Source organism: Scardinius erythrophthalmus, assembly GCF_964197995.2.
Source record: "Scardinius erythrophthalmus genome assembly, chromosome: 5".
NCBI lineage: Eukaryota > Metazoa > Chordata > Actinopteri > Cypriniformes > Leuciscidae > Scardinius > Scardinius erythrophthalmus.
In genome coordinates this window covers 8,677,716-8,818,792 of record NC_138225.1, presented here as the reverse complement: position 1 = coordinate 8,818,792, position 141,077 = coordinate 8,677,716, and the positions used below count along the sequence as shown (strand labels likewise).

At 36.7% G+C, this 141,077-nt stretch overlaps 6 protein-coding genes across 9 annotated transcripts; 2 read left to right on the top strand and 4 right to left on the bottom strand.

Annotated features, from left to right (window-relative positions):
* Positions 1-14,344: 14,344 nt before the first annotated feature.
* Positions 14,345-52,712, bottom strand: ppil2 (peptidylprolyl isomerase (cyclophilin)-like 2). Its single transcript, XM_081365863.1, has 20 exons — positions 52,517-52,712; positions 52,077-52,126; positions 50,680-50,725; positions 47,593-47,655; positions 47,054-47,105; positions 43,154-43,205; positions 42,926-43,017; positions 42,392-42,481; positions 39,871-39,946; positions 36,765-36,925; positions 33,897-33,972; positions 33,168-33,274; positions 27,714-27,803; positions 26,511-26,544; positions 21,362-21,479; positions 20,715-20,771; positions 17,902-17,974; positions 17,466-17,528; positions 17,241-17,380; positions 14,345-15,738 (listed from the first exon to the last, which is right to left on the bottom strand). Exons 1-20 carry the CDS (start codon positions 52,546-52,548, stop codon positions 15,639-15,641), a joined length of 1,572 nt encoding a protein of 523 aa, XP_081221989.1. The 5' UTR covers positions 52,549-52,712; the 3' UTR covers positions 14,345-15,638.
* A 4,498-nt stretch (positions 52,713-57,210) lies between these two features.
* gal3st1a (galactose-3-O-sulfotransferase 1a) lies at positions 57,211-62,332 on the bottom strand. Its single transcript, XM_081365862.1, has 3 exons — positions 62,022-62,332; positions 59,603-59,763; positions 57,211-58,917 (listed from the first exon to the last, which is right to left on the bottom strand). The coding sequence occupies exons 2-3, from the start codon at positions 59,731-59,733 to the stop codon at positions 57,765-57,767; spliced, it is 1,284 nt and encodes a 427-aa protein (XP_081221988.1). The 5' UTR covers positions 59,734-59,763; positions 62,022-62,332; the 3' UTR covers positions 57,211-57,764.
* A 6,779-nt stretch (positions 62,333-69,111) lies between these two features.
* On the bottom strand, positions 69,112-83,159 carry pes (pescadillo). Its single transcript, XM_081366193.1, has 15 exons — positions 82,931-83,159; positions 82,523-82,602; positions 81,103-81,256; positions 79,211-79,320; positions 77,955-78,126; positions 77,762-77,851; positions 77,413-77,529; positions 77,231-77,308; positions 77,044-77,133; positions 75,570-75,700; positions 72,943-73,068; positions 70,333-70,517; positions 70,106-70,248; positions 69,810-69,977; positions 69,112-69,450 (listed from the first exon to the last, which is right to left on the bottom strand). Exons 1-15 carry the CDS (start codon positions 82,952-82,954, stop codon positions 69,367-69,369), a joined length of 1,752 nt encoding a protein of 583 aa, XP_081222319.1. The 5' UTR covers positions 82,955-83,159; the 3' UTR covers positions 69,112-69,366.
* Positions 83,160-83,961: 802 nt separating this feature from the next.
* On the top strand, positions 83,962-89,433 carry p2rx2 (purinergic receptor P2X, ligand-gated ion channel, 2; the record flags this gene model as incomplete). Its single annotated transcript, XM_081365715.1, has 12 exons — positions 83,962-84,101; positions 84,682-84,817; positions 85,041-85,112; positions 85,218-85,293; positions 86,025-86,121; positions 86,212-86,292; positions 87,225-87,363; positions 87,471-87,601; positions 87,875-87,965; positions 88,051-88,116; positions 88,345-88,422; positions 89,338-89,433. The coding sequence occupies 12 exons, from the start codon at positions 83,962-83,964 to the stop codon at positions 89,431-89,433; spliced, it is 1,203 nt and encodes a 400-aa protein (XP_081221841.1).
* Positions 89,434-96,288: 6,855 nt separating this feature from the next.
* pole (polymerase (DNA directed), epsilon) lies at positions 96,289-129,650 on the bottom strand. Its single transcript, XM_081365776.1, has 49 exons — positions 129,237-129,650; positions 128,139-128,274; positions 127,929-128,009; positions 127,698-127,742; positions 127,520-127,612; positions 125,295-125,449; positions 124,955-125,099; positions 124,778-124,858; positions 124,501-124,608; positions 124,247-124,357; positions 123,969-124,054; positions 123,682-123,801; positions 123,463-123,595; positions 122,066-122,179; positions 121,731-121,943; positions 121,528-121,635; positions 121,273-121,401; positions 119,131-119,233; positions 116,092-116,238; positions 115,794-115,939; positions 115,297-115,445; positions 115,060-115,152; positions 114,203-114,347; positions 113,900-114,057; positions 112,603-112,798; positions 112,215-112,429; positions 111,703-111,805; positions 111,493-111,573; positions 111,158-111,280; positions 110,862-111,071; positions 108,691-108,903; positions 107,176-107,319; positions 105,531-105,671; positions 105,174-105,327; positions 104,935-105,041; positions 104,359-104,535; positions 103,017-103,240; positions 102,425-102,645; positions 101,571-101,775; positions 101,302-101,475; positions 100,813-100,938; positions 100,562-100,694; positions 100,231-100,435; positions 99,658-99,789; positions 98,471-98,664; positions 97,667-97,867; positions 97,334-97,459; positions 97,126-97,215; positions 96,289-96,559 (listed from the first exon to the last, which is right to left on the bottom strand). The coding sequence occupies exons 1-49, from the start codon at positions 129,296-129,298 to the stop codon at positions 96,458-96,460; spliced, it is 6,858 nt and encodes a 2,285-aa protein (XP_081221902.1). The 5' UTR covers positions 129,299-129,650; the 3' UTR covers positions 96,289-96,457.
* Positions 129,651-129,849: 199 nt separating this feature from the next.
* lztr1 (leucine zipper like post translational regulator 1) lies at positions 129,850-140,353 on the top strand. Of its 4 annotated transcripts, none has more exons than XM_081365810.1 (21): positions 129,850-130,086; positions 130,213-130,393; positions 130,485-130,547; positions 130,628-130,684; positions 130,773-130,852; positions 131,264-131,372; positions 131,476-131,556; positions 131,640-131,697; positions 132,745-132,884; positions 133,189-133,390; positions 134,182-134,292; positions 134,380-134,472; positions 134,592-134,687; positions 135,060-135,243; positions 135,957-136,126; positions 136,214-136,370; positions 136,476-136,602; positions 137,560-137,709; positions 138,061-138,166; positions 138,744-138,824; positions 139,275-140,353. In XM_081365810.1, the coding sequence occupies exons 2-21, from the start codon at positions 130,224-130,226 to the stop codon at positions 139,389-139,391; spliced, it is 2,352 nt and encodes a 783-aa protein (XP_081221936.1). In that variant the 5' UTR covers positions 129,850-130,086; positions 130,213-130,223; the 3' UTR covers positions 139,392-140,353. The 4 variants fall into 4 exon arrangements, with proteins under 4 accessions (XP_081221936.1, XP_081221937.1, XP_081221935.1 ...); XM_081365811.1 differs by having other exon boundaries at positions 129,870-130,086; positions 130,292-130,393; XM_081365809.1 differs by having other exon boundaries at positions 129,870-130,393.
* The last annotated feature ends 724 nt before the right edge of the window (positions 140,354-141,077 follow it).

The window sequence follows — 141,077 nt, the reverse complement described above, 5'->3', positions numbered from 1 at the left end:
CTAAAAGCCATTTTCTCAGTTTCATTGTCGATATAGCTAAAAATGAGGTAAAAATTATGATTAATAAGTTATGACAACATATGTTTTTACATTGTTTTAACTCATTGTTTAAAGCAATTTTCAACTTTTTAAAAATAAGATTCAGCTCATTTAAGTCAGTTTAATGTAACTTAAGTTGAAATGACTTAAAGGAACACGCTGAGTTTTTGGGAACTATATTCTCAGAAGGCAAAGCACTGCAACTTGGGCGGAGTGATTTGCCTGCAGCGCCTGAGAAGCCCCGTGGTGAGGAGCAAAGTTCGCTCTGAGTTGGAGTAAATCACTATACAAATCACAACATGTAAATAGGAAAATGTTGGCGTTATTTTGCCACTTATTGGGAGCAGTATGCTAGCTGGAGCCATTTACCTCCAGTCTTTGTGCTAAGCTAGGCTATCGGTCAGACAGAGTTACGGAGATGAGAAGGGTATGTGTGGACTTATCTAACTCTGGGGGATACGGGGAATAAGCTAAAGTCCCAAAAAGTCGGCATGTTCCTTTAAACATCCAAGTTCATTGTACTTAAAAATTTAAGGCTGCAAGTTTTTTTTTCTACAGTGTCCTGCAATTTTTAATTCCAAAATGAAATATATGGGTTATGGTATTTACTAGTCGCTGCAATGCATAAGGTTTAACTTTTCCCAACTGTCACATTGTCAATGTGCCTGAAATAGCCTATGTTCATTGCAAGTAAGTGACTTCTGGTTGTTTTATGAATCCAAATTGATGTATATGTGATCTTCACACACACACACACACACACACACACACACACACACACACACACAGTACAATAAACATTTGCATTTGTATAGCAGTAAAAAGCAGATATTCCCTGAACATTACAAATGAGAATAGTCACTATTTAATACCTAACGCTCCATAATGTTCATACTGTCTGTGTGAACCTTACTTTATATAACTGATAAGAGCTCCATGGTGATTAGACCTGATTGATTTCGACCTGTATTTGGACAGGAAGTCGTCTTCCCCTCTGATGTCATCACACTTTAGAATCCTACGCACTTCAGTGGATCCAGCGCTCAACATCTATCGTTACCATGGTGACAGCACTGACACATTGTTCTGTTTTGCACACAAGTATTAAATGATACAGAAATTATCTTGATTGAAGCTTACGCCCTCAAGCACGTTGTTGTTGTTCAGTGGAAAAACGAAGGACAGAAATACCTGTTGTTTGACGCCAGGTAGTTTAAGGGGTTATCGAATGAGAGGGAACAGAGTGTTATAATGTGCAGGGAAATAAAAGACATCTTTCACTCTGAGAGCAGCTGGTGGCGTCTCTCCTCTCATCCACCCACCTAGGAGAGAGAGAGAGAGAGAGAGAGAGAGAGAGAGAGAGAGAGAGAGAGAGAGAGAGAGAGAGAGAGAGAGAGAGAGAGAGAGAGAGAGAGAGAGAGAGAGAGAGAGAGAGAGAGAGAGAGAGAGAGAGAGAGAGAGAGAGAGAGAGAGAGAGAGAGAGAGAGAGAGAGAGAGAGAGAGAGAGAGAGAGAGAGAGAGAGAGAGAGAGAGAGAGAGAGAGAGAGAGAGAGAGAGAGAGAGAGAGAGAGAGAGAGAGAGAGAGAGAGAGAGAGAGAGAGAGAGAGAGAGAGAGAGAGAGAGAGAGAGAGAGAGAGAGAGAGAGAGACGGACGGACAACACAGTGTCTATATTAAATGAGTAGTTTACCCAAAAATTAATGTTGTTCCAAAACTGACTTACTTACTGGAACATAAAGGATAGATTGAGAAATATCCCGGTCACTCTTTTCTATGAATGTGAATGAGAAAGCAGAAAAAGTATCATAAATATAGTTCTATCATGACAACTCTTGGAGTGGTAACGGATATGACGATGCTGATATGTTTGGTCTTGGAGGAGTAAATCTGCTACGCTGCTGCGGCAGAGCAAGTACGGGACTTGCTACTGCCAAAACATATGCTACAGACACACTGATGTGAGCAAGTAAGACATGCCGCTGCTGTACAATATAGCATGAATTACCTGTAGCAGATACAGGTGGAGCTGGGGAAGGTGGAGGGTTTCTGAAAGCGCGCTGCTGCAACTGCTACAGAAAATGCTGACTGAGTATTTGAAGGTTGAGCAGCGAGCTCATTGGCTACTGATACAGCAGGAACCAATCAGCTGTGCCCTACTGATTTGATTGCAAGCAGATTCTGTTAAGGAGGACCTGTCAGCCTGCGCCATCTAGAGTTTCATGACAGAACTTTGTATTCTATGACTCATATTTCAAGTCTACTGCAGTCATTCAATAGCTTTCTGTGAGAGGTAAAACAAAGAAATTTAAGTTATTATTCACTGATAATTATCCCCTTCAGTGAGCTGTTAACCACTGTTAACCAGAGCCAGTGAGTACGCAAACTACAGTTGATTCATTGAAAAGACTCTAAAGCAGTGTTGTTATTGTTAACTAAAACTAGAAACTGTTTTAGTTCATTGAAATAAAGCTGAAATAAAATATATAAAAATAAAATATTAGGTGAAAAACTTAAATAAAAAAACTTGGCAACTAACTGAAATAAAATAAGTTCTAAAATAACTATAGCTGAAAAAATAAATAAAACTAAACAGAAATATGAAGAAAAAAAACTAACAATAATACAAATAAAAAAGAACATAACTAAAAGTAAAATGAAAATTGAAAATGTAGAAAATTACAATTATATAAAAAAATTCTATAATAGTATATTAATATTAATAATAATAATGGTAAAAATCATACCCATATCATAAAGGGTGGCCAGGATATTTTTCTAAATAATATATATATATATATATATATATATATATATATATATATATATATATATTGTGTTCTAAAGAAGACAATTCCTACAAGTTTGAAACATCATGAGTGCGAGTATATATATATATATATTTTTTTTTGCTGTAGTAGTTCTGTTGTTTTATTTTATTACATTTGCATCTTTACTATAGTCTCCCATTCTTCATATTCTAATCAGTCTCATCAGAGTCTTGTTAATCTTCTCTCTCTGCCCTTTTTCTCTCCCTCAATCTGCTGTTTTGCTGTTTCTGATTTAAAGCTGTTGATGTTTGCTTATGAAAAATGTTTGAAGGCTTTTCGCCATTTTATTGATAGCAAAACTAGAGAGATAACAGGAAATGATAGGAGAACGGAATTGGGAAATGACAAGAAATTTGAAACCTGCATCTCTCAACTGAGCACAACTCACTATCAATCACAAGACTACTAAGCCATGGCTCCAACTGGATATTTGTTTTAAACATCATGACTCAGCTGTTCTCTTAATCAATACACATAATCCATGGTATACCTTTTGGATTTGAATCATGATATTATACAGTTTTCTTGGAAGTCCAATTGAGTACCATGCAAATACCATGGTGTTACAATATGATATCATCATTGTACCCTGTTACCGTCCACTTTTGTGTTAGGGTAACGTTACAGTGATGGTCTCAAAAGGTAATATTAAGGTACTTTCCTTTGGAAATGTAATATTGGTTTAAAAAAAGAAAAGAATACTTTCATTCATTAAGTGACAGTAAAGACATTCATAATGTTAGAAAAGATTTCCATTTTAAATAAATGCTGATCCTTAGAACTTTCTAAGAATCTTGAAAAAAAAAGTATCATGGTCTCCACTAAAATATTGAGCAGCACAACTGATTTCAACATTGATAATAATAATAAATATTTTTTTAAGCAGCAAATCAATATATTAGAATGATTTCTGAAGGAGCATGTGACACTGAAGACTGGAGTAATGATGCTGAAAATTAATTTATAGTTAAATTATTCAAATGAACGAGTAAAATGATCTATAGTTATCTTAAATTGTAGTAATGTTACTGCTTTTACTGAATCATCCCCTCAGATTCAGAAAGAAAACAGTCGTACTCTCCCACCCCCGTTTGCTTCAATGTCAGGACAGAGGCCCGTGATCCAGTCAAGCCAAGCTACTGGCGTCATTCCAGATACACAACACACACACACACACACACACACACACACACCGCCTAAACCTTCACTGCATTAGCTGAGAGAGCGAGAGGGAGAGAGAAAAATGAAAGGGAGGAATAAAAACGAGCAGCCTAAACATACACGAACTCCCTCCGCAGATCCGCATCTTATGAAGTCAGGCTGGTGTCTCAATGCTGCATTAGTGATCCATTAGAAGTCAGTGCCTGGGGTCAGCGCTAATGCTAAATTTAGCCGAGTGTTTATTTCAGGAGCAGCATGTGGTCCGCACACACAAAAAGACTTACTGTGGGGAGACTGGTCTCTGCTGTAGCGGTAAAGAAAATATATGGTTTGGCTGTGTGACCGAGCCAACAGAGAGGACCGTTGAGAAAGACCCTCCCACTGATTGTGTACATAATACTGTCATACAGAGGAAACACAGTCCCAGAGGCTCTCGGGGGAGAACTCAAATCCAGCTGCCGGTCGCATGGGCCTCATGTCCACACTGATTGCTTTGGAGCAGAGGTGGACAAAGTACACAGCTTCCTTACTTGAGGGAAAGTACAGATACTACTAGTCAAATATTACTCCGTTATAAGTAAAAGTTGTAAAGACCGATTTTTACTTAAGTAAAAGTACAGAAGTACTCGTTTTTAAAAGTACTTAAGTATCTAAAGTAAATGTCAATGCATTGTTTTATTATTGTTGCAATGTAATACTTACGAATCTATGCCTGCCTACCTTAATATCAATATCAAATTTATTTCTAGAACACAGTTCTAGTAGTGGGATTGAATGTGTGATTGAATAAGTGCACTCAATAACGTCCACAATCGACACCCAAATGGCTGTTCCCTTAAATAGTGCCCTATTTAAAGTTTTTTGGCTTTTAGTATGAATATATCTTAGCCGTACTGTTCTCTATAAGCAAGTGTGCTCCAAAACAATGACAAAATTCACATTTAGAAGACCAAACCCAACGTTGAAAATGAAAATCAGGTTGATGTCAGAATCCAACGCCAGATTGACGTTAAAGGGTACATAACATGCACAGTTTCACCTAATCTCATGTTAATCTTGAGTACCTATAGAGTAGTAGTGCATCCTTAATATCTCCAAAAAGTGTTTAGTTTTATTATAATTTTAAAAGAAAAAACAGCTTTCCGATTCTCTCCGGGAAAAGCCGAGGTCCTGGAGGCGGAGCTATAGAGTCAAGCGGTAGTGCTTGATTTCCAGCAAAAGACAGAAATCTGATCCAGTTGTACTTACATGACTGGGGTCTTTTATCACTGGGACCGCTCCACGTTTTAATAGCAAACGATTTGCAAATCCAGCGTCGAGGCCTTGTTAATAAAACATTCGTCACTGAAATGACCAGGGGTGCGTTTCCCGAAAGCATCGTTGGCCAACTATGGTCGCAAGTTCCGTCGTTACCAATAGAGTTCAATGGACATTGCGATGAACTTGCGACCATAGTTGGCCAACGATGCTTTCGGGAAACGCACCCCAGAACACACAACCGCACTTCCTACACTCCGTTGCTGCCCCGGAAAAACAAACTGCATCCACTGTTCCTGTAACACTGGGTTCTTTGGAAAGCTGAACACGGTAAGCTTTCCCTCACATCCAAATACACACTTTTTTGGAGACATTCTTGAACAAATCCTATGCAGCGCGGGCGCCGATGATTTCCTGTTGTAGCGCGTTGATGTGCGCGGTCTCGTTCTCCTCTGGGCGACGTGTGCGCGGGCGAGCTTTTCCGAGAGAAATGCTCATATAAGGAGTTCCACTCTGATCTACGTCATTAGATCCACGATCGAAAAAAAACCAGCCGAAACTTGCACCAACCCGGAAGTAAGATTTTCGGCACAGAAATTCTCCGTTATTCGTCCAAAATATTTTTTTTTAAACTTTGCCCATGTTTAGCATGAGAATCCATCTCTTTAACAGTGTAAACAACTCTGAATACATGAAACACCATTGTACCCCCCCTTTAAAGGATAACTGTCGCCAAAATGCAACCTAGGGTCTTTTTGTGAATCTACGGCAAACTTTCGTTTAAAAGCATAATTAGGATGGAAATGCCACTTTTAAGATTGACCGTATTTTCGTTTTTTGGTCAAATTGCCTGTTGAATGGGAGTGCTTGGGGTATGAAAGCATAAAAAATCGCTATTTTTAAAACACTAAGAAGGCTCGACACATTCAAAAGGCAATTTGACCGAAAACGAAAATACGGTCAAACTAAAAAGTGGCATTTCCATTCTAATTATGCTTTTAAACGAAAGTTTGCCTTGGTAGATTAACAGAAATACCCTAGGTTGCATTTTGGCGACAGTTATCCTTTAATCTCCAAGACGTTGTATTGTGGTTGAAAATGAAAATCAGGTTGACGTCAGAAACAAACATCTGTCAGGTTCTGATGTCAAGCCGACTTTCATTTCCAACCACAATACAACCTCTGCAACCAAAATCATCCCCTGACTGACGTTACTACTTTCTACTCAAGGACCTTGACAGAATTGTTGTGGAGTAAAAAGTACGATATTTGTCTTTCAATTGTAGGGAAGTTATGGTAAAAAGTTTCCAGAAAAAATAATACTCAAATAAAGTACAGATACTCAAAAAGTGTACTTAAGTACAGTACTCAAGTTAATGTACTTTGTTACTGTCCATCTCTGCTTTGGAGAAATTATTTTAAAAGACAAGAAACAAAAGTAGTAATAAAATGGTAGCACTTTACAATTTGTCAACAGTCAACCTAAACTAACAGTGAACTATCCATTAATCTTAATTTCATAAAGTTAACATCTGTTAACATTATTTACTGCACTCTGCAACTAACGTGAGATAACAAACGAGACCATTGTAAAGATTTACCAAAGAAATATACAAAAAGACCTATTTGGGACTCATTGTGCATTGTGGGTGTTGAAGTTTTCCTACACAATTGGCAAAAGAGAAGAAAACAGCTTTTTGTCTCTAGTCAGGTAGCACAGATCAGTGGTCAAGTACCCTTTTAAGTATTAATAAAAAATAAAATAAAAGCTTAAGGCTTGTTCACATCAAGAACTTGCATCACATGAGAAGTGAAAGAAGACAGTCACTTCTCACACAAGATTCACAATGTGCTGACATTTAAATCAAGCGTGAACTCATGAACCCACATACTGTATGACCACTGGATCGAAGTGATGGTTTACAATTTAAAAGTTTGAAATATAGTTCAGTTCTTCCCTATATACATCACTAACACTAAAATGTCGTTAACATTTTTCTATATAAGGAATCTCTCATTGAAAATGAATGAGTTTTACATGAATTACTTTAGGTCAAGAGTATTTTCATGTATTTGGTTCTGATATTCTATATTTTCACCTCTGAACAGGCTTTTTGAGGAACCTGAAACCAGAGCAGTGACGCAGGATAAACCATACGCTGGTAAAACACAAAACTCAAGTGCATTGAATGCATTGACCTCAGATCCTCTCCTGAGTTTTGTAGAGAGAGAGAGAGCTGTGTTGTGGCAGTGATGCGGTTGGGTCTGTGATTTATATGGAGGGAGAGACACGTAAACAGGCAGACAGATAGTGGCAGCATCAGGGGTGACTCATCCCTTCAGAAGGATAATAACAGCTGAAAGGGGGACACGCAACCTGCGGCCAAGAGTGCTTTAGAACATTTACATTTATGCATTTGGCAGATGCTTTTATCCACATTGCATTTCAAAGTACACATTTACATTCGTATCAGTTCTTGCTTTCCCTGGGAATCGAGCCTATGACCTCAACGCTCTACTGTTTGAGCTACAGGAAAGCTCAAATGATATTCTATGGCTTTCCATTATTCCAAAGTCCTGTATTCCACTCATTCATTTGTGAGTGATGTACATTTGTGCTTGAGAACATGAGCTTGTGATAGGTCTAAACACATTGGTGTTGGTGACTTTGGATTAACAGATTGGCCCTGGAGAAGTGCTAAGGAGTGAGTGTGAGCCGCGAGACACCGAGAACACAATCCACTAATACAGCTGTTATCCTGTTACTCATGGACAACAATAAATGTGTATTTGCAATGCATTCTTCCATAATGTGACATGCTGTATATTTCAAATAGAATACTTATGTATAGTGGGGCTTGATTTTAATGGGACTTTTGTGCATTATAGGCCAGACAAGCAGAAAAACAACTTTACTACTTAATTCAAATCTGACTTCGCATAATTCTTAATCAACCAGGCAAAATAGCAACAGGAGGATGGGTAGAAGATGACAGAATTTTCACTTTAAACAAAGAAATATGACTTAATTAGACTGACCAAATTTAGACAAACCAGCTTTTATTCAGTAAGGATGCATAAATTGATCAAAAGTGACTGTTCTTTTGAACTTTCTATTCATCTTGAATAAGTCGAATCTTGACTCACAACACACACAAAAAAAGTTTAAGATGTAAATAATGGTTTAAAGGGGTGACACTTCATATCAAAAGTCCACTTTAGACATTCTGCTTACTATAAGTAACTACATGCCAACTAACTCTCATTAGCGTATTAGCATACTGTCTGCTTAATATCTGCTAACACTTTATTTTAATGATCAACAACAGACTTTGCGACAGGCAACTTATTCTACTAACCCGAACCCTAACCTAACAGTCTACTAATACTCTAATTAGTTGACATGTAGTAGCAAAGGAATGTCTAAAGTGGACTATCAAAATTAAATGTAACACTTATAGGTATTTACTGTACAGTCAATCATTAATTATTGGCTTATTTCTACTTAATTATCCTTCCAATGTTTGAGAAGTTGCAAATAATGCTAATATGCCCCAAATATATGTTCAGTTAACTATTCATTACTGGTTTCTTAAAGCTTAACTACATAAATAATGTCTTATATGCCTTTACTTGTTCAGTTAATCATCAACTAGTGGTGTGTTAATGTTTAAGCGCATAATTATTGACCCTTAAAATAAAGTTAACAATGTTTCTTGAGCCGCAAATCAGCATATTAGAATGATTTCTGAAGGATCAAGGCTGGAGATCACAGGAATAAATAAAATATATTCAAATAGAAAACTGAATAATAATTATAATTGAATAAAAGCATAACCCTAATGAATATTTTTTCTTGAAAAAAAAGAAAAAGAAAAACACGTACTGAAGAATTACAGACAGTAAGAGGGGATTTTTTTAAAAGGTTGCAATAAATAATTTTGTGCTGCTAGGATAATGAGTGTTTCCAAACAGTTTTCCCAAACACTCCCTCCATCCACCGTCTCACCCAAACTCAAGCTTCCACATTTTCAGAGTGACTAACACATATTTTGCTTACAGAGTCTGAGCTGTCACAGGAACAGGTGTGATTTCTCAAGACACCTATTTCAGTCGTCTGTCAAATAAGACATTTTATGCTTACAGCAGCTACTGTATACGAAATGAAATGGGGTCGAACTTGTTTTTATATGGTCTTTAAAGTATTATTACCACCTGTTCCAATCAGCGTTAGTTTGGAGATGCTATTTTAAAATGACTGAGACTTATATCAGAGAGAGACACACAATAGATACACACATTTTGCGCCTCAGGCATTTTTTACAGCTGACACTAAAAATGCCAGCTGAGGCTCGACGAACCGATTCTGCATCACTCGTCTCTCTCCATCCATCCATCTATACACACTCCCGCTCTGTATTTAATATAATGTGTGTGTGAGCACAATCAGTCAGTCAGGCTCCTCCCACCTCTGAATCATATTCACCCTGTGAAACACACCAGCTGTCTCAATGGGCCTTACACTTGGTTAGTCGATGAAGCCCCAAATCAACAGGTTTCCTATTTGATGTGCTTTACTTGCGTGACCAAAGGAGGATGCAAAATTAAATTAAAAATTAAATTAAATTAATAAAAAATTTTTTTTACTTTACATCTCTCTTAAGACACCAACTTCTCAAACAAGTAATCTGAGCTCAAATGCAAGATATCCCAGCAGCTCTCTTTCACACTTTCACACAAACACATGTAAAGGTGCACTGGTGATGGTCGGGCACTGGTGGGGTGGCAGGGGACCAGACAGGGCTGGAAAGTTCCCAACTGTCAGCAGCTGCTCCTGCCATAATGTGCCATTGTCACCTATTCTGTCAGCAAAAAGAGGTACAAACACACACACACACACACACACAGAGAGAGAGAGAGAGAGCTGATTCCCAGATCTGCCAGTCTTCTCCCTCAGAAACACGCATTAGTGACGATGACTGCTGATCATTTCTCACTGAACGGCTGTATCATCGATCCTCCGAGCGCATCTGTCACTGTCAACTCACTGTCCAACAAGTTCAAACACACTGATCTCATAAAGGCACAGGTGCTCGTGATGACATCATCAGAACAGCTGATGCATCCAATCCAACTCGTTTCGGGATCATAAAGGCTTAGCTCAGCCCTAAAATACAAATGATGCTATCGTTTATTTAGCCTGATGTCTCTTAAAAGTAGATTGCTCTTGCTGCTCTTTACCAAATAATGAAACCGGATGGGAATGGGTGCTGTTGAACTCCAAACATGACACAAAGAGCAACATAAAAGCAATTCAGGTGATATACACTACTGTGTTTGCCAAGCTCACATTTATTTGATCAAAAATACCTTAAAAACAGTAACATTGAGAAATATTATTACAATTTATATGTTTGATATTTTAAAATGTAATTTGATGCAAAGCTGAATTTTCAGCGTCATTACTCCAGTCTTCAGTGTCACATGATCCTTCAGAAATCATTTTAAATTTGTAATATTACTGTATTTCTGGTCACATAAATGCTGCCTTGGTGAGAATAAAATAATTCTTTCAAAAACATCTATCTATTAATCTATCTATTCCAAACTTGCTAGACTGGCAGTGTATGAAGTCATCTGAGGCCTATAAAGTCTTTGACACAACCTACAACACTTACTGTAACATGCCAGTTCATGTAGACGGTGTGTTTCAAAACTTTAAAGAAGCTGCTCAGGCTTGAAATAAGTGAAATCATCTGTCTCAATGCCAGTCAGTGCCGTCCATCATCACAGTTTAAACACAATCCAAAGAGACTCTGGCATTCACACATCAAAGAAATGGCACAAAACATGACATTTTCCTGGATCCTCTGTCAGGAACAGATGGTTACCGCTTCACTGAAGGGCTCTTTTACACACCATAATAGAAATTAGAACTATATCTGATACTCTTTATATGCTATAGAATTATATAACTCTGAGACAGTGTAATCTTTATCCCTTTTAAGATGAATCTGTTTCATCACTTTCTTTCCACTGAACTAAGGCAGACTTAAAGATGAGTTCATGAGCTCAAAATGTTTCAATCTTAAACAGGTTTAAGAACCAGTTTCAACCGCTGCATGCACTATATAATTATGTTCTTATAATACAATTATGACAATGATGAACTACATATAAGAATGTATCCATCCATATATGTATGTATCCATTAGGGGTGTAACGATACCCTCGTGTCACGATTCGATATATATCACGATACGATATTATTGCAATACTCCAAGTCATCAGCCTGGAAATCCAGACCTAAATCTGAAAGATTAATGGTCTGGCGTCGACTAATGAAGATCGGCCAGCTCGAGGGGCGGCACCAAGCGTGCATTTGAAAATCTCGCTGCACGCAATTGGATAACACTACGACCAATCACAACAAGGCCCATACGCTTAGCTACCAGCGGAGCTAACTGGTAGATTAGACTCTTGCCGTATCCGGTCGGCAAAACAGCAAACACGTCCTACTTGCAAAGGAAGGATTCGAGTGCCGTCTTCTGTTCCTCTTTTAGATAAAAAGCCATGTCTAACTCATTCATTGTAGCGGCCAAAGCCGTTTCAAACAACTGGAGTTCATCCATAGCCATCTTGCAATGTTTACTAATGACTTTCGACGTCACAGCGCTGTCGTCATCTGTTTAGCTCGCCTCTGGCCCGCCTATATCAGATAACCCGATGTGATTGGTGCAGCTCGGATACAAGAGCATTTTTAATGAGCATCATTACTCGACGCCAGAGTAAACTCGCTGAGCAAATTCAACTTGTGCTCTCCCGAGAACTCTGGATTACCAGGGTACCAAGTCATATGATAAAAGGTTAACAAAAAAATGAACTGATGATTAAAATGCTAAATTTGGTATTACATTGGGTGTGGAAATGAATAGACTTGGACTTGGTGCTGGAAACCCAATGCACAGGAAAATAGAGACACAAGTAAAAATATTCATGATTCTGAACCGTTCTGAACGAATATGCTTGCAGTCACTGACTAAAATAATGTAGGCCACTTTTTACTAGTAACATAAGACATTTGGCATTATCACACAAATATGGACAAGGACCCACAAATATTCCCCCATTGCATAATTAAATATAGTAGGTAATGTAGTACTGACAATAAAATTCTGAAAACTTGATTTTTTTCCTAACATAGTAATTTTTTTTCTTTTATTGGGGTGAACTATCCACCATACATATTGTTGCTTTTTTGCTTTGCGATATATTGTGACACGGTATAAAGAAATGACACATGCTGAAGCCTCAAAAATATGCTATTCAACACATATAATGTGTTGGGAACATCATAAATAGCTGTTTTGGTTCACAGACAGACAGTAATTTCACACAAATAGTGTATGGGAAAACGAGAAATGCTTACGCCAGTTAGGAGGAACATGTGGAGCTCAGAACATGAATCTGCTGGGAAGTTGAACTATTGGGGAAACAGTGACAGATTTGTGTGTTGCACTTGGGATGGGCTTTCCTCCTGCACTCTGACACTATAGACGAGCCCGCCTGACTTCAGTGGTGCTGTAAACCCCCAGAGACTGACTGATGCACTTCACACAGAGAAAACGTGTGGCTGATCACTTCACACACACAACAACAGGTCATGCAGAAGACACATGCAGGGTTATGTAATGGCCGGAAGGAGGCACATCCACAAGTTGTTTACCAGGACATGCTCACACACCTGCCTGTATCACTTACACACAGAAACAGCATCTGCACTGCAGTGTCCTGAAAGACACGCTTCAATCTCATATGTAAAGTCCAAAATGTTGGGGTCTGTAATGCTTTTGAAAGAAGTTTCTACTGCTTACCAAAGCTGCATTTATTTTAATATATTTAAAAAATGTCATTTATTCCTGTGATCAAAGCTGAATTTTCAGAATCATTACTCCAGTCTTCAGTGTCACATGATCCTTCAGAAATCATACTAATATGATGATTTGATGCTCAAGAAATGATTTCTTATTATCAATGTTGAAAACATCATGCTGCTTAAAGGAGAACTCCGGTCAATTTTAACATTGAGCTAATTTTATTGTACATTTGGAGTGCTGTCAATACAGAGAACAACGACAAAAATCGGTGTTGCCTACACCGAGTTATTCTATTTTTAAAATTTGCACCCTGTTGACTTCAATAGGGCAAGTACTAAACCTGCTTTTAGGCTCTTAACATCCTTGATGTGTCATTACAAGTGCACAGAAAATGTGAGTGATTCCTTCAGAGTGAACACGAGTGGATCTGACTGCAGTAGATGTAAAAGATATGTATAAAAATGATGTTATTTAAGCCAGCGCAAATACCTGTGTTTACATCCTGTTTTTCGGTTGAAGTCCAAAGTAGTCGATTGCCGAGTTCACGCGCGTGATCATAGGTAACTAAACCTATGCGCGTGAACTCGGCAATCGACTACTTAGGACTTCAACCGAAAAACAGGATGTAAACAGGTATTTGCGCTGGCTTAAATAACATCATTTTTATACATATCTTTCACATCTACTGCAGCCAGATCCACTCGTGTTCACTCAGAAGGAATCACTCACATTTTCTGTGCACTTGTAATGACACATCAAGGATGTTAAAATGTTAAAATTGACCGGAGTTCTCCTTTAATATCTCTGTGGAAACTGACAATTTCTTTTCAGTACTCTTTAATAATAGAAAATAGAAAAAAATAGTATTTATTTGAATTATAAAACTATCATAAATATATATACAGATGATGTCACTTTTGAACAAATTAATGAGTTCTTACGGAATAAAGTTTTCATTTCTTTTTAAACATTTTTTTTCTAACTCCAAATTTTAAGCAGTAGTGTGTATATGGGTCATATTTTACCAAATATATCTTTTTTAACTTTTAACATTTTCATGACCCAAATTCCCATTAATGTAATGCAGCTGGATTTTTTTTTTCCTACAATTATTCTCCGTGGTGAGTCTCAAAGTCATTTCTAATGTGAACATGATCAATTGTCGTAACAATAAAGTGACAATACTGAGATATATCATTTATTTATTTATTTTGATTTTGAGGAGAAAAGCTGACAGGTTTTGTGAGATTCATCCTTATATGCCAACAGAAGGAAGAAAAATGGGCAATAACTTTCAGAAACAGTCAGCTTGTGTAATTGGCTCCCGAGGCTGTATGAAACACACTTGGGTCGAAAAAAAAAAGAAGTAAATAATAGAAAAAAACCCACACAATCAGCAAGAACTGTCAAGGACAAAAGAAAGCAAACATAGGAAACTCCCCTCCAGGAAAAGACATAAAAAAATTGCAGACATAACAACAGAGAACCGCTCTATTGTGTGAACTACAAAGATTTTCCATTCAACATTCTGGAAATGTAAATCCCATCGGAGGATACAATACCTGCACTCATGACAGGAACATCTCACAGCAATTGGTTTAGTTAGAAAACGTCTTTTTTTATTACTTTGGTCCGAACCCTTATTCAATGAGATATTATAAAGAACGCTCTCATTATCAGAATTGGGGAAAGTTACTATTAAAAGTAATGCGTTACAATATTGTGTTACTCCCTAAAAAGGTAAATAATTGCATTAGTTAGCAGCTCAAATAAATTAAGTTCAACACACTTACTTCAGCAATAAAAACAAAACAAAAAAGAAACAAATGTGGTTTAACTAAAGTAATTTTTGCTTATTAGTATGATTGAATTGGATCATTGAAGATCTACAGCAAAGACATTGGTTAATAAAGTGAGATTAAATACATTAAGTACATTTGTGTTATTTCAAATATTTAATTATTGCGTTACCTGAAAAAGTAATCTGATTACATAACTCGCGTTATCGTGAATATATCGTGTCACATAACTATGCTCTATATCTTACTAAAAACTTACTATTATATTACTAAAAAGTAAACTAAAATTAACAAAAGAAATGAAAATAAAAATGAAAATATAGGCTAATTCTAAATATGAATACAACTATAATAAAATTTAAATAACACTGGACCATACAAACAAAAATAAAAATAAAAAGATTGAGTCATGAACATGCCAAACTTTTAGCAAAATGCATTTATTAATGCCCATATGCAATCATTTAATATACAAAAAATAGCAATGATTAAATATCAAGACATGAGCAAACTACATGTGAACAAAACAATCCCTGCCACATCAATGATCTTAAAACAAAAACTTTCAAATGAGAAAACATAAAGGGGAAAGACCAAGAGGTTTGCAAACACTGCACAGAATAAGACCCAGAAGAGTCCAGTATATCTGACCCAGAATCAGCTGTTTGTGAGGAGGCTCTACCAGGAGCTGAAGTCTCCAAAACCTGCTCTGCCTTTGTGTTTCTTGGCAGGAGCTTCACTAGTGGAGGGTTTGTCACCATCTGGGTGGGAATGTTTCCTGATGAAGGAGAGTGAATGAGACGTTAAAGTTAATTAGGTTTGTGTAACTGATTCAGTGGTGATTATATATGCGAGTCCGACCTCAGCAGTTTGTTTGGCACGTTTCAGAGCGCAATGTTTTGTGAATCTGTCAAAGTAAATGCAGACCTTGCAAAGAGGCTGTTATTGAAGGAAACCAAACTGGACCTTGAACATAATTCGTATTACTCATTTCACAAGCAGAGGTTAGCCAATGACATAATTCCTTTACTTAAAGGTACAGTAGCACAAACAGCCTGTTTAAATCACTGTTTCATAAAAGGTGAAAAAAAAAATGGTTATGCATTTATTAAACACTTTTTATTAATCAATTTATCATTTTTAAATATCTTCCCTGTATCATTTTCTCCTTTCATCTTAAAGAATCTCAATTGCCAGTTGTTTGAATTATTTGGAGCTTATTTAATTATCAGTCTTTTTGACCAGAAATATTTCAAAGACAGAAAACAGTTTCTCATGCTGCGTTAGCTTGCAAGATTCTTTACACCAATTCGGGTTAATTAATTTATTTCACTTTGATGTTGATGATTCAACAGCGACTAGAGAAATTTGTTGTAACCCTGTGTGTGTGTGTGTGTGTGTGTGTGTGTGTGTGTGTGATCCAGATCTCAGGTGTGAGCAGCAGGTGTTCACATCGCTCAGTATGCATGTGCTTGTCTCTTTAACATTCAGTCAGTGTGTTAGGGAGAGTGTATGGGAGTGTGTGTGTGTGTGTATGTTAGAAACAGTGGGGTTGTGAGGGATAATTAGAAAGATCTCCTGCCATTCTCAGTAAACTTTGCTCATATCCTGAGCCCTGCTGTGGTGTGGGACAAACCCCTCACCAGTAACACACACAAACACACACATTCGCCATGATATGACTTTAAGCTTCTATCTATCTATCCATCCATCCATCCATCCATCCATCTAATTTTTTTGTCTTTTTGACCAGAAATATTACAAAGACAAAAAAACTAATTTCCTCATGTTGCTGTAGCTTGCAAGATTCTTTACACCAGTTTGGGTTAAATAATTTATTTTGTCTTGATGAAGAAGATTCAACAGCGACTGAAAACACATTTGTAATCCTATAACCTTTTGATAAATAACAACAAATAACTTTTATTTTCAGAAACCAAACAGTGAAATATTGCTTTTAATAAATAGCTTGTTGTGGTAAATATGAGGATTACCAGAGCAAATTTCAAAGGACTATAAAAGTCAACAGAGTAATGAATTACTTGTGTGTTTGGAGGAAAGGTTCTGGTAATGTAACTCATATTTATTACCTTAATAATGATCATTATTTGATCATTATAGAGGTAATAAATATGAGTTACATTACCAGCACCTCCTCACTGTTGTGAGAGAAAAAGTTGTGGAATAAATCAATGCAATATCTTGCAATATAAAAATATCAAAGTCGTCTTGTTGTCATATTCAGCAACCGTGCATCATCACAGATGAGTGTGAACTCACGTGGCAGCCATGTTGATGTATTTGCCCACTCCTGGTTTGAAGACTTTAGGCTTGTCCTCTGTTTTTGCTTTAGCTGAAGCAGAAGTTTGCGCTCTCTCTTCCTCCTGTTTCTGTGCTTCCTTCTCTCGCTCGGCTGCAATCTAAACACACACAGTGTCACATCGACTGCACGCCATGAAAACAACAAATACGACATCGACTACATACATGCACACAAATGCTGACCTGTGCATCGGCTTCCTCATACGGATCCACAAATACTGAAGCGCTCAGCAACTTTATCTCAGACTGAGAATGTGAAACAGAAACAGAGATTCAGACTGAGAAAAAACACTCCTGACCTATTAGCATGCTGTTACCGTTTAAGAAATGAAAAGCCAAAGAAAAAAAAAGTACTGAAGCGAAGTATTCAAAAACTCTTTTGCCTCAAGCTAAAATACAGTTTGCATTTTACATGAGGCAGACAAAAATGCTTAAAAAACATGAATAAACGTGTCTGTTCAAATTGGACTGTTTTCTCTTTTGGCATTCTGGGGTTTGACAGCAGGTGGAAAAATATAAACAAACAGGAGGTACCATGAGTCATGTTGCACAACCCTACACTGCAACCGAATCATACATTTCTGATGCCACAGAAGGGGAATAAATGGAATAAAATAACCTTGGGTTTGTCTGTCTTCGGATCACTTTCAACATTCTCCATCGCTGTGAGAGCCTCTAAACCACCAACCACTCTAAAAGAGAGCAAGAGAGGGACAGAAATCCTATTAAAACCCTGCTGCAAAAAGTAAATGAGGTAGTATTCAGTGCCAAGTGGTGATAATATCACTAATGAGACTGGATCAAACCCTTTCACTGTAGACAACAATTTGGAACTTTTCTTAAAGTAATAGCACACCCCCCAAAATGAAAATTATGCAATTTACTTTAAAGGTCCCGTATTATGCCCCTTTTCACAAGATGTAAAATAAGTCTCTGATGTCCCCAGAGTGTGTATGTGAAGTTTCAGCTCAAAATACCCAACAGATCATTTTTTACAGCATGTTTAAATTGTCATTTTTTGGGGCTCAGAAAAACGAGCTGTTTTAGTGTGTGCCCCTTAAATGCAAATAAGCTGCTGCTGGATGACACAGGGGGCGGAGCTTCATGAGCTCGAGCTCAGTCTCTCAGGACAATTTCATCTCACGGAATGATGATAATATCAGAAACTCTCAGTAACGTGTTCAGTTCGAGTCGGACAATAATGCCTACAGAGTCAGAGTGCTGTATAGAGATGGAACAGGTATAGTTTAGTAGTTTAATTACGGTTATTATAACGTATTTGTCATCTGCTTGTATGTATCCATTATTTATTAATAGCCTACAAGTCTGCTGTCTGAATGATGATCAAACATATACTGATGAGTTTAATAAAGTTTATTGTACATCACACAAAAGATGAAGCGTCAGTTTTACTTCAGAAAATCACCGTAAGAGCTGAGTAAACACAATAAGTTATAAGAAGTGCGCAAGTACATAAACGTATTTCGGTAGAGTTGAGGGAGCATTCCTGTGGGCGGAGGTTAGTCAAAGAACGGTTCTAGTGACGTCATTAAAGAAGGAAGTAGAGGGATGTAGTCCAAACGAGCCGTTCGTTGTAGGCGACTTCTGTTAAATAAAATATCTCGCTTGGCATTGAACTTTGAGCTTTATAATTTTACAGATATTATTTATGCTCTAACAGCAACATTACACACTAACTAAAGTTTGAAACATGGGATCACGAAGAACGGGACCTTTAACTGTTATGCTCCAAGAAGGGCGAAAAATAAATAAAGGAATACGATTTAAGCAGTCCATATGATTGGTTTGCAATATTTTAAGTCTCATAAAATTATAACAATGTTATTATTGTTAAAGCTACACTGTGTAATTTTTTTAAAGTTGATTCTTAGTAAAAAACACTTTGTTCTTTCAAAATGATATGTGCTCATTAATGTGTAATTACTTAAACTAATTAAGTATTCTCGTAAGCGTAGAATCTGCCATTCAGAATACATACGAGCGAGTTGCTGGAATGGCGGCAGCCATGTTGCGCCTCCATCTTGAAAATACATTAGCCAAAGAGGGACAACACTCAGTGGCACCGTGACGAATGCGAGGGGGAGATTACTCGCGACTGCCGGCAGATTTGAAATAATACGGCCACCGTAGGAGTTAAAACGCCCTCGGAATGGGAGGGGCTAGAAAGTAATATTCCGTTGGTAGTCATAAACAATTTCACCACTAGATGGGAGAAAATCTTACACAGTGTAGCTTTAACTGAAACTATTAAAATTGTTTTCAATCATAGAAATAAAGCTGAAATAAATTAAAATGTAATACAAATGTTGCCTTAGTTGACAACTAACTAAAATATAATTAAACTGCTAATTCAAAATACTAATAAATTCTATAAATATTCTATAAATAATACTAAAACAAAACTGGTTTTCAGTGAATAATGACTCAAACTTCAGGCACACAAAGCCATCAAACGGCTTCAAAAGATTCGGAAAATTGTGCATAAGTTGTATGGATTGCTTTTGTGATCATTTTTGCTTTTTGACGTTTTTGGAGCTTGACGGGCGCTAGTCACTGTGCACTTTCATTATATTCCTTCTTTTGTGTTTCACAGAAGAGTCACACAGGTTTAGAACAACATGAGGGTTAGTAAACAATTTAAGAGTATTCTCATTTTTTTAATGAACTGTTTCTTTAACAAGTAGCTGTAGTTGCAAAGTTAAAAAAGTGATGGTTCAGTGCCAAGCTGTGATAATATCTTGGATCAAACTCGATCCAATGTCTACATTTTGAAAGACAGCAAACAAATTTATAACGTGCAAAACAAATCTATAATGTTGTTTGTGTGTTAGAGCTATATGTGCACATGCTGTGTACTGTCTCTCTTTGCACAGCTGTTCCTGTGGGACATTTCATCTTTAACAGGGGCTCAGGTTTCTAGGTACCCCATAGGCTGAGGGTCGAGGGGCGAGTGTGTGCGTTCTCACTGCACGTGCTCAGTAAGTGCACAGACTTTCTTCTGCTGTGGGGTGAGGGGTGCATGAGAGTGTGCACAGCAGTTTAGTCCAGGCTTATGCTGACAAGCCTCTGAATTCCACAGCTAGAGTCCAAGGGTTTCCACTCAATGCCAAATGGGCAAAGACTTTCCCTCAGAGTGAAAGTGTGTGTGTGCTGGAATGTTCTGATTCAACAGAAGACAAGCTTTCCCCCAGGAAGGACTTCACTCACACAGAAAGCTGACCAAATGAAGAATATACCAAAAATGCTACCCCCAAAATAGCTGTTTGATGTTGAGATCCATTATTACCACTCAGGACAAGCGAGAAACTCATTCACAGCTGCAAACAGCTATTGATGCACTCTTGGGTCTGAGGGATGTGAATGTACACAGGTCAAATCTATTACTGAAGAGAAATCCATAAATAAACTTACCTTCCAAACACAGTGTGTTTCCTGTCCAGGTATGCGCATGAGCGGAATGTTATGAAGCTGAAAGAAAACAGGAAAAATATTCTCATGTGAACCGAGTTTTCGTAACAGGGTCAATTTATATTTAAACTAGATTTGTATTTAATGAGCAAAACACCAGTGGCTTGTAAAGGCAAAACAACAACAACACAGTGTTGAAGATTAAGGTAAATTTAAGCTTTGATTCTTCCCATTTGTCATTGCTGGTTATTAATGGTTAAATGCAAGGGTAAATTCATATTTAAATTAGATTTGTATATATTGAGCAAAACACCAGTGCTTGTAGAGGCAACAAAACTGTGCTGGTTATGAAGGTTTAAATGCAAGAAAGACCATTCTCAAATCAGTATGCAAATACCATAAGAAAATCAACAAGAATTCAGTATTCAAGTTCTCTCTATCCATCTCTCAAATTTCTCTAAAACCGGTTTATAAAAAACAAAAGTAGCCTAAAGTGGCCTGTGATCCAAAGTTTGAATGGTGTCTATGTTCAGAAGTTTGGGCTGAAATAATTGCAGAAGTTTAATACTTAAGGGATTTAGAACAAACACAAACCAGAATGTTTGAAGCTGCCTGACAATCACTGTAATGAGCAGATGAAACATACTCACAACTGGGATTTATTTGTGTTGGGTCCTGAGTTCGCCATGCTCAGAATCCCACGACCCGTGTGAGACAGATTAGGCCTGAATTCATCCTTGAATGGCTTTCCCCAGAAAGACTCGCCTCCTGATATACACAACGACAGAGAGAGGATCGACAGGAGGGAAAAATATGAATATTAAAGAGATTAAGAGTAACACATCATGACACCTGGCCAATAACAACCCTGCTGCATGTGCTATCACGTCTGGTATAATTGCACTGGAAGAACAAATCCAGAGATCCAGCACAGAAATCCCCCCTTTACCACTCTACAGATAAAGCGTTGTCGGGAAACTCAATTCGCGTATCTACCCCGAATTGATAAAATAAAATAAAATTCTGTATTAAAAATTATAAGGAAACGCCAGTACTTTGTTTAGGCTTGGTTTGTAGGGAATTCCAAACCTGCGTACATATATTCAAACGCACATAACTATAGAAACAATTCTTAATGCGCATGTGAACGCCATCAGCGTTTCTCACAGGTTCGCGTTTAAAGTCTGTGTAGAGAGAATGGTGTCGTCTTAGCGGCCCCTAATTTAATAACAAATGATCGTTGCGACGGAAGCGAATCAATCAAAACTAACTTTAGCTGGAAAATAGCTTTATTAAAGAACCGCTATAAAGCCAAAACAATCTCTATTACCTTAAATTATACGCTTATCTCTGTAAAGCTGCTTTGAAACAATCTACATTGTTAAAAGCGCTATATAAATGAGGATGAATTGACTTGACACAGCACAACACAACACAAAAATTACACTTACACACACAGAAACACATTAGTTTAAATGTAGTGTCATTTCTATGACACTAGCAGCACCAAACAGGACTATACTTTGGTTCCCAGATATGGCTCAGGTCCCTCATTCAATGTCTTTGGGGTTTTGTCCTGCCTATGTTAAAAAGTGCCAGCCAGCATATCTCTTAAACAAAGCCAAGTGATTTGAGGATTAATCCATGTCCATAGCACAAATGATGGTGAGGCAATTCACATACTAGATTTCAATAGGTTTAGTGGTTTGTGCGAATCTCAAATACTTAGAATCAGCAATATGCTCAATTGAAGAAAACATACACTACCTTTCAAAAGTTTGGGGTCAGTAAGATTTTTCTGACTTTTTGAAAGAAATTAATACTTCAGAAATGATGCATTAAATTGATCAGAAATTATGCAGTAAATTGATCAAAAGTGACAGTAAAGACATTTATAATGTTAGATATGTATAATAATGTTATAACTTTCTATTAATCAAAGAATTTAATGAAAAAATGGACACCGTTTCCACAAAAATATTAAGCAGCACAACTGCTTTCAACACTGATAATAATAAGAAATGTTTCTTGACCATCAACTCATCATATTAGAATGATTTCTGAAGGATCATGTGACACTGAAGACTGAAGTATTGATGCTGTAATCACAGGAATAAATTATATTTTATAATATATTAAAATAGAAAACAGCTATTTAAAATTTTAATAATATTTCAATCTTCAGTGTTATCAAATAAATGCAGCACTGGTGAACGTTATCAATATCTTTTAAACGTTAGCAGTAGTCTGACTATTCAATTCTTCCTACAGATTTTACACTGAAATATTAAAGCCGTTCAACTAAACCTGACCCAGATTGTCTTTTTCAATCACTTCAAATCATTTATGAAAATGAACCCAGTGCCACATGCACAGACACCATGCATCGTCTTCTGCCACCATAAACAAACACCTCATGCCAAAGGCCTCCAAATCAGGTTCACTAATTAACGCTTCATCACGCTCAATCAAAAGCTCTGCTGGATGCGGCTCTCTCAGCGAGTGTTCGCGTGTGTGCTGAGGCTGACATGAGACGTCTCTCAACTGCAGGATTTCTGTGACACCTGAACCTACTGAATTCACATGCGAGTTTTAAAATCTTTCGTACTTCTTAAAGAGTCGCCGCACATGATTCTAGACGTCTTGTTTTAGCGTCCAGCAGCTGGTGTCGTTGTGGAGCGATGGCTTTACAGCGCACCAATCAACCTCTGAAAACTCTGCACACCCTCATAAACATTCCCCAGGTGACATTTCTGCATAATTTATGCCCTTGCTGACATTTCCTACCCCCATGCCACAGACTTGATTAAAAAGGGAGGGAAAAAAAGGGTTATAGGAAGTGGATGAAAATCAACCGGACAGAATAACAAGGCTGACGTGATTAAAAACAATGAAAACATGATTTATTCATTTTGAGCACCTAAGGGACTACATTCAAGATTAAAATGTTAAAATCCAAAAGGTAGATGGTTAAATCCAAGGATCTGTAGAAGTCTATGGGCCAAACACATACAGCTGTTGCCCCAAAGACTTTTCTGAGCGTGTTGTTTTAACAAACCAAGTTGAAACTTTTTTGTTGAATAACTGACAGCAATGTATAGAACCTGTATTAGTCCTTAAAATGATCTGGAAGCAGAGCTGAATAGCAATAATCAGAGCTGAACAAATCATTTTAACATTACATTTAAGATTAATTCGTATTTTTTATTTTTTATTCCATTATTTTGCAATAAACAAAAAATCATGTCCTCTGACTCATACATAAAAAACTAATTTCATACAAAGGCAACTGAGTAATTCAAGCTTCATGTTTTGAGTCGGCAGTGAGCAATTAAAAAATGATCTCCGATGAAAATATGTAACTGATTGTGATTAATATGATTAACATGCAAATCAAACTAAATTGATTATAAATGCAATTGTATGATTGCCATAATTTTAACAAAATAACAACAATTAAGAGACTCTGCGAATTAACATAGTACATCACAGCCGATGACTGCCACAAAACTAACTGGAACTCAGGTTGTCTTCAGAGTCTTCTATAATATTTCAATAATATATTCTTTGTCATATAGGAAAGATTTTATGAGCTTTTACTTATTTACTTTCCTTTGCCAATCATGTATACCTTTATACCTATACATACACATCTAAAAACGTCACAGATGTCAACGTGAGTTGTGACGTTTTCTGCCGCACTGACCCCAAACTGCTGCATAAGAAGCCTTGATTAAATTTTGTAGATGAATCCAGCAGAATCATAATCATTGCACATTCAGTCACAGCCTAACAGAGCACCATTATTACACAACACAGCATCTCTTTAAAGGAACATTTTGTGATTTGTCACACTCGTGACTTCTTGTTGCAGCATCCAAAACACATTTGGATAATTTGGTTAATATTATCTATTTTTCAACTAAATGGAGGAAAGCAGGATGGCTGAACACATGATCAAAGCCTTCAAAATAATTTAACTAAGCCACGTTACACTCAGAAAAAAAGTTCAAAAACTGTCAATGCAAAGCTGTCTTTACAAAAGGTACACCTTATTTACCCCTAAAGATGCATTAGGATCTAAAAGTGCATATTAATACCTTAAAGGTAACATTTGAAAGGGTACCGTCCCAGTGACAGATTTTGTACCTTTTTTTCTGAGTGCATTATGGTTTTGTATAATGCCAATATTTATCAGAACATATCTCTTAATAGTTCATAATTAAAGGTATATTTTCACTCAGAAATGTACTTATCCTCATGTTGTTCCAAAGCTTTATGACTCCTACTGAAGCATTTTAACAATGTACTGGTCATTCTTCTATGCAATTCAAACTTGAAATCACTTTAAAAGTATCATAAGTGTCCATATAATTTTTGCATGTCATACAATACTTTTTTTTTTTTTTAAATGAAGAACAGACTGAATTTTAAGTTGTTATTTGATGCAACTGGAATCATTGAACATCAGAATTGGTCCAATTAGTGAGTAAATCACTCATGTTTTTTGAGCTGTATAAACAGATTCATTAGATCTAACTGATTCCTTCCCAAATTGGACATCACTACTTGCCAAAGGAAAACTAGGATGAATTTTCAGTGTACAGCAACATTAATTTTAGTCTGTTTGTCACAATCGCTATCATATGACTCAAGAAGACTGCTTCATCCAATATTAGGATGCATTTATGGTGCTTTTTTGTAATTTTGTCCTTGTTTGCTTTCATTATACTGAAAAGAGTAGTCAGGAAATTAGTTGAAAGTTCTCCTTTTGTGTTCTATAGAAGAAAGTCATACAGGTTTGAAACAACATAATAGTCTGAGTAAATAATGATGATTTTCATTTTTGTGTGAACTATTCCCTTACAAAAAAGGGCATCATTTAGTTAACCTATTGTACATGGAGTGTCACATATAGAGAAGGATTGAGGACACTGCAAACTCTTCTCTAACATCCGTGAACATTCACTCAAATGACTAAAAGCACATATTTTGGGCAGGCAATCAACAGTTTGCTCTGATGCAAAATCTCAATGCTCTTTTTGCACCTATTTTTAGGTCAAATGCAAATACAAATCTTGTCTCAATGTGCGTGATAATAACACGAGTGAGAATGGCTAGAAGATAGAAGCTGCTTCTGACCTTCAAGTCTAATACTCAACACTTTAAATTCACTCTCTGTTCATGAAAAATCATTCGGTCTACTTCCCTGTTCACTTCTTGCTCTCAATCTTTCTCTCTACACAAGAGTCTCAGGTGAGGCTGGTGCATTTTTTATGGGATTGAATTTTAGATACGTACAAGACCAGTGCACAAGCTCTTTACCCTTCTTTTCCTCAGTTGAACCTGCAGATTTTAACACTCACGACCACAAGAAAACATCCCTCGCAAATGTGCACCAAAACGGCATTCAGAAAGCTGAGGTCATATTGTCTAGACAGCTCAGGAAAGTCTGAGAAAGCAATGCAATTCTCATCTGATCAACTGAATATGATAAAGAAAGTCAACCTAAACTGTAAGAGCAAATTTTTTTTATGAAAGACTAAACGTCCTGTAATTGTTTCCACTAGAAAAACCTTTTCTGATCATTTTAAGAATAATCACAAAAAAATCTATTGACTTAGATTCGTAACTAAAACGATGTATTCAAAGTATATTTTGTACTTTAGTGAGGGTAGGTGCAATATTTAACTTGTTGCGAGAGTCTGAAGACAGTAACGGGGGAGGACCCTGTTTGTAACTGTTATGTGCAAGTGATCAAAATGACAAGTGATCCTGAACAAATGTTAAAATGATTACCTGTACCAGTCCCTGTAGGGTCTCCTCCTTGAATCTGAAAACAAAGAATAACAAAAAAAAACATTAAAATGCCACATTTTCCATAATATTTTTTTTTAAGCCAATTCTTTGGCTTTAAATGGCTTGCACTTTACTTCAATTACTATTGATGTACCGGTCAAGTTTTTTTGTGCCCCCAATTCGAGTAATTGAATATTGCATATCTGCCGATACAAAGTCGATCTGATCTAATACTTGTAATTTCCCAGTGCTCACTTCAAGTCAAGTCAAGTCAACTTTATGTATATATAGCGCTTTTTACAATACTGATTGTTTCAAAGCAGCTTTACAGTCATAACAGTATAACAGGAAAATAACGCAACAAAGTTTGCATTATATATACACATGTGCCTACTTCAAGTACATGTATATAAAGAACACATCAACCATTTCACATCTATGTAATTTCTTGGTACACCAATAAAAAAAAAAAAAAAAAGTGAAATTACACGGAAATCAAAGTAAAATAAGCAGGAGAACTCTACAATTCTCTCACTTATTTCTAGAAAATACAGTTTTGTGAGAATCACCCTTCAATCTGACAGTTTACTTTGCTGGATATAGCAAATGATGACTATATAAACGTGTTAAACAAGATATATTATGTAAGGGATAATGTATAGTGAGCCGGTTGTTAAGCGGAGGGATCTTGAATCAGCCTGAAGGGGTTGTTATTCACTATAACAACCGGCTCACTATACATTATCCCGCTTATTACATGGCTACCTACAAAATAAATAAATAATTTGACACAAATTATTTATTTAAAAAGGAGTTTATTGATTTAAAAACGATTGTATTGCTTCCGCCAAAGAAAATAGTCCGTTCCGCGTCCATAGCAACGCGCTGTTTTTCATGGCAACGGTCTGTTATACTTCGCAGCGGTCTGTTATCAAGAAATAACAGACCGCATTCTACATTGGAATTCAGCCAAGCCATGTAATAAGTATGCTTAATATCACGATAAATATGCGATTAATCACGATTAATCTCACTCTTTTTTGACAGCCCTATATAGATGATTTGTAGTATCTAACGCTAGCAAACACACACATTCAGACACACACTGAATATACTGTAGGAAAATGTTACATTCGAGGTAACATCTTAAAATAAATGTATTTAAAGGCCACATTTTAGAATAATAAAGAGAAACTTATTTACCATAAAATTTCGAATAGAGCGGTGGAATACTGTGCCATCATAATATCCTTTCTTACACAGTTTAATAAAGTTCTCTCCTGCCTTGGGGACCTGCAAGAAAAAAAACAAAACAAATATCAGTTTTAATGTCAGGAATGTGATTTATGAAAACGGTTTATCATTATGATAACACTAGCATAGCAGCACGCTAAACTAATAAAAAAAAGAGGGTTTGAAGAAATGTTTAGACATTTACAAATACTTTGTTGGGAAACCATACAAATCACATGAACAATCAATAAAGAAACTCTTCTGATACTCTTTTGACTCGAAGATGAACCTACTGAATCTATAGGAACTAGGAAAAAAGCAAAAGCAAAAGCTTTTACAGTGGGTGAATCTAATGAAACCGGTCAAGAGCACGTCCAGTTTAATATTTAACCCCAAAATGAATTTAATTACAAAATATTAAAATAAATTAGAAGTTTAAAATAAAAAGAGAAATCTATGTTGGACAATTAGGATTTTTTTCATTGTGACATTAAGCACATTTGACCCCATTTTGTTTATAAACAAAACAAACAAAAACAACCTCATTACTGTAATTCAAGAAAAATTTAGAATTATTTTAAATAATTATTAAATATTAAAGTATTTATTCATCATGGAACAATTTATTGCACTAAATTAAAAAAAATGTCTGGGCAGGAGGATTTTCTTTATTATATTACAGAAAACGCTTAATTCTCATGAAAATAAATCAATCTAAGATCTTAATGATCTTAAAACAGGCTTAATTTTCTTTATGCAAAATATAACTTATTTTTTCTTATGATATTTGTGGTGAAACGTATTATATTTCTTCATGAAATTCAACCAAATTAAACAGGACTGCAAAACATTCACATTACTGAAACTACAGCTGGCAACATTAAATCACTTATGAATATTACAGGAAGTGTCCACTGTAACTTCAGATGATGTCTTAATGATTTTTATACAAGCCTCTCAAATCCCTTGTGTGCTACCAAAAGGACCGTCTGTTGGATATAAAGGCCAATAAACAATTAGGTTTGTTTGTAATACATCTGGCAGCTTTGAATGTATTTTAAATCTGCTACGTTATTCAGGAAGAGAAAGGCTTGCTTATAATATGTTGTTAAAAAAAACCCATAGCACTGAAAGTTTAAGGAGTTGATTCCTATCTCACTGTGTAAATGTTTATTTGTTCGTTTCTATGGCGATCAGACATCCCTCTCTTCAAATAAAACCTCAGAGAGTCACTAAACTGATTTTGTGCTCAGGAAAGACATTAGGAGATGCAGAAGCAATTTCCACATTCAATTTTTATAAGTTACCCTGAGAGGAGGTCAAGTATGGAAACTTGTTTTTGCCACTGAAAAAAAAAAAAAAAAAAAAAGTAATTTCACCATTTTCTCTCACAATTCTGACTTTTTTCTCGCAATTGCGACTTTACATCTTGCAATTCTGATCTTTTTTTCTCAGAATTGCGGGATATAAACTTGAAATTGCGCGTTTTAAAGTCCAATTCTGAGGACAAAAAAAAAACTGACTCACAATTGCAAATTTATATCATGCAATTCTGAGAAAGTAAATTGCGAGAAAAAAAAAAAGTTTAAAATTAATTAAAAAAATACTTTTTAAATGTTTTATTGTGTGGCGGAAAAAACAAGCTTCCATAGTCAAGCATCTCAGGACTTCAAAACAGTCAAGATTTCAATGTCTCACACTCATGCATGAAAAGCACACAGACACACAAAACAGATACAAAAATAAAGTTGTCAAGCTTGATCTCAATCATCTGCTCCATCTAGACCTGACACTGTTACATAACTGGCCACAACCACATTCCAATCTAAATGCCACTAAAAGAAAAAGAAATGCTGTAAAATGGACATCCTTGACAAGAGGGCATTTGCATATAGGCAAATGAAAATAAGAAATCATATTTTGATTACATAAATAAAGCCTACTTTAGACCATTAAGATTTTCTGCATTGACTCAATTAAAAATAATAATAATATCCACATTTACCTCAAAATGCTCGTAACCAAAAAATAAATAAAATAAACATTCTTATTACAGTAATGCAAAATAAGTAAATAAATGTGTATATAGGCTACATATGGTATTGTTTGTTTCATTTTAGGAAGTCACAGTATTAAGTCAGTATTGTATTTCTAACAGTAATACATTAACGATTGTCTTAAATTATTAAAAGCAAAATAACTTAAATGCACCTGTTTAAAGGTTTAATTTTTTTTAGCAATTCTGTTTTGTTTAGGAGTGAAATGTGAACATCATTACGTTTGATCTTGACATTTGTCTTATCCTTTCATAAGATTCAGTGTTACAGTCAAAAAAGGCCACTACTCTGTAAACACTGCACCACAAACAGAAGCGTCACAAATGCAAGCAAATGCAAGAGGGAGGGAGGAGAGGAGAGGAGAGGAAGAAAAAAACGGAGGGTAATTTTCTTATCAATGTGACCTTTTCTCTTTATCCTGATTTGACAAGCACACAACCAATGAAAATACTAGGACTATGAGGACCATGCAATGCTGTTTCTGTGTCCATTAGGCAGTGTTTACCTTGGTTCCCAAGTCACACTGACACACACACACACACGCTTCTAAAGGGTGTGTCTTATTCTGCACATTAAGCTGGAATAGGACAAAGACTTCAGGTCTTACAATGTGTTCCCTTTTCCCTAAGCTTTAGTTAAATGTAAATCTAAAATTCAAGGAATTTTCAAACCAAATTAGGTACCGGTATTTTATCATGTGGCCTTGTGAAGGCTTAAAGAGATAGTTCACCCAAAAATGAAAATTGTGTCATCATTTACTCGCCCTCAGGTGGTTCCAAACTGTTATGAGTTTCTTCTGCTGAACACAAAAGAAGATATTTAGAAGAATATGGGTAACCAAACAGTTGATGGGCTTCCATAGTATGGTGATACTATAGAAGTCAATGGGGTCCATCAACTGTTTGCTTATCGACATTCTTCAAAATCTTTTGTGTTCAGCAGAAGAAAGAAATGAATACAGGTTTGGAACCACCTGAGGGCGAGTAAATGATGACAATTTTCATTTTTGCGTGAACGATCCCTTTAATGAATCTGCTGCTTTTGTGCAAGACTGAGCCAAAGCGTTCAAGTAAAGTGATATAAAAGTGCTAAAATGCAAAAAAAAAAAAAGTGATTTAAATGTACAGAATCTTATGTATGTAATTAAAGTCAGTAAAGACCAAGCTCACCAGTTTCTCTGTACCGTATTAAAGTGAAAACACTAAATGATGGCTATAAAGTGATTCATGAGCGGCTTTGACCCAGGAGTGAGAGCCTGGCACACGCTCTCACATAAATAAGAACAGGGACGCTGAGGAGAGAGAACTATCTGCCAGCACAAGGCCACAACCAACACAATTTTACAGAGGAAGTGTTTTATGGCAGGGATGATTTTACAAGCTCAGTGGGATACAGAGCGCATCAAGGAAAAGAAATGAGTGGAGAGGAAACACATTAGAAACGGACACAAAGAATAAAGAATAGAATCTGACAGCAAAAACAGAGCAAGGAAAGCAAGACAACATAAAAATGAGAAATAGAAAAATAGAGTGAGTCGACCTATGTAGGTCAGCAAATGCAGTGTGACACTCTGAATGGATGAATTATATATTATGTAAAGACAAGACGGCCTGTAGACCTGTAAACTACATACACCCCTGCTCAATCTATAAATATCGGGACCAGTCTGTATTCTTTTAAGAGTGTCTGCAGTTAGTCTAAATTGGTTTAATTGTTTTCCCTTGGTTTCACAGACAAGGCTTAAGCCTAGTCCCAGACTAAAATGCACGTTTGAGCCGTTTTAACTGAAAGCAACTTGCACTGACAGATCTTAAAATATGTCACTGGCATTGTTTTGTCTCAATATTCACACCAGTAATGTTTCTTCTAAGGTATGTTTATAAAAGCTACTTAAATGTTAATTGAACTAAGGCCTAATCCTGACTTAATCTAAGCCCTGTCTGTGGAATCAGGCCTATATATAGACCCGCCCCTTTTCAGCGCTGCACTCGTTGTCTTTTGTCTTCCGGTCTGAATTTTCACAGCGATCTTGCGGATTTATGAATGAACGGCTCTTTTTAAAATCTTACCGTCTACTGACATTTGTTAAGACATCTGCTCTAAACATTACAATCCTCATGATCACTTTTGTTAACTTTACAATAAGTAAATCCACTTTACCAGCTAATTACTCCTCGACAGCGATGCCATGGAGATATACAGAGCGACCGCAAAAACGGAAGTTAAAGACAATATTCTAAAGATGTCTGTGCGCTGGATTCTCTGTCGCATAAAGTCTATAGCAAATTTCATGCAGACTAATAGAAAGATTTTGCCAAAATTCTGCACCTTTAAGCCAGTTAAAAATGTGTATTTACAAAATACAAACCATACAAAATATCAAAAAACAAGCACATTTTTCAACCAAATCAGTTCATGTAGTTTGTTAGGTTTCAAAATGTAAAATAAATGATACATTTTTAAAGTAAGGGGTTCCTAAGATTTAAAAAGTTTTATTGTTAATATTTTTCAATGTTAAAGTCTCTTGTGGTAAACGAGACTGAATTTACTTGATCAGAAATACAATAAAATGTAATGCTTTAAAATATGAATCCAATTTAAAATATTTGCTCATTTTTTTAAAATATATTAAAAATGGTAATTTAGTTCTGTTTTTTTTTCATGATTTTTTTAATAGAAAATTCAAAAGAACATAATTTATTTGGATTAGAATTTTTATAGATGTCTTTGTCTCTTTTGATCAATTTAAATTTGAACAAAAGAATTCCTTTTTTTTTATTTTTATAAAATCGTATTGATCCCAAACTTTTGAACGGGAGTAAATATTTACTACCAAACTTGGTGGAACATGTTAGCATGTTTATTTTTGAAATGATAAACTACATCTGCTAGCACACCTATGTAACCTTGAGAGCAACTGGTTAAAAATAATTGGGGGAAAAAGTAGCACAGAAATGTCAAGTTTGTTGTTAGCTGCCTGCTTTGGTATTTTGTATCTAAAGCATTGAAATTCAGACATTTTTAAGTGTGACTTAAGTGTCCATGTGGACCATTGTTAACAAGCGGAGTTGTTTGGGCATCACACACTGTGTAATTCTTTTCTCATTCCTTCACTCTGTAATTAGTCAGCCCTGGCCTTGCTCTGAATAAGTGTGACAGCAAACAAGGTGTCCAACACAGCCAGGAAAATCTTATTCGATGGACGAACACAAATGAGGACGGACAAGCAAAACAATGTTTACAGAAATATAACACGTCTGAAAAGAGATCTTGCACAGTTCTGCTTGGACTCAATGCATGAAAAGTTGAAATCCACCCTATGCACAACCAAGGTTGAATAGTGTTCAACCATTTCACATAGAGTTACCTTATCACAGTGTAACTCCACATTCAGGTCTCCTTTGTTTGTGTGTAGGCGCACATAGCCTTTCTTCTTAACGTATTGGTAGCGCACGGCATCGTCTGCAATAGCATCTGAAAACACAAAGACAAATATTTTCATTCTTTACATTTATGAATGACTCTGCTGCAGACAGTACTGACGCATCACAATAGCCTTAAACTAATCTGAAAGAGAATGAACAGGTTTGCAGGACCGATTTGACAGCTGCCAGATGGTTTCCTGAGGTACACTGAAGCCAAACTCACTCGAAAATGAGTTTAAATAACAAACCAGAACTAATACTTGGCAGGAGTTTCAGGTATTGCAATGATGCAATGTTATGAAATGCATGCAGCAACTTCCCAGCATAAACAAAAAGGGAAATTATGCCATTTGTTGTGTGCATCACCAGTCATGATGATATTTACATTTGCACATTTAGAAGACTCTTCTACCCAAAGTGACTGTGGGCATTACCATTACCAGCAACATAGCTTAATGGAGTCAATCAGAATCAGCAATCGGCTCAAACAGGACAGTAACAAAGAGAAGGAACCATGAGAAGACTAAAGAGAAGCTTGTGACTTGGCCATCTACTGATTAGAATCAACCATGAGCCATGGACCAGCTGATGCATTTCAAACAAAAATGGTCTGTTCCTATCAGATTTGTTTGGTTTGAGTAAGCAGGGAAAACATGTTTAATCTCCATTACCTGCTTCATGGGTGGTGGCTGGAGCCATAGCTGTAGATGTGAAGGAGGCAGACACTCTTCCAGTGGAATAGTGAGCCTGAAAGAAGAGACACAGACATGGTTTACAGATAAGGCAATCTAGATAAGACAAAATAAGCCCTAACACATCCATCCGAAACGACTAAATGATCTTCATATGCATGACATCACTCTTACACCTCCTAATCACACTTAATAATAGTGTTTTATCACCAATTCATTCTGAAGACAGACAGACAGGAGGATATGTTCATTGATTCCTGTGGGGCGATTCAGGTGTGTTTGGATGTGTTGATGTTTATGTGCAGTAGATGTGTCTTCTCAACAGGTCTGTGTTCCCAGCTGACTGAAATGATAGTTAAAAATAGGCTTTTCTCTACAAATTAAAATTTTCGGTATTCAATAGAATGAATTTAAAGTGATAAACTAAGCTACCACTCAAAAGTTTGGGGTCAGTAACATTTTTTGAAAGAAATCTCTTATGCCCTCCAAGTCTGCATTTATTACAGTAAGAATACAAAATTACAGTAAGAAACAGAAATATTATTAAGTTTTACTATTTAAAATAACTGTTTCCTGTTTCCTAACTATTTGCTAGCATATTGATAGCACCTTGTTTTACTGTTGTCTTGTCTTTTAATTGTATTTTTTGGTTTGGTTTTTGTATTTTTGTTATTTATACTATTGGAATATTGTTTTAATGGAAAACACTTTGGTCAACTCGAGTTGTTTTTAAATGTGCTATACAAATAAACTAACTAATTTTTTTACATTTAAGATTTTTACATTTCCTGAATAAAAAAAATTACCTCCTCAATGCTACGAGGTTCTGAGCGATTTTAGCATATTGCTATACAATTGCTAAGGTGTTCTGGGTGGTTGCTAGGTGGTTTCTTACTGACTCGTGTAGTTTAAATATAAAAGTCAGATCACTTTACACTCAGCTCTTTACAACAAGTAACATTATATTCTCACATTATAATATTATTAATTTCTGTAGCATAAATGGTGCTCAAAGGGTAATGCATTTTTGTTTAAGTTTGAAACCTAGCACATTTTGTTGAAAACAGTTATTTGGGATATTATAGTTGCCCTAGTATGGTGTAGAAATAGGCAAAGCTAAATCAGTAGGAGAGTGGGCTTGAATGCCAGTCTATTTCAGCGTCACAATACCAATCCAGCACAGCTAGGGCTGAAATAGACTGGCATTCATGCCAAAAGTTGAGCCAATTACACTCTGTGAATGGGCTGAGCAAGAAAAGCTTATATAGCTGAAAGCACAGAGCAGACACACTCCAACCTGGACTAAAAGGCGGCTTGAGACACGGCCACAAACACACTCAGAACCACCGCAGAGCAAGTACGAAAGAAAAAAAAACTCATGATTTATATACCAGGTATTGGTGCGGTGGGGTCATTACGCAAGAAGTGAGTAATTGGTATGATAATTTTAGAAAGAATTGACATGACATTCAGAGGAACTTCTTGAGATTCTTGCTCTGAGTGTGTGTGTGTGTGTGGTCGGTTGAGGATCCTGCGAGGCGTTTTCTTCTGCTCCAGTTGCTGTGTGATGGTGGTAGAGTCTGAGAGGCAAATCACCTCGTAATGCACAGACACTTTTACATGCACGTACACACACACACACAGACAGAGACGTCAAGAAACGTCACTGTGACCCAAACAGCGCTGCACTGAACAGCTTTATCTGACCTCAAACACCTCGCAGGAGATCTCGTTAGAACCCATCTTTACCAATTACAATTATTGCACTAAAAGTAAGGCTTTGGTAAGATTTTTTATCTTTTTGAAAGAAACCTCTAATGCTCACCAAGGCTGCATTTAATTGATGAGAAATATAGTAAAAACAGTAATATTGTGAAATATTATTTAAATTTAAAATAACTGATTTCTATTTGAATATATTGTAATGTAATTTATTCCTGTGATTGGAAATTTCAGCATCATTAACTCACATGTCACATGATCCTTCTAATATGCAGATTTGATTCTCAAGAAACATTTCTTATTATTATCAATGTTGGAAATTTTTGCTGCTTCAAAATGACGACAAATAGAAAAAAGAAACGAAACAATGAAGACAAAGAGGAGAGCGAAGAATGTGCCAACGACTATAGCTAGAAAGGCAATCTCTTAAAGGGGTGGTATAATGCCCTTTTCACAAGATGTAAAATAAATCTCTGATGTCCCCAGAGTGTGTATGTGAAGTTTTAGCTCAAAATACCCCACAGATATTTTACATAGCATGTTAAAATTGTCAATTTTTGATGGTGAGCAAAAACGCACCGTTTTGTGTCTGTTCCTTTAAATGCAAATGAGCTGCTGCTCCCGGCACAGTGGGCGGAGCTTCAACAGCTTGCACTCACACAGACATGCAGACATGATTTGAAAATTTCAAAAACTTTTAGCCTTTTATGCTCAAACCAGAGTCAGACAATGATGGAGAGACTCAAGAAGAAGTGACAACATGTAGAAACAACAGGACATTTCTGAATGGTTAGTTGATGTTTATGTAAGTTATGTGTAGTTATCTTCTAGTCATTGATTAGCATATTCTGTCATGATAATCTATAAATCGTGTTCAGGGGGTGGGGTTTATGTAAATTTTATGGTTGTTGATGTCACTAACCCAGGAAGAATGTTGTGTAGTCCCAACCAGCTGTTTGTTGTAGTCCTTAAAAAGTGATTTTTTTTAAAGCAAATTTCTCCCTTTGCTTTGAACTTTGAGCATTGTAACTTTGCAGATGTTGTTTATGCTCAAACAGCAACATTACACACTAACTAAAGTTAAAAAAGTGAAATCATAATCAACCACCCCTTTAAAACACTCACCGCATTGAACTTGTCTGTTTTTTTGGTTTCTGGCTCTTTCATAGTGGAGGCCAACAGCTGATCTCCTTTATAGTCCCTATAGAGCTCCGCCAGGGTTTCTCGTGTCTCCAGGTTTGTGGTTTTCAGATGGTATCCTGGTTCCAGTTTGGCTTTCTCTTCATCTGTAGGGGAACGACAAAAGGACAGGGGCTCATAAAAGTGACATCTCCACAATACAAGTCATCAGATTCACAAAAACACTTGGTATGATTACATTTTATCTGAAGCCTTTGTGTGAACACATATATATATATTAGGGCTGCACTATTTGGGGAAAATGTCATATTGCGATAATTGAGGTCAATATTGCGATTACGATTGCGATATGCGATATAATAAACAAATGGTTTCATGAGTCAACTTGCTTGCTTCTCAAGGAAAATAAATGCACACACAGATTAGTGATAATCAGCCTAAAGAAAAAAGTTCTTTAGTCAAGAGCAGTGAGTGTTTTTCTCTGTTCCCTTTGTTCTTTGATTAACTTAAGCGACAGATTTTTTTTTTTTTTTTTTTGCATTTTAACAAGAACAAAACATAATTTACATACAAGAGTACATATAACCATACATGTCAGGGGTAAAGAAAAATAATAATAAAAAAAAAAAAATAGAAAAAAAAAAAAAAAAAGAATAACTTTAGACAGATATATAATTAGTGGCTACTGTGTACTATCCCTTTAAGAACAGCCGCTGTCAGAGACGCGGATCTCACACGCGCCTCATTCTTTCACGAGTCATCACAACTCTTCATGTTCATCATAAGACTACACTACTCTTATGTTACGAAGACACTCGACAAAAAGACATTTTGGCATAATTGTGTGTTATTGTTCGTTCAAGCTCGAAAGAGAACTGTTGCTGTTTTGTGCGCTCGCACGATATTAGCGCGAGTCTTTCTGTCTGTCACAGTCAGGACATTCACAGGCAGCGCGTTCATTATGGCATACATGTGTGTTGTTCGTTCTACCGCTAAAAAGAACTTGATACTGGCGCGCGTCTATCTGTGTGTGTGTATGTGTGTTTGTGTGTATGTCTGTAAGGAGGACATTCACAGGCAGCTCGTTCTTTTATGTCTTATCGCGCATGAATGGTTTGAAAGCATTTGCATTAATAAGTGCGTTAACAGCGCTAATTTGTTTATTTAATATAAAATCGCAGCATTTTGCGTCATATAATCGCGTAGGCTTGACATCGCGATTGCGATACGATTAATCGTGCAGCACTAATATATATTACGGTTCAAAAAAAAAAATTATATATATATATATATATATATATATATATATATATATATATATATATATATATAATACATTCAAACAGAAGACAATTATTTTAAATTGTAATATTTTTTGGTAAATTTAATTGTAAAATTATTTGTAACCAAATAAATGCTGTGGTGAGTACAAGAGACTTTGAACTGCATAAAATGCATCAACCAATTACAAATGCATCAAACTCTTTAAGCTTGTAATTATAAAGAGGTGGGTAATAATGCATGCCTATAGACTAAACACGTAATACACAAGCATGTCATCACTGTTTCCACAGATTCACGTTTTTGAAGAGATAATGGTATCGCTTTCAAAGCCGGTTTTCAAAAACATGTACTTTGAAACCTAAGTTTGCATTCTCAGGCCACCAAAACGCAGTTCTCGTGTAAATGATCAGGCAGAATCCATTTAAAGTTTTCTGTTTTCGGTTGGCCCCAAGTTCAAGTTCAAATTCAATTCACATTATTTATAGAGCTTTTGTATCATCGTTTCAAAGCAGCTTTACAGTAAATGCATGTGACCACAATTACAATTTAGAGTGATCTATTATCAGAGGTAACTGTTATGCATTTCAGAAATGTACATATACATTGTATGTACTAATTTAAATGAACTAATCAATTAAAAACTTACTTAAAAACTGTGGTTCCAATTATTTAAAAAAAATACAATGAATTACACTGTATTATATGACATTATGAAATACCATTTTAATGCATAAAGAATATTATAAAGCATTATACAGGATTCAATAAAGTGCTACCATCCAGTCACCTGAGGACGTTTCAAAGAAGGACCCTACAATAAAAACTGATTTTCAGGGGTTTTTGAGATTGAAAAGTCTAAGCTTACAGAGAGTAAACCAGCCACATCATGCCATCCGCTATAACAGCAGCCTAGACAGTGTTGCAGTGCTGTCAGAAATATGGATCTCTCCGGCTAATCTAAGACCGCTGGTCAGCGATTACAGTCTGTGGTGACATACACACACATTATCTTGCATTCCTGTCATGATGGGTATCTTCATGGCCTTTTAAGTATGTCATGTTCAGGGATTCAAATGAATTCACATCATTTGACAGATACACTCCTTTAGTTAATTCATTGTGCAATGTGAATCCACAACGAATTGCACAAAGTTCTACCTCGTTAACCAATTAATTTCCTTAAATCATCACGGTTGGGCTAATGCAAGTAATATGGCACATCTGAGCCTGGAGCTAAATTATTAAACTCTCACGGGTTAAGTCTAACTAACTGTCAGTGAGGGTTTTTTTCTTCAATTATTCATTTGCAATCTGTGTTATTGTGCAATGCAGTCGCCAGAAAAGTGTGCTCTGTTTTAAACTGCATTTTTTTTGTCATTTTAATTAGGGGTTTTAAGGTTTGTTGTGTAATTTTGTCATTTTAATTAGTCTTATTTCTATTTAGCTTTCATTTATTTTATTTCAGTTTTAGTAATTTAAGCATTTTAATAATATTTAGTATCTCAAAAGATAAATAAAACAACTATTTGATGAAAAACTAATAATTTTACTAATTTTCCTAAATCTTTTTTAGGTTTAAATTAAGTTTTTAATCTAATATTTGTATCTTATGTTATTTCAATAAACAAAAATAATTTGTAATAGTTTTGGGGTTGGTTAACATTAACAACACTGCAATGCAGGATTTGCACACCAAACACTATATACTACATACAATGAGTAAGAATAGTATGCTATCCTCAAAATGGTCAAATCTTTGCCAAAACGAACTGAACATTTTGTACTGCATTCAAAACACTGAACTCACCAGGGTCAAGGACTTTCATATTGTTTTTCACATGGAAGAAGTTAGAGACATTGAATTTATCCAGATTTGTAGGATCCTGGGAAATAAAGTGACAAGATGAGATGTTATATGACAACTTCAGATTTGCTGACAAACTATGCAGATCATTATACACACAAAATTGTTATAAAACAACTCATATCATATTTTTCCCTAAATAGAAAGACAAGTAAACACTCTCTAATGAATTTGTTTTGGCAGTGTTTTATCAGTTTAGTGTAAATGTTGCTGACTGGACGGTTTGGGGGCTTGTCTGCTGCAACACACACACACACACACAAACAAAAGAGAGTTCAGGACCTTCTCATCTCTCTCTCTCTCTCTCTCTCTCTCTCTCTCCTCTGCTCTTTGCTTGACCCACCGTTGCATCTGTTCCAAATAGGTCAGACAGTGAAACTATACCTCAGCCCATTTCAGTCCTGCTATTTCAGCTAAACTCCCACTCCCGACCATCTCTCTTTTCAAATACTTTTCCCCCATATCCTTTTAAAACTCCCCCAGCTTTCCCATCCCACGGGGCACCCAAAATAACCTCTGTGTCCGTCTCAAAAACTCTTTAACCCTTAAACTACGCCGTCCGGCACCTCCCTGACCTGCCCTTCCTTGAGCTCCAGGGATAGACACGTCCAAAGTTACCACTCTGAACCATATCAATCTAAAATAAATCTGACCCCAAAATAACTTAAAGTCCCTTTCTATTTCTCTGAACACCCTAAATAAACCATCCAAGGACTTTCTATGAATACTGGACACTGTAGCTCACAAGCACACACACAGCAAACACTGATTCAGCTCACAGTTTCTTTCACACACACCCACGTTTCCCTGGCTATCTGAAGACAGACATACCATAGACTACTTTACTTATATAAGGGCTGTCAATCAGTCATTTTAACAGATTCTTTATTTCCACATTATTGCATAAAAATGCACAGGAAATGCAAACATAAATCTCAATGCGAAGTATGAAATTGTGTTTTAGAAAAACAGCCTCTTATGCTTGCCAAAACTGCATTTATTTGATCAAAAACAACACAAAAACTAATATAAAATATTAGCACATATTTTTTATATGATATATTTTAAATGTAATTTATTCATGTGATCAAAGCTGAATTTTCAGCATAATTACTCCAGTCTTCAGTGTCACATGAACCTTCAGAAATCGTTCAAATATGCTGATTTAATGCTCAAGAAACATTTCTTATTATCAATGTTGAAAACTTAATATTTTATATTTTTAATATTTTTGCGGAAACCATGGTTTTTTTTCTAGGATTCTTCAGTGAATAGAAAGTTAAAAGGAACAGAATTTATTTGAAATAGAAATCTTTTGTAACATTACAAATGTCTTTACTGTCACTTTTGATCATTTTAATGCATCCCTGCTGAATAAAAGTATTAATTTTCTTTCCAAAAAATAAATAAATAAATCTTACTGACCCCAAACTATTGAATGGTAGTGTACATGACCTACTACACAAATCCTAACATGCCAGTGCCATGTATAGATTTGTTGATAGAAATCTGACCCAGGTTACATAAGTTCTTCTTACACTCAAATGAATTTACAGCAAAGCTTAACAACTTTAGACAGTCGCCACTTCTCACACTCTGAGGGATGTGTTAGCAGTAATGCACTTACAAAGGAAGTCAATGGGGCAATACATTCCTGAAGGTTTCAAAGCAGAAATGTGCAGCTCATATTTTAGTTAAAGAGTTTATATTAATTTGTCCTTACAAAAATGTGTGTTATTTCAGCTTTAAAGCGGTCCAAATATCCTTTAGTGGTGAGATGCTACACTTATCATTCCTGTGGGTGAATTATTATGACAGGAGTTTAAAAGATTCATTTAAAAACACAAACCTCATGTTAACATGTGGCTATTTTGGAACAGTGAGCACTAACATTAATATCCCGGTAAAATTATTTGCCCCAAAACATCCATTGTTTTTCACAAACTTTAGGACCAGTGTTAAGTTTTAAGTAATTAAAAAAGCTGAAATAAAATGACTAAATCTACAAATTAATTAAAGCTATATAGAATTAATTAAAGCTACAAAACATTTCTAAAAACAAACAACACATAAAAAAAGGCCATTAGGGATGTGAATAAACACTATCCTAGCTGAGCAGATATTTATAATTGTTGCATGCAAATGATTCCTGAGTGTCTGTCAGTCATCAGGATCAGCCTGACTGTCTCTCTCTCGATAGCTGTTAAACACTGTAGTGCATGTGAACCGGCTTCAACCTGACATTTGATTAAATCACACGGAAAACACAAGGTTTTGATACACAGACAGCCACATAAAAACTAAAACTGAACTGGCCGATTGTTGTCCGAAACGTGAGTTGCTTGATACTAACTTGTGTGTAGAAAAGCTGTATTAAATCACAGCCATGCACACATAACAGCACTCGTGTGGCACTGCTTAATCGTCACTTAACAGTCATAAACACACACTCTGTGTCCGTCACCTGCAGTGTGATGAGATCCTGGCGGGTGAAGGGTTCATCCGTCAGCAGGTCTTTATAACTCTTTGTCTTGATGTTGAGCTGCTCTACAGCCTAAACAAAACACACATTTATAGGATTTTGACTATTCATGTACACATTTATACAGTTTAAAGACAGTTAACGCATTGATTAGAAATCATTAACGTCAGCATGATATTAAAGAGAGCATGAACAACCGTATTTTCCTTGACTTTTAGTATATACCTACATTTTCCACCATGCATGGAAACTGAACAGCAAAAATGGGTAATAAAATTTTAATATATGAATGTATTATTTTATTTATTTAATTAAACACTATACATTTAGAAATATTTATATAATCATTTTTTGGGTAAAACTATTATGACCCAAATTATTTGGGTTCAAGAAACCATGAAAAATATTATAAGTTGATTTGGAAATAGAAGTAAATGCTACAGACGTGTAGACTAAGGTCCCTTAAATTTGCATGCAAAAAGACCTTTAAAACATTTCGGATGTAGGGTGTTGTACCTCATTAGAGAAAACATTCCCTGTGACTTTGTTGGTAACAATGTGGGAGTTGTTTGTGAACACTGTGTAGAGCACAGGACAGTGGTACTTCCCTAAAGTAGAGGAGAGAAAGACAGAATATGCAGTGTGTAGAGGACTTCAATCCATTATCTCGTCATTAGCACATATTGTTGTTGACGCAAGTCAGGTAAGAGGATAAAGAGCGCACACACACACAAACATATTTACCTTCACTGTTTTTGCTGAAGTTAAGCTTGATGAGGGATTTAGCCTCAAGCTTCTAGAGAGAGAGAGAGAGAGTTTGTGACTATATCTGTCAGACTTTGTCTCTCAGACACACCTACCTTTTCAATTATAATGTAATCACACCCTGTATGAATGTCTGATTGTGTTAAATTATTTAGCATGAAATAGCTGATTCATATAGGACGTGTTTGGGCAATGATTAATCAAGGCACTAACTGAATACCACTCATTTTAAACACCATCACGCAATGCTGTGGATCTAGTATGGTTTTAGAAAAAAGAAAAAAGTAAATTCATGTGGGATTTCAGCAAAGAGAGACTTCAGCTAATTAGCTAAAGTGCTGTTTAGTGTTGGCCAGGTTTTTTTAGCATACAGAAAAACTGTAAAACGATATTTAAAGGTGACGTACAACACCATTCAAAAGTTTGGGGTCAGTTAGATGTTTAGTTTCATAAGAAATAAATGCTTTTATTCAGCAAGGACACATTAAACTGATCAAAACTGACAGTAATGACATTTAATGTGTTATACAAGATTTCAGTTTCTTTAGTAAATGCTGTTGTTTGGAACTTTCTTTTCATTAAAAACTATCACAAAAATATTAAGCAGCAAATCAGCATATTAGAATGATTCCTGAAGAATCGTGTGACTGAAGTAATGATGCTGAAAATTCAGCTTTGCCATAACAGGAATAGATATTTTAATGTATTAAACAGTTATTTGAAATTCTAATTATATTTCACAGTTTTTACTGTATATTTGATTAAATGAATGCAGCATTGGTGAGAGACTTTTTATATATATATATATATATATATATATATATATATATATATATATATATATATATATAAAAATCTAACTGACCCCAATCTTTTGAATGGTTGTGTCATTTTTCAATGCTAATATAGCTTATCATTCATGTAAACCATTCGTAGTTGAGTCTATTTGGTGTCGCTAGGGGTTTAAACTCTGTGACCGAGGATTGTTCTGCCTGCGGGATCCATATAAACTGACCACACCGTGATCCAGTGACACAGTGAATCAGACTGAGACAGGTCAAAATCCCTCAGGATTATTTCTCCCTCCCTGGTAAACCCAGTAGCTGGTGTGTGACACACACTGGGAGTCTCCGCCTCAGACTACAGACTGATTGTGATGGATACGTTGGACACAAAAATGGCAAGAACTACTTGAAATCAGATTGGCTGAATGGATTTTTACATCTTTAGTGATTATTTTATGATCATTTTGTAATCCATTTTATGTAAAACACTTTGAATTACTATTGTGTCCGGAATGTGCTATATAAATAAACTTGCCTTGCCTAAGAAACACACAGACATTTCAAAAATGCAATAATATAGGACTGATACAACATAACACATCTCTGATAACATGCCTCACTACTACCCATTTAAACACACAATTGTAATGCAGAACACAGGAGAGCATGATGCTTACACCGCAGAACAAGTCCTGACATGTCCAGAAGATCTCTGTAAAAGTCACTCTAACACACACACACACAGAATCCATTTTCACAGTCACCTCTCATCAACTCACAGCACTCGCTCTCCTCCTCTCCATCGAGCGAGGCAAATCAATCATGAATTCTTCAGATAACAAAGTCAAACTGTGTGTAGGAACAGAAACACACACACACAATCACAGAGGCATGTCCAGACATGCATTCACTCAGATGCATAGCTGTAAAGATGAATTACAAATGACAGCCATGTGCTTCAATGGACACTGAAAATTAATTTTGAAGCAAGTAAATACATGACATCTGCATCACACCCAAAAAAACACTCTCAGTAAACATTCACACAACTTTGGCTGATGCTACAGCAAACTGATTATGCATGCAACACGCACATGCAGAGACCCTATAACTATTCCATAAATTAAGAGTGCAGCGATGTGTGTCCAGTGAACTGATTACACAGCAATTTACACACACATCCACTCCTGGCACACTGAACGCTGTTAGCCACCATCAGCAGGCCTGTGAAATATCTTCATAAAGTCCCAATAATAGTGTCTAGATGGGTACAGTAATAGTGTATTTTCCCTCCAAGCAACACGTAAGTGAATTTCTGAAGCTTGACTATTCTCCAAAATATCAAATTAAACTCTCAAAGCAAAAAATACCTACCTTTTGGCAAATATGCAATGAAATTATGACTACTGTTACATTTTATTGGCAATATCTTACGAATGTAACACAAATTGTGTGTTGAATGGTTTTTAGAGGTGGTTGCTAAGGTATTCTGGGTTGTTGCTAGGTGGTTACAGTGTTTTATATATATATATATTATTTATATCCTATTAAAGTATTCTTATGTTTAAATTAGCGATTATTTTTATATTTTCATTTTAGTAATTTTGTTATATGCTTTTGTCATTTTATTAGTTTTTTTTTTTTTTTCATTTTAATGTATAGTTTTCTTAAGGTTCTTTGAATTAGCTTTCATGTATGTATTTTCATTTTGGTAATTTTGATACGTGCTTTTTGTCATTGTATTCGTTTTTTTATCTTTAGTTTAAACGAATTAATGCATTTTTAATTCAGTTTTATTTTTGGTAAAGTTTTTCACCCAATATTTTTATTTCAGCTTTATTTCAATTACAGCAAACGATTTTTAATAGTTTCAATTTAAGTTAAATATAACAACACTAGTTCCTGGCCCCAGTTAAAAGAGCACAGCCACAAGTCTCTAACATATTCTAGCCCACAGATGAGGCTCAGGTATGTAATTCAACGTACAGTAAGTCTATGGGGGTTATCTGCAAGTTGAAAATCATAAGAAGGATCACATAAAAATTGCTTACAGATCTCTACTCAAGTTGCATGGTTTAAGGTATTATTAATGTCTGTGTCATACACAAACTACAAGTTTATTACCTAAATACGAGAAACACAACTAAATATGTTTCTTCTTCTTCTCGAATTACCCGCAGCGCTCTTTACAACACGCAGAGATTCTGGTTTGTAGCTTTGGATTCTCTAGGATGAAGGTGCAAGTGCACTGATAGCATCATCTGGAGTTAATGATGTTGCAGTTTACTTGGTGTCATCAGTCTTTGTCTTTCCTGAAGCGCTTAGCTTCTCCTCAAATGGAGTCTGACGCCCTCTAGTGGTTTAGTCCATGCAGGACATTTGATATTGAGCTTTTGGTGTGTTCAACTCATGTCGGAAAGATCGTATTTAAGAGTTGAACACACATGAACGCCACCACAATGAATGAATTAAGTTTATATAGCGCATTTCCTATGAATTACTGTACATCCAAAGTGCTTTACAATCCTATCAGGGGTCTCTCCTCAACCACACCGGTGTGCAGCCTCCACTTGGATGATGCTACGGCAGCCACACACCAGCTATAGGTGGAGCGGAGAGAGAGTGATGCACAGTCTTTGTTTTTCATTTTCTAAAAGTATACAGTTAAAAACCTTGCTGTATTTTTGTGTAGTTAGTTAAGAAAAGGTACACGGCAAAAATTATATGAATGCACCTGATGTCGTAAACAACTTCAGTAACACTTTATTTTACAGTGTCCTTGTTACATATGTTACATGTACTTGCCATAGTAATAACAATAAATGATGCATAATTATATGCAACTAACCCTAAATCCAAATCCTAATCCTACCCTAACCCTATAGTAAGTACATGTAGTTAATTAATATTACTCAGTACTTAAATATATAATTACACTGTAACAATGACACCTTAAAATAAAGTGTAACCAAAACTTCCCACCTTGTAAATACAAACTTCCCAGTGGGACTTGAAACCACCATTTCACCTCCAAAGATTTTGAAAAGTCTATTGGTTAGCATCAACAATAACTAAGTTGGAATAACTGAAATACCTCTCCAGTTATGGGGTTGGTACCAAACTTCTTAATCCAAGGCACAATGCTCCTAAAGAAAAAACAAACGTCAATCATTTTCTGGTCTCATCACACCACTTACGATTATATGCATAATACTGTTCAAAAGTTTGAGTCTTTATATAAAACAACTGTTTTATATATATTTTATATTTTTAACAGTTATTTATTCCTGTGAGAGCAAAGCTGAATGTTCAGACTTCAGTGTCATCATTCTAATATGCTGATTTGGTTGACTGGATACTTTTTTCAGGATTCTTTAATAAATAGAAAGGTCAAAAATAGAAAAATAATTTGTCATAATGTAAATGTCTTTACTGTCACTTTTGATCAATTTAATATAATACATCCTTGCTAAAAAGTAGGCTCTCAATTTCTCACCCCAAACTTTATAACGGTAGTCTATGTAGTGATAAATATAAGGTACTATAAATAAGTATATAATTAATACATGTAAGTAAATGAATGATTTACAAATGACTCAATCATTTTGCTATTGACGAGAGAGATATACTCACATTAGGTCAAAAATCACCCCATCCACTGTGCACATGGGATACTCAAAGGGCTGAAGAGACAAACTATGTGAGGGATAAAAGACAAAAAATGAAAAGGCTCATAAACTCATACATATAGCATGATACTAAAGCTTAATGTCAAATAATGTCATTTCTGAGCCCCCAAACATACTGATGGTTTCCAAGCAAGTTTCATGAACAGTCTCCTCATCTTCCACTGAACAAATGAGAAGCCCTGTCCCAAACTCAAAAGGTTTTTTTGAGCTGTGAGTTCACACATCAGGCTGCTCCAACAAACAACAATGCTTTGGAAGCACAATTTTAAGAAAATCAACCTACTCTCTAATAGTTGTCTCTGCAAATTAAACTAGGAAAGAAAGTATTTTAAATTGACAATTTTGACAATTCTTATTTTTATGGAATATTTCAGTATTTATTATAAATTATATATCTGTGCAATGTTTTTACATTTTTTTATTTATTAAAGCCACAGTATGGAATTTTTCTCCACTAGGGGTCACTAACCTCTTTACAATAACAAAGGCATAGTTTGATGACGCAACACATGCTAAGAATTATGGATGTTGTCGTCAACGTCAAGCCGACCGATCTAATAATGTTTATGGTTGACTGAATACATCAATGCTTTTATCATGACTGTGATATGAAGCAGTTCGGGATTGCGAAGGCCCCGTTTACACTGCCAGTGAAATGTGACCCAATTCCGATTTTTTGCTCACATGTGACACAGATCGGATGTGTTCTTTGACCGTGTAAACAGGAAAAAAACGCATGCATTCGGATATTTCCAGATCGGTTTCAGGCCTCATTCATATGTGGAAATAAATCGGATATGTGCCAATGCGACTGTCATGTAAACAGGCAGATCGGATTTTCTGAGGCATTAGGCAACGTCTCCGCGGTTTAATGACGAGAGAAACCCCGACGCACATCTGCAAAGGGACGGATGGCCCAACAAAACGTTGTCATCGTAGGAGAGGAATGTGGAGAGGGGCACGGGAAGTGTTTTCACATGATTGTAAATTTAACGAAAATTTTTGTTCATTTACATTTATTCATTTCAAGCAATTAGTAATTTATTTGTAATAAACGCTTTAAGTGGGCTATTTAAATTTAAAAAGTGCTAGGACTATTTACATGTTCAATTATATTTCTAAAACATACGCGCAGATTGTGATGTAATATTGTGTGTGCATAGAAAGAATTTGTCCGCAGCCGCTCAAAAAAGAAAAAGAAAATTGTCCACAGCTGCTCTACTCCTGAGCGCAACTCCACTGTCAGTGTTGTGTAAGTACAGGCTCTAGGCAGTTTTTTGTGTTAATTTCTATTTCTTGTCGCTGTGCAGGCTCTTTATTGTATAACAGTGAACAGCACTTAATTTATGTGCCGTAGATCGGTCCGTTGCATTACGAATGAAAGCAGTATCAATAATGTCAAATATGTGATGTGCAGTCAAGTTCAGGTGTGTGTATGTTGTTTTAACGAGTGTTCTCACGCTTGTGATTCGTGGAGTTTTAACGAGTTTTATAGACATTGTTTCTTATTCAAAAGTGGTGTTTGGCAACTTTGCATATCGCAGAGCATGAAACATATTTTGTGTTCGTCTATTTGTGCAAGAGAATTTAACCCTTTAAGCATACGCGATATGTTTCAGATAGTAGCCTATGGCAAGTGTAAACACATGAATCGGATATGGGTCACAATTTAAAGAACGTGTAAACAGACAGTCAAAAAAATCGGATATAGGCAACAAATCAGAATTGGGCATCAAGACCTGCAGTGTAAACGAGGCCTAAGAGACAGCTATCAGCTCCAAACGCGACGCGAGTCCCGCGGATATAAAAGGAATATGGACATTTCATTCTACCGAACTACACGTGAGTGCAGAACTACAACTCACAGGTCAGTTTATTAGACAAATTAAACTTGTGAGGAAACGCAGCGCTGTTTCACTTGGTCTAACATTACACTAGCACACTAAACTGCATTTGAATGTGTTGAAATGTATGTGTTAGTCTGTCTGTATGAGACTAGCAGTAAGCTAGATCAACATTAGAATAACATACAGATCATATTCTAACATTTTATCATTGTTGAACTTTATAAAACATTGATTAGTTTTATGTAAATGTGCTCACCTGTTTAATAAAGTACATGTAGGAGCGGTCGAAGTCTCGGACGTGGAGCTCTCGTTTATATACTGTCTATGGGAGCTCTCGGCATCTCGAAAACACAGCGCTGATATTGATTCTCGTTTTAGTTCTCCTTTTTTATCCAAAGTCTGCTTGCCATGGTCCATAATGTTTGAACGAAACAACAACAGCGTGCAAATAGACATTGCGAACTCCACAGTTGTCTGCGTCTGTCGCTTTGGTTAATCAGAGGGCTCTGCTCATAGCTCTGGTTACCATGGCAGTACGAGCGGAAACCATAGGCGGAAACCAGGGACAATGACGCCAATGCGGATATGACGCCATTGACTGCGACAAAACGGAAATAAAGAAACGTGCCGTGTCTAAAAATTTAATTAAAATTTCTCCTGGTTTGAAAGTTGTTGGAAACAGTCAGGATAATGTAAGTACACAACTAGAAAAAATATATAACATAGATATAGTGATTTTTGCCAATTTTAAAGCAAAAAAGTTACATATTATGCCTTTAATGTGCCCTTCTCTTCTCTGATGATGTTTACTGGCGCAAGAGCGGGACAAAATGTCACTCACGTGAGATTCACCAATAGCAAACCAACAACCATCCAACCAATCAATTTCCGGCTGATAAAAGTCAAGCCCCGCCCTTCATATTTTCTTATTCGACAAGACGTCACACTCGAATATATGTCACAATTGGGAAGAAAAGACTAAGAAAAGACTATCACAACTTCCGTTTCATGCCGAGGAAAAAAAGACACAGCAGCTTTACCTCAAATAAAAGCAACGACAGCATTATTTGAACCCCATATCAGCAGTTATGAAAGCAGGATCTATTGTACTAGACCTAAATTAGGGAAACACAAAGGACTTTTCTATCAAACAAGAAAGAAGTGTTATGCATTTCTAAACTCACCTGCAATGATCAAAGGGCAGACGTCTGAAATTGGACCGTGGGATTTCTATAAACAAGACAAAAAAAAAGGTTTATTTTACTGATCACAGGGAGATTCGACGGAGAAGCATCAGCAATATCAAATCATAAGTGCACAAAATAAGTCTATACATGGTGCAATCAATCAAACAACACAGCGAGAGACAAGAAAACCAACAGCATTACATACACTATTTTATTTTATATAATATATAATATTTTTGCGGAAACCATGATGCATTTAATAATCAGGATTCTGTGATGAACAGAAAGTTTCAAAAGAACAGCATTTGTTTGAAATAGAAATATTTTGTAACAAAACTATTTACTGTTACTTTTGATCAATTTCATGCATCTTTATTGAGATTTATTCTTCAAAAAAGAAAATCTTACTGAACCCAAACTTTTGAACGGTAGTGTACAATGTTTCAGAGAACCTGATTTGTTTATGAAGGCCTGGAAATAACCATTTTAAAAATGTCTGATATTTTTCAAGACTGTGTCTTGAAGTTTAATTATTTGAAATGTGCATATTTTTCCCCACAGGACATTACTCTATACTCTCTGTAAAAACTGCAATATGACATTGCATTTAAACAACAATCATCTCTGAATACAATACACTGTTCATTTGTTTAACTCGTACTGTATGTATCCAACAATGCTTGCTTTGTGTTTACTGTCGAATACTGTATTGTGTACCTATTGTGTTAATCAATACGGATTGTTTCAAAGCAGCTTTCCAGAGATAACAGGAAAATACTGCAACAAAGCTTGTTTCCAGAAGAAAATAGCATCACAGTCCAGCTTAAGTAAGTTCAGTGATGTTTCATTTTTGTTGTAAAAAAGTTATTTATTTAGCTCATTTATATATAGACGTTCTGGAGAAAACCGTGACGACATTGTTCAGCTCAGTTCAGTTCTCATATAATAGTGTCAATGCAGGCAGATCAATATTACTGTTAAATATTAAATTAAATGTTAAATTTAATGTCCCCAACTAAGCAAGCCAAGCCAATGGCAACAAAGGTGAAAAAAGGCGACAGTGGCAAGGAACCAAAACTCCATCAGGGCAGAATGGAGAAAAAAAACCTTGGGAGAAACCAGGCTCAGTTCTCCTCTGGCCAACGAACGAACAGTGTGTGATTATGATTCAGGCAGCATTACAGGTCAGAAGTCAGATTGGATTGGAACAATCTGGTTGAAGATCGGAGTCATCACGCCAATTAATACCGTAATAATTTTAGTTTCATGTACTTATAAGTAGAACACCATTTGGTCACCGCACTTACACACACGAAGACTGATTTGGAATAAGCACCACTCATAGATTTTTTCTTAATACAAACAGTGCAATACATCTAGACTAGTGTAAGTACCTGATTTCTTCCCTCCATAAAACTGAGTGTATTCTGTACATGTGATGTACCTGAAACAGAAAGATATAAAGAACAATATTATTATACTTAGTGAAGAATAAGAATTAAATGAAACTATATGAAAGAAATGAGCAACATCTCACAACTAAATACTATGTTTATATTATTACAACGCAAAAATATAAATAACTACAAAATAAGATATTAGGAATTAGTCGCAATAATGAAAGCTGGGCTTGTATACAGTTTTAAGACAAACATTATAAACCTATGATAACACGATATCATTGCAATAAATAATACGTACATACATATTGCTTTCATTTAAATATATTCATATATAGATAATATAATAATATACAATGCTCGATAGTTAGTGTAACGTTAGAGTTCAAACATGATGTCATATTTTACTCGCGTTATATTTCATTGCAACTTACATCTTATCTTTTTGATGCTGTCGTTTCCCCATTTTTGCGGCCGAAGATGTAGTAGTGAACGAAAGAATTAAAGTTTATAAACGCATAAACAGTCAACACAAACCCTACGACTTTTTAAAACATACGCTTCCGGTTAGCGTTTAGCGCGACAGTAAAATCTGTCCGATGTGAAACGGCAAAATGTTTTTATTGTGCCTCTTCGGTACGGAATAGTGATTTCAATACTGACTGAGACACTATTATATCTGTAGCAACGGCAGTCTTTTTGTGATGGATATAATCAAAAATAATGATCAATAATGATATTTTATTTAGATAATTAAAATCTGAAAAATATATTAAACCTAAAGTGAATCTGAAAGCACTGGGGCTGCATTAAAGCTAAATAAATAGGCTATAATATATATAAAGTATGCATAGATATCTTTTTTTTTTTACTATTACTATAACTATTGTGTGTTTGTTGACCGGAAAATAACATTGCTTTCAAATGTGTATTCATTTACAAAATTGCCCTTCTTTAGGCTTACTGGCAAGATGTGCATGACATACACTCTTGGGCAAAAAAAAAAGTGTATAAATAAAGAGCCAAGCCAAAAATGTCAAAATATTTAGTGGTCTTTTAATGGTCTTAAACGTTTTAATCACAAATCACTGGTCAGGAAATTAGCAAGAATGGCACAAATACTGTAGATAAAGTAATTTAGCATAGAACAGCTTTTTACAGTGGGAAAAAGTCAGTGTTGTTCCACTCAATGTTAATGGCTTCAAACTGTTCATGAGTAGTTGAGAAATGCCTCCCAGTTCATTTGAGTTCAATGTGAGACCAAATATTCCCTAAAGGGTTCCCAGTCAACAATTTGATCTCACAGTGATCTCACCATGAGCTCTCAGGATACTCATTCTGTGGTCACAGTAAGCTAAAACTAAAAAAGCTAAAACTTCCGATACCAAAAATCAACGGTATAGTATTGATTCAACATTACAGAGTGATATTTTATCAACATCACTTTTGCACCCTCAGTTAATGTTGAAACTATATTGAACAAAAAAAATCAATGGTAATGCTATTGAATCAACACTACACTATGATTGATTCTACATCGCCGATGCTGAATCAATATTGAAATTAACAAAAGTAATCAATGGTAATATTGTTGAATCTTGATCACTGCTGTTGAATCAATACTGAAATTAACAAAAAATAATCTTTGCTAATATGGTTTGATCAATGTTACAATGTGATGTTGATTCTAAATACGTGTTGTTGAAACACTGAAAATACTGCTGAAAAGGAATGTCAAACAATGTTGCCATCTGATGTACCAAGTAAATGTTGAAACAAAAATAATATTTATTATTAATATTAATAAAATATATTATTAATATTTAATAATATTCATGAAATTCCTAATGTAGAAAAATAGATGCTTTATTCAAACACTTTAACAACTTTTTCATCTATCTAATTACAGTGAGTAACAACACAAATTAAACGCAAATAAGCACACAAAACAAAGGGACAGAGAAATAAGGTAAGATGCACCATTGTTTGAAACTGTGCTAGAGAAGACATGTATGTCAGGTGCTTCAACAAACAAGACTTCTGTATAGGATGCACCAATGTTTTCTCTCTAATGAGGAAGCATTAGACTACTGAGAAGTGCACATGCAAAACCAAAATGGGTGGCCAATTTCAAACTACAATAAATGTTTCAACCGTTTATATACTGTCTATGGTTTCAACAGACTTGCTAAAACCATGAAGCCCCACCCCTAAACCAAGCCCCACTGATTTAGAAACACCCCACTAGTGTTCTGCAGAGATGCATGCCTGAATGATCTTGTGTTCATCAACTAATCACTGTTAGTTCAATATCACTAGGCGCGTTTCCATTACAGATTTGCACAAAACTTTTGCGATTTTTTTCCAAATGTCGACAAAAAACTATTTCGAAATGACAGCGTTTCCATAAACCGATGTTATGCGACTAAAACTTCATTTTTTCACGATAAGTAAAATCATTCCAAAAACCATTGCAACGGACGTTGGTAGGTTTATGTACTAATCCCAGCCAATGCACTAGCCATTATTATGGGATGTACCGGTATGTGTGTTTTCAAAGCATTAATGGTAAGGAACGACCCTTATTATATTGTGAGCGGCACATAGGAGGAGTTTCTGGGTGTTTCTCCCTCATTTCTGCTTCGAGGTCTTGATTGTGGCATTTATTTGAGGTTTAGAATCTATTATTCCTGTAATTCTTTTGTCTTTTATGAATTTAATAAATAACTCTGTCTTGTATTCTGTCCAAACACACCACGCCTTCTAAGTCAGCTGACCTGCAAATGCGCAAAAACTGTTTCCATTGCAGTTTTGCGAAATATTTCTTTTTCGAATTGCCTGAAAAACCTCCTCATGTGAGCGTAAAAACTTTTTTGCGATAAATGGGACTTTTTGCGAAATTGACGTGTTTCCATTGGGCGTATTTTCAATTCGCAATTTCAATTTGCGCAATTTGAATGGTAGCCTAATAGAAACACGGCTACTGTCTCCACCCGTGTGTGCTGTTGACTTCCATCAAAATTTCAATGCTGATCCAACACACTTTAAACATTGAAATTCCAATCTCAACCAAAATGATGGTTTGGGTCCAAACTCAACCTTGTATCAATGTTACCATGCTGTCTGGGTCACTTTCCTTGCTTGTTTTGTATTCATTTCAGCCTAGTGTTGACATTTGACACAAATCTTTCTATTTGACAGATGCATTCAGATTCTGGTGTTGTTTTGGTGACACGTTTTTGCTTCTTAACCTCTATTTCTTTTCCCCCTTGAAAAGACGTGACACATCCCAAAACACAGAGAGCAATATGAGAAATTCAGTCAGTTGTAACACTAGCCAGCTGGTGTGATTACTGAAGCCAGGTGATTCTACACCTGAGCTGGCAAGATGGCTGGTTCACATGTATCTGCCATCTGCCAGTACTCTGCTAACACACAGGACCGAGCCACAGTGCATGTTGGCATTATAATATCATATGAGCGTATGCGTATAGCAATTGAAGAGACCACTCATTATTCTCCAGTGTAACAATGCCACGCTGAGTCCTGAACACAACTGTAACAACATGTTTTGTCTAACAAATCCTGCAGTCTCCACGTTTCTCCAGTGTTGAGAAACAGCAAGTAGAAAATCCCCCCGGTGACACTCTGCCTTCTTTCAACCATCTCAACATTTTAAATTCACATTCACAATTAGCTCTATTACTCACACTGTGAGTATCATCACAATATCACAGTATGAGAATGTGATCATCGCATGATCTCACGTGTTGACTGGGTTCAAATCTGGACTCTGACCAGCCAAAACATAAGCCTGATGGACTTCTTGTCTTTGCAGTTTGGGAAGGAGCATTGTGGGAGCAACTTTTCATTTGTGGGAAGCAAACAATTCTGCAATATTGTCCTGTACTCCAAAGCATTAAATGATTTTCACACTGAAGTAGTTTACCAATACCAGTGACTAAAAAGGCTCCCCACATGATAACACTCTTCCTCCATGCTTCACTGTGGTAGAGATGCATTTATTATTATATTTCTCAGCAGATTTTCAAAGACACCGCTCTGGAGCATCACCATGCAACTCGTGTTTCATTTTGATTTCTCACTCCACACACAACTTCCCATATTCAGACAAAAATGTATTCTGTCTTTGATGTTTTTCTGAGACAGCAATGGCTTTTTAGCGCAATTTTCCAACGGACAAAATTGCGATTGTTAACTCATGATTTCTGTTCTTTCTGTGCGCACCAATCTTGCACTTCTATCTCCTCCTCAACCAGACCACCTAGAGACTTCGGGTTTTCGGCATTATGTTAAGGAAGGTCTAATCTCGGGAACGCACACAAAAAAAAAAAAAACATAAAAAGATTTACTATCTCTTAGTGTTGTGATCCCATGACGTCAGAAAATTGCGCTAAAACACTCACTGAGTTTTTATTACTTGTTTAAGTAGTGCATTTGTTTAAATTTGGCCAGTTTTCTGACCAATAATTTGTGGTTAAGACAATTAAAAAGTGTTTTTGTGTTAAATTGGCTAAATTAGTGTTTAGCCATTTTGGGCTTGGCTCATTTTTTGCCCAGGAGTGTATGTATTGAAATGCATTTATCGTCTGCTGAGGAACACTGCAGATCCTTTCTTTTTCAGGCATTAGTCAGTGTCAGTGTGCATTATCAAACAACACAACTGCAATTGCCAGAAGGTTTTTCTGCAAGAGTCTAACTTGGGTCATGACATTCATAATACACTTCTGCTTTTGTAAGAGGAGAATGTGTGAATGTTTACATGCAGTATAAATAAAAGAAATCAATGTGTTTATTCATCTCTCCATTCTGAACTCTGAAAGGTGGGATTTGTGTAAGTAAGCGATGACGAAACATGAACGAGACGTGTGTATGTTACATAAAGTTTTTATTTTGCCATCTCTTGTGGATTTCACGGCTGCTCATTGCCTCTTCCACAGGAATCACATTTCAGTTTAAAATCACTTTTCCTCTCAACATTCTAGTCGGAGTTAATCATCATTCAAGTGATGATAACAGTGAAACTCTGAATGAGTCTAAACCAGTTTAAGAAACAAGCTAATTATTGCTATTGCCTTTGGCACCAACAATAAGAGCTTCAAAGAATGAGGTCATGTGACAAGCGTAGTTGATTCATTTTTATGATTGACTCAAGCACCCACACACTACAGTACATAATACATAGTGGTGACTTCAGGCCTATTCACATCAAGGACAATAACTATAAAGATATAGTATAAAAATCAATTCCTGATGGACAAAATCAAGTTCCATCCTAATTTTTCTCTTGTTCAAGAAGCTGTTTCACTTGGATATACAGTACATCACAATAGGGAAGAAAAGACTATCACAACGACATAATCGCAGGATGTGCCTATGATAAACAATGTTATCGTGCATTGGTGTGGATGATAATATAGATATCGTTATAGTTATCGTTCTTGGCATCAACGGGCCTTTACAGTACGTATATGGACACAAAACATGTTAAAGATGTGACTGTCACCACTTATATGGGTAAGATTCATATAAATATGAAAAGGTTTTATTCAGTCATGCATTTTAATGTTTTTATTTCTTTCTGACACAGAAAAACAGGTTTTAGGTCTGTTGTATACAAGTCCGTGCTGACCTTTCACCTCAGCAAACATCTCCTCTGTGCTACCAGTGAAGGATCTCTCTTATGTGACCCCACAGCCTGGTTATCCACAGGTTGACGCCCATTTCGGTGAGATACTGCAGCTCGGGTGTGAGCATCTTCCTGCAGAGCTTTCCGTGTGCTTTGTCGACATTCTTTTTCAGATTGTATCCCATAATCGACTTCTCACCGAAGGGTTGCCACGGCTGCATGGAAGTCTCCACGATGCTTCCTGCATCAACGGCATGGCCTCCTTCAATGCAAATGGAAGCCATTTCTGCATTTCTACGCTGCAGCTCTGCGACATCTCTCGCCATGCGCTCACGGCCGTAAGCGTCCACTTTACGCCAGAAGGTGGCGTTGAAATACTGGTAAAGCTTCCAATCGATGGCGTTCCACTCCAGAGCCTTGGCCCTGAGCTCTGGAGTCAGTTTTGAAATGGTTGAATCTTTCCGGGCATTGAGTTTGAAGAAAAGCAAGTCCTCCATGTCCCAGCAAAGGCTGTCCTTGAGCAGGATAAGCGACTCTTCAAAATACTCCACAAGCATTACCAACTGGAAGCGCTTGGCAATTGCGCGAATGGCCTCATCCACCTTTGGGTCATCTGGATGTAAGTTATTATCCTGGCCGAAGTCAAAGAAAAGCAAGTTTTTGAGATAAAAAGAATTGAATCCTTCTGGGTCATAGTAAAGCGTTGGATCTGTCAGGAATTCTCTCAGCTTTTCGTCCCCAGAAAGCTTCCACGTGAGAGGTACAACGCGTCCGAAATAGTGGAACGAGGACTCGGCAAGATCAGCCGGGTCCCGGAGTATTGTGATGTACGAGGAGTCGGCTGGTAGCACTTTGGCCACCTCAGCTGCATTGAAACGCATGTGATTACAGATGATGTTGAAACACATTCCAGGCCTGTAGTCCTTCACTTGTGAGTGATGGAAAGGGGAGGGGTAAAAGAAGTCATTGCGGCTGTTGGGGAAGGCAAATTTGAGGTGGTGTTTTTCGCCAAAGCGAAAGAGGATGTTGAGAAAAGTGCTACTAGCTGTTTTATGGGTTTTCATGAACATGATGTCCACTTTTGGAGTGCAGATTCTCTGCCCAGAGGCATGATGGGAGTCGTTTGAGATTGTTGAGGAGTGGGCGGCAGAAGGGCGATGAGCACATGAGTAAGGCACTGGGACCCTGTAAACAAAAATGGACAAAAATGCTGTCATTTGAATTTATTTTTAGATATATTTTAATCATCTTTAGAATAAGTTGTTAAACTAGTGGTGTCAAATCGATTATTCATGATTAATTGCATATATATTTATATATATAAGTGTGTGTGTGTGTGTGTGTGTGTATTACACTCATATATTATATATTTACAAACTTTTATGTTAGATGCGATAAATCAATTTGACACTACTAGTTAAAACAGATAAATAAACCCAAAATATCTTGCGATCTATATCTATATTCAAACACATCAAAAGAACAATTAAGGAAATTATATTTAAAAAATAACATATAAACAAAACAAAGATTATTCTAAAACTTTTTGCTTTGTGGCATGATTGTCATGACAATTTAAGCACGCACACACCTAATTTTTTAAATTAAGGCATTAAGTTCAGTTTCCAAAAGATGATTTTTTATTCCTCTTTTTAGTCAACTTTAGTATGGGTGTCTAAACTTATGCATAGCACTGTAAATATGTGTTAAATAAAATATAATTCAATCATGTTTTCTGTCGGGAATGATCAGAACAAGAATTTAGGGAGAATTTAGGCCTTCATTTTCTTGATGGGGTTCATGGAAAAATCCTGCTATAATCCAATGAAACTTTGACTTGTTCTTGTTCAAAGTCCATGAAGGGACTCACTCTTGCAGGCCAAATTGGACCTCTGGGGTGGACAGGCAGTACAAAAGAATCATGCAGGTGGTCAGGAGCACACCCAGGATCAGTCCCTTACAGATGGACCTCCATTGCCTCACTGGCTTTCCAACCATCATAGCTGCCTGGTTGGACTCTGGAGGAAAATCCTGAAACAAAGAGAAAGAATCTTCAATAATGACATGGTGCTACTGAGTGCAACTTTAATGGATTTGTTGTTAACCTTGTATGTTTAAAGGGCCTTTTACGTATATATATTTTAAATGTGCTGCGGTATGCACTTTGTTTACATATGCAGAGTCCTCTAGTGCGGCATGAAGCATTTCTAATGGGTTAAGAGACATTCGTCACCATTTCCTCAAGTGCCCAATTGTACACTGCTGCTCACTCAATTGCTTTTCTCCCATGAGTTCATCCATTTGATCTACATCTGCTCAACATGTGCTTATGAGGGGATTAGCAGTGGCATTGCAGGTAATTTAACTGTGAGATTCAAGAATATTTTAATTTTAGGTGATGTAACAGTTCACTGCTTCTTTTAAGATATTCTCTATATTCAATCACAGATTAGTTGTTTTGTAGTAGTAGTAGTCTTACAAAAGTCTTACCCAAAGCCAACAAATGCCATAAACAAACTAGAAAATATAAAATTGTTTTGCAGTTGCCTTTCTTTGTTTAAACTCTTTACTTCACCTGCTACCTTTGTGTTAATACCCTTCTTAAAAGAATAAAACAGAAGAAGACATATTTCCACTTTTGTTTGTATGCGATATGCTATGGTGTTATAATGTGTTACAACCTGTGTTGGTGCAACCCCACATTTTGTAAAATGCAATAAAATCAAGAATCTGTGATTTGTTCATTCTCTTGAACCTTTATTTAACTGACAAAAGGAATACGTACACACGTAGCATTACATTAACCTCAGGCATTTATTGTCGACAGAAGGTTAGTTCGGTTTGTATGCACTATATTACCATATTCATTATATTTACTTAACCTGTTAGTAATGTTTTGATTATTTAATGTGTTTAAATAAATTTGCCACTATAAACCCCCAATATATATTGTACACATGTTAATAGTTTAAAATAGTGCTATGCAGGGCATGCTTGACACAAAACACAGAACCTGTATACAGCGTATGAATATTACAATGCATTTTCCGAATGAAATATCTTTGATATTCTGATCCTGAGATGAATGACGGTTGCTGCGACTGCGGGGTTCATTGTGAGGGCCAGCTGTCCAGCAAATGAATTATACATTCAGAAGAAAAGTGACACTGTCCGCATCTCCTCATGTCCCATAGACCAGTATCAGTTATCTGCGGTGCAGGGCCACAGGTGGAAAACGTAATACTACTAAGACAACATGTTAGAAGCAGTGACTACGACAGCCATTTGCTGCTGAGCACTGTCACCAAAAGATATAAAACAAAGCACCAGCAGTGACTAGAAATCTAGAAGAAGTCTGAAGGAACCCATTGTTCTTATTTGCAGCAATCTCTAACCCTACATTTTTCAAAGTCATCCTTTGTTGACAGAAAAAAACACTAACAACATCATCATTGTTATGCTGATGGTCACGGATAATGAAGATTTTTACAAACCCACAAAGAATTGCTACAGCAGCTGCATCTCCTAATTTAGGAGAAAACTCATAAATGCATCCATCACACACCAGTTTCGTTTTTTGTGAGATATCAGTACAGTGTATAAAAGTTTGTGGATATGTTGAATGTTGGATTTACTCATGGGTGTTCAGAAAAGTGGACCTGAAAACTGGGAGATTACACTGTATAGTAATAGCAATAATAGTTTTAAGAAAGAAAAGTGCAGCTGGCAAATTCATAACAGACAAGAAGTCACTGGAATGAAGTCTAATGATGGGTTACAAATAGAATAAAGGTTTCTTTTACTTTTCCACAAGAAAGCAGTCAAATTAAGCAGTCTGATTGGAACATTTAGGAACGCAACTGATTACATTCCATCAGCAAATTATTTTACATAGCCTACATCATAATAATCAAATATCTGGTATTTCCAGTAAAACATCTAAACATCCATAAACAAACCAAATTTACTTGAGAATCAAAACTGCATCAACTATTAAGACTTTCATAGGAAATACATGGATTTAAATGTATTTTTCTTACCAGAATGGTCAATTATACTTTTGTGTTTCAATAAATACAATATAATTTAGAGAGGTTTATGCTTAAATCACGAAAACATTTTATTTTATAAAATAAAACTTACATTTACTTTTTTGTTATGTGGATGTTTAGACTAAATAAAACAGACAACCACAATTAGCGATTGATACTGATGTTCACAGTGAGTTAAAGGCACTGCAGACAATATAATGTATACTGAGGATTAAATATAAAGCATTAACATCTTACCAAATCATGTAGATATCCCTGTCACAGCTTGATTGGCAGAAAAAGGCAATTTTGTGAAGAAAGATGCAGGGTCAGGACTGGAAAAACCATTGATTCCTTCTCAGTTAACTGTCCAGACGTGCAATCCAAGGTTAGGAGATCGTATCCCTGTGAAATATCCAGGCGATCATGATTTTGAAGCCCCCGCCTCTCCTCTCCTCTCCTCCTCAGTCTGCACACTGTAGAGCTGAGCTGGCTAAACTGAACACAAAAGAGGCTCGACTAGTGCTCCTGTGACGCAAGACCAGCGTCTGGGGACCTGCACCTGTCACTCTGTGTGTTTGCACGTGAATGAAGGTATACAGCAGAGAAGAGTGGAAGAAGAAGTGAGGAAGAGAAAGAAGAAGAGAGAAAAAGAATAGGAGAGGGAGAGATTCGAAACAGGGTTAGCGAGAGAAAATGAGTAAGAGGAAGGGTAAGGAACAAAAGAAAGGAGGAGGGATCTATTGAAGGTGGAAACAGAGAGCTATTGAGAACAGATTGCTGGTTTGAAGTGTGAAAGTTGCTAGAAAGGGTAGTTTAATGCATGAGAGGGGCCAATGCAAAATTCCAGGTATTCGGCTACAAACTTCAGTTCCAGACTGAACAGCTTGCTTAACTTTCCATGTCCAAGTAACAAAAACACATTCTTAGCATGGATCAGGTCTGATTATTATAAAGTGAAACTGCACAAAAATTGAGAGAAACACAAACTTATTAATGCCCAGATGATTCATAAAGATGTCTTAGACTTGTTTGCATATTTAGAGTATTTTTTACATGATTGGTTAGTGGTAGTTTCATGTGAACTTTAGTGACCTGTGCACATATCTCTGTATAGAAACTCCCATAGGAACTATTAGATGAGCCCAGGAAGAACTTTTGACAACTTGCTGAATAACGTGCCTTTGTTTTCTTTAGTGACCGATGGAAATAATCCATTCTTATCTCTTGCAATATGAGTTTCCATACAGAGATTTGTTCCAGGTGGATTTAGGTAAACAAAAGCTCTTGACACATTATCCAGCAAGCACAAAAGGTCTTCCTAAGGTTGTTTACTTGCCATGTCCTAAATCCTGGCATAATATGATTTTTTTTCCCCACTATCGGACTTTTGTGAGGTGTTTTTAAGGAACTGACACCGAAGGTCTTATATAGACCCTAGAGTACATTTTGTTAACACACAGGACAGGGTTGAAGGGCTTAAGGTGTGGGTCTTTGAAATGTGTTGACTATCATACAGTATGCAAATATTTCATGTTTATTGATCCTCTGACAATGCTAAAGCTTTTAATAGTCTAATAAAACTTTTTTCATAGTGTATAAAGAGTTTAGAGAGACATTCCAAGGAAGAGCATTTATTTGACATAGAAAGCCTTTTGTAACATTAGAAATATTTACTATCACTTTTGATCATTTAATGTATCCTTGTTGAAAAACAAGATAAGAAAAAACCCTTACTGACCCCAAAATTTTGAACAGAGCTGTACACATTTTCATAAAAAGTTGCTTGAAATCAAGCAATAATTAATGAACCCCCTACTAAACAACTGTTGTCACCATGAAATCAAAATAGACAATATTGATAGAGAATATTACAGTATAAATACTTTATCAGTGCACTGTACATAATATGTTTTTTTTTTTTTTTAATTCATTATCTTTAATCAAAATAACTTCCCCTTCCCTCTTGCAGTGACCTCTACCCGGATGATCTCCTTCTGAAGTGTGCAAATGATGGACACTTTACTATCCCATTAGGCCCCGGGAGAGGATTTATGAATGACAGTGAAGTGGCGTATCTGACCCTGGTAGGTCACATGATAATGACAACATGGCAAATATGTAGTACGCCCAGATTACATGCATACACTCATACTGTATAACATACTTTTTTAGCATCTGTGAAGTAATTACTTATTCAAAAGAAGTGCCTACTCAAGAGAGCATGCGAGGGCGGGAGATCCACCAATAGCAAAGCTCAACCATCCAATCAATTCCCTATAGCCCTTTATTTTTTCTTGTTCGAGAAGCTGTTTTACTCTGATACGTGCAACGATTAATCGCAATAAATCGCATCAAAAATAAAAGTTTGTGTTTACATAATATATGTGTGTGTACTGTGTATAATTATTTTGTATATATAAATACACACACATGCATGTATATATTTAAGAAAAATGTGTATAAAATATTATGTATAAATATATAGCCTATAATATAATAAACATGCAAATTTTTCTTAAATATATACATGCATATGTGTGTATTTATATGTACAAAATAATTATACACAGTACACACACATGTATTATGTAAACACAAACTTTTATTAATCGTGATTAATCGTTGCCCAGCACTATCACAACCTCCGTTTCATGCCAACTTTAAATACATTTCTCTCTCCTCTTTTGAGACATTACTCTTTTATATCTTTACATTCCTCTTGAGTGACATCACTCAATCCATTCTCTTTATTTCCCCCCACTTCTCAATGTCTCTTACTGTTTAGCACAAGATTTTTCTGTTAATCCGAATCTCCTTTTGACTGGTCTTAAACACTCAGGTCATTGTCTGCATCCACACATGCGGACACACACACACAGAATGTCATGCCAGTGCCAGGCAGTGTAAGAGCGACATGGCTGGAATGCAGATGGGCAACGTGGGAAACACTGCATGCTTGTGTGTGTGTGAATGTGAATTAGTAATAAAAGGCCATGAGTCGCCTGGCCGAAAGCCCACAGGGGTTACACAGCGGCGAAGAGAACACCAACGTCATGACTTCCCACACATACAAGGAAAGCGCAAACATACAAAGCTGCTACCAAGGGTATAGGGCTTCACTGATAAAAAACATACGTTTGAATGGTTCTCAGGGTGTGACATACAAAGGAACAAACTGTGTCACGGGTTATATAAATGCTTACAAAATAAAAGAGAGCGGATTACTTTTGAAATCTTCAAACAAATTCAGTTTTGCCTGTCCTTGATAGTTTTTGGCTGTAAAATCCTAGTAGCTAATCAAATTCTGTCACAAAGGACTGAAATGGAGAACCATTCAGAGCTAAATAATTCAGCTTGTAATCCTAAACCAAGAGAATCTGACTCCATTCACTACTTCACTAAAATTCACAATGAGGAATTCAATGCTATCTGAAATGAACCGTATTTCTCAGTGGATTTGAAAATCTTTAAAATTCAGTCCTTTAAAATTCAGTCAGGGCTGCCAATTTTTGAGTTTAGCTTGGAGTGCGATTTTTTTGTAAATGTATGTAAAAACAAATATTGCATCACAATAAGTGTAATTGTGATTGTCAAAACATTTGGTAACTAAAAAGAATTTTATGAAGTTTAGTGACAACATGTTACAATGTTTACATTGTACAATGACTGGTAGGATACAGTTTTTATTATTGCTTGACAAAAATTCTTGTGATTTGATTCCGATTTTGATTCAATATTGACTAATTTGGATACATGTTTATTTTAAATTTTATTTAAAAAAGTAATCTCACCTAATGCTGTAGACAAAAAAATGCTACGGCACACAATGATTTTATTTAGAAACAGTTTCTATTTTTCTGCAACAATGAAAACAAAAACATGAAACACAAATGTGATGTTTAGCTAAAGTCATTTTTGCTTATATGATTAGTATGATGATTGAATTGGATCATCGAAGGTCAGCAGCAAAGACATTGGTTAATAAAGTGAGATTAAATACATAAAGTAAAGTATATTTGTGTTATTTTTTGTTTTTATTAACATTTGCGGGATAGAATCTGTTTTTGGGCAAGTGAGATGAGTAAATGCATGCTTAAATTTAGTCTAACTAAATAACCCTCATGTTAACTCTGGACTTACTCCCGATTTCTCTCAACATGAGGACAGGAGGTGTAGATCAATAAATGGGAAATTATTTGACAAATTAGGCTACTTATTTGACAAAGTAACTCAGATGTTTTATTGTAAATTTCCCTTAACTGTCACCGTCCCACAGGTGGGACGTTTGCCCATATATATTTAAAACAATAATATCTTAGTAAAAACCTAAAGTAATATTGACAAACTATATATCATTTGAAAGCTTACAATCTCTAGTTTTCATATTTGGTGGCTGTTTTCTAAAATAAATTACAGAGGAGCAGTAATTTATCAATTTGCAACAAGAATATTTCATATTCATTAGGCGTATTTAGGCCTTTATTTTGAAATAGAAATAAACATGAAAAATCATGAAAGATTGGTAGAAACTTCAGTTTGTTTTCATGCCAAGAGTTCAAAAGATAACACCAATTAAATTTTATGAGAAAAAAAGGTCTGAAAATGTTTAGAATATAAAGAAAAATATTATGGATTCTCGATTTGTGATGCGGCAGCGAGCTATAACGCGCATATGTGCTCTTTTTATGTTTATTAGAGGTTGAAATCAAATCAAATACTGCCAAAACACCCATACTATTTCTGAATAGGATGTATACTTCATAAATTTTATGAAATTATGGAAATACATAAAACTCAAAACTTATATAACTTTTTTTCTGTTTCACTTTCATAATTTATTTCACTTCTACAATAATCTGGCAAATGTCTTCTTAAAAACAAGACCAACCATATGTCTATATTCCAAAGCATTCTTGAATTACAACCATTTAAGTTTGTATAGTGATTTTTTTGTCTTATGCGAAAAAAGGGGGGGGTGACAGTTAAAGGGTTAAAAGTAATGCATTAATTTACTGGTTAGCCTATGTGACAAAAGTAATCTGATTACATAACTCGTGGTACTTGAAGTTACCCCCATACTTTTCCAATATAATAACAGATTACATAAATTACCTTTATTTTGTTTGTGTAGATCTGGCAGAAATCAGGTTGTGCTGTCCCAGTCTGTCTTTTTTAGGGAAGAGAGCACACACACACACACACACACACACACACACACACACATACATGCACAAACACTCTCTTTGTTGTTTTCATGTTTTATGGGGACTTTCCATAGACATAGTGATTTTACTGTACAAACTGTATATTCTATCCCCTTACAGCCCCTAAACTATACCCATCACAGAAATGTTTCTGCATTTTTACATTTTCAAAAAACATTACTTAGTATGATTTTTAAACTGTTTACCTCATGGGGACTAACAAATGTCCCCACACAAGGTCCCCATCTTCGTGGGGACATTTTGTCTTCAGGGATTACCTGAACCACACACACACAATAAGAAAGGGGAAAAACAAAACAATCAACGATCATTAAAAATGCTGATTGATCAATCACAAACGGAACAAGATTTGCCTCATTAAATATGCACGCGTTTTGCCAGAGAAACTTTCGCGCCATTTTTCGTTTTAGAGAAAAAAAAAACCAGAATGCCAAACGGTGAGGGAAACCGTTTTATTTTTCCAGTTGTGGTCCGGAAAGTATATTCAGTACAAAGTAGATGATACAGCAAGGGTTAAAAAAGCCCAACTAACGACAAGATGTTATTTAAACATACATTGAGTTCGTCGATTCAAAAATACAGACACCGCAGAAAATGAATAGAGTGAAACCTCGAACTCTGAATAGGGGCCTTATAGTCCTTAGGGAAGGGGTAGTTTTAGAATTTGAATGTGAGTGCTACCGGGAACCTGTAATACAAACTACACTTGTTGCCCCTGGGTATCCTATTTATACCAGAAACTAAGTCAAACAAAAGGTTTATTCACAAAAAAAAGAGATAAGAAAAACGCCCTGTTGTTACGTTTTAATGCCAACCCATTGACAATTTGATCCCAAAGAGGTCACTCACTTTAGTGCAAAATACCATAGACATCATATGCAAAATACAATGTCCGTTAATGCAAATTTGACTTGCTTTGAAAAATATAATCTGATAACAGAACAAACCTCACTTCTCATCGAAATACAATCTGATGTGATTTGCAAGCACCATACACTACCGTTCAAAAAAGTCTGAGGTCAGATTTAAAAAAAAATATATTTTTTAAATTGTAATTAATCCTTTGATCAAAGCTGAATTTTCAGTAGGCTAGGCTACTCCAGTGTCACATGATCAGAAACATTCTAATATGCCGATTCAGTGCTCAAGAAACATTTATGTCTTTACTGTTAGATTAATTAAATTTAATGCATCCCAATTTCATTTTAAAAACAATCATACCAACCCCAAACTTTTGTACTAATATTTTATTATCAGTAAAACAAATATATATACATTTTAAATCTTACCCTCCTAAACTTCTGAAATAATAGCTTGTTATAGTCTATAGTATACTATAACAAGCTATTTCAAAAGTTTGGGAGTATATACATATTTTTTAAATCTTACCTTCCAATTTTGTACTAGTATTTTATTATAGTAAAAAATAATTCATAATTTTTTATCTAACCTCCCCCAAACTCTTGAACTAATACTTTATCATAGTATTAGTTCATTTATTTCTTCTAAACAACTAATCGATTTAAAAGTTTTTAATATTTTATTATAGTATTGTATAAAAGTCGATTTTTTTTTTAAACCTCCTTTAATTAAATTGGTTTCTAACACTCTACACAATAGGAGGTATGTGCTTGACTTCCTGTCTGCAATCCAGATCTAGCTCTATTGAAAATGTACGGTCCATCATGAAAAGGAGAATCAGAAACAACGATGACCACAGACTGTTGAGCAGATGTCTTGTATCAGGTGAGATTGGGCAAAAAGTCCACTTGCAAAACTTCAGTTAATATCCTCAATTCCCAAACATTTAAAAAGTGTAATTAAAAGGATGTGACACAGTGGTAAACATGCCTGTGTTGCAGCCATCAAAATGGTTTATATTTACAAAATACACTTAAGTTGGTCAGTGAAAACTTTTGTCAGTTAAATAAAGGTTCACAGATTCTTGATTTTATTGCATTTTACAAAATGTCCCAAATTCTCTGGATTTGGGGTTGTACTAACAATACTGTCATACCAGCTTGAAGTCAGCAGTTCGTTTTAGGCAAGTTGATTCTAAATGTAATTGCATTTATCCCAGCTAGTAAAATTTCACATGAAACAAAAAAAAGAAATGAAACTTTATACTTAATAATAATCTTCTTTTGTTTATTAGAAATGTTTCAAACAAAATTAGGCCCAACACAAAGACAGACAAGAAATACAGAATGAAAGCTCGGTAGTCACTGAAAATGACATCGAGTTCAGCGATTCATGTACAGTCCCTATTAAATGATGCAAGGAGTTGAAACCAGAGAAGAAACACTCCTCCAAGTCTCTTCACAGAGGGGGGGAAAAGCTCAAGAAGAACTTTAATACATATAAAAATCAGTCCTTCAGCACTTTTTCTTTTTCTTCTTCTTCTTGTCTTCCTTGCTGGCGTCATCATGGGCTTTCCTCTTAGCAGCTAGCTTGTTAGCCTGTTGGAAAGGGTGCATTAGATTCATGAACAATAGTCGATCAAGGTCACTGGAGCTCAAATAATGAGCCAAATGTAGGTCAAGCATCTTTTAAAAGGTCTTTGACAGCCACTGTTCCAGCTCTTAATTAGTGCTACATTTACTCCTTTAATTAACCATTAACCAAAGCACACATTTTCAACATCATAGACTTATCTTACAGCATAAAATAATAAGAAACAAACCTAGGAAATAAAATAAAGCTCATTATTCTGTTAAATGGGTCTAGTTCTATACAATTCTTTTTAAAATTATTTACACAAAAGAGAGCATATACGATTGTAAAATGGTACCTGACAACTATTTCAACGCAGTCTTACCTCTCTGACGTTTCTCTTCTTGCCAAACATGATCTTGTCATAGAGGTATTTCTCTCTCTTCTTCATCATCATGATGGCCAGCCTCTTCTCCTCTGCTTTCTCCTCCTCTGCGGCTCGCTTACGGTTCTCTGCTTTGGCTTTCCCAGGAGTCACCTTTACTGACAAGCTCTGAGGGAGAACCAGCACATGACAAACTTTTACACTTATGTTTTTTTACATTTATTTAACATATTCCTCTAACTTTATGGCTTTAAATGAGTCAATGGCGTCAAAAAGCGAAACTGCAAAAATCTTACCTTTCCCCGAGATCTCTTCTCCTCCATTTCAGCTAGATTTGCCTCATCTTCAGCCTCATCTTCTTCCTCACTTTGATCATCTTCCTCGTCGTCCTCATCCTCTTCTTCCTCCTCCTCCTCTTCCTCCTCGTCTTCTTCCGTTTCTGTGAAGAGTCCATTTTTGAAGTCAACAATCACTCAACATTCACGCATAATCATATCAAAATCAGAATGGCAAAAGCCCTCACGTGGCTTCTCTCCTCTCTGCAGGGCCATGAGCTTGAGCTTCTCAGGAGGCACATAATCTCCCTCAGTCTCCTCCACGAATGGTGACAGATGGGGCGGCAGCGTAACTCCCAGGAAGTATTCCTCTACGGGTAACAGTATCTTAGCGTTGACAGAGTCATACACCCACTGGGGCTGGATGTAGTACCTGCAAAGATGAGAAATGCATTAAGTATACAAGAATATACATTATTGATGTTAACACCTGCAAATCATTTTTTATATAATATCAGGGGTGTAACTGTTCACAAAATTCACGGTTCGGTTCGATACACTTGTGTCACGGTTCGGTTCGATACGATACACTTGTGTCACGGTTCGGTTCGATACGATACACTTGTGTCACGGTTCGGTTCGATACGACACATTTGTGTCACGGTTCGGTTCGATACGATACACTTGTCACGGTTCGATACGATACACTTGTGTCACGGTTTGGTTCGATACGATACACTTGTGTCACGGTTCTATACGATACACTTGTGTCACGGTTCGGTTCGATACGATACACTTGTCACGGTTCGATACGATACACTTGTGTCACGGTTTGGTTCGATACGACACACTTGTGTCACGGTTTGGTTCGATACGACACACTTGTGTCACGGTTCGGTTCGATACGATACACTTGTCTCGGTTCGATACGATACACTTGTGTCACGGTTCGGTTCGATACGATACACTTGTGTCACGGTTCGGTTCGATACGATACACTTGTCACGGTTCGATACGATACACTTGTGTCACGGTTCGGTTCGATACGATACACTTGTCACGGTTCGATACGATACACTTGTGTCACGGTTTGGTTCGATACGATACACTTGTGTCACGGTTCGGTTCGATACGACACACTTGTGTCACGGTTCGGTTCGATACGACACACTTGTGTCATGGTTCGGTTCGATACGATACACTTGTGTCACGGTTCGGTTCGATACGATACACTTGTGTCATGGTTCGGTTCGATACGATACACTTGTGTCACGGTTCGGTTCGATACGATACACTTGTCACGGTTCGATACGATACACTTGTGTCACGGTTCGGTTCGATACGATACACTTGTGTCACGGTTCGGTTCGATACGATACACTTGTCACGGTTCGATACGATACACTTGTGTCACGGTTTGGTTCGATACGATACACTTGTGTCACGGTTCGGTTCGATACGATACACTTGTGTCACGGTTCGGTTCGATACGATACACTTGTGTCACGGTTCGGTTCGATACGATACACTTGTGTCACGGTTCGGTTCGGTACGTTTTTGATACAGCAAAAAGAAGGAAATGCCAGAGAAATTTCCTTAATTAAATTTTTTTTTATTCTTTTTTTTATTAAAACTAACATCATAAAGTATGATTTTTTTTACTTTGAGCAATTCTAGAGCTATAATTTACTCGTCTTAGGAGCATATAAAACAAAACAGCTCCTTGGAAAAAATGAAATGTAATATTGTAGTAGTTATAAACAAAGGTTTATTTTAGTTCAAATTAACATTTGAGGGCAGCAATTGTATTCATAATGTCAAAATAAAACCGACGTAATGTTACTTGAAAGCATTATGCCTACTATTCCTGCCAAACTTCCATGGCTACAGTTAGTGTTACTGCAGTAAATCCATCTGTGGACACTGGATAGTTCATTCATGGCACAATGTTTCTTCCTGGTTTCCACGCGCTGTTTGATCCGTTAATAACGGAGAAATGTGAATGTTTGTCACTAGATCTCGCAGCGATGTTATTACCTCAGTGGCGAATTCAAATGCTTTCTTTACTGGATCTCTTAGCGCTGTGTAGTAACAGTGTCGCATGATCACGATCGGCTCGCGCTGCACTGGTCCAAACTGATAAACGGTCCTTCAACCACACAATAACGAGCAGTTTCGTTCCGCTTGCATTACGTTTGCCATTTGATGTTGGGCAATGTTGTGGTCGCGCCGGCGTCATTATGAGCGCGCTTGCCACGCGCAACGCGCCTAGAAATAACTAAATTTTGGTCGGCAGGAAAAATGGTCCAATGAACCATTCGGTTTGAAAATGCGTACCGAAAACCTCGTACTGAAGGGTTCAATATGAATACGTATTGTTACAACACCCCTATAAAATATATATACTTCTTTCAATTGTTGCATTTTAAAAAGGCATCTGAAATGATAAACTAAGTGCAATGTAGTGTTGTGTACATGAAGCCGCCACACAGTACTAAATTGAGTCATTTTTCGCTGCTTATTGCGCTAATGTCAAAACACAAAATAATGTCAAAATACCAGTCTTTGCGAGTATTCACGCAAACACAGTTATGTTTTAAGTGAAAGTAAACAGTTGAGAAAAAATATGCATGTGTAACAGTATAATGGGGTATTAAAGTGACAGCAGCCTAATATACCTGCTGCCAAATTATGAGATAATATTAAAAAAAGATCTATATGGCAGTTTTTCCTCATGGTATCAGTCAAAATTGTGGCCAGTAAAAATGTAGAGTGGCTAGTAACTTTGGAAAACCACTAGCCACAGTGGCTGAAGCCCTCATTATTATGCATACAATCAGAGAGAGTTGGTGTCAGACCTGTTGATATACTGTTTGTCAATGCTGGGTCTGTCCACAATGTGATGTGTGATCGTTTCGTCTGTGCCATCATATGTGCTGCCAATGCACAGTGATTTATCCCAGGACACCTCTCCACCGAAACACCTGCACAATGGAAGACATTCTTACACAAAGACAAAGTAAAACTACACATACTATAGGCCTTAGAAAAACACACATCTATGAACAGTTACTTGTAAATCACAGAGTAAAACCAATCACACTGTAAACTTATGGCACTTTCCACAAATAGGGACTTTGTAAAAAAAAAAAAAAAAAAAAGATAAAATAAAATAAGATACATTTATATATACACACACATTTATATATATATATATATCAGTGTCTCCCACAGAATTAGATTCTATTTGCGGTGGTGTGGTGTTTGGGGACTGGGGACCGGGGACCGGGGACCGGGGACGGGGACGGGGACGGGGACGGGGACGGGGGGGGGGGGGCTGGTTAAGCTAAATATATCATATATATATATATATATATATATATATAAACATTATAATATAATTATATAATGTTTATATATATATATCATATATTTTTATTGACAAGTACACATTCCCATTGCCAACACTTAGTGTCAGATATAAAGACTTTGCCATTGCTACATTTCTATGCTATGACTGCTCCACAGACTTTTTGTTGCAAATTTTGCTCACACACAAACCTGGAACTGGACACACACACACACACACACACACACACACACACACACACACACACACACACACACACACACACACACACACACACACACACACACACACACACACAAACTCACAAACTTACTGACACACTCAAACACAGGCTCACACACACTCACATTCAAAAAGACTCACACACACAGATTCAAACACAGACACACACTCACACACACTCAGACCCAAACACAGACTCAGACACACACAGGCTCACACACACACCAAACTGGACCTGGAGGTGGACACACACAGACTCAGACACACGCACACCTGGAGATTGAGGTGGACAAAAACCAACACACACCAACCTGAACCTGGAGATAATAATAATATAATGTCTAGTCTGGTGGCTGTGATATGAACCTACCAACGTCCGTTGCAATGATTTTTGGAATGACTGATCGCGAGAGGAACAAATTACGTTTTAGTCGCATAACATCGGTTAATGGAAACGCCGTCATTTCGCAATAGTTGTAACGTTAATTTATATTTAGAAAAAAAAAAACGCAAAAGTTTTGCGCGAATCTGTAATGAAACGCGACCGCGCTGCAAAAGTTTTGCGCGAATCTGTAATGAAACGCGACCGCGCTTAACATCTAGACAACTTCTCAGAGTTATGTTGAGCAACAGTGTTCATTATACTAACCATTCAACTCCGGATTGATTCTGGAATCTTCACTGGGGGAATGAGCATTAAGCACCGGCAACAATCCGCCCTCTACATGCTCATGTTTTGATTCAGATCGTGCGGTAAGAGAAGGAGGGGCTAGTCGTGCCTCCATTGTCAGTTTGTGAGAGAGAGGGGGGGCAAGCAGCGCGAATAAAATTCAGTTAAAAAATCTGAATCAATCCGTGGCGGTCAGCGTTGATATGTGGCGGGCCGCCACAAATTAATGAATGTATGGGAAACCCTGTATATATATATATATATATACACATTAGAAAAGGTAATCAGGTTTTAAAATTGCAAACTACTTATGTTTAGGTTTGCATATGAAGAGTTCAGATGCAAAAATTTGAATTTTATTTGTGTATACACACACACACATATATATATATATACACATATACATATGAAGAGTTCAAATGCAAAAGCCTGTAAGTGCCATCTGAAATTTTCTTCTAGAAAGATCATTTTTATCAAGGTCGTACATATAAGTTCAGTAATTTTACTTAAATGACAATTAATTGGTAATTTTCATTGCCATTTAAGTGAAATTACTGACCTTAAACTGACCTTGATAAAAATGATCATTCCACAAGAAAATTTCAGATGGCACTTAAGAGGCTTTTGCATGTGAACTCTTCATATGTATATGTGTATATATATATGTGTGTGTGTGTGTGTGTATACACAAATAAAATTCAAATTTTGCCTGAATAATGTAGCTTGGTAGCAAATGGTTGTTTGTAGTTACTAGTTATTGATAAAATTATATTTTCAATCATTTAAAGAAAAAATATTGATTAAATAACTTTATTTGATTACAATAACTTTGATTGGTTGAATAGTTGAACTTGAATACAAGCTGAGAAAATTAAATTATTCCTTTGTGTTCTCCCCATGCTGTACAAATGATGTCACAGAGAACGATACATTTTTTAATTAAGGAAAATGTTACCTATGCAATAATATTTCTACAGTGAACTGAATATCAATTAAACAGTCACAATTATGACATTATAGCATGATTTGTACTGCCACATTCATTTTTCACAAATGCAAATATTTTCATAGATCATCAAAAATATCTAATACCTCTTAGGAACATGGGATTTGTGCCTTCATTCGTTTGAAAAAAACAACAACAAAAAACCAATTGGTACCCTATTTAAGGAAAGAGCCATAGACTGAATGACGTGTGATAAAAATGAGCTGGCATGTCACACCTGATCACAAAAGCCAGCGATTCCCTGGGAACTTCTCTGTTTAGGAAAAACTTCAGGCCCTCGAAGAACTTCTTCTGTTTGATCTGCTCCTGCTCCATCTTCTCTCTCACCTCCATCTTCTCCAGGTCCTCCTGTATTTGAAAGTGCATATATAAATAAAGCTCAATAAAAGCTGCATTAAATAATGAGGACAAAGTTCACCTGCAGTCACGCTGGTTTCATCAGAATGTTTTTTTAACACCTTCACCGTGTAACCATAGCAACAGTCTCCCTCAGTGAACATGAAACATGAGGTCCGTCCAAAACAACAATTAATCAAACCACGGGTTAAATGCTTCACTGACATCTTGTGATGTGCGACTAAATAACAAGCGTCTTGTGACACTTTCTTTTAGTGAACTTGAAGAGTGGAAAGTTATTGTGGATTCATATAGTTGCAGTAATTACAGAGGCCACGTGTGCTTTAGCAAGGAATCTGACGGCTTGCTTTATGGTAGTTGGCCACCATACAGCTCTGCTAAATGCTTTCAATATTCTGACCTGTGAACAACTTGGAGCTGCATTTTATGAAAGGTGCTCTACAAATAACTTTTTTATTAGTTATTAAATTTAAAAACTTTGAACTGTATCACGTTTTCATGTCTTCCATTTTTGCCTCAAACTATTTTTGAGCTATTTTAGGTCTAAATAACAACGTTATTAATTTAAATTGTCCAAATAATCACTGGTAAATTTGGTTTTTAGTAAGTGCACAGGTTTTAAAGGGGTCATTCACTGTTGGCAAAATGGACATTTAATAAAACATTAGGCTGCCTATGTTGTAGAAAGGTGATTTTTTTTTTTTAAAAATCGTTGCTATCTGACTAGAGAAAACAAGGCTGTGGTCTTCCCTTTTGCCAATTAGGTAGGAAAACTTCAACACCCACAATGCATTGGATATGTTACTGTCCAAGGCCACTTCCACCAGTCTGCTATAAGCTTAACAATTAGCGCCTTGCTTGAGTAGGAAACACTTGTTAGAAAACTTTATTCACAATGGTATCGACTTGTATTGCTCCCGAGTGCAAAAATTCAAAGAGTAAACGTTTAGCAGGAGTGAGTTACTATCGGTTTCCAGTGAAGAATCCAGCGCCTTGTAGGCAGTGACTAAAGGCTGCAAAGAATCGCAAATATGGAGAGAACACTGTGAGGGAAAATATGAAAAACCTGTTTATAGACGCCATTTCAAATTAGACTACTATGAACAAATCTGAGAGAAACTGCTGTTCCATCAGTTACACAAAATACAAAAATGTACAAAAGTGTGGAAGTATAATCTGTAGTTTTCACGAAAGCCCAGGAGCTGTCAAAAATCATGATGCAAAATGCATTCATTCGGCGGACTTTTGTTGACAAATACACTGGACTGAATTTTTCAGTCCAGGTAACAAGGAGAAAGAGTCCCTTAAAATTAAGACAGCTGTCACTCGCTCACCCCTTCAGTAGGGAAATGGTCCAGTTCTGTCTCCTCCTCCTCCGCTGATGGGACCATACGGGCCAGACTGGCACTCAACGCTGACAGTTTCTGGAGGGAGATGTGAAGAGGCAAGTCTTTAAACACACTGTAATATTTGGAACAAGTTCATATTGATATGAAAAGAGGAAATTAACTATTCTTGTACCTCAGTATAGCTTTCTGATTCCAGGGCATACTCTTCTTCAAACTCTGATTTGAGACTGATCTCTCCTTGTCCATCAAGCTAACATGGAAAAAAAAGATAAGAGATTCAATTCCCAACTGGAACAAATTGGAAATTCTGCTACTGAATAATATAAAGGCATTTAAAGGAAGCACATTTGATACCTTTGGCGGGTAGACAAGGTTGAGAGTCTGGTAAAGACGGAAGTTGACAAAGCCAAGCAGTGTTGTGTAGAATTCGGTAAACGTGGCCATGACTCTGTAGTCCACATCTGTAGGGTGCTGAGGAAAACAGGGACAGGGGTGCGTTATATTAAACGGTCATCATGTAAGACCTCAGCATTCAAAAAACTGCATTATACAAAGACACTGACCCAGATGATCAATGATTTTAACATAGGTAACAACAGCAATATGATAAAGACCCTATTTGGGATCAAACCTGCTTCAAGTATTTTTTCACGTGTGGTACTTTAGTAAAATACAGCGGGAAAATCAACTATTTTATACTCACATCATGGGCAAACTGATATGGTATGATCCATGTGATGGTTTGCCCCAAGACCTCTGCCTGGTAGTAAATGCCCTTAATGGAAAGAAAAACCTGAAGGAAAAAATCAACCATAAAGAGTCAGAGAAGTGTAACATTAATGAATAATTCTTTTAAAATTCACACTTTTTCACTCTTAGCATATGTAATACAACACCTTTCTCAGGGAGCGTGAGGAGATAATGTAGTTCATCCACTCGACACTGAGTCTCCGGCACAGCTGAATTGTCTGAACGTGGCATTTTCCTGTGCGAGCAAATGTAGAGAACAGGAAACTCATAGAGAGGGCATCATCTACATCTCGGAGAGCATCAATGAACGTGGGATATCTGGGAAAAACAAACTTATTTTATAAACCGTACACAAAACACAGAGAAAAATAGAAGAAAAAAAGAAAGTTGATCAATGTGGCAGCTGAACAAAACCAAGTGAAATTTGAGATAAGGAAGCTAAATATGGTTATGGTAAGTTACACAAGTTATGGTAACAGTTTTGGAAATTTCCCCACTCAAGTAGATGTTAGAGGAAAACCGGAAAGAAGGCTGCACTTGTCAAGCAATTTCTATTGAAATGAATATAAATTGCAAATACAAGTCTATATTGTAGTATTGCAAAATTTTCCCAGTCATAATAGTAACAATTATTTATTTTTTTTTTATTTTTTTTATTTGAAAGAAATGAATACTTTTATTCAGCAAGGATAAATTAAGAACGACAGTAAGGGCATTTATAATGATACAAAAGATGTATTTCAAATAAATGCTGTTCTTTTAAACTTTCTATTCATCAAAGAATCCTGAAAAAAAAAAAAAAAACCTGCATCGTTTCAATTCAAAATAAGCAGCAAAATGTTTTCAACACTGATAATAGGAAATGTTTCTTGAGCAGCAAATCAGCATATTACAATGATTTCTGAACGACCTGTGACACTAAAATACATTAAAACACTTTAAATTGTAATAATATTTCACAATTTAACCAAATAAATGCAGCCTTGTTGAACACAAGATACTTTCAAAAACATTTCAAAAACTTACTGACCCCAAACGGTATTGCATGTTCTACTTGGGGGGATAAATAAATAAAAACTTCACATTCTAAATTGCAAACCCAAAACTATGCTGATGCAACAGTTGCGAACAGAGGCAGATGGACGGATGAAGAGACAAACGGTCTACGAGACATGGAGTCGGGCCAAGATAATTAAAGTATCGTATTCTTATGATTTCTCACAACTGATCTGTTTTGTGGACGCTTCCCAGACTCACAACAGTGTTTGGACACAAATAGATGCTTATCACATAACACTGTCTGGACACACAGAAAAGTCTTTAACAGCATGTTGGTGTTGTTGAGCGAGAGAGTTGAAGTGTGTCCTCTGCAGGCCACAGACAGCGCTGCATTCACGCTCACCTCTCCTTGATGATGTGGTCCAGTTTGTACACAGGCTTGTTCTCTTTCAGTCTCTCCACTCCACCCCACTCAGCCTTGCCATAAGCCTTCCGCAGTTTGCGCACAAAAATCTATAATCAAGTAATATACAGTGAGTACACAGACTGTCTGAGGGTGTGCAAATAATACTGCATAAGTTACTACTAGATATTTATCAGTCGATCAAAAACTAATTCTGGCCTTAAGCATGAAAAGATCTGATATTTAACACTGATGATTTATTAATAATCAGCTGGGTACATTTTTATGTCAGGTTTTTTCTGCTTGTAATATTAAAAAAATACCCAAATAAATGAAATCTGCAAAAATTAAGGCATGTTGTCGGATGCCCCTTGTACGCATTAAACAGGTTCTGTTGGTAAAGCTTCAGAGTTTGACAAGTTACTCTTTCAACTTTTCTACTTAAACAATAAAAAAAATCAGAATGTCATCATTTTTTTTTTTCCAGAAGTTCATGTGGCAACTTATATGTGATCTACTTGCATTAAACCACCAAATCAAGTGTATAAAAATATTTTTATGATAGATTTCACTGGCTAGAGTGACACAATGGCATGTGTTTTTTTTTTTGCTGCAAATATGCGGTAAGAAAACAGCTAAATAATTCAATAAAGGGGCCAAAAGCATGTTTTTTTTTATACAAATAATGAAAAATACAATTTCATGAAAAGTAAAAAATATTTATATGGCCAATATAATCTCTCAATTTACCCAAGTTAGCCTATCTGTGATGTATCATATCACAAACAATAAAACAGACTGAGTGTGAAAAGAAAAAAATAAGTTTTTGTAAAGCATGTTTTAAAAGGCAACGCAGCTTCTCAGTAATTTCTGACTTTTTGTAATATCACAACTGATAAAAAGCGGCTTGTTAATTTCATTGTGCCTGTCATACATCAAACTAACATGCACAAATGAACAATTCTGAGTGGAAATGATTATATTAAAAGGTGCAGTAAGCGATTTCTGAGAAACAGTTCAACCCACACTAACACACCCCTCCCTTCTTTGCTCCGCCCCCAAAATGCAATGTATATAGCGGATGACTCTTTATCAGATTAAATGAAACAAAATAATGCGCGGGTGACGAACGAACGACAAGGAAGAACAAAAAATTAACACAGTCCACAAGACTAGAGTATGTACAAGCAAGCAAGTATGTACCAGCAGCTCCAGACAAACATTGACACTCAAAACTATCCTGTTACTACAGCTAACATTACAACAACAGCTTATTTTGAAACGGCAGGTCTATGTCCTGTCGGTGTTTTGACAGAAATATGAATTCAACATGGACCAAATGTCCATCCAGATGCGATGTCACCAGATGCGACCCTAAAAAGGACAGAATGCTGAGGCGTTTACGCATTTTTATTGTCAGTCACGATGTTGCCCATCACAGTTCGGTACAGGCATCAGAACCACGTCTCTTGCAGCAGATCTTTGTTTGTGTGTGATGGAGGGATTTCTGCCGCTTTTTTTACTCCTTTACACGTTTTAAGCTCTTCACAAGTTCTCAGCCGGTAAAAAAATCATATGTAGCTACGCACATACATTGAGCACATTTATCCCAGCACACAGCATTGATTTGAATGCTACGCAATACGTCATAAAAGTCGACCAATCAAGGTTGTGAACATATAAAAATGCCACTGCGAACTGCAAGCTAAATGCTAAAAAACCAAGCGAAGCGAACTACAAGTGTGAACGCACCCTTATATTGTCATTGACATTTCTAAAAATCAATAAAATGTATGTAATTCAAGACTTGAACATGAAAAAGTGATCAAAATAAGGATTAGAGAAAGCAGCTGCAAACACACGACAGCATTCAGCTTTCCCCGAGTTCTTACCTTGTACTCTCTGAACTTGCCAACGATGGGCTCATGCAGGAGGAAGCGGATGTCCTTCAGCAGGTAGAAGGTTCTAGGGGCTGTCGAGCCCTTGTTGACCTTCTTTTTGTGTTTGGGCTCATGAGGATAGATTCCTTTCAATATACACAATCGCCTATAAAATGAGATGCATGTATTAATTCACAATGATTTTTATTAAATGCATAAATATGAAACAGAGCAGGTTACAGTACATACACTGATAAAGCTAACTAACTGCCCTTACAAAATAAGTTTCTAAGTGTGCAATTAATATACTTGTTTTAAACTACTTTTCATATACTTCTCAGAAATATACTTAAAATTACACTTAAGTATACATGACTTATACTGATAGAAAAACCGAAGTATATTTGGCCTATAGGCGACTTGTATTCAATATTTTGATCGAGATATACTTAAAAGTATAAATAAGTATTCTCAGTATACTTGGCTTGTAGTTGTGTTTGCTTTTTTGATTGAATAGCCTGTAAAATACGTTGCTGTCTTATCAGCTTACATTTTTTGATAATATTGATTCATAATGAAAACAGATATGTTCCTAATTCTGAGTATGTGAATTTTTGTGTAGGCTAGTACACTGGTAGTGTACATATGAATATACTCAAAGTACAGTTAAAGGTATATTTCAAGTATAAAAAATTATTACCTAAATAGGAACATAGTTCAAGTGCAAAAAATAATATATACATAGTAAACAACAAGTATGATGTTAATTTCACTTACAAGCATACTTGCAGAATTAAACTATTAAACTTGAAGTTAACTTAAAGTATACTTCAAAGTGTATTTTCATAAACTAAAAAAAATTGTATTTGACTAGTAAACTATCAGTATACTAAGTTCACTTGTAGTTGCAGTACAAGTGAAAAACATAGTTGTAAACTAGTTGTGTACTCAAAATGTACTACTGTTATACTTAAAATATACTTTTATACACTAAAAAGTTGGCCAATTTAGACAAGTAGTATTAAAATAGTACACTTACAAGTATACCACTAGTAAATTAATATTAGTATACTTACTAAATAAAATTCAATTGAACTTTAAGTATACTTAATCAAATTAACTTATTTTTGTAAGTGTATATAGTTGAGAAGATGGCTAAATAAATAGGCATAATATCATCTTTCAAAACTAACTTTTAAATACACTTTGTTGCTGATGTCAAAGGTCACATGTCCGCACAGATTTAGTTGTCATTAGTTAAAAAGCAGATGAAAACCACTGACATACACTGCAATTACGTACATACCGCTGAATAAAGTATGTGACATTCTATATGCACTATACAATTATATAATATATGATGAATGTGAAATGACCAAAACATCAGCATAGAACATTTAGTTAAATCTGATGCTTTGTTTTGTTCACTAACCTGAAATCAGCCAGACTCAGACTCAGCTTCTTGCGGGCTTTATTCCTGGTGATGTAGTTAGTGGCTGATCCACTCTCATACTACACACAAACAAATTACAGGTCAGCAAGTGCTCTGACATGACTCGAGGATGATTATACAGAAATAAAGACCCATTTTCACTGCGTGTCAGATCTTCTGATGAATTAAGCTTAAGAACCCTTATTAAGCAAAGCAGCAAACAGCTGAAAAATCAAGTCACAATTATGCTGTAGATCTTCATACATATCTTTATCATATGTATGCATATTTAAAATGTTAGATGTATACAGTATAATGTGCTTAAGCACACACACACGTCTGCAGGGCCTTGCGCTCATCAACACATGTTTTGTTTACGGACAGTTTTGGTCTGAATCGCTGCCTTACCTTTTTCTTTTGTAATCCGCCCATTACAGCGGACGGTATTTCCACACGACAAAACCTAAAATAAAACCTATTGCAGTAAAACTGTAAAAAGATCCCAGATCAGAGCCAGTAGTAACGTGCTTCTTCCGAACACACGTGTTTTGTGTGACGTCAGTTGGCTGAGACCGTAGGACCCTTGAAATGGGTGCGCCCGCAGAAATGCCTGCATAGAAATGCATGACCGTGTCGTAGTGATAGAATACGTATGTCTGTGTATAATACTGTAACTGCATGTGTAATATTACTATACTATATATAATATGTTTATATGTTAATTTAAATACCCAATATATCTTCATCTAAGGCATAAATGAACAATACATAGCCTAAAACACAATATAGGCTACACTGAATATATCTAATTGACTTGAAAATGTGGTCAAATGTAGGCTCATGTATAGTATTTTATTAATGTAGATCTATCTATCTATCTATCTATCTATCTATCTATCTATCTATCTATCTATCTATCTATCTATCTATCTATCTATCTATCTATCTATCTATCTATCTATCTATCTATCTATCTATCTATCTATCTATCTATCTATCTATCTATCTATCTATCTATCTATCTATCTATCTATCTTAAATTGCATTTATAAATAGGCTATTGTTATGCAACAAAGATACATTGTACCTCATCATCAAGTTTGCTGTTGTTCCATAGCCTAAGCTTTAGTAAAAATTACACAAATCTGAATTCTTTCAATAAAATAATAAACTTGATCATAATCAATATTTAACCACAGTAAAAAGGACAAGGCTGCCATCATTTGGGAGGGAGGGAGGAAGAGAGAGAGAGAGAGAGAGAGAGAGAGAGAGAGAGAGAGAGAGAGAGAGAGAGAGAGAGAGAGAGAGAGAGAGAGAGAGAGAGAGAGAGAGAGAGAGATGTAGTACAGAAAGGGTATCACCATACAGCATCAGTTCAGCGGTGAATGGTGACGATTAAGACATTCATTTTGCAGGAACAAGCAAGGAATTTGATAAAAATGGGTTGTCTAGAATTCCTTAAAGACTTTTTCCTGGGTTTCTGGGACTATGAGACTCCACAAGTTATGGTGGTGAAGGACAGAAAACTAGGGGTCATATACAGAGCTGTGCAGTTCCTGGTGATCACATATTTCATTTGGTAAGAACCTACTTTCCTCTGTCTCTGTTTTTTAACTAAAAAATTACCTTTAGTCAATCAACAAAATTGATACTTTTAATTGGTCATTAATTATCTTTATTATATTTGCCTCTGAGGGAGAAAACTGCAGAGCAACATCACGGAAACTCAAAATAGAGTAATTTCAATGTCTCTTGTCTTGAGTTTGTACTATAAACCTTTGCCTACAAAGGACTGGAGTGGGTTTTTTTTTCTGCATCTTGAAGAAGACAAAATATATGCAGTAGAAATGCAACAAAAATGTCAATAGCAATAAATAAGTGATATAGAGATTAATGCATCCTTATATAAATATTATGAAATGTCAAATCTAATGAGTTGTTCTTATGGTTATTCATATCTGATTTACAGACGTTTTACAGAATAATAAATTCTGTGAATTTATAGTTTTGGTTTTTGCATTTTCATTTATATCTTTGAATATGTTTAATCTTCTAATGTTGAATTTATAGTTCATGCAGCATTGATTCTGTTATGAAGGTGTTTTGCTTTTAAAGTCTGCAAATAATGGATGGATTGCTGTTATGTTTTATGTGTGCAGGTATGTATTTATCAGTCAGAAAGCATATCAGGAGACTGAGACGCGTCCAGAGAGCTCAGTGTACACCGAGATGAGAGGTGTGGCCATGCTGGGAGACTTCGTTCAGGACACTACAGAATATGTCAGACCATCTGAGGTGAGGGACCAAAAAAAATAATAAATTCATAACATTACATCATCCGTTTTTTACTTGAAGAAAGTTTCCAGGGCAGACCAGTTACCCTTTATTACTTCAGATACTGTAAAGTGATCAAAAATCATATTTTCCCTGCTAGATCATAATATATAATCTTACTTGGTCAGCATTATATTAATTGGTTGTAAACTGATTAGAAACAAAATCATTTCTTCACGCACAGGGTGGTGATGTGATTAGTACAATTCTTAGAAGAGAAGTGACGTATGATCAGACGCAGGGCACATGTGCCGAGGTGAGAGCAAAAACTCAACAACAATATAAATACAAAGTATTCATGTTTTGGTTGGAATGCTTGGTCTGAGTCAAACAGCAATTTTTTTCTTCTTTGCTTTTTCAGCATTACAGTGTCGCTAATGCAAACTGCACAAAAGATTCTGACTGCACTCAAGGGGAAATTGATTTTGATGGTCATGGTGGGGTTTACATTCATAATACATACATAATACATACATACATACATACATGCCTGCATACAGTGGGGTCCAAAAATCTGAGATCGCTAGTTTAAAGTCACCATGAAATCAAAATATGGAATTTTATGGAATTTTCCAGTATTTGTTATAAATAATTTATCTGCACATCATTATTTTTGTATTCATATTTCCACGTAATCTTTAAGCAGAATAACTTTCCTCGTGCAGCGACATCTCTTCTCTGATGACGTGTTTACTGGCGAGAGGGCGGGGCAACCTGTCACTCAAATGAAATCCACCAATAGCAAACCACAACTATCCAAATAATTCCTGATGGACAAAATCAAGTCCCGCCCTACATTTTTTCTTTTTTGAGAAACTGTTACACTTGTTGCAACCATCACAATAGGGAAGAAAAGACAATCGCAACTTCCGTTTCATGCCGACTTTAATATTAAACTTATTCTCATTTGATGCAATTTCTCAATACAAAAAAAATTCAACATTAAAAAAAGAAAATGTATATGACTGTCAGAATTTGCTATAATTACTGCAGCACAAATGATTATTTTTGTATTTAAGTCCAAATCGAAATAAATTAATTAATTAAAAAAAGGTTTTCAGTTGATGGCCCACTGTATAAATATGAATACCAAAATCACTTCAGCAAGTCTCAGAATAGTTTGAATATGACTTACAGTATATCAACATGTGAACTTGTTTTTGAATAGGTCAAAGAACAGGACGGTGTATACCATACTACAACTACACATTCAAGACCTGTGAGATCAAAACCTGGTGTCCCATTGAGGAATATGCTGTTGTCAGGTATTGCGCTTTAATTAATTGATAAGTCAAAAAAAAAAAAAAAAAAATCAAGCAGAGAAATGCACTAAAATGTCTTTCCTGTCTCCACAGGGAACCAGCTTTGGAAAAAGCCATTAATTTCACAGTGTTTATTAAGAATGCCATCCATTTCCCAAAGTTTAAAGTTCTGAGGTACGGTTATGAGTTTCAGAATATCTCATAAATCAGAGGATGTTTATCCAAAGCCACCATGTTTTTTTAACATTTGACCAAAATGTGAATGTGAATTTTGTGTGACTAAAAAGGCATATAGAGTGGCATTTCGTGGGTTTGCATATAGAGTGGCAAACCCAATAGGATTTTCCATTGGCTTTTGGATTATTGTAGGAAATAAGCTCTGTGACCAGCAAAAGTGAGTGAATGTTTCTTACACATTCTGTTCATCATGATAATCTTCACAAATGAACACAACTTCTATGAATTTTGAAGTCTAAAAATAATTTCCAGGAGTAAAAAGGTAAACGTAGACTATAGAATGACACCATGATCACATGACTACCATCAAGTCTTTGGGATGTGCTGGAGGAGACTTTACAGAGTGCTGGACTCTTGCATTGTCAATACAAGATCTTAACCAAAAATGAATGCTCCTCTTGATGGAAACAAACGTTTTGATGTTATTTTCATCAAGAGGTGCAACCACTTTCATGGTTGTTTAAGAAATGAAAAGCTACACACTCCATCAATTAGGGTTAGAAGAACTGTTGCCAAACATGTAAGATGCTAGAAACATAATAATCACTGCAATAATGATCCAATCATTGACTCTTAAGCATTTGCCAATTTAAATCCAAACAGCAACTTTTTTTTTTTTTTGTCTGGGCAATGTCTCTAGAGCTTGTGTAAACCAAAACCCCCCAAAAATCCCATTTACTTCAGGACAATGGAACCGGAAGTGCTAATTCGTTTACGTGTTTTGGCCTACAATTTTTTTTTTAAATTTCCCTGCAGCACTCTATAGTAAACATGATCAGAAATTCCTATATACAGTATCAATCAATCAATTTGTGTTATTTGATCTTAAAAATCTTTTGATCTAAAGTGAAATTGCCCATGGTTTACAGGGGCAATATCAAACCAAACAAGCCAAAGAAGTTGTTACGGTGTCATTATCACCCGGAGACCAACCCTTATTGTCCAGTGTTCAGCCTGGGCTTCATCGCAGCGCAAGCTAGAGAGAAATTCAGTGAACTTTGCTTAACGGTATGTATACGGTCTGTTGTCAAACAGCACACCAATCGTTTTTCTGCATTTTTACGCAACAGTAACCTTTCTATATGTAAGTTTAATGTATGTGTTAATGTGTCTAGGGCGGAATAATCGGCGTGTTAATTAACTGGAAGTGTGATTTTGATGTGGATCCCTCAAAGTGCATTCCAACATACTCATTCAGAAGTCTGGACATGAGAAAAAACCTGCCCAGCTCAGGTTACTACGACAGGTACGGCTACTATTAACTGGTGGGACAATTAACAGGAACTTCCGTAATTGATTGTCATTTAAAATAAAGATCACTTGATCATTAACATTACTATAGCATATGCAGGACATTACATTTACATTTTACATTTAGTAGACGCTTTTGTCCAAAGCGACTTATAATTTAGGACTAAATTAAGCGAGTCATCGTGAAGAGGCAAAAACAACGCAAGAAGTTCAGCACATAGTTGTTTCATCATTATTCTATAATAATAATAATTTGTTTACTTTTCAGGTTTGCAAAATATTACCATAAGGATGGTGTGGAGTACAGAACACTCATTAAAGCCTATGGGATTCGCCTGGATGTCATTGTTCATGGACATGTGAGACCGTACAGGAAGTACATTAGTGCCTGTCTGACATGCTGACTGCACATACGCCTAATATTGAAACAGTATTTCCTTTCAGGCTGGAAGATTCAGTCTGATTCCAACTATCATCAACACAGTCACGGCCATGACGTCAGTGGGAATTGTAAGTTTTTCCTGAATGCATATTAAAAACATGGTCATTTGGGGTTAAAATGTGTGCGATAATGACAAGGATAGCAGACATAAACACTTCGCAAATTGCATTATGGGAATTATTCTCAGGTTTCGCTCAAAGCGCTTGATCTGGCGTAACCCTGATGGAAAAAGGAAAGTGGCATCTATGGACATATACAGCTTGTCCTCACGCTTGATCTTATTTTTTCTCGTCTAGTGCTCAATCATCTGTGACTGGATCATGCTGACGTTTATCGATAAGAATGAAGTCTTCAGTGATAAGAAGTTTGATGATGTAAGTCAAGCAGGATGGAGAAGAAATTGAACTGACACACTGAAAAAAAATTGGTGTAGGATTTACTTTGAAACAATTTTCACTCAGAAATTGCTAGTAAATAATAAAAAAATGATTACAGAGAGTAGCACATTGAGTTAAATATGAATTTATGAAGCAGAACGTCTTCACTTGTAAAGCATATTCCAGTAATCTTTTATTTACAACTGGTGTGTGTGGTTAGAAAGTTATGGAAACTTGTTTCCGCCACGGAATAAAAAATGTAAAAGATAATTCTTGCGACTTTTTTTTCTTACAATTGAGATATAAAACCAGAATTGCGTGACATAAAGTCGCAATTGTGAGAAATAAAATCAGATTTGCAAAATATTTCTCGCAATTCTGAGTTTTCTCATAATTGTGAGTTATAAAGTCAGAATTGCGAGATAGTAAGTCAGAATCGCAAGATATTAAGTCGCAATTGTGAGAGAATAAAAATAAGGATTGCGAGTTTATATTTTGCAAGTCTGAATTTATAACTCGCAATTCTGATTTTTTTTCTCGCAATTGCGAGTTTATATCTTGCAATTCTGACTTTATTTCTCGATTCTGACTTTATAACGCACATATTTGCTAGTTGCTATACATGTATGTAAAAAGTTGAAATGACCTTTTTTTTAATTCAGTGGCGAAAACAAGCTTCCATAATATTTCTAATATGACTAATATCAAATATTCGAAAGAGTTTGGCAAATCAGACTATAAATGTATAAGCAGTATTTTTATCATGTTATATTATATTTATGTTCTCTAATTATCATCTGTTCGCCTTCATGCCAAACCATTGACTTTCTTCCTTCCATGGAGGAAATGGGTGGATTATTTTCTTTTTCTTGAACAGGTTAATCAAAAGCCGTTTCTATTTTGTTTAACCAGGTCTCCAAGCAACCCAGTCAGCCAATGACAACAGACCTCACGCTTACAAGCTATGGCTCCACCCACTCTGACCTCTCAGATGGTGTGCCACTGTAAAACATCCTGCCACCACCAAAACCGCTCCAGTCACGGCATGCCATGCCTAATATAGAGTATAGTACAGTATTTTTACCTAAAGGACTGGATATTTTCCTGTCTGAGGAAAAGAAGTGTGGAATACAGCACAAAATGCCATATCTGAATATAGAAAAGCTTAAAAAAACATGTAAAACCACATATGTAGCTTCGCTTCAATAAATATTAAACACTGATCAACAATTGACTTGCTTTTTTAATTCATCTACACAACAGGTTTGCATGCTTCTTCCATCTTTGAACAATCATGGAACATTAAATGTTTTACTTCTGTAAAGTGACATTATTTCAATGAAAAGGAATATTCATTAAGTAAAAACTCATTGAATATTGTGTCTCATGATTTGATTTCCAGGATCTAAAGCAGCACTTGATTTTGATCAGACTGTTAAAATATTGACAATCTTTGGAATAGCGTGCTCAGACAAATCCCACAAAATAAACATGACAGATTTTGATTTCATGTTGACTTTAAAGTTTGACACTGAACTTATCTGGTGAATTTTTTTTTTTCTTTTTTTTTTTTAAGTTGGTATGAAAAGGAAGTTGTGATAGTCTGTTCTTTCTCTATTGTGATGGATATCCGAGTAAAACGGCTTCTCGGACAAGAAAAAAAATGTAGGATGGGACTTGATTGTATCCCTCTGGAATTGATTGGGTCATTGTGGTCGTTTGCTATTGGTGGATCTCGTGTGAGTGACAGGCTGTCCCGCCCTCACGCCAGTAAACACATCATCACAGAAGAGAAGAGTTAAAAAAAAAAAAAAAATGATGTGCACAGATAAATCATTTATATTAAATACGGCAATACTCTATATAAAAAATAAAATCAAAACAGAAATTGTCAATTTTGATTTCATGGTGACTTTATGTACTGGAAAAGATCAATCTGTTCCCAAATAATCACCTCCTTTCCGGGAGCCCACATGCATCAAAAATCATCTTGCATAAGGAAAGATGAGATGGTTTCTCAGAAGAGAAGCACTCGCACTGCTAACAACTCCTCTTGTGATATTGGTTACAGTAATGAAATTTAGGGGAAGAGAAATTGCGTCTGCCAAGATCTCTAAATGTGATTAATAGAAACCTATCGATTTATGCAGCTCACACATTTGAGGTTTATGGATCAGTCTTTTAAGTAGGGTGCATATAAAACCTCATCTCCAGACAGGACGAGAGACTGAAACCAGATGCTAAAGAGGATGGACAAACAAATGAACTTAGCAGGACTATGTAACCGTTAGTCTACAGCATTCTTATATAGACTACTTACAACACTTATTTTAGTTTATTCAAATTAGAAGACAAGTAAACCTATTTCTAATTTATGAATTTTTACCCAAGTTGTTGTCAAACCTTAACCATTCTATTTTTTATGATTTACAACCATTTTTTATGTATTTGAAGCATCTTATGCTCACCAAGTCTCCATTTATTTGATTCAAATACGGTAAAAAATATTTTTTGAACAAAAAGCATAAAAAAGCATTTTTTGTAACAATGTAAAAACTTTTGATCAATTTAATGCATCCTTGCTGAATAAAAGTATTCCTTTACAATAAGGTCTCAATAGTTAACATTAGCAATTGCCAATGCATTTTTTACAGTATTTATTAATCTTTGTAAATGTTAGTTAATAAACCACTGTTCATTTCTATAGTTCATATTAGCTCAGCTTGATTTCATCAATGCATTAGTAAATGTTGAAATTTATATTCATACATTTTTATTTATAAAGCTCCTTTCCCAAGCTCAAGGTTGCTGTACATTACAAGATGATCGTAAAAACATATTAATAGATGCTTTAAAAATACTACTCTTCATTGTTAGTTCATGTTAACTAATGTTAAGAAATGGAACCTTATTGTAAAGTGTTACGAAAAAAGAAGAAGAAAATAAATACATACATTTAAATATATTTACTGATCATAACCTTTTGACTGGTAAAGTTTATCAACAACTCCAAAGCAACATTAGTGATCCCCCACTGAACTAGATGTACCGCATCACGGTACAAAATATGACCGCCGCTCAGGCCTGCACTGGCTTTCCACAAAAATAAATGACGTGGAGTAATTTGGCTGTATTGCGTGTTTATGTATATACCTAAAAAAAAGTAATAGTATGTGCATGTCTGTGTGTGTGTGTGTGTGTGTGTGTGTGTGTCTGTGCGTGTATGTATGTGTGGGTACATGTGTGCGCGTGTGTGTGTGTGTGTCTGTGCATGTGGATTTGTATGTGTGTGTATGGGTGTGTGTCTGTGCGTGTGGATGTCAGTGTGTGTGCATGCTTGCATTTGTTTGTATTCCTGCATGTGTGTGTGTGACAGTATCATCCTAAACCAGCAACCCTTCGCTCAACAGCACCATCTACAGGCCGATGAGTGTACAGTCACTAAATGTGCACATAAATGAATTTATTTTATACCCCCCCATGGATGAAATTCTACAAAACTTAGCAGAGGATACCCCCAGAAGATGTCAAGTTAATCATACACATGAAATATGGTGCAGTTCTGAACATCTCCACTGAAGATAGGGGCGATTAAAGCAGAATAATATTGCATTTTCATTTTTTATGGGAGGGGCGCAAATCACAAATGAGTGATTATGGGCTAGGTTGATGTGGGCCCTTAAGAGCAACATACCATAAAAATTTCTTCATCCTCGGTGCCACGGTTCAGGTAGTTATTTAGGAAAAACTGCATTTTTTGGGGTTTGGGGGGGGCCAGCGCGGGGGGGGAGTGGCCCCCGGGGACCAAACGAAATTTTTCCGTAGAAGTCTAGTGGGGCTACATGCCCACCAAATTTCATGTTCCCCGGTGTTTCGGTGTCCCTGGTATCGTTGACGAAAAATTTACGGGGGCCCCAGCGCGGGGGGGGGGGGGGGGAAGTGGCCTCCGGGGACCAAACGAAATTTTTCCGTAAAAGTCTAGTAGACCAACATACCATAAAAATGTCTTCATCCTCGGTGCCACGGTTCAGGTAGTTATTTAGGAAAAACTGCATTTTTTGGGGTTTGGGGGGGCCCAGCGCGGGGGGGGGAGTGGCCCCCGGGGACCAAACAAAATTTTTCCGTAGAAGTCTAGTGGGGCTACATGCCCACCAAATTTCATGTTCCCCGGTGCTTCGGTGTCCCTGGTATCGTTGACGAAAAATTTACGGGGGCCCCAGCGCGGGGGGGGGAAGTGGCCCCCGGGGACCAAATGAAATTTTTCCGTAAAAGTCTAGTAGACCAACATACCACAAAAATTTCTTCATCCTCGGTGCCACGGTTCAGGTAGTTATTTAGGAAAAACTGCATTTTTTGGGGTTTGGGGGGGCCCAGCGCGGGGGGGGAGTGGCCCCCGGGGACCAAACGAAATTTTTCATTAGAAGTGTAGTGGGGCTACATGCCCACCAAATTTCATGTTCCCCGGTGCTTCGGTGTCCCTGGTATCGTTGACGAAAAATTTACGGGGGCCCCAGCGCGGGGGGGGAAGTGGCCCCCGAGGACTAAACAAAATTTTTCCGTAAAAGTCTAGTAGACCAACATACCATAAAAATTTCTTCATCCTCGGTGCCACGGTTCAGGTAGTTATTTAGGAAAAACTGCATTTTTTGGGGTTTGGGGGGGCCCAGCGCGGGGGGGGGAGTGGCCCCCGGGGACCAAACGAAATTTTTCCTTAGAAGTCTAGTGGGGCTACATGCCCACCAAATTTCATGTTCCCCGGTGCTTCGGTGTCCCTGGTATCGTTGACGAAAAATTTACGGGGGCCCCAGCGCGGGGGGGGGGAAGTGGCCCCCGGGGACCAAATGAAATTTTTCCATAAAAGTCTAGTAGACCAACATACCATAAAAATTTCTTCATCCTCGGTGCCACGGTTCAGGTAGTTATTTAGGAAAAACTGCATTTTTTGGGGTTTGGGGGGGCCCAGCGCGGGGGGGGAGTGGCCCCCGGGGACCAAACGAAATTTTTCCTTAGAAGTCTAGTGGGGCTACATGCCCACCAAATTTCATGTTCCCCGGTGCTTCGGTGTCCCTGGTATCGTTGACGAAAAATTTACGGGGGCCCCAGCGCGGGGGGGGAAGTGGCCCCCGGGGACCAAATTAAATTTTTCCATAAAAGTCTAGTAGACCAACATAGCATAAAAATTTCTTCATCCTCGGTGCCACGGTTCAGGTAGTTATTTAGGAAAAACTGCATTGTTTTGGGTTTGGGGGGGCCCAGCGCGGGGGGGGGGGAGTGGCCCCCGGGGACCAAACGAAATTTTTCCTTAGAAGTCTAGTGGGGCTACATGCCCACCAAATTTCATGTTCCCCGGTGCTTCGGTGTCCCTGGTATCGTTGACGAAAAATTTACGGGGGCCCCAGCGCGGGGGGGGAAGTGGCCCCCGGGGACCAAATGAAATTTTTCCGTAAAAGTCTAGTAGACCAACATACCATAAAAATTTCTTCATCCTCGGTGCCACGGTTCAGGTAGTTATTTAGGAAAAACTGCATTTTTGGGGGTTTGGGGGGGCCCAGCGCGGGGGGGGGGGGAGTGGCCCCCGGGGACCAAACAAAATTTTTCCTTAGAAGTCTAGTGGGGCTACATGCCCACCAAATTTCATGTTCCCCGGTGCTTCGGTGTCCCTGGTATCGTTGACGAAAAATTTACGGGGGCCCCAGCGCGGGGGGGGAAGTGGCCCCCGGGGACCAAACGAAATTTTTCTGTAAAAGTCTAGTAGACCAACATACCATAAAAATTTCTTCATCCTCGGTGCCACGGTTCAGGTAGTTATTTAGGAAAAACTGCATTTTTTTGGGTTTGGGGGGGCCCAGCGCGGGGGGGGAGTGGCCCCCGGGGACCAAACGAAATTTTTCCTTAGAAGTCTAGTGGGGCTACATGCCCACCAAATTTCATGTTCCTCGGTGCTTCGGTGTCCCTGGTATCGTTGACGAAAAATTTACGGGGGCCCCAGCGCGGGGGGGGGAAGTGGCCCCCGGGGACCAAACGAAATTTTTTCTGTAAAAGTCTAGTAGACCAACATACCATAAAAATTTCTTCATCCTCGGTGCCACGGTTCAGGTAGTTATTTAGGAAAAACTGCATTTTTTGGGTTTGGGGGGGCCCAGCGCGGGGGGGGAGTGGCCCCTGGGGACCAAACGAAATTTTTCCTTAGAAGTCTAGTGGGGCTACATGCCCACCAAATTTCATGTTCCCAGGTGCTTCGGTGTCCCTGGTATCGTTGACGAAAAATTTACAGGGGCCCCAGCGCGGGGGGGGAAGTGGCCCCCGGGGACCAAATGAAATTTTTCCGTAAAAGTCTAGTAGACCAACATACCATAAAAATTTCTTCATCCTCGGTGCCACGGTTCAGGTAGTTATTTAGGAAAAACTGCATTTTTTGGGGTTTGAGGGGGGCCCAGCGCGGGGGGGGAGTGGCCCCCGGGGACCAAACGAAATTTTTCCTTAGAAGTCTAGTGGGGCTACATGCCCACCAAATTTCATGTTCCTCGGTGCTTCGGTGTCCCTGGTATCGTTGACGAAAAATTTACGGGGGCCCCAGCGCGGGGGGGGAAGTGGCCCCCGGGGACCAAACGAAATTTTTCTGTAAAAGTCTAGTAGACCAACATACCATAAAAATTTCTTCATCCTCGGTGCCACGGTTCAGGTAGTTATTTAGGAAAAACTGCATTTTTTGGGTTTGGGGGGGCCCAGCGCGGGGGGGGAGTGGCCCCCGGGGACCAAACGAAATTTTTCCTTAGAAGTCTAGTGGGGCTACATGCCCACCAAATTTCATGTTCCCCGGTGCTTCGGTGTCCCTGGTATCGTTGACGAAAAATTTACAGGGGCCCCAGCGCGAGGGGGGAAGTGGCCCCCGGGGACCAAACGAAATTTTTCCGTAGAAGTCTAGTGGGGCTACATGCCCACCAAATTTCATGTTCCCAGGTGCTTCGGTGTCCCTGGTATCGTTGACGAAAAATTCAGTAAGGTGACGGGAAAAAAAAAAAAAAAAAACTTTGACAATCCCTATATGACCGCTTTCGCTAGCTACGCTAGCGGCGGTCATAATTATGCAGCACTTTTAATTATTTTTCTTTTTTATTTAATATTTATTGCTATTATAAAAAATATATATATACTGTATATATATATCAGGGTTTTAAACTGCATTTAGACATGCTTCAAATGTACAAAGTCGTACCAGGACATGCTCCAGGGTCACACAAAACTGTAAAACTTGTAAAATAACAAATGTAAAACAAACAGTATAAAATAACAAATGAAATATGATTAGATAATTCATTTTTTAACAAGCATGTTCTGAATGAAGCACCAACTATGAAGGAAAATAAAACTCTTTTAAAGCGTTTCAGACCCTATTCTGAAGAAAATGCTTTTTGCTCTTACATTTCAGTAAGTGTGAGTGCAGCAATGCCAATTCGCAATGGTTGGATTTCACATTGCACAGCATGTCATACATCTCCATGACGTCCAGGTCTTTGCCTCAGAGATAAGAAATCTAATTATAATGTGGTAATGTAAAGTGGGAAGGCAGAGCTAGGGAGCCAGGCAGTGATGTGGACATCTCATTAAGTTAAACTGGCTATTGCAAACCTCAAATAGCCCTATATGTGGTTACAGAAACTAAAAGCCATATTCTTTACAGAATTAAACTCATAAACGTCAAAAAGAGGTGATATCCAAATGGACTATTACCACAGGGACATATTAGTTGCCACTGTGAGAAAGAGCCGTATCATTGCAGATTCAATTAGTAACCATAATGACCAAAATCATCATTTACACTTGGTTACTTAGGAAGTAATGATTGAAGATCATTTTCAAAAGTGAATTCTTCATATACAAAAATATTTATTAACACACAAATAAAAAAGGTCCATTACCAAAACATTTCCCGTTATAATGTACACAAACTTCAAATGAATTCAGATCTGTACAAATGGCACAAACACACATAGTTTGGCACAACCGATGGAGAGCATCAGGTGAACAGCATCTATGCGTTCATACTAAGGACCCAGTCAATGGTCTCTAGCAGGAAGCTCATATTATAGTGGGCGGCAATGTTCCGGAACACTTCCACCTGCTCAGAGAAGCTCTGCAAACACATCCAAACAAGTGCAAATGAGAAAACATGACAGGTGGCCATTGGCTGTAAAGCATCCACTACCATTTGGGTTTGGTAATATTTGTTAACGCCTTTGAAAGAAGTATCTTATGTTCAACGAGGCTGCATTTATTTGATAAAAAAAAAAACTGTAAAATATTATTACAATTTAAAAGTACTGTTTTCTATTTTAATATATTTAAAAATGTAATTTATTCATGTGTTGGCAAAGCTGAATTTTCAGCATCATTACTCCAGTCTTCAGTGTCACATGATCCTTCAGAAATCATTCTAATATGCTGATTTGCTGCTCAAGAAACTTTTATTATAAATGTTGAAAATGGTTGTGCTTGAGTGTTTTTTGATGAGTAGAAAGTTCAAAAGAACAGCATTTATTTGAAATGGAAATCTTTTCTTCCATTATAAATATCTTTAGTGTCACTTTTGATCAATTTAATGCATCCTTGTTGAATAAAATCTTGCTGACCCCAAACTTTTGAACTGTAGTAATGCTAATACACAGAAGTATTAGCATATTATTATTATTACACAAGTACCTTTGTGGTGAAGCTGAGGTTGAAATCTCCAGCACAGCGGCAGTACAGCGGCATGTTTGCCTCCTTCACTCCTTTGCATTTGGCACATTCCTATGATGGGATAAAGTGCCATTTACAGAAGTGAAGGTCAATGGATGCGCATATACACATTAAACCTGGCAAAAACATAAATCTAAAACACTCTGAAAGTGGTAAATGTGTCTCTCACCAGGTCTTGTAGGGTGTAACTCATGAGTTTCTTCTGGAGCGCCTCCACCAGGGCCATTTCTATGGACTCTGTGTCATACTGGGCCTGACAGTTGGAACAGAACCACTGAGGAAGAACTGAACCATCCTACATGAGGAGAGAAGTGTGAAGAAAGAATATTATTGTCTTTTTTGGCTAGTTCGATCACATGACAAAAGAGTGAACATATAGCAAAACACCAAATAGTTGTAGCTTAACTCTTAAAAACCCTTAGTCAAACGTAAACATGAGTAGCAAACCATTAACCGCAGGTTTAAATATAACATACTTTAACAGTGAGAGTCAGGTTATTACCTGGGAAACCGCAGGGTCTTTGCAGAGGTCAAGGTCACGACAGAAGTTACAGTGGTGGCAGATGACCTCTGGCAGGACGTAGGACTTGCAGGGGTCACGGAACTGGGCGTCCTCTGAGAATTCTCCAACATCCACCAATCGCAGAAGATCTCGCTTCAGTTTGTTCACCTGATTGACAATGTTGGCGTCCAGAGAGAGCACCTGGAGGGACATTACGCACATAAAATATCTTAATTACAATGTTCAAAAGTGTGAGGTTTTTAATATTTGTGAAAGAAGTCTCTTATGCTCACTAAGGCTGCATTTATTTGATCAAAAATACAGTAAAACAGTAATATTGTGAAATATTATTACAATATAAAATAGCTGTTTTCTATTTTTATATATTTTAAAATGTCATTTATTCCTGTGATGCAAAGCTGAATTTTCAGCATCATTACTCCAGTCTTCAGTGTCACATGATCCTTCATTCTAATATGCTGATTTGATGCTCAAGAAACATTTATTATGATCATCAAATGTTGAAAATAGTTCGTGCTGTTTAATATTTTTGTGGATAATTGTGATTCTTTGTAAGATTATTTGATGATTTAAAAGTTCAAAAGAACAGCATTCATTTGAAACAATTTTCTGAAATGCCTTCACTGTTACTTTTGAGTTTTAGAAGTATGAAAGTATTCAGAAAAAACTCAAACTTTTGAATGGTAGTCTTGTGTAGAGATATATTGTTACAACTTTAAAACGCAGTTTAAAACACACACACAAAAAAACAACAACACATGAGCAAGAGGTGCATGTTGATACCTGGCAGACATATTTAATAAACTCCAGAGCGGGGTTATTGAGGGGCAAGTGAGAACCAGGAAGAACAGGAAACATCTCAGAAGGGAGTGTAACACTGCGAGTGCTCGACACTTTCTTCTGAATCTTCTGAGTGATGGTGAAAAAATTCTGTGTGAGTTCACTTGACACGTACTCCTGGGAGAACGTGATCAAACCTAAACACAACAGACACAAGAAAAATAACTACATGAGTGAATCTTGCAGAAGAGTAATGCTGGGTGGTATGACCAAAAATATAGATCATAGTATTTATTTAAGATTCTGGCTTTTTTTTTTTTTTTTTTTGATGACTGGACCTTTATATAGGCTTATACTGGCTTATTCTTTCTTTCAGGGGTACATAGAATATAAAACACTAATGTCAAACACAAATTTAGTTTATAAAACGAACAATTTAATTAATCTTTTAAAACGATGAATCTTTTTGGCAGGTTGTAACTAAGACATTTGAGTTTCTGCATTTTAATAAACAGAATTATTATTACTTGAAGTGCACTCTACTGTGTAATAGTAATGTATTTCGGTCATAATTTTTTTCAAGTTAAACTGAACTTTTAATTTGATGGGTTGTTGTGAAGAGCTTTGTGTTTCTGTATATATGATATGATGATAGTTTTATCAAGTGAAATGTTGAAATGCCCATGAAGTTCTCATATACTGAGACGGCAGACACTGAAAACACCACGAGCGCTTCAGTGTGTGTGTAGTAGATGAAACTGCAGCGAGTTTTCTGCATCACGGAAATCATAAGGCTCTACATGGTATTTGCTATGTTAAAGAGAGTTAGTTGTGTGGATTATTTATTGTTGTGTTATAAAGTTCACTAACCATTAGTAACAAGGGTATGCAGTTCATTGAGGTGCCTTCTCAATACAATCTACATATCTAAATGTATTGCTCTGCATGGCCAGTGAATAGATATAGCAATTGTTTCATCTACGCATTATTGCCCAGCACTACAGAAGAGAATTTTTTTTTTTTTATATATAATCTCTCTTGCAAAACATTTTATGTTTAATAACATGAACCATTAAAAGGATGCTTTTCAAGGTTTCATCTTTGATAATCTCATGGGAAGTTTATTTGAGCATACAATCATAAATAACCCATTACAAAAGCATATAAAGCTGAAACTTTATGTGTCTTACCAGGAAGTGCACTGACATCTCCAGTCGGCTGTTGGGATGCTTGGGTCGCTCCTCGTCTCTTAATGGGAGTAGCGCCAGGGGCGTTCCGCCGAAGCTCTTGTCTCATGCTGTGATAGACGGCTGCAATGTAGGCTGCAAACAACCAATCAATTATCATGATGAGAAATTATAAAAAAATTATAAATTCACCTGTAATGTTTCCTGAGCAGCAAATCAGCATATTTGAATGATTTCTGAAGGATCATGTGACACTGAAGACTGGAGTAATGATGCTGTAAATTCAGCTTTGATCACAGGAATAAATGACATCTTAAAAATATATTAAAATAGAAAACAGTTATTTTAAATTGTAATATTTCACATGATTTGTGTTTTTAATGTATTTTTTGATCAAATAAAAGCAGCCTTGAAGAACATAAGAGACTTCCTTCAAAAACATTTTTAAAATCTTACCGACAACAAACTTTTGATTGCTAGTGCACATGGAGCATAAAGACATAAAAGCGATTGCAGTTTTGGAAGGCTAAAAAGGACAGTGAGAATTTTGAAAACAAATGCAATCTGTAATGTTACCTGAAATGATCATAAGAAAGTATTTCTGACAGGATGCCGTCTGAGGAAGGTACTGCATGATGTTCCAGTTACTTTCAATCAGGTCTTCCACATCTTCTTCCCCGTCCTGTTCTTCATCCTCCTTTTGATTTTCTTCATCTTCATCCTCATCCTCACTTCCATCTCCCTCTGCTCCATCCTTTTTTGTCTTCTTTTCATTGCCATGCTAGAGTTGGTAAAAAATAAATTAAAAATAAATAAATGTGCGTTGAAACTCAACTTTAACGGTATAAAATTCACCAATCTTTTTACACTGAAAAATTCCAAGTTGTTTCTAGGCCTTGTGCTTTACCTCTCCATACAGAAGGCTAGAGGGCAGCTTTCCCTTCACTCCTCCATAGTTAGTAGGATCCATCCACAGCAGAAACTCCCAACAGCGTGAGAATGTGATGGACAGAGAGTGGAAGATTTCTTTCGAATGGATACTGACAAACAGCAAACAGAAAATGAATACAAAAGATTTAATACCAAAGTTGGGACTTCAGAGACTTGCACATTGCACAAGAAACTTGGATTACAGTCTAGACGCAAGGGGTTTAAAACCTGTTAGTGATATACTCCACGTATGCAATGGAGTCATCAATGCGTCGTTTCTTGGTGCAGAGGATGAGACGGTTGAAGTTTCCATAAATCACAGATGATCCCAGGCGCTTAAACTCTGCCACAAGTCTGGAACGTTTAAAATAAAGTGTTTAAAACCAGAAAAATATAAGTAGTCATCTTGTGGCTCAAACAGTAAAGCATGGTGCTAGCAACACCAAGATCATGAGTTTGATTCACAGGCAATACATAAACTGATCATTTATACATCGAAAGCTGTTTTGGGCAAAAGTATCTGCCAAATGCATACATGTTCATACCAGAACAGAAAGCTGCCTGGTTTGAAATTGACTGCTGTGAGCTGTGCTTCATACAGACAACAGATCTTTTCTGGCTGCAAAATTTCACTATGACCACACATCAATGGAGCAACTTTCTTTAACTCCAAACATCAAGTTGACATAAAACTGGTAGTCTGTAACCTGTACTCACTGTAGGAAGATCTTCTTCATCATGTTGAGGAGCGTGCGGTGCAGGGCCGGGTCGTACAGCAGAGAACTGGGTGATCGCAACCATCGATAAAAATGCATCACCTGGTTATCAGCGTAGACGTTATGATACTGCGTGATCTCTCGAACCCAACCAACAACCATACTCTTCAGAATCCTGCACAAGGATGGAAAACAGAATGAGTTTTTGCAACAAAACAAACAAAATGGTTTGATTGTGTTTACTAGCCTTACTCATTTACACATGCATACCTGAATGTGTTGGAGCAGAGCGCGGTCTCGTCATAGCTGGCCACCGCGTTTGTCCCCTGATTTCCTGACATCATTTCCTCCAGTGATGCATGCTGAATGACATCAAAGCTGACGCCCATGCTGGCCCCGCCTTCCATGTCGTTAACGTGCTGGGACTGCAGAATGGTGTTCACTGCCAAACTCTGAATATCCAACTCCACACAAACTGGAAAAATTGGCAAAAAGTACTTTATAGAGATATATTTTTAAAAGTAATATTTTTACTAATATTAACTTTTTAACCTGATACGTTATCTGTTCTTTAATATTGCGTCTACCGATATATATTTGGAGGGTCTCTAAAGAATAGCACATAATGATATTTATAGGTAAAGTAACTAATTGTTTTTTTTTTTATGCAGCATCAGTATTTTTTTTGTTGGTATAATTACACATTTTTTCAAATATAAGCCCTTAATTTCAAGTGAGAAATGAAATAAAATTATTTAAAAATAATACAAATATTTTTACCATAATTTTGCATAAATATTACATAAAACACCAGCAATTACTGTATTTAATTTAAAAAAGCATTTATTTATCACAATTTTGCATAAATATAATAAGATAAATAAAAGTGCCAGTAATAGTTATTTTTATTTATATTCATAATGCATATTATGTTTATTATTGTAGTAGTCTAATAATGACGTAGATGTGTCAAAAAGAAATAAAACAATTACAATAACAATAACTTAAGTGGATATTTAGGCTATACTGCCATCTCCTGCTACAAATGCAATATTCTCGCTGTGTCTTTAATATCTGCTGTACTCCTAGTCTGCGTGTCTGATCCTGTGTCTTAATTTGCTTACCTGTGGAGTAGCAGCCTTGGCTGTTGATCTCCATGGAGCCTCTCTCATCACTCTCCATCACCAGTCTGCTGTCGTCAGCCTCTTTCCCCCCAAGGTCCGGCCGTGCCGTAGGTGACAGCCACAACAGGTGGTTGTGCTTTCTCAGATGACGTGCAAGAAATAGATCTGATCCAAATATAGAAATATCCTGAGGCAGGTTTCCCACGGGAAGGTGATAGTACCTGCAGAGAGAAAGGACATTACAGTACATGAGTCTGAAGTCAGCTTCTCCTAGCATGCTCCGTGATGTAGATTTTTTGGGGAGGTTTAAAGGCACAGTATGCAAGTTTCGCCACTAGAGTTCGCTTATTCAAAACAATATCAAAGGCATAGCTTGATGATGCTGTGAATGAGCGTGTAATCATGGGAGTTGTCGTCTTCACCTCCACAGAGAAGAACACAACCCCAAACATTTTTCACACTGACTTGAGTGCAATTCATACTGTGCCTGAATAAAAAAAGATAGCTTTCTACACTAATTTAATAAGTCTTACCTCATGGTCAACTTGAAATAAAACCACTAGTATGACAGTGACAAATTTGTGTGGTGTACCTGGCCATATCAAAAGCCTGTGAGAGGCAGCTGTCCAGGTTCAGGTAGTGTTTGATCATGCGGCGAGCTCCGTGTCGTTGCCAGTCCAGTACATTGTAGCTTATCTCATCTATAACATGAACTGGCACCACCGGAAACTCCTCCAGTACAGTCATGCCGGCTGCCAGACGCCGCAGCTCCCAGTTAGACTGGACAGCGATCAGGGTCGGACCACGGCGCTCCTCCTGCACACACGTTCAGAAAAATGGCTGCTATTTATCTGCTGGACTGTGCAATTGGCTTTTTAATTTTTTTTTAAGTGTTTCTATCATGCTTTTTTTGCATATTACCTTTCATGTAGAGTGTAATATAACAGTTTGTGAATGTAAAAGGTCTGCAAAGTTTTTATTTGTTTAATACATTTTATTTATTTATCGTCTCCCAAATGAAAGAACCGATTCTGAACGGCCGAAACGAGTTGCCAGCAATTCCAGTCTTATTCCTGCACAAACCTATGGGTTTGTAACAAATCTATAATGCCAGCCTACAGGTTTCAAATCACAGATAGTGTACCAACTCTAGAATAAAGAAAGCTAAGGAAATTGGCTTTCTATTTACAAACATGAAAAAGACCTACCTTTATAATCACTAAAAAGCTGTCACTCATCTCAATTCATCGCAATCTATAAATCAATGAAGCTGGCTGCACAATCAATCTCTTATTTAGCCTACATTTATCTACACTTTGTAAGAAGTTAACTTATACTGATCAATGCTGCAAAAACACATTGTAAATGGAAACCTCTGACACTCTCAAGAGCGCAAACACCAAATCTGTTTAGCCATTTAGCTATTATTACGGAGAAAATCTGTTCCTAGACCAGCCGTTATGGGTAGCGTTTCCCTCTGAAAGCAATCAGAAGCAGCAGCAGTCAGTGGTTTAAGTGAAAAGGCTAAGCCTGGCCCAGCCTTACACACGCTCCACCCATGGCTGACTATGAAAAACATCTCAGACACTGTGAGAAAAGCAGTGATGCTGCAATATACAGTATATTAATAGCGTATGAAGAGTTCAGATGCAAAAGCCTCTAAGTGCCATCTGAAATTTTCTTCTAGAATGATCATTTTTATCAAGTTCGCATATTTAAGTTCAGTAATTTCACTTAAATGACAATGAATAGGTCATTTTCATTGGCATTTAAGTGAAATTACTGAACTTAAATATATGAGTTTGATAAGAATTATCATTCTAGAAGAAAATTTCAGATGGCACTTAGAGGCTTTTGCATCTGAACTCTTCATATATAGGTATACATATAAATAGCATAATAGGGTCACTTTAAATAACATTCGGAGGCCGTACCTTATAGTTGAGGAGAATGCGCTGCAGTGCACGGTAGATGGCTTTGATGTCATTTTCAGCACGCACTTCAAACTGATGTTTCTCAGGTGGCAGAAGCTCCTCTGTGGTCTTCTCCAGCAGTGCTGTGCGCTCTGCTCCGTACACTGAACTCAGGTTCGGCATCTGATTGCTACGTACCTAACATTTGGTGTAAATTACAGTAGTGTAAACTGCATCATCATCTTTGCACTGTGTATTTCTTGCAGGGCTGCACGATTAATCGAAATAAAACCAGCTGCGATTTTATTAAATAAATAAACCGCAATAAATATTAGCATTGTAATGTTACAGTTGTACTGTAAAATTACAGTACAATACTAAACAATAGTAATATTTCTTACTATGATTTATATTAATTTATTATCATAGTAATATTTATTATTTTGTTTGTTTTTATATAGTAATGATAATAAATAATAAAATCATAATAATACTTATCATATAGTCATATAAATATAACCACAAGATTTGGCTTATTTTGGTTTGTCTCCTAGTTGAGTTTTTAGTTTATTTTTTAAGCTAAAATGTGGAGCTTACCGTGTCAAGAACAAAGACACTGGCTTTACGTTGAGACGGTATGAAGAGGCCAAAGAGAGCCTTATGGCCCTGACTGTGATGGTACAGGTAAATGTGCCTTACACTGCCTGTAACACATAAAACACACCCAAACATATTTTTTAGCTTAAACACTATTATTTTTAGCCACTAAACAGATGCGCAAACATTACTATAGTGCATGTACACATTTTGAAACCAATTACAAGCAATTATCTCACCTGGCTCGAGGTAGCTGAACTGGGCCAGGGATCTCATCTCTAGGTGTTCCAGGTCAAAGGTGTCAGCCTCTCTGCCAGCCAGGGCTCTGACCACCTGTTTATTGACCATACACATGCAGCCCAGTTGGACCAGAGCCCTGAACAGCAGCGGAACCTACAGGTCGTGTGAGACAGACACATGGAAATTACCTCTTTAGATACTGCAAGATAAGGTCAATGCAGCACAGAACAGAAACCCTCTCTGGAAATCTCCAATTAGTCTAGAATATTCCAGGCTGACTACAAAACTAAAGACAAATTCATATACCATAATGCTAATTAAAAGGCAAAATGTAATATTTTGGAAAAGGCAATTACCTGTGTCTCATAGACACCCTCAATATCAGGAGCAGAGAGATCTGCATTGATCTCATTGATGTGTTCTTGGTACATGTCCTCAGGAACTGCATACTGATACAGGTAATACACCACACTGGAACGTGGAAGTATCCGGTTCACCTGTCATTTAAATGGGTCAAAGTGAGATTAAGAGCACAGCTTTGATGGATGAGTTGAAATATCCATGTTGAATCATAGCAACACTCTTTGGAATACATGATTCTGAGCAAAATATAGGTAAATACAACATTAGCAAAATATTATTGTCAATAAATGTAAATTAATATTGTTGCAATATTCATCATCTTGCTAAGCAGATTTCTATACTGTGATGGACTCTTTGCCTTAAAGGTCCCGTTCTTCGTGATCCCATGTTTCAAACTTTAGTTAGTGTGTAATGTTGTTGTTAGAGTATAAATAACATCTGTAAAATTATAAAGCTCAAAGTTCAATGCCAAGCGAGATATTTTATTTAACAGAAGTCGCCTACAAAAAACGGCTGGATTGGACTACATGCCTCTACTTCCTTCTTTAATGACGTCATTAGAACCGTGTTTTGAATAACCTCCGCCCACAGGAATACAGGCGTATTGATGGCGAAATGTCAACAGACGTGGTTGATGTTTATCTATAATCGGATACCGCAAAAGTTTAATTCGAAGTTGTTAGTTTGCTCTGTGTTTCTAACCTGGGATAATATCAAGCAGGCTTCTCTCAGCGTTTCATACTGACGAAGGGGGCAATTTCAACTATATTCCAGCAAGCGGTAAGTAGTGATTTACTATGGAAGCAGTGATCAACTTCACATCGTTTCTCTTAGTAGGATGAAAATAATCTTACTTAAACTGTGATTAATATACAGAAAGCGATCAAAGAACAATCCCTTTCCAATCGCCCAAAGCTGTCAATCACACAGCGCGAGTTTATCTGGACACTTGCCAAAACTCGTTATGAAATCAATGACGCTGTTACACTGCACAACGAATCTCTTACTGTATTTATATACCTCATGTTTGCATTGGTGAAATCATTAGTGAGTGCAGAAACTGCGTTGCAATGATAAGATCTTTTTTCACGCGATCAACAGACTGTCATCTGCTCAATGATCACTGCAACCTTTTATGTGACTGAAATAGATCTAAATACTTAAAAAACTTCTCACGATTCGTTAATCCCGATAGCTGTAATAGTAAAAGTTTTCCAGATAGTTCCACATGTAATGCCAGATATTTCATATGCAAGCATGTCAGCCAATCACAGCAGAGGGCGTTTACATTGAAGTCTCACAGCAGACACGCCCCTTCAAACAGAGTGTTCAAATCAGTGGATGAAATCAGGCTAGGAAAAATGCCTTTTATTTCTAAATTATAAAAAAATTTGATCTAAAAAACATACTAACATTATAAGGGCACCCCAGGAAACATTATAAAATTATAAAATAATCCATGGAGTGGGACCTTTAAAGGAAGCTTTAAGATAATCTCCAAGCAGGAATCAAATTCTTCACTGACACATACGCTTGAACCTTTAACTGGCACTAAATTAATGTATAGTCAAGAGCATGAAGATTTCTCCTTAAACAGATCATGGACAAAATTGGTGTTGAAAATTTTATACAGCAGACCTTTTTGCAGGTAGCCCCCTCTTCTTGCTTGGGCACTCTCTGATTGACATAAAACACTCGAGGGATGTTGAGCTTCATGCAGTGCAAGTCACTGCCAATGACCGCCCACAACTTATAAAGACCCGGGTGACTGGTCTCTGCAATCTAGAGGAGGATAAAGAAACACACCATGCATTTTGACAAAAAGAACAAAACAGTAGTCATGTTTAATAGTTTAGATAGAATGGATACTTTTATTCAGCAAGGGCACATTAAGTTGATCAAAAGTGACAGTATAAAGACATTTATAATATTATAAAAGATTTCAGGCAAATCAGCATATAAGAATGATTTCTGAAGGATCATGTGACACTGAAGACTGGAGTAATGATTCTGAAAATTCAGCTTAGCATCACAGGAATAAACTACATTTTAAAGTATATATTAAAATAGAACACAGTTATATAAAATTGTAATATGTCACAGTATTACTATTTTCACTGTATTTTGATCAAATAAATGCAGCCTTGGTGAACATAAGAGAGTTCTTTCAAAAACAAACATTTGAACGAAAGTGCATGTACATTAGAGATTAGATCTAACGTCACCCGATTTCCACTGTTCATCCACCCGCCACCCACCCGAACCGATGACTTTCTCTGATTTAGATATCCGCACCCGATCGGCACATTACAAATGTTCTAATTCTCAGTGTTAAGCGTGATGATATGGTAAACTATTACAGGCTGCTTTCAAATAAACATTTATTTAAAGTAAAAGTGTTTCTTTGGCAAAATTACATTTCTTTAATAGTCTAAACAAAGGCTTTACACCCTTAAAACTTAAATAGTCACTGTTTCCATCACTGCAACTTCCACACACATAAGAAATTAAATTTGTTCAGCCCAAGCAAAGTCTGGATATAGGCTTTATTAGTTTATTGTCATATAAATACAGCGCTTCACAGCCATTACATATCACACACCCAACACTTTATTCGTCCTGAATAACTACACTAAAACTATCCCCACATGGTACTTTTCATTGCTTCAGGTTTTTTTTTTTTATTCTTTGTTTTTAAATTTCTGCCGGACCTGTTTTTCCTACATTGCTGCTTAAACAAGTGGATCCCGCAACTGCGTAGCTCAATGAGTCTGCAAATTAGTGCAAAAAATTAAGCTTTAAACTCATTGAGATTTATATCATTATGTTGGAAAACAATCTTATCAGAATAATTTATGTAAAATTTGTGTAAATAGTTAAAGCTGTTAAGTTATTAAGCAATATCTCGTGTAGGCTGACTTTTGTGTTTTATATAATGACAACTAGGAGGTGCTTTTCTGTTTATTAAAATCAACACATTTACTCATCCATCCACGACCCACCCATGAAAAAAGTGGAATGTTATATTGTTACTTGGCCCGCCAGACCTGCGGATTATCTGTTTTGTCCAAGGATATAACCACGATACGCACATCACTGATGTACATGGAAAATTTATTTACATTAAATCACTGAATTGCCAGTGTGACGTACCTGTACAATTTGCCAGGGCATGTCTAGAATACTGCGGGCGGTTCTCCGCAGGAAGCTGCCTAGACCTGTTGTCGGTCCATCACGGATTACACCGCCCCCTGTCGGCTGAGATTCCCCATCAATCAAACGTCGTCGTTTCCGTCGTTCCTTCCTCTGGCGAATCTGCAGCTCCCATTTTTTCTTGTGGTAGCGCAACCAGACAAGAATTTCCTCCTATACACACACACAAATACAGAACAATTTGCTGTGAAGCCTTCCTTTTATTTGATATGTCGATAGATTTAAATGCGCATGTGAACGCCATCAGCGTTTCTCACAGGTTCGCGTTTAAAGTCTGTGTAGAGGGAATGCTGGTGTCGTCTTAGCGGCCCCTAATTTAATAACAAATGATCGTTGCGACGGAAGCAAATCATTCAATACTAACTTTAGCTGGAAAATAACTTAACTCTGCTATAAAGCCAAAACAATCTGTTACCTTAAATTATACGCTTATCTCTGTAAAGCTGCTTTGAAACAATCTACATTGTTATTAGCGCTATATAAATGAAGATGACTTGACTTGACTTAATCAAACATAATATCTGATCATATGTAACATGAGATAACAAATGCTCCAATTCAGCTGCAGGTGTCATCAACATAAAGAGCTCAGACTTGACTTTTGCGGTTTATTAAAGTGCCCATATTATGGTATTTTAAACGTACAGTATGGCATTTTTCGCCAATAGGGGTCGCTAACCTATTTACAATAACAAAGGCGTAGATTGATGATGCAAGAATTATGGATCTTGCCGTCAACGTCAAGCCGACCGATCTAATAATGTTTATGGATGACTGAATACATCGATGTTTTTATCATGACTGTGATATTAAGCAGTTCGGGATTGCTAAGAGACAGCTATCAGCTCCAAACGCGACGCGAGTCCCGCGGTCGGATATAAAAGGAATATGGATATTTCATTCTACCGAACTACACGCAGAATTACTACTCACAGGTCAGTTTAATAGACAAATTAAACTTGTGAGGTAACGCAGCGCTGTTTCACTTGGTCTAACATTACACTAGCACACTAAACTGCATTTCAATGTGTTGAAATGTATGTGTTAGTCTGTCTGTATGAGACTAGCAGTAAGCTAGATCAACATTAACATTAGAATAACATACAGATCATATTCTGACATTTTATCATTGTTGAACTATAAAACATTGATTAGTTTTATGTAAATGTGCTCACCTGTTTAATAAAGTACATGTAGGAGCGGTCGAAGTCTCGGACGTGGAGCTCTCGTTTATATACTGTCTATGGGAGCTCTCCGCATCTCGAAAACACAGCGCTGATATTGATTCTCGTTTTAGTTCTCCTTTTTTATCCAAAGTCTGCTTGCCATGGTCCATAATGTTTGAACGAAACAACAGCGTGCAAATAGACATTGCGAACAACAAAGTTGTCCGCGTCAGTCGCTTTGGTCACTATCAGACAGCTCTGGTTCATAGCTCTGGTTGCCATGGCAACACGAGCGGAAACCAGGGACAACGCGGATATGACGGCATTGGCGGCGACAAAACGGAAATAAAGAAACGGGACGTTTCTCGAATTAAATTACAAATTTCTTCTGGTTTGAAAGTTGTTGGAAACAGTTGGGATAATGTAAGTACACAACTAAAAAAAATATATAACATAGATATAGTGATTTTTGCTATTTTTAAAGCAAAAAAGTTACATATTGTGCCTTTAAAGGTTCCTAATTTTTTTTTTTTTAACTCCTACAAAAAGTTTAAATGCATCAAAGGTCAATACCCTCTTTAATTTTCTTAGAATATATTATCTCTTTTCTTAGTGTCTGAAACAGGTCAATCAAGGATTCGGTCTCTCTAAACCCCTCCTTTCAGAGAGCCTACTCTGCACTGATTATTCAGATGGCCCAGTCTGTTGTGATTGGTCTACTGCTTGCGTGGCTGGAATTACTGGTGACTCATTTCAGGTAGTTCAGAATCTGTACTTTTTGTTTTGGGAAACATTAACTCAATTTATTGTGATCTTTGAAACATTTACATTCACAAACATATACATAACACACTACATGAAAGGTGATATCTGAAATTCATAATAGGCGAACTTTAATTGTAACTTGCAGTAAATGTTATTGCATTGCTATACTGTCTGTATTACCCGGGTGGCGCCCATGGCTGGTGGTGGCCCCAGTATTTCTCTCCAAGACTGTGTGAGTTCTTGCTCTTGAGACTCGGCCTGGCTGTCCTCTCCCTGAGATATCCTCTTCCTTTTTGTGCTGATTAGTATGGCAGGTTGCACGGGGCGCTGAGGAGCACCGAAATCCTCCATATCAGGAGTCTCACCTGATGCTAGAGTTTGTTGGGCCACCTGGGAAAGACAGAAGTAGGTGTGCGTACAGAAGGAGTCAGGTAGACAGCAAGTTGTGTGAACGGTGTGTGTGACAGTAGACCTACCTGTCTCTTTCCCTCACTGGTAAAGAGCTCACTAATCTTCTTTTGCTTGTAGATGTCATTCTTTTCCAGAAGCTTCTTATGCAGCCAGTCTGGATGTCGTACTCTGGGTACTGGGTTTTTCACCTGAACAAAAATAGTAACTGTTAAGATCATGGAACTAAACAGAAGAGAATATAAATGCACACAGATAGCTACCAACAAATATTTGATGCTTGTCAAATTAGGTAGATTGGGTAAAAATTCAGATTATCATAGAAGAAATGTAGCGCTTGATTCAGGTTAGGACAGGTATGACAGGACTGATATAGGTCTAAATGATGTGCAAGGTAATTTACCTGTTGGAGAGCTGCAGGAATAGTGATGATCTTCTGTATAGCACTGCCCAACCGCTCAATGTAGTAACTCCAGTCCAGAATCTTATATGAGAAAGACATGAAAAACAGTAATTAAAATATAACAGCAGTAAAGAATACAACACTCCTGAAATTTCAACAATTTTGAAATTGTGGTATTATAGCCAAAGTCAATTAATCAAATTAACTCACAGATCTAATGTCAAGGTCATGGAGGCTAGGCATCTTCAGCCATTTACGTAGGAAATGCTTTTTAACACTCTCTTCAGCCTGAAAAATGGCCAGAGGGATCGCCCTGTGTGTGAAAGAATGCATTTTTTATATGTATTTATATTACAATTTAAAATAACTTTTATTTTAATACATTTTGAAATGTAATTTATTTCTGTGATGGCAGAGCTGAACTTTCAGCATCATTACTCCAGTCTTCAGTGAATAAGACTAAAACATCTTCAATAATCAATGTTGAGAAAAAGTTGCTGCTTAATATTTTGTAGAAACCGTTTTTTTTCAGAATTCTTTGATGAATAGATAAAAATAACAGCATGTATTTGAAATATAAATATTTTGTAACAATGTAAAAGTCTTTACTGTCCCTATAAATATGAATTATTTCTTATTATTAAGAAAATACTTAAGAAATACTATTTTTGCACTCTGTTTAAGTTCTGAATAAGATGAAAATAACTATTTTAACGTCTCACCTCTCAGTGACGGGCGAGCCCTCCGGTTTGCGAGAGATGACATAGCGACAGCTGAGGCCGGCGTCCTTCACCATTTGATCGCCAAGGAACTCAGCAAGACGCTTGGCCGTGCTGATGGAGGTGGATTTCTGTTCCCCATAATCTTCCAGTTTACGGGACATTGAGCGGTTTTCTGAAATCAGCTCAAATAACTCCGCATCTGGCATGTTAGCAGCCTTGAAAACAAAAGATAAGAACAACACTCTCATTGAGTGCCACTCCCATGCAGATTTGCCATGTTAAAATAATAAACACCGGCGTAAATATTGTAATAAAATACAATGCAAGCAATTATTCCCATTATATTTCCACTTACACCTGTGGAAGATTGTGTGACCTTTGTCAATACCTTGCTGTAGAGCACATCAAGCCAGTAGTCAGCCACTTTAGCCACAGAGGCATAAACCTCATCTAGAGTCGTGCCTTTCAGGAAGGCCTCAAACACAGACGACTGGAAGATCTTAATGAGTTGAAGTTCTCCTCTCCTCTTCACCTCAAAGCCCTTTAGCTCAGCCAGAGACCCATCCTCGTTAAACACGGCATACCTGAGGATAGAGAAGATACTTAGAAACAAAGTATCTCTACAGGTTACAACCAAATACATTGAATAAAATAATTATTTTCCTACAGTTGAGGCTTTTATCCAAAGCAACTTACAGTAGTTTGGATCTACTAGCGACTTCAGGTACTGGTCAGACATGTCCAACAAAGTATAAATTTAAACCAACAAAGTATAACCATGATGTAAACAAGAGATTAATTGTGCAGTATAGACAGATTTTTTGATTATAACAGGAGTTTTTACTCAGTTAGTGAGCTTGTTTTTGTAGTTTTTGAAAGCTACATGCATTATTGGATTATTAATAGCATTAATAATGGTTACAATTTTATTGCAAGTAATGTTGCACCTACATATCAACTAACTCTCTGAGTATTAGTAGACTGTTAGCGGTAAGGTTAGTAGAATAAGTTGATATGTACATGCAAAGTTATTAGTCAGCAGAATGTCTTTTGGGGAACCATAAAATAAAGTGCTAGCAGATATTAAAGGTGCTGTATGCAACTTTTTCACTCTACTAAAGCATAAAAATACCATAATATGTTATGGTTTGCATATACTGAGGAAACATGCTAAGTTCACATACTTGTTTCACTGAAAAACACTTCTACAGCCAGTTATTTTACTTTGAAACGTTTCCAGGCTGGAATGTTTGTTATTGTTTTGGTCTGTGATACTGCACGTTGCCAATTTGCCAACTGTCATTGTCATTGTCCATTGCGCTCGTTCCTGTTGCGTGTGCTCAAACTGGCAATCCATGTGAGCGCCGTCCAGTCTGAGGAGCAGGTAGCAGGAGAAACGGTGATCTCCGATATTTTTAATTCGACTGCAGTACCTATTTTGACCACTAGTTGTCATTCTTAAATACGGCACCTTTAAGAAGACAGTCTACTAATACTCTGATTAGTTAATTAACAAGTAGGTGCAACGTTACTTGTAGTTAACAGAATGTCTAAATGGGACATTCAAAATAAAGGTCTAACCACATCATCCATGAAAACGACTACTATAATTTTGGTACCTAGTCCTTTCAAAAGAGTGAAAATGAATAAGTAGCTTTAGTGTAGCTCAGATGTAGTTCTCTCACCTCTTCTTTAGCTTCTTTCCTTCTTCTTTGGAGGCGGGCAGGATCATAGCCAAGTACGGCCCATCCACTTCAAAGAAGATGCTGTTCTCAGCTCTGGTCTCATATGTTAGAGATGCAGGGTCCACCAGCTCTTGATACTGATGATTTGTGAAACCCTCCTACACATACAAATGACAGGATCTTTTCAGATTATCATTAGTTATTCCCTTTTAACCATCTTTTTGAAGATATATTCTGTATTAATATACAATTAACCTGCCGATAATGTGGTTTACTGCTCAAAAGAGAAGCAAGATAAATTACCTTGACCATGATATTGAGCATGGCTCCTGGATAACTGATGGTCACCTTTGACTTCTTCTCATTGGTGGATTTTATGACAAAGTTCTCAGGAAAGGTGTTGGGAAGAACACACCAGATACCATCAGTGTCCAACTCCAGAGGCCTCCTAAAGAAGAAGAGGATAAATTAATCAATCAATTACAATAAACTGGTGTTTAAATTAAAGGAGAACTCCAGTCAATTTTAACATTGAGCTCATTTTTTTGTACATTTGGAGTGCTGTCAATACAGAGAACAACAACAAAAATCGGTGTTGCCTACACCGAGTTATTCTATTTTTAAAATTTGCACCCTGTTGACTTCAATGGGGCAACTACTAAACCTGCTTTTAGCCTCTTAACATCCTTGATGTGTCATTACAAGTGCACAGAAAATGTGAGTGATTCCTTCTGAGTGAACACGAGTGGATCTGACTGCAGTAGATGTAAAAGATATGTATAAAAATGATGTTATTTAAGCCAGCGCAAATACCTGTTTACATCCTGTTTTTCGGTTGAAGCCCAAAGTAGTCGATTGCCGAGTTCACGCGCGTGATCATAGGTAACTAAACCTATGCGCGTGAACTCGGCAATCGACTACTTTGGGCTTCAACCGAAAAGAGCCTAAAAGCAGGTTTAGTACTTGCCCCATTGAAGTCAACAGGGTGCTAATTTTAAAAATAGAATAACTCGGTGTAGGCAACACCGATTTTTGTCGTTGTTCTCTGTATTGACAGCACTCCAAATGTACAATAAAATGAGCTCAATGTTAAAATTGACCGGAGTTCTCCTTTAACCACATCTCTGACAGTGTTTATGGGTTTGGTGTAAGAGCCTGACCCGATCTGCTCAATGAGCTCTCTGGCCTGGGTGATGATGTTGGCACCAGTATAACACACAATCCCAGCCATCTCCATTGAGTACCATCGTGCTCTGAGAAACATAATGAGAGCCATCATGTAAAACAGGAGTTAGAAAACAAAAAGTAATATCAGCAACTACAGAAGACAAGAAACTCCTCAGGTAGATCTGCTCTAGCACTGGGCAATAAAAGTGCTGGCTCTGATTGTTCAATACCCTTTTCTCATGACGTATCCGTAGAAGGAGTTGAGGATGCACTTGTGCGCCAGTTGCAGAGACTCATAGAGAATCTCCATGTTCTTGCAGCGCTTCACCTCTGCTGCGTCCCCTTTATCCTGCGCTGAAGACAGCTTCTTCTTCCACACCTGGACAGATTATATAAAAAAAATAAAAAATAAAAAGTGATTCCTCCCAGCATAGGTGAGCAGACTAAAATATCACATTAAAAGACGATATATCCTAGAAAAACATATCCTTTTTAAATAGAGTTTGATGCACTACGTAGACAGACTCGGACTCAACTTTATTGTCCCACTCAGGGAAACTAAGATTGGTGCCAAACACTAACCACATCCATATAGTACATTTTAAAATACCATGAACTACAAAATTATAAACAATACAATTTTACAGGTTGCATACAAAGAAATACCAAACTGTAACATTCATAACAAAAGAAACAATTCAACACCATTTAGGCCTGGATCCAGTACCTTGTGGAGTCCTTTGAACTCATATCGACGGTCTCTGAAGGCTCGAACCGTGTCAACATAAAAGGAGTTCTCTCTCTGGCAAATGGTAGTGACTCTCTCCTCTAGTCTGGTCAGGTGAACCTTCTTATAGGCTTTTCTACAGTAGTCTAAGAAAACAAATATAAATGTAATAACGTGTCTCACTGTTCATCTATACAAGTGATGTACAAGTGCATAATTTAAGCTTTTCTTGGTCTGACAACAATCAGACAAAACCTAGATCCTTGCAGATGGGTATGAGAATCAAGAATATACTGACCTCCCAAGCGCTTCTTCTCATGACGAGCCTGTTCTTCTCTATTGAGCACATGGAAAGCACGAGGTGGACCATTTGGAAAGAGAGGGGGAAACTTCTCTGACTCCAATTGTTGCTGAATGCGGTGAAACTCACTCCTACTGGCCGGCACTATGAGGGAATAAAAAACAGCCTGAACCTCACTGATAGCAAAACTGCATTAACGCTTTATAATAGTTAAAACTTCCGAAATTATGAAGCATATTAATGTTATAATGTTTGTTTATGTTATTACTAACTAGGGCTGTGCAAAAATATCGATACAGCTAACTATCGTGATAATTTTATTCACGATAGTGTATCGATATTCCAACCTCTACTATCGATACTTTAAAAAAAAAAAGTAAAAGTTTTAAACGGGTTTAAAATGATGTTGACATCTCATCAAATCCCTCTGTGTGTCAAACGACCTCCTCAGTTCCTGTAGATCGCTGACTCGCTATCTACAAAGCAGATGAACGTCAGATACATTCATACGGCCAAGCTGGAGCGAGCATGGCGGAAAATATGATCGCCTCCAGCTTGCAGAGCCAACTTGGTGCACTTTGGTATGCGATATCAGGATTTTTGATCATGGATGATTAAAATGTCTCCCCGATCTGCTTTTGAAGAAATATCATAGTATCATGTTACAGTGCATTCTCTATCAGTCGCAGTTCTGGCACCTTTGTCTCAACGTGACGTACACACATCACACTTTAATGCAGAAATAGTTACACTCACTCGACACTGCAATTCACAAAAGTTCATTATTTGCATGTGCTTTAAAGCCTTGCCACATAACGCTTTCATTCGCATGCTGATGCGCTGTTTTAACATGCGCTTTTCTGAGCGCGTACTCGCGAAGCTCACAGCAGGCACTAAAAGCCTGTCAGACAGCATCTGGATTCTGTTACATTTGAGTCTTATTGCGCTAATGTGCTAAACACAAAATAAGTTATTTTGATGAATGTTTATCCAGACAGTTGCTGTTCCCCATTGACTTCCATAGTATGAAAATATATTCTATGGAAGTCACAGGGGACTGCAACTCTTTGGATACACATTCATTAAAATAACTTATTTTCAACAGAGGAAATTTCAGTTTTATAAATTTTGTGGGATCTTCATTTTTAGCTAAAAGTGTCCAGTGACACAATATGCACTTCATAAATATCAGTGTGTTCAATGTTCAGTGCAATGCAAATAGCTTTGCTAATAAATTGGAATGGAAGTTTTTATTTTTCTGCTGAGTTATCAATATGATGTGATACACATACCACACAGCAAGTTGTATTTTCAACTCTATTATTTTTTAATTATTATAATTTTTTTAAGTATCGCAATATATCGCAATATGTATCGTATAGGGATGCAAATTATCGATTAATTCATTAATCATTAATTGATTGACCTTATCGATCGATTAACGATTAACTGATAAGCGGCTATTTTCCTGAGAATGTAAATTTCTCACGGTATCAATAGAAAATTAAAATACATAAAAAAATAATTGTAAATAATTGCATCACAATAAGTGTATTGTGATTGTCAGTAACATTTTAGTAACTAAACTGAATTTTATTAGGTTTAGTGACAACATATTACAATGTTTATATGGTACAATTTCTGGTAAGCTACGCTTTTTTTATAATTTAAATTCAATTATTGTGATTTTATTTAAATTTTTTAATTTGGATAAATATTAGGAACAAGATAGGCCTTAATTTTTCTCAAGAAAAAAAACAACTCACCTAATGCTGTAAACATACAGAAAGCCCTATCAGCTGGTAGTAGGCTATTATTTAAGGTTAAAAATAATTAAATATGATGCGTTTTTTTATTATAATAACAACTTTATTTAATGATACAAGTAAAAATATAATATGTAATATAGAACACATATTTAGCTAAATACTCTCTATAGCTATTTCTTTTCTTGCCAACTACGTGCTATAGACTATATTATGTTCATTAAATGACTTTCCTGAGGTAAATGTGACATAATTGTTCTCCAGCTGTGTTATTGACCTCTTCAAGCTGATGAAAAACACTGATTGATCGATATTATGTATGAGGAATATACATTTCGGTAAGTTGTACTGTAGCTATCTTTCAACAGTGTTCGTGTTTTTTTACTATTAGCTAACGTTAGAGATGATCGGTTCACGTGCACTAGGGATCTGTCGTGTCACATTTACAAGCGCCAAAACGGTATTTATTGTTTGAATTTCGTAATAAAATTGACAGAATCTGAGAGCTGAGATTTTTTATATCATAAAGTCACCTGCTCTGTCAAGTCTGTCGGTCTCCGTGTCCTCTTTGCCTCGCGATTTTTCTGTGCGTGAGAAAATGGATGTGTGGCGTCAGAGCGTGTGAAAAGCATGTGTCTCACGGTGAATGCGTGAGAGTTGCCAGCTCTGTAATTTGAAATGCTCCCACTCAACTCCATTTTGACCGCCTCATGTTTGGTTTCTTTTTTGCCGCCTCAAGTTTGTGTCGGGTCTCTCGCCGCCCGCGATAATCTTGTGTCACGTTCGCAATGTTCAATTAACCGACAATAATTTAATTTAATCGAGTAAATCCTTGTCGACAATTAATCGATAATCGATTAACCGTTTACATCCCTAGTATCGTATCGCAATATATCATGATATATCGTATCGTGACACATGTATCGCGATATGTATCGTATCGTGAAGCCCTTGCCGATACCCAGCCCTATTATTAACCAATGTAAATAGTTTTGTCCTCACTTTATAAAGTTTGTGACTAAGGTTGGTTTTTGAGAGAAATCTCTCTTTTTGTGTGATTTTTCAGGATTATTTGATGAATAGAAAGTTCAAAAGAACAATTTATTTTGTAACATTCTAAATTTCTGTCACTTTTGATCAAATTAATGTGTCCTTGTCAAACAGAAGTACTAATAATGGCCTTTCTTTGCCATTCTTAAGTCAACCCAAGATGAAAACAATTGTGGCATTAAACGTCTCCTCAGAGATGTAAGAAGATCAAATCACTCACTGATCTCTCCTCTCCACTGCCATGTCATCTTGCGCTGACAGTTTGCACCAGGTTTATTAAAATCACAGGCGGCACAGGTCGCCTCGTCCACCATGGCAGAGGGCTAGGAGCAAGAAAAATAGATGGAGAAAGAGATGATAAAACTCACTTTTTTCATATACAGCTGAAGGGAACAAACTAAAAGTTGTCTTAACCCTCTGGGGACCAAGGTGTCTTTGGGGCCCTTGAGATGTTCTGACATGCCTTGACATTTGTGCTTTTTTCAGTTATTTATAAACATGTTAATGACAAAGGTGTAAATTCACTCTATATAGCACAAACAGGGCTACGATAATATGCGAGCAACTTGTATGTAGATGTTTGTATTTTTAAGAGAATCATGTTTATGCGTGGTTATTGGAAAAAATAAAAATGAAAGTTGCTGAATTAAGACCACAAAACACATATTAAATATGTGTCCACAAGACTTTTGACTAATGGATGTGGTCCCTTTGAGTTCTAGCTTCAAAATTATATAAAAATAGTCTTGCTTTATCGTTCACAAAAAAAAATACATTGATTTAAATGGTGTAAAACAGGTTTTGCTTGGAAAGCCAATATGCGAGGGGGAGGAGCAGTTTACACCTTGTCCCACCCACTCTGCATAATGACTCTGCCTAATGAGCCATTCTTTCAGGTGTGACACTGACTGAGCCACAATGCAAGGACAAAGGATGTATTTAGAAGAAGACTTATATTGACCATTTAAGATTTTGCTTACATCTCTCTTGTAAATATGTTTTGCTATTTTATTAAAAATGTTACAATTACAACAATAATTACAATTTCAACAATATTTCAAGTGTACTCTTTCTTTGTAAAAAAGAAAAAGAAAAAAGATTATAGGCCTACATTTTATCATGTGTATTCATTAGTTTGAATATAGCCAACATTGGAACATCTAACATCTTAGTCTATGACTTTATTTTTGACAAATATATATATATATATATATATATATATATATATAAAAAACGTTAGATATGAGCAGAAATTGCTAAACAAAAGCTTATTTTATGTGGCAGTATATTTTACAGTAGCCTAAAAACTGTACCCAAATCTAGTCAACAAGTGACTGACTGTAACGTTGTTTTTATGAAATATTAGGGCATATAAATGCTAATTTGCAGTTTAATACGTTGCTTATACAAATACATTTTATTTCAACATATTCCAGTCGATTTTTACTCATCTCAGTAGGCTATAGCAAAACAGTTTATTCTTTCACACACAGACGCGCGATTTATATTTAGGCTAAACAGTCTTTACAAATATGTACCCTTCATTCATCTCACAGAAAGGCGAGTCATATTATAGAAATGCGATTCATCTTTTTGCGGTTTGCATAGGCCTACACTAACGTTATTCCATAACGTTATTCCACACGTGAGAAAAGAAAACAGCCTACCTCACTCCTCAGCGGGATCTGCTCCTCATATCAGGATATATTGTTCCTCATATCAGCACTGTTCTGAGGAATCTTTTCTCCATAAGGTAGGCTATATTATGCCTCACTCGATCGCGACGTGCTTTGTTTACAGCTGATGTGGGCGTTTCACAGATCTTCAATAGTTCTCAGAATTTGCGTTTGAATAGCACGCGCTCTCCGGGGAGTGGTCACATTACTGTGAATTAGCTCGTAATGAGGTCGACTGGAGTCGCTCTCTTTTTATACAGATTACAGAAGATGAGAATATTTGTTTTTTATATAAGTTACTTCATTTAACAGATGCGATCTCAAGCTTTATGCCCGTGGGTCTGTTTGCCTGTTTGACTGAATTTTCGCGGAGTTATAGATCATTTTCGAACGCGTTTCAAATGGGAGTTTACTGACAGTGAGAAGGCAGAAATCGCATCATGTTAATTTTTCTTTATTTGTCAAAAAGCAAAACACTTTATTTTTATTGTGAGTATACAGAAAAAAAATAGAAACTGAACAGGATCGATTGATGTATTACACGAAAATGAAAGATCAAAATTAACAGAGCATTTAGTGTTTATTTTCATTGCTAAAAAAAAAAAACGAGCAAAACGCGCGGGCGTATGTCAATACAATGAAATTAACAACTTAAGCACCAGTATAAGCTGAGAACTGTATTGTACCTGTAGTCTGTTGGTGAGGATAATGTTGGGGTACATAGCCCCCACGTCCAGATGGTAAATAAGAGGACATTCGATTCTATTGGGCACTTCCTTCAGAGAGATCAGCTTCCTTTTGATCTCATCACACACCTGAAACAGGTAAGATTATTATGACAACTGGTATTTAACGTGATACATGTAAGCATGAAAAACATAATTCACAAAATAGGACCATGTGTTCATAAAAAACATCACTGAATACTGACTCTGACTGACCTCATTAAAGTTGGTGACCTGCTCAAGGGGAATATTCTCCTCTTCCTCAATCGCATGACGAAGAGTACGTTCTACCCTCTGAATCAAAAAGTCAAATGCTGCTGGATTCTGTAAGAACATAAATTATAAATAATTATGAAGATACGACACAAATAAAACAAGTCAAAACAATGTGCTTTGGTTTAAGATGGACTCCCAGTTACCATTTTAAAGCGACAGGGGATGTCACTGCGAAACACACCAGACTCCAGAGCCTCGACGTGGCCGCCCACATAGGTCTCAGAGTCGAGTACATGACCATCATCTGTGAGTTTATTAAAGACTTGCTCCTGTTTGTTTGGGAAGACAATGTTGACATGGAAGGCCTGAACCATCAGCAAGGCTTCACACAGGGTACCGGAGCCTTTCCGCAAAACCTGTTTACACATTTGCGTGTCCAGACAGATATAAAACAAAACCATGATGTTAAAAACAATTATATTTACAGCTTTCTCGTCACAATTAGTAACAATAAAGCCAAGAATTGGTAAATACAGACCTCATCGGGTTCCATGGGAATAATGGTGCAGAGGGCAAAAATGAAGGGATGAACATATTTCATGTAAAGGTAGTATGTGGCCACAGCGTCAGACACTGAATAGGTGGCCAGAGTCTGAAAAACAATAATACAGCTCATAATGCAAAATCAAGAACTGTCAAATCCAAAAATCTAAATATTTCATTAAAAGAATAAAATATATTAAAACATTTATATTTAAAAATAATAATAAATAAATAAGCAAATGATTCACAAAGTAACAAATTCATAGTCACTCAGAACCAATTTGATGGCTAATATGCAGCTACGCTAGCCTGGGTGCCAGCCCGAACCCCGCCCACAACATTTTTTGGTCGGGAAGTTCGGTCTGGACTCGATCCATTGAGGAGTAATTATGCTCGGCTCCTAGAAGGCCGAACCAATCAAATTGCCAGGGCGGGCTTTAATCGATGATGGACAGATGGTCTGCGGTTACGTAATCACCCACGTCACCAAAGAGCGCTTGATTTGAATTAGTTTACAACAAAGACGACTGCAGCTGGAGAATTGAGATTTCACGAGTTCACATTTACAAATAAGTCAGATAGAATAAATGCGTAGGCTATATGAGATGTCACGAGTTCACACCAATAAGTCGATAGAATAAATGCGTATATGACGTGCTGTCCGAGGAGAGGGCTGTGGGCTCGGTAGCCATACTCCCCCCGTGTTCCTGGTTGTGAGAGAACAAGACAAGAGTGAGGATTCGGGGTGGTGGAGGGATGCTGGAAAACTGTCAAGGAGTGTTGTTAGGTAAGTTGACAGAGTGAATATGCTTCCTCGGTAACGTTAGACATGGTATTGTTTGAAGACAAGTTGATATTGGATTGATTATTTGTACGTGCTCCTCCCGAACTTTGTTTATGAAACATCATGTGTAGATTCCGCCATCGTGTCTGTTATAGAAGATATTGACAGCGCATTCATTTTAAAAGAGGAACAGAGAGCTGCGCCCGCGACATTTTGTTGGTTGAAAATATGAATGAAGGACATGCGTCATTTACTCCGTTGCTCTGATTGGTTGTAGGTCTATCCAATTGAGTGCAGAGGTTTTTTTTTCCTAGTTCGGTTGAGACACGCCCCATAATCAAATCTCTATGGAGCGGTATCAGACTCACATTCTGACTAGAATATGAGTATGACGAAGTCAGGCTACAGCTACGCCATGGTACGTATGGTGTTTCAATAAAATCTGTGTTAAAAATTCATTTATATTTTGCCTGACATTTTTCTGGAATGCTAAATTCATAAACCTCAGAAATAAAGTGCGTTGACTAAATGTTTATTGTGTAGTAAGTGAACGGTCATCCATGTAAATGATCAATGAGTGTGAAAGTTGAGGAGTAGAGGAAGGGCACCTGTGGTTCTTCAGTAGCCATACGGCACATCTCCTCTGGGTCCAGCTCTACGGGGTCATAACCTAACTTAGCTTTTGCTGCAGCCTTGAGGTTATGACTTCCTACAGGCAAGTAACTGTCTCTCTTTACCCACCTGAATGAAGAGAGAGGGTGAGTATTTCCTAATATAAAGTCATACACAAGCCATTCATTAGAAAAAAACATTTAAGCCACTCTTACCTGAGGCAGTCCATGTGAATAGCTTGGCTGGCTTTATATTCTCCCTGATTGTCCTTCTGGAAGCCGATCTCCTGATGCATACTCAGGCCAAGTTGGGCCGCCCTGGTCTCTATAAATGGCCTGAGGACATAGAGACACAAATTCACCATCATCATGCTACTTGTAAAAAAACAAAAAATGGTCAAAACCATATGTAAATGAAAAATAAAAACATTAAACAGTCAACAGGATTTTATGTGATATAATATCAGATAGTCTAACAGTAATAGTCTAAAAGCATGTCCTACCAGTCAAAGAAATCTCCGTTGTAAGTGACAAAAATGTTCGGCTTGGTCTCATGGACGTGTTCAAACCATCTCTGAATGAGAGAGGCCTGCAAGCAGACAGAAAAGGACAGAAATCAGAAATAGGGAAGGCAAATATTTACCAAACTACAGAAAAGTAGTTTGACAACTTAATTTTCTCAAGCCTTGTTTTACAATTGACGACATTATATAAATTGTTCAATTGCAGCACTGAGTACCAGTCTGGTAAACAATGGACATCATATACTGTTCAGCCTTACCTCATCAGGTTCATTAAATACTGTGAAAGGGCCCTCGTATTCAGGTTTAGGTGTGAACTCGAAGTCTTCAATGTCCTCAGAGACAATTTCTCTGTTTGTGATGAGGAAGCCCTGGGAAAATAGCACATACATTATAAACCATATCAAAGAGGCAGATACAATTTAAATACAGCATGAATAAACTGACAATTAAATTACTTATTTACTGTATGTAATTAATGACTGACCTATCGCAAGAGCGCAAAATACATTACCTGTCCATCTATCATGTATGATATCATCATTATCTGGTCTGTTTCAGCATCAGGAAACTTCAAAGGGAGTTTAGTGGTCTCAATATCAAATGCCAACACTACAGGGTCCTTAAAATGACAGAAAAATACTGCCATGAATAAGTGATTCAAAATTAATGCAGGATCCTCAGTGAATAAACTGGATTGACATTATTGGGAATCATTGCCAGAGACTAAGCAAATATCTCAAGTATTTAAACTCTTTAAGACATGCAGAAGCATTTGTTAAGATTCTTACAGGTCTTTCCACAAGATCATCCCTGCGCACAATCTCAGGAGGATAGGCACTTCCTCTGTACCGCACATTATACCAGTGAGCCTGTCAGAAAACAGAGCTGTCAGCCAAGAAGGTCTCGTTTAAAAATTAAACGTACTGTATAATCAGTCATGTAGCCTGTATGGGATGTTTCTTTACCACATGAATCTTCAGGTCAATAGAAACACGGACGTGATAGGGCACGTCATATTCTCGCATGTCCAAAATGTTGTCAAGCTGCTCAGTCATCTTCTTCGACGAGCCATCCTTATCCTCCGTCACTACACTCCCACCAACCAAAGCACTGTAACATGCAAAAGAAGCATTTATAGATCTGGATAACAATAGAGAACAATGTCAAGTGCATTGTGGAAAGTCTTACAAATTAATTTCTTGAATAAACTTATTTTCCTTCTACATTGCTGCAACAAAGGTTTCAAAATTAGCAGGACATCTAAATATACAGTGTGCTTTCTTAACACAGCCAAAATGTGAATACCTGGATAACATGCTTGTGTAGGCGTCATTGGACTTCTCTCTCTCTCTGTTTTTGCGGACAGCAGGTGAGATCTCCCTTTTCACTTTAACAAGGTCATCCACCGTGTTAAAATAGAGTTTGATGTAGCTCCTCTTTAGGCCCACCAGGTGATTAGGCTTTTAAAGACACATAACAATCAAATGAATGAAAAAAATGACAAAAGATTGAGTAAAATCAAAAAGCATCAATAAATGAACAAAATTGAAGTATTGATAAATAGATTTTGATTTATATTCATGTTATATAATGGCATCAGTGTCTTTTAAATTGATTTCTACTTTAAAGGGGGGGTGAAATGCTCATTTTCACTCAATCTCCTGTTAATCTTGAGTACCTATAGAGTAATATTGCATCCTTCATATCTCCAAAAAGTCTTTTGTTTTATTATATTTTTAATTGAAAGATTGGCTGTACCGAGTCTTTCCGGAAAAAAACGAGCGGCTGGGGGCGGGCCGTGTGGGCGAAGCTAAAGCTGTGCTAACGCGCCGAGCTAACAACACACAGAGACATTTGTTCAACAGTTTTACTCACCGTTCCAACGCACGACCGCAAACCTTTATCATTGTGACTGGTCGATCCTTAAGCATTAGACGATCTGGGCTTTGTTTATAAAACAATCATCGTCGAAATGCAGGGAACAACAGTCTTACACAACTCCAAAAACACACTTCTTTGGTGACACTGACTTCCCAAAAGCCGGGCAGGGCGCTTTGATGGCGAACTGCTTTCACTCTCTTGCTCTGGTCTACGAGTGCGCGCGCGCCCGCGATCTTACCGGAGAAGTGCCCTTAGGACCCATATAAGGAAATTCCGCCCTCTCTTACGTAAGACAGAGCCATACTCGAAAAAAACTTTCCGAAACTTGTGACAAACCGGAAGGACAATTTTTGGAACAAAAATACTCCTTCAAACGTACAACTTAACTTTTGAAACTTTGACCATGTTTAGCATGGGAATCCAACTCTTTAACAGTGTAAAAAACTCAGTATGGATGAAACAGTAATTCACCCCCCCCTTTAAACTTTTCTCCCAGGCTTTTTGTTAACACTGTTTAGCATTATGATGGACCATGATGCCTTGTGTTGTGTAATAGTGCTGTTTTAAGATTTATGCTGAAACGCTGACGATATAGCGGTAGACGCGATGAACGGGTGGAAATTTGTCAACCGGTGGGGATTTTGGACTATCGCCTCTATCGCAGTTATGCTCATGTGACATTGTTGTGCTGCGCAGTCACAAAAGCTTATCGTTTGCCTATGTTTTAAAGCATTGCTGATTAAAAGCAGATGATTTTAAACTGCTGAAGCACAATTAGCAGCTAAAGACAACTCATTTCAGAATATGCGCAGATTGCGCACGCTGTCTGAGAGACACGCGACATGAAGCCACTACTCAAAGCGAGCGAGTACTGAACTGAGTGCTTTTTGCCGCCTAATTAGGCTTGAAAGTTTAAATATGGTTAAGTGACCATGTATTTGCAAGTAGACAGTCAGTCATGTCCAAAGTGAACGTTAACTGTTGAGAGAGAAAGCGCACGAGTAGGCTATATTGGATCCGTGCAGTCGGTCTTAAAGTGAAAGCATCCAAATTTACCTGCTGTCATTATTAATGCTATTCAAACAACAAAAGAGAGAGAAAATCTCTCACTGCTCTTGACTGAATCACTTTTGTAACTTTAATAAGAATACATATATATTTAATTCACACAGTAAAGACTATGCATTGTTTTTCTATATATTTGATTATTGATACTTTACATTTTATGTAGTATTTCTAGTGCTTGAGGTTTTTCAGGTAGGTCCATTTCATTTGTAGTTTATCACAGTTTACTTGTCTTCAGTAAGCTTGAGTTTTTTTTTTAGGTTAGTATTAGTTTTTTAAATGATATTGAAAAAGAATTATGATATTTCAAAGGTATAAAAAATTTTGATATCAGAAAAACCTTATTAAAAGCAAAAATAACTATATTGTTGATGAATATATATTGTTATCATGAAATAAAATTACTCACATACCCTGACAGTCTTTGTTGTCATTTAGTGGTGTGTAAGCTTGTTTTATAATGTACTGCACATTTTAACTGTGCTTTACAAATAAATTGTCTTGGCTTGCCTTGCTTATCAGGAACATAAATGATGAAAACAAATTAGTAGAATTAATGTATGAATGAATTAATGTTAACTTACCAGATCTAAATCTTCCTTTGGGACAACTTCAAGCTTCGCCACTTTCCCTTGGAACTTCTTTGACAGGAAGGAGATAACCTCTCTTTCACAGTTCTTTAACAGATACAAAAAGACATATAGTATCATTCAATCCATCCAAACCAAAATGTTTTCATTCAGTAAAGAAGCTCAAACTCACCTTTTTAGTGGCTATGTAGAAATACGGCTTAAAAGGAAGAGCAACCTGTGGGGACACGTACACAAAAAGGGAAACTTACAACATCAGGACCTCTGCCAACATAACATTATTTTCCTGCTCTATGATAATGTCATAAAGGATAAAATACATGTTTTAAAAAGTGGAGAAACCTTCAATGTTACATTTGATCGAAAGAAATATGTATATTTGCAAACTGCTGTAATATCGCACTTTGAATCTGTTTCCATCTTCCTGTATGAAGTAATAGTCCACACAACTGATCATCCGCTTGTCATCATCCAGAATCTCAGTCTGAGAAGAAATACACAGCGTAACGTTCAAAACTTTCACAATATTGGCTAAATTATCAGTAAAAAGCCAGAAAGCACAGCTTACTGGTCATCTAATTACAGTGTTTGAATGTCTGACATTCATTCTTACCGGGTGCATGTTGATCAGCCATCCCGTTTTCTCACCAGGCTCCTTCATCCGTTCGAAGCCAAAGCGCTCGTCCATCCCATCAGTGAACTGACTGCGCTCCAGCCGCTTGACAGCGGACAAAGCAGACGCATCATCCCTAAAAACCAACAACAACATGAAATCTACTGCAACAAAACCTGTCATCCACATTCAACAGACGTTTTGACAACTGCAAAAGCTGTCAGAGCACGCTACGAGAAAGGTTCACAGAAGAGATTGAGCTCTACTAATTAAAATCTATGCTGGTAAACTGAAAGGTTGCAGGATTTGGTTTCAATCTAGGCAATTGTCAATTCTACCAAAGTTGTCATCTTGACATTTCAACCAGTGACAGCAGTGTCAGGCTATATTTGAGGTATATTATTTTCCTAATTCCAGGATAATCATTCAGTTATGACTTCATATTAATGGAGATATTGAATGGAATATTTGTAATAAAAATATATCTGTTGTACATGGTGTTACCGTTAACTAAAACTATTAAAAATAGGTTTTTTTGTTAATGTAATGAAGCCGGAAAAAAATATAAAGTTTAGATGAACAATTTTGAATAAGAAAAAAAAGGTACTAACTGAATTGAAAACAAATACAAGACTAATATTTAGAAACATAAAAAAACGTAAAAAAAAATTACAAATGCACATAACACAATCACTATAACTTAAAAAACCTGAAGATATACAAATAAAAACTGATTTAAGATATTAATAAAAACTATAAAAGTGTATATATATATATATATATATATATATATATATATATATATATATATATATATATATATATATATTAAGTAATACTACCGGGACACTTTAAGTGAACAGCAAAAAAACTATTAAAATGTTGAAGAACAATTGTGTCTAGCTACAATATACACATTTATAAATATTTTTAACTAAAATCTTTATGTTAAAGAAAAGTGATTATTTGTCAACTACCCAAACACTGTTTGCTTTACCAAACAGATACAGATACTTTATAACTGGTGCTAAGCACTAAATTACCATTGTAACATTTTAGACTGAAATATCTGTCGTGTCAACATTATTATGCACTTACTGCTGGTTGTCCTGATCCCCGCCTCGGTCTGTTTTATATCGCCCACTGTTTTGTAAAACCATAGCTGACAAGAGTCTGCAAGACTCAAATCAGTCAGCAAACACAGCAGAACTAACTTAAATTAGTTAAAGTTAGTTAAAAGCGCCACTTCACACAATTCGACCAACTTTCAGCGCGATGGAGAGAATTTTAGACCTTCTGTTCGCATGAATTTCACTAATGTGCTGCGAACAGCGATAAACAAAACTATTTGTCCTTATAAATGTACATAAAATTCGCGTTGCCACCGGTCTACATAGAATATTACTGTAAATATATATTTCCGTTGTTCATACTGTGCCGACGTAGAAATTTGGCGCGTTTTGAGTTGCCGCGAGCTCCAGTCACCTTCCTGCTTTGATCCCGCCCCTCATCATTTCGACCAATGAAAATGCAACCTCGTGCGTATGTTTTTTAATAATGCTCCGTTTATTCTTATATTTCTATTTATTTTAGTATGTCTAGAAATGAGAAAATTTAGGTGTGCGTAGTAAAAATATAAACGGAGACGTATAAAATATTAATAATTCCTTTAGTGTGTTTTTTCTTGATGACGTCTACTGTGCTGTCCTCCATTCAAAGCTGTGAATCTGCGCATGTCAAGTAGCCTCGTCTCCTCCCTTGACGTCCAGGAGCAAGAAGCGATTTAATTCCTATCTGTATATATTCCATGATATTATTCCCTTCTGTCAAATCGACGTGTTTAATTTAATGTGTTATGTTACGATTGTTTTTAGACGTTTAGAGACAAAAATGACAGATGATCAGATACACTTGTAACGTTAGCTAGCTAACGTTAGTCCTATTGAAGGTAAGATTGTAAAAAAACATAATAATCTTTTGGGCAACATGGTTCAGATGATCCCAAAACAGCTCAAACCGTCCGACAACTTACAAACAAATTAATTTTTTTTTCGGCTGGACAAAACCTTGCTAGATGTAAACTGAATGTCATGGTTTCCTGGAGCCATGTCTTGTAAATCTAAAGTTGCCCCCAGTGTTGATTTTGACCACAGCTGCTCTGACAGTGTTGAGTATTTGACACTCAACTTCGGGCCTTTCGAGACTGTCCACCGCTGGAGGAGGCTGCCACCATGTGATGAGTTTGTGGGTGCAAGGTACTCATTTATACACGTTTTTCTCCATCTTTAACAATAGGTTTTGTATTCAGCTGTAAAAACAGTGTATGTTGGGTTTTGTTTCTTGCAGGCGTAGCAAACACACTGTTGTGGCGTACAGGGATGCCATCTATGTTTTTGGAGGAGACAATGGGTGAGTATTTTGGATTTCCTCCATTTTCCTTTCACTCCAAAGATACAGAAAGATCTCACTCTGGTGATCATTTCTTTCAGCAAGAACATGCTTAATGACCTGTTGCGGTTTGATGTGAAGGACTGCTCGTGGTGTCGGTGAGGGTTATATGTTAATCGCTTGAAGGTGCATGTGCTTAAATATATATTTTTTGTACCCTCTAACATGCATTTACATTATTAACAGGGCGTTTACTACTGGCACCCCACCAGCACCAAGATATCACCATTCTGCAGTTGTGTATGGAAGCAGCATGTTTGTATTTGGTAGGTTTTCAATGTCAAGTCACTTTGATTTAATATTGATTTATACAATAGAGATTGTTTCAAAGCAGCTTCACACTAATAAACACGAAAATAACAGAATCAATGATCCAACTTCATCAAATATGAGACCCATTTAAATAGGCTGTAAAGCAGCTCCAAAAAGACATTATTCAGCATTATTAAGTCAGTTCAGTGCAATAACTGTGTAAAGTTCTTCAATTATGAAATGAGTTCAATTCAGTTATAAGCAGCTCTACAGAAGACAGTGGTGTCGTTATTCAGCTTGAGTCAGATCAATGTTGATTCAGCTCATTCATTCATTCATTGATTTAAAACTCGACATTTAATGTGCCATTCTATGTCGTGTTTTCCTTTCCTGTGTGCGTAATGTATTCTTGCTTGTATTTTTAGGTGGCTACACTGGAGACATATATTCAAACTCTAACCTGAAAAACAAAAATGATCTATTTGAGTACAAGTTTGCTACCGGGCAGTGGACAGAATGGAAGGTGGAGGGACGGTAAATCACAAGTTTTCAACAATTATATATTTTTTTGTCTTTCTCAGCATTGTTGTGTTGTCTGTCTGATGTCTTAATACTTTTTTGTTTTTTTATGTTCCAGTCTGGTTGCCAGATCGGCTCATGGAGCCACGGTCTATAACGACAAACTCTGGATTTTTGCTGGATATGATGGAAATGCCAGGCAAGCATGTTACTCCCCTCTTTACACGGCGTTGAATGGCAAAATGTATCTGTTAATATATGAATTAACTATTTTTTCAACAGGCTGAATGACATGTGGACCATCAGTCTTCAGGATCGTGAGCAGGCATGCTGGGAAGAGGTGTCTATCTTTGCATGTTTAATTAAAATTTTGTCTAATTATATTATTTGACTTTAAGCTTTTTCTTAAGAGTTTGTGTTCACCTTTAAAGGGTTAGTTCACCCAAAAATGAAAATTCTGTCAGTAATTACTCCCCCTCATGTTGTTCCAACCCCGTAAGACTTTCGTTCATCTTCGGAACACAAATTAAGATATTTTTGATGAAATCTGAGGGCTGGATCACTCCTCCTGCAGCCTTATGGACACTATAACTTGCTGGCCCAGAAAATGTATTAAAGACATTGTTAATATAGTCCAAGTGACTCCAGTGGCTCAATCTTAAGTTTATAAAGCAACGAGAATACTTTTTGTGCGCAAAAACAAACAAAAATAACGACTTTATTCCACTTTTCATTTCCTTCTCTCTGGGCCTCGAGTCTTTTCACATAGTGTTTAAGTGTAGCGCGTCTGTGTTGCACGTCACCACGTAGGCTCACTATTGGGCGACGCTGGTCATGTGTGATGCGTGGTGACGTGCAACACAGACGCGCTACGCTATTACACTACGTAGAAAAGACTCGAGGCCCAGAAAGAAGGAAATGAAAAGTGGAATAAAGTTGTTTATTTTGTTTGTTTTTGCGCACAAAAAGTATTCTCGTCGCTTTATAAACTTAGGATTGAGCCACTGGAGTCACTTGGACTATATTAACAATGTCTTTAATACATTTTCTGGGCCAGCAAGTTAACGTGTCCATAAGCCTGCAGGAGGAGTGATCCAGCTCTCAGATTTCATCAAAAATATCTTAATTTGTGTTCCGAAGATGAACGAAAGTCTTACGGGGTTGGAACAACATGAGGGTGAGTAATTACTGACAGAATTTTCATTTTTGGGTGAACTAACCCTTTAAGCTTATAAAATACAAGTTTGCATATTGTTGTCCTACTGTTAGTTTAACTGCTTCTATTGTTCTCATTTGTAAGTCGCTTTGGATAAAAGCATCTGCTAAATGAATAAATGTAAAATGCATAATAACTTTTCTGATGTACCACTTTCTTTGTTTCTTATAGATTGAACAAAGCGGTGAAATCCCACCTTCCTGTTGTAACTTCCCAGTAGCCGTATGTCGGGATAAGATGTTTGTCTTCTCCGGTCAGAGTGGAGCAAAGATCACCAACAACCTCTTTCAGTTTGAATTCAAAGGCCACATGTGAGCATAGCAGAGAGGACATTGATAAATGTCATTTTATGTGTAATACTGAATGTGCGTGAGTTTTTATTATGTCAATTCACTTTTATTTATATAAGGATTTTGATTGTTTCAAAGAAGCTTCACAGTAATACACAGGAGAATAACAGAGTCAGTTATGAACCAATGTCAATTCCAGCTCTACAGCAGACAATATTGTCATTATTCATCTCATTTCAGTTAAATGTTGTTTGTTATGTAAAATGGTAGGGAAAGAGGAACCACACAATTTTTGTACGCAATTAGCAATGCATTTTTTCCACAGATGGACCCGTATCCCGACTGAGCATTTACTGCGTGGCTCCCCTCCGCCCCCTCAGAGACGCTATGGCCACACCATGGTGGCGTTTGACCGTCACCTGTATGTGTTTGGAGGAGCGGCAGACAACACTCTACCCAATGAACTGCACTGCTATGACGTGGACTCACAGACCTGGGAGGTCATTCATCCCAGCACCGACAGCGAGGTATGACCTGGACAGATAACACCAGCTAACATAATTACAACAAATCTATATTATTCCCATTGAAAATTAATGTTTGTTAACATACACTACCATTCAAAAGTTATGGGTCAGTCAGAATTTGTTTTGCTTTCATTCAGCAAATATGCATTAAATTGACCAAAAGTGTCAGTAAAGAAATTTGTCACAAATAATTTTTTTGGTTCTTTTGGATTTTCTATTCATCAAAGAATCAAAAATAATAAGCAGCACAACTGTTCAAGAAGCTGAAATGTTTCTTAAGCAGCAAATCAAAATATTAGAATGATTTCTGGAGGATCATGTGACACTGAAGACTGGAGTAATGATGCATCACAGGAATAAATTACATTTTAAACTATATTCTCATAGAAAGTGTTATTTTAAATTTTACTAATATCTCACAACATTACTGTTTTTATTGTAAAAAATGTTATCAAATAAATGCAGCATAGTAATAGTGAGCACAAGAGACTTCTTTCAGAGAAATGTAAAAAATCTTACCAACCTCAAGCTTTTGAATGGTAGTGTATTTGCTTGTAGCCATTTAAAAACACATGCAGTTTAATTAATTGTAATACATCTTAACAATTGTGGGTTTGACTACCTATAAATTCATAGCAACATCGTAAGCATCCATGACTCAATTGTGGATGTTTTCAGCATTCATTTTGATGAGTTAATTGAGTTCCCCTGTAGTTTGGAAAAAGGGTTTGCCTTTTAGCTTGTGGTGTGTTTGTTCTTTGTAAATAAAGATTTTGACCTGTTTCTCTCAGATGCCAAGTGGGAGGCTGTTCCATGCAGCAGCTGTTATCCATGATGCCATGTACATCTTTGGTGGGACTGTGGACAATAATGTACGCAGTGGAGAAATGTACAGATTTCAGGTGAGTGCTTGACCTTATCTAATGCAGTTAAACATACCATATTATTATTTAACTGTTCTTTTTTATTATTATACTTTTTTGTCCTAGTTTTCTTGTTACCCAAAGTGCACACTTCATGAGGACTATGGCAAACTTTGGGAAAACCGTCAGTTCTGTGATGTAGAGTTTATCTTGGGGGAGGTTAGTTTGTCCTGTAAAAAATAATTACATGTTTTTATCTGATACACACTGTCATTCTGAATCATTGGCAACATTTTAGTTTTAGTAATAAATGACCTCTTTTTATTTTCTGTTTACAGAGGGAGGAGAAGGTCCTGGGTCATATTGCCATTGTAACAGCTCGCTGTAAGTGGCTCCGAAAGAAGATTCTACAGGCGAGAGATCGACAGAAACAGGTCTATTTCATATTTCATCATGTCTGATTTTGTATGCATCTTTGATATCGAGAAATTTTACCTTTTTTTAAAAAAAAAGGGGGGGGGGGGAAGTAAAATTTGTACTTATGCCATGTTGTCCTATCACCTGTTGTCAAATGAGGGTTTTTAAAATAAATATTAATAAATGTTTATTAAATAAAACAAAAAGATTGTAGATATTTACCTTGTAACATTTGTATTATTTGCACACACACACAAAAAAATCTTTTTATTTTTAAATCTCAATATTCCTCCATTTAGGTACATTCTCTAAATGAATGCGAATTCCTGTCCAAAACTATTTTCTTTTGGCTAATTAGAATGTGAATAATATTTGTCCTCTTTTTGCAGAAGAGTAAACTCGAATGCAATGAGGAGAGCGAGGAGTCTGGCTCAGGCAGTCAGAAGGACAACTCTGGAAAGTCCTCAAGGGGTCTTCCTTTATTGGAAGTGTCAATCAGAGAGGCAGATGCTCAACCATTTGAGGTTTTGATGCAGTTCCTGTACACAGACAAGATACAGTACCCACGTAGAGGTAAGTCACACCACATCTTAAGATATGCCTTCTGTTGATCCCCTATTATTCTTTTTCGGATATCACCTTTCATGTAGTGTGTAGTATAGCAGTTTGTGAATGTAAAAGATCTGCAAGTGCACAATAAATGGAGTTGTTGTCTCCCAAAAGAAAGAACTGATTCTGAACTGCCTGAAAAAAGTTGTCAGTAATTCCAGTCTTATTCCTGCACAAAACTATGCAGGTTTGTAGCAAATTTGCATAATGACAATCTGTGGTCTGGAATTGATACGGTAAAACCAACATCATTGTTACTGTTTGTATCAGTCTCTGTATCAAGTGTTGAGGAAGCCTCCGGAGCTGAAATTCAGATATAGGAATGGCTGTTTTGTTTCTGACACACAGTGTGAGAGGTAGACCAATCACAACAGACTGGGCCATCTGACCAATCAAAGCAGAGTAGGCTCTCGGAAAGGAGGGGTTTAGAGAGACCGAATCCTTGATTGAACCGTTTCAGAAACTGAAAAAAGAGATGCTGCAATGTATATTATGAGAAAATGTGTGTTTTTTTTTTACCTTGGATGCATGTAAACCTATTGTAGGAGACCTTTAAAACTAATTTAGGAACCTTTAAAATAGCATCATAGGGGCACTTCAAGAAAAGACATAGAGGGTGTCATGGGGTCATATTTTAAATCACTCGCCTAAGAGTCTTCCTTCTCTCTCTCCACAAGGTCATGTGCAGGATGTGCTGTTGATCATGGACGTTTATAAACTTGCTTTGAGTTTTAAACTGTCCAGACTGGAGCAGCTCTGTGTTCAGTACATTGAGGCATCGGTCGATCTGCAGAATGTCCTGAGCGTGTGTGAAAACGCAAACAAACTTCAGCTGGACCAGCTCAAGGTAAAGTTGAAGACATACCTGAATACAAATAAACTAACCTTGTTAGAATGTCAAATTCTCTTCTGTTTCTATATTTCCGCCCCCCAGGAACATTGCCTGAACTTTGTGGTCAAGGAGAGTCACTTTAACCAGGTCATCATGACTAAAGAGTTTGAGCACCTGTCCACTCCGCTGATCGTGGAGATCGTGAGACGTAAACAGCAGCCTCCTCCCAGAGTCTATTCGGATCAGCCGGTGGACATAGGTGAAAATAAGCACACAAATACAAATACACACACATTCGCTTTCAGGACAGATCTAAAATTGGGGATGTGGCTCCAAAAATCAGGATGCCTTTTCTTTGTTTCAGGCACATCTCTGGTGCAAGACATGAAGGCTTGTCTGGAGGGGGCGGGCCATGAGTTCTGTGACATCATCCTTCTGCTAGATGGTCATCCGCGCCCTGCACATAAGGCTATACTTGCTGCTCGCTCCAGGTAATGGACACAGTAGTCACTAGGGCCTATAACAACACCTCGATAAAGCTTTGAAGTATTAAAAGAGATGAGTGTATGGATATGTTCTTAATGGAATACTACCATAATTCTTACTAGATAGTATTAAACTACATTTACTGCATATTAAAAATAAAAGTGTGGGGCAGTATGCATTAAAAAATTAAACATCTACACTGAGCTATGTTGTTGTCATATGACATGATTTCAATGCATTCATGTGGGCATTTAAGCAAATGATGTCCGTCAAAGTGAATATGATTTTTTTTTTTTTAGTCTTCCAATCAATGAGTTCGGTAAATCACGGTTGATATAACCATTGATCACCATGGAAGAGGACGGTCAAGTTGACAGCAGTGTATTCTGGTTCAGTGTTATTTTAGTGTCATTATTATAGCATTATAGTATTCATTCATATTTTGAATTTAGTTTTTATTTTTATATTTTCCATTTTCATTTTAGTAATTTTGATTGTCTTTTTTGTCTGTTTTATTATTTGATTATTGTATATGTTAATATTATTTCCTTTTAATTATTATTTCAGTTTTTGTTTTGTTATTTTTAACAAATTTAGGTAAAAAAATATTTTTAATTTTAGGTAATTTTAGTACGGCAACCTAACGAAACTGAACATGTTTGCCTTTGCAGCTAGTTGAAATATTTAGTTAAAAAAAATTATATATATATATATATATATATATTTTTTTTTTTATTATTATCAATTAACATTTATTTTTTTCAATTAACAACAATAATAAAATTTCTTTGATTATGCAGTAAGTCGTCTGGGTATTTCATGAGCAAAGTGCACAGCACAGTATTATTTTATTATTTAATTTTACAACATAAATAGAAACTAGTAAGGCATTCCAAACATGTCTTGATCATTTTAACTGTCTTTTGATTTATCAGTTGATCATTGCCTCAATTCTTTCTTAGTTATTTTGAGGCCATGTTCCGCTCCTTCATGCCAGAGGACGGGCAGGTGAACATTTCAATAGGTGAAATGGTTCCTAGCACACAGGCCTTTGAGTCTATGCTGCGCTACATTTATTATGGGGACGTCAACATGCCTCCAGAGGACTCACTGTATCCTCATTACCGCTTCATGTTCTACATTTTATATTGTAATGTGCAATCTTTCTTTCTGAGACCATGCATAATGCTTTGTTGTAATGCTTTGTTGACTCCCTTTTATATTATTATTTTTATTTTTAGATATTTATTTGTCATATTAATGTCATCTAATGTTTATTTGTCATCTAACTCGCATGTTAGAAACATGAATGATACCTCAAATAGAGTAGCTTGTTGAGGAGAGATGTGCTGTTACTTTTGCTAACGACCAGACTTGAGATTTTTCACCTGGCAGATGATGAAACGGAATGAAGAATGACGGAAGAACTTTAAATGATGTGTTTGCCCTTAACTAGTGCACAGATACCTGTTTGCAGCACCTTATTACTACGGTTTCTCCAACAACAGACTGCAGGCATACTGCAAGCAAAATCTGGAGATGAACGTTACTGTAGAGAATGTCTTACAGGTATGTGTCATATATCATACACTATCGTTCAAAAGTTTGGGGTCAGTAAGAAATGAATACTTTTATTAGGCAAGGATATATTTCAATTAATTAAATAGTGACATTTTTCAGATTTTTTTGTTACAAAAATAATTCTATTTCAAATAATCCTGAAACAAAAAATCATTATGGTAGTTTCCACAAAAATATTAAGCAGCACAACTGTTTTCAACATTAATAATAATAATAAGATATATTTCTTGAGCAGCAAATCAAGATATTAGAATGATTTCTGAAGGATCATGTGACACTGAAGACTGCTTAAAATTCAGCTTTGCATCACAAGAATAAATTCCATTTTAAAATATATTCACATATAAAACAGTTATTTTAAATAGTAATAATATTTCAGAATATTACAGTTTTTACAGCATTTTTGATCAAGTAACTGCAGGCATGGTGAGCAGAAGAGACTTCTTTCAAAAACAATAAACCTTACTAACCCCAAACTTTTGAAAGTTAATATGTGTCATAACGTTCAAACCCTTTAATGATAAAGAACAGCAGTCACATGCTATCATCCCTCCTTTATCCTCAGATCTTGGAGGCGGCTGATAAGACTCAAGCTCTGGACATGAAGAAACACTGCCTGCATATTATAGTCCATCAGTTCACCAAGGTGGGTGTGCTATTGACCACAGCTCTAAGCGTGTGCTGGCTTCCTCGCCACGGTTAAAAACACGGCACCAAAATATCCTGTCCAGTGTGGATAACCTCTACGAGCTCTTTAATGTCTACGATGTTCTGGTCGGTTTTTCAAAACAGAGAGATCTGTGACTATGTACTGTCAGGCAAAGTTTGATATGCTTTTAGACCTATTTATCATGTTATCAGTGTTATCCATCACGCATATTTACTTCAATAGTGATAAATTATCCCACTTTCAGCTACACTAAACAATTCTAGTATTTATAAATGCCATTGAGTGCCTTTGTGAACATAATTTGACATCCTGGTGTTATTTGGCCCTGTTAGCTTATCAGTTTATTTTTGGTTGTTTATTTGCGGTTTATTGCATGGCCTGTGTTGTTTACCATTTATTTCTTTGGTTCTCCTTCCTTCCCTGAAGGTGTCCAAGCTCCCCAACTTGCGATCGCTCAGCCAACCGCTGCTGTTGGACATCATTGACTCGCTGGCATCCCACATATCAGACAAACAGTGCACTGAGATGAGCTCTGATATATAGTCTCTCCTCCCCTTTCACATCCCATCCAATACTTTATGAGCTTTTTCATTAACGCTTCTGCTCCATTTCCTTCCCTTTTCATCCAGCACCTCCTCCCAACCCTTATAATTCTGCTTCACACCCCTCCTGTTCGCTGCATCACATTCCTCTGGATTTGATTTACCAAATTGTGTTTAAGAGACTGGGTGATTGTTCAGTTTCATTCGTTTTAATATGCAAATATTTTAGGCAAATACCTTTTTTATTAGTAGTGCACATCAAATCAGTTGACGGCCCACAACGTTGTTTAATTAGACATGCAATTATGTGTCCATTAAAACATGTCCAGGTAACCTTTCATTTCAAAATCCAAAGAAAAAAATTAAATGTTATATTGCATAGATGAAAATGAACTTATAGCCACCCATATCTTTTTTGCCTTTTTATAATGACAATTATGAACATTTTTAGCGCCAAATTATGATTCAATAAATGATTTCATCAGGTTCTTGTAAATTAAATAAATTAAAATAAAGTGCAACAAGTACAAATAATACCATTGTGTATAAATAAAAAATCATTAAAAATGAAATCATTAAACATTAAAATATTCTTTTTGCATTACAGCATCATGAGAATTAGATTTTTTTTTACTATGCATACATATATTCATTCTTTAAGCAAAATATTTCTCATTTTTTTTCTTTAGTTTTTTTTTTTTGTATCATTAAATATGACCTGGATTTGATCTACTGCACTTTATGAATATAGTAGACCATTATTTATTCCTGAGCCTTGTAGTGATTTTGTGCTGCTGCTGTTCTGAGTTATGTCAGTGCTCGTAATTATGCAGTTATGGCATAATATAATTATATAAGGGGATCAACACATCAACAGTCAACTCATGTATGCTTTACTGTAATCATTGAGATGTTCTGTTGGTCCTGTGGGAACTATGCCTTAATAAATAGTGCAACATCAGCAGACCGTTTTGTGGTTTTATTTTCTGTGTATATATTATGTATACGGTAAAAGAATGTAGACAAGATGATTTGAAGGGAGTTGATGTGGATGATGGATGGCTATGACAAATCTGTAAGTATCTATTTATTTTTCCTTTGTGCAGTGTGATTGATAAGATTACATTTAACATGCTATTTGTTAATAACAACATTTAATGGTTCTGTGAGCGAATGTTTTCATGAGCGAATATCTTTACTACCTGTCCTGACCTGAAGCCCAATGCTCTTTTTCAGCCAATCAGAAAATTGCAGTCAAATACATCACCTTTGATGAAATTATTCAAATGATAAGTTGACAGAGATGTAAAGAGTCCCTGAAAACCAAAGTAAGAGATACAGCAAACAACTGAGATACAGCTAATTACATTACTCATCACAACTGTATTGGAGTAAAGAGTACATATATTCAAACAATGTAGTCAAGTAGAAAAGTTGCTAATTTCTTTGATACTTTCAAAATACCCAGAATTATACTTAAAGTACAGTAACTAATTACATTTACTCAATACTTTACACCACTGTAAGTTAAACACTTCACTAAAAAGTCAAAATCGCTGACGTTCTCAAACAATTTTGAATACAATATAAGCATTATTAACTGAAATGCTGTTTGCTATCATTCTCAACGGAACACCATAAAAGCTGAGCCTCAGACAGGGGTGATGAAAGAAAAATGAGCAGTTTT

Coding starts and splice junctions, on each gene's coding strand:
- ppil2 (XM_081365863.1), bottom strand. CDS start 52,548: ATGGGGAAACGACAGCATCAAAAAGATAAGAT. Junction 39,947..42,391: donor AGGATCTCATCACACTGCAG/GTGACGGACACA, acceptor TTTATTTCCCAG/GATCCTACAAATCTGGATAA. Junction 21,480..26,510: donor CCCTACAGGGACTGGTACAG/GTAATCATTTTA, acceptor TGTGTATATCAG/GAGGCGAGTCTTTCTGGGGA.
- gal3st1a (XM_081365862.1), bottom strand. CDS start 59,733: ATGATGGTTGGAAAGCCAGTGAGGCAATGGAGGTCCATCTGTAAGGGA. Junction 58,918..59,602: donor GTCCAATTTGGCCTGCAAGA/GTGAGTCCCTTC, acceptor TTTTGTTTACAG/GGTCCCAGTGCCTTACTCAT.
- pes (XM_081366193.1), bottom strand. CDS start 82,954: ATGGGCGGATTACAAAAGAAAAAG. Junction 78,127..79,210: donor GACCACATCATCAAGGAGAG/GTGAGCGTGAAT, acceptor TGTTTTTCCCAG/ATATCCCACGTTCATTGATG. Junction 77,309..77,412: donor ACCTTGTCTACCCGCCAAAG/GTATCAAATGTG, acceptor TTTCCATGTTAG/CTTGATGGACAAGGAGAGAT.
- pole (XM_081365776.1), bottom strand. CDS start 129,298: ATGGTTTTACAAAACAGTGGGCGATATAAAACAGACCGAGGCGGGGAT. Junction 101,476..101,570: donor CTCTGCTCCAACACATTCAG/GTATGCATGTGT, acceptor ATCCTTGTGCAG/GATTCTGAAGAGTATGGTTG. Junction 96,560..97,125: donor ACCTCAGCTTCACCACAAAG/GTACTTGTGTAA, acceptor ATGTGTTTGCAG/AGCTTCTCTGAGCAGGTGGA.
- lztr1 (XM_081365808.1), top strand. CDS start 130,224: ATGTCATGGTTTCCTGGAGCCATGTCTTGTAAATCTAAAGTTGCCCCC. Junction 131,373..131,475: donor GAATGGAAGGTGGAGGGACG/GTAAATCACAAG, acceptor TTTATGTTCCAG/TCTGGTTGCCAGATCGGCTC. Junction 131,698..132,744: donor AGCAGGCATGCTGGGAAGAG/GTGTCTATCTTT, acceptor TGTTTCTTATAG/ATTGAACAAAGCGGTGAAAT.